Source organism: Neopsephotus bourkii, unplaced genomic scaffold (genome assembly GCF_033783945.1).
Source record: "Neopsephotus bourkii isolate Nb327-2 ecotype Australia unplaced genomic scaffold, CSIRO-AGI_Nbou_v1 NB_1388, whole genome shotgun sequence".
NCBI lineage: Eukaryota > Metazoa > Chordata > Aves > Psittaciformes > Psittacidae > Neopsephotus > Neopsephotus bourkii.
This window is the reverse complement of record NW_026901866.1, coordinates 6,266,595-6,410,773: the sequence shown is the minus strand read 5'-3', so window position 1 is coordinate 6,410,773 and position 144,179 is coordinate 6,266,595. Positions and strand designations below refer to the sequence as shown.

The 144,179-nt window shown below is 38.9% G+C and overlaps 4 protein-coding genes and 1 long non-coding RNA gene across 12 annotated transcripts in view; 2 read left to right on the top strand and 3 right to left on the bottom strand.

Moving 5' to 3' along the window:
• Positions 1 to 1,028, bottom strand: part of SCG5 (secretogranin V) — a 28,076-nt gene extending 27,048 nt beyond the window's left edge. The window contains exons 1-2 of the mRNA XM_061367707.1: positions 944 to 1,028; positions 78 to 310 (exon numbers count right to left, since the gene is read on the bottom strand). Of these exons, the coding sequence (XP_061223691.1) occupies positions 78 to 291 (214 nt within the window). The 5' untranslated portion in view covers positions 292 to 310; positions 944 to 1,028. The remainder of the gene's footprint in view (positions 1 to 77; positions 311 to 943) is intronic.
• Positions 1,029 to 4,344: 3,316 nt separating this feature from the next.
• ARHGAP11A (Rho GTPase activating protein 11A) lies at positions 4,345 to 17,060 on the bottom strand. 4 transcript variants are annotated; one of them, XM_061367702.1, is made up of 12 exons: positions 16,894 to 17,060; positions 14,275 to 14,345; positions 13,829 to 13,925; positions 13,042 to 13,292; positions 12,363 to 12,523; positions 12,111 to 12,257; positions 9,930 to 10,004; positions 9,082 to 9,249; positions 7,718 to 7,853; positions 7,284 to 7,392; positions 6,357 to 6,504; positions 4,345 to 6,024 (listed from the first exon to the last, which is right to left on the bottom strand). In XM_061367702.1, exons 1-12 carry the CDS (start codon positions 17,020 to 17,022, stop codon positions 4,454 to 4,456), a joined length of 3,063 nt encoding a protein of 1,020 aa, XP_061223686.1. In that variant the 5' UTR covers positions 17,023 to 17,060; the 3' UTR covers positions 4,345 to 4,453. The 4 variants fall into 4 exon arrangements, with proteins under 4 accessions (XP_061223686.1, XP_061223688.1, XP_061223689.1 ...); XM_061367704.1 differs by lacking the exon at positions 9,930 to 10,004; XM_061367705.1 differs by lacking the exon at positions 12,111 to 12,257.
• A 785-nt stretch (positions 17,061 to 17,845) lies between these two features.
• LOC133219984 (uncharacterized) lies at positions 17,846 to 29,570 on the top strand. Its single transcript, XR_009727610.1, has 3 exons — positions 17,846 to 17,952; positions 19,541 to 19,718; positions 28,798 to 29,570. It is a non-coding gene; the product is annotated as an uncharacterized LOC133219984 (long non-coding RNA).
• Positions 29,571 to 62,920: 33,350 nt separating this feature from the next.
• RASGRP1 (RAS guanyl releasing protein 1) lies at positions 62,921 to 103,007 on the top strand. Of its 2 annotated transcripts, XM_061367697.1 has the most exons (17): positions 62,921 to 63,409; positions 65,870 to 66,039; positions 80,462 to 80,567; positions 82,725 to 82,787; positions 83,288 to 83,419; positions 84,480 to 84,633; positions 87,910 to 88,083; positions 88,778 to 88,894; positions 90,406 to 90,681; positions 92,138 to 92,218; positions 92,808 to 92,912; positions 93,903 to 94,012; positions 94,658 to 94,802; positions 95,516 to 95,552; positions 96,151 to 96,297; positions 98,054 to 98,427; positions 99,863 to 103,007. In XM_061367697.1, the coding sequence occupies exons 1-17, from the start codon at positions 63,378 to 63,380 to the stop codon at positions 99,995 to 99,997; spliced, it is 2,358 nt and encodes a 785-aa protein (XP_061223681.1). In that variant the 5' UTR covers positions 62,921 to 63,377; the 3' UTR covers positions 99,998 to 103,007. The 2 variants fall into 2 exon arrangements, 1 of the variants encoding a protein (XP_061223681.1); XR_009727609.1 differs by lacking the exons at positions 62,921 to 63,409; positions 65,870 to 66,039; positions 80,462 to 80,567 and adding an exon at positions 98,885 to 99,031 and having other exon boundaries at positions 82,699 to 82,787; positions 99,863 to 100,002.
• Positions 103,008 to 103,016: 9 nt separating this feature from the next.
• FAM98B (family with sequence similarity 98 member B) lies at positions 103,017 to 118,766 on the bottom strand. Of its 4 annotated transcripts, none has more exons than XM_061367700.1 (9): positions 118,558 to 118,763; positions 117,590 to 117,738; positions 116,676 to 116,810; positions 115,801 to 115,979; positions 112,415 to 112,495; positions 111,913 to 112,029; positions 109,405 to 109,572; positions 107,812 to 107,917; positions 103,017 to 103,144 (listed from the first exon to the last, which is right to left on the bottom strand). In XM_061367700.1, exons 1-9 carry the CDS (start codon positions 118,620 to 118,622, stop codon positions 103,116 to 103,118), a joined length of 1,029 nt encoding a protein of 342 aa, XP_061223684.1. In that variant the 5' UTR covers positions 118,623 to 118,763; the 3' UTR covers positions 103,017 to 103,115. The 4 variants fall into 4 exon arrangements, with proteins under 4 accessions (XP_061223684.1, XP_061223685.1, XP_061223682.1 ...); XM_061367701.1 differs by having other exon boundaries at positions 103,025 to 103,144; positions 107,824 to 107,917; XM_061367698.1 differs by lacking the exon at positions 103,017 to 103,144 and having other exon boundaries at positions 107,144 to 107,917; positions 118,558 to 118,766.
• Positions 118,767 to 144,179: the final 25,413 nt, after the last annotated feature.

Sequence of the window (144,179 nt, the reverse complement as noted above, 5' to 3'; positions counted from 1 at the left end):
CATCTATATGCAAAACAGCAATTATTGCTAAAAAAATAGTATTTAATTAGTCATAACTCATAGCAGAAATTAGCTACCTTCAATGCTCTGTGGACCAACCAGATTCATAGCCTGGTGTGCTGGATATTCTACCCGGGGCCTGGCAATGCCCAGCTGCTCCATCACACCATGGAGGAGCCTCTGGATATCTGCTTCAGAAACCCTATCAGGAGTCCTGGGGCTGTGGCTAAAACCTGAAGCCAATCCAAATGCCAGCAGAAATACCATGTTACAAAGTAAGGCAGGTGTCATTCTGGCAGCCACTTTTATCCTGTGAAAAAGAAAGGAATTTGATTACAAATGATAATGGGAAAAAAAATCCAGTACACATGCTGGAAATAACTTCTGCTCTTACTACCATACGCAAATGTATACTACCGCATAGTCTACTACCACAGCTTATGCGGGCAGCTGAAAATTTAGCTAGTGGAAAACTGGAGGAGGAACAGGGCTAGCAGGGGAGGTGGGTTCTTCTCTTCTAAAAAAAAAAAATAATAAAAAAATACAGTAGCAAACCACAGAAACAGATTTTCTGATTTGTGCTTGCCCACAGCATTCATTTACAGTCACAGCAAACAAAATGGGTCCGCTGTTTCATTTAACGGCACATGTCCCCTCCCGTTTATTCCATTTTATAAAGCTCCGGGCTGAAAGCAAAGAACCCTTCATCCTGGAACTGTGCTTTCCAAGCTCTGAAAAATTAATCACTCGAAACTGCTGAACAATCTGGATTATATTTTATTGGTACCTTAAGACAAGGGGCTGTCTGCTTCATATGCATCATCTTCCCCGCCTGCAGCAAATAGCTTTCGTGTTGTTTGTCCTTTCACTAAACGGCTGCACAGTACAGTTTATTTGGGCAAAGAAAAAAACCCCAAACATATACATATCAAGCACCACTTACTGTGCTCTTTGAGAGGCTGAATTTTAACCAGAACGCTTGTTTCCTAAAACTCCGTTTCCCCTCGCATCAGAGAATAATTGAAATGCATCACTTCCAATCTCTTAAATAAACAAAAATCCTTGCGGTCCCCCTTGCTTTCCTTAAAATACACACAGCTGCCCGATATCTGCACGCCATACGTTTAAAGATGCTCCACTGCTCCCGCCACCCCACGTAACGCACCTGAAAACGTCTTTGAGACAAAAATGGCTGAAAGAGTAAAGGCTGGAAATACTCCCAACAAGCCAGAGCGCGGCTCCGCCAGAGCGCGGCTCCACCAGAGCACGGCACACCCCACACGGCCCATCGCGCCCCATCCGCCTGTGCCGCAGAGCGCTGCACGGGAGTCGAGCCACCTCTTTCCTATTTAGATGGGGAAAAGCCTGCTTTCTACAAAACATCCCCCGTTAACACGCATCCGAGCAAGGCTGCCTCTCCGCTGCCCGCACACCCTGCACCTCCGAGCTGCGTGCGTGGTAAGCTGGGCCGTGTATCCTTCCCTTCCCCCAGTACCCGGGGTGGCTTAGCCGCCGCAGGAGCACCCCCGGGCAGTCCCGCTCCGCCCTGGGCCCTGCCGCCCCCGGTGTCTCCGGGAGCGCCGCGCTCACCTCCCGCTCCTGGCGCGATGCTACGTGTGCGGCGACTCCGCAGCCGCGCATCCTCCCTGCGCAGCCGCTGCCCCTCGTCCACCTTCGCCCCGCCGCCAGCCCCTCCCCAGCAGCTGGTCGTTATCTGCCCGGCGGTGTGCTTGCTGCATGGATCTGTCCAGCGAGGAGATGACGCAAAACTCGGTGGGATCTTGGAGATCTCCCCTTTCAGCTAAACACAATAGTCTAAACTGAAGGGTGTTGATGGACTGACGGTTACAGGAACGAGACATTACCCTGTGACTGTTCGTATTCCTGCTGTGATTTCTGTCCCCAGAATAATGTGATCAATGGTCTACTTGGAGAAGATAGCTTTACCTGACCACAGGTATACCAGGTATATACGGCAACCATCGCTAAGCACTTGCAGCAGAGGACTCCAGGTTAAGCACATGTGTGTACACCATCCATAGCAGAGGCTGATAAAAAGGCAACTGTAAAAGGAACTTGCTAAATGGAGTCTGTCGTTTAATAGCACATGGCAAAGCAGTAATTTCTAAAAACTATTTTATGTCACATCTTCATTGCTACTGACATGAATGTGACACATTTTAGGATAACTACACAAACGTTCTGAGTTTTATACCCCATAAACCACATCAAATCCACAAACTACACATTCAAATGTAGATTACTCTCATTTTGCTCTTCCTTAGTACATTATACATGTTTGCAATTTACAGGATTAAGCACTGGGGACCTCCATTGGCCATTTAGAGCTTCTAATCTCCCTCAAAACCAAAATAGACTTTATATAAATGGATGGGTACTTGAACTGTTCTGTAAAAACTAAAATCAGAGCCTCAACTTTGAGAGTCTTTCCTGGTGCTTAAGGGACTTGTTTGTCAGACGCCTACCACAGTCTCCCTTTCTAATGTTCAAGTGCATGGGTTCAAGACCAGCTTTCATTGATAATCAAAAATAGTTTACTGCTTTGTCCATGACAAAGCTGCTAGCATTCAAAATATTTGGTAAATATTGACAGAGAAAAAAATCCCTCAAGGCTTGCTCTTGCAAACACAAATTGATATCACAACTTGCTACTATAGGACTCAGAATTTATTTTCTTCCCTGTGGCATTTCCTTTATCTCTGCCCTATTTCCATCTCTACCTCTTTGTGTCAGCTGTGACAGCTAGCAATTGCTTTGCTGAGCCTTATTTACCTCAGTGATGTAATACAAAATCTGGTGCTCTGGTGCCTACAGCCAATCAAAGGCAGAGGGTAGGAGCATGTTCCTGCCAATGGCAAGAAGCAGCTGCCTCTTTTGATGGTGGTGAACTATTAACATCAGCTCCTTATTTCATTAAACTGGAGCTTCCAATACTTAACCACAACATAAAGCAACCTTGTTAAGACCCTCTCATGACTGCTTCTCTAGTTTTAGATCCTGACAATAATCTAGTAACTAAAGGAGGCAGTTCAACTGGGCTGATGGGGGCAGGAGGTTTCTACCAGATCACTGAGATGAACTGATCTGCCGAGGGAGTTGGTGAGTATGTGGGGAAGGAGGCAGACAATAGAAAGCAAGCAAGCAGAACTATTCCTTTCATTAACATATCACAAGAAGTTTAGAAGCCTGCTCCTGCTAAATTATGCTGTACCATCCTTTTGCTAGTTGTGAGACTTACCAACATGTATCTATTATGAACAAAGAGCCAGAACAGAATCACTTCTGCCCTAAGTATTTTCCGACTTACTCCTTTTTGATGTCCACAGTCCACATATGACAACATAATTTTCTAAGTCATTATAGAAGAACAGGGTCAGAAAACCACCAGACCACCAATGGTTTTATTAAAACCAAAATTATGCAGCGTTTTCAACTCTTACATTCTGCCAATAAGAAATTCGCACATACAGAAAGCTAATGAACGGTTTCAAGTGTTTACTCTTAAATAATTTTACAACCAATGACAATCAAACAGTTCTAATTCCAAAAGATGTAAACATTTGCTTGTGCAAATCAACTTTTAACTCTATGGCTTCTTACATTTGTCTCTTGCAACATTATCAGCATCTAAACCTGCTTCTGCAACATGTACTTAACACTGTTCTACTGCTCTAAAAATAAGTTAAAGCCACTCTGCCCTATTAAGATAAAAACATTTTACTGCTCACAACTGAAAATACTTGGTACCTATTGCAGAACACATTGCTGGATGAAGTTTTAAGACTTGTCACTTCTTGAATGACCTGCACATTTATTTTGCCTGTGTTCCCATAATTCTCCAGTGTGTACATATGTCAAAATACATTCTCCCAATTTACTCCAATAGAAATAAATATACACTGTCTCAAAAGAACTAGACCTGGTATAAGATCCAAAGTGGTGCCACAATACACTTTAAGCAGTAAATAAATTTAACTACCAATACACAAGCATCAAAACATTTTTTTTCTTATGTCTGTTAGCTTTGTTTTAAATGTCAGAAATTTTTCAACTTTGTACTTAGTCTAAATACTGCAAAAACTTCGGGAGATACAGCATGTTTTAAGAAGCTGAGATAATCAAGTATGGGATCTAATACAAACATTTGTAAAACCAGGTTATTTTTGCTTTACATGTCAATTTCAGTTGGGTAGACTGACTAACATTTGGAAAAGTTTCAGTAAATGAAGAAAACATCAACATAAACTGTTATTTGTGCAAGTTTGACTCATACAGTTAAAAAAATTAAAAACAAAAACAAAACAAACAAACAAAAAAAACAACACCAAAAAAACCCCACCAACAAATAGAGCTAAAACATTAATCATACAAATTTAGATTTTCCAGAGGTTAACCAAGTTACAATAAGCCAAATTAACCATCATATTTGATCTCACAAGTCTATAGGTTTTGCAGCTGGTAGCAGTTTCACTTTAGATATCGGATTCTTTGGAGAGCCTCTGTAACAAACTCTTTCTTTTCCTGGAGCACCTCTTGCGATTGTAGATTTTTCTGGAATATTTATATTTGCATTACCTTTTAAACTGGATTTCACTGGTCTCTGATTGGTTAGATCCTCTAGAACAGGCTTTGATGGATGAACAGTCACTTTCTGTTCATGGATTCCAGCAGTTCTGACAGAAACATCAGGATTGTCTGATGGATTTAACAGCCTGCCACATGATTTGGATGTTAAGTCTAGCTGCTTACGCGATACACAAACTTGGTCATATGTACTTTCACTCCTGAGTAGCAAAGCCAAAGAATCTTTTGAGGGCTTTTCTGTGCAGGACAATAGTGCAGAATCATAACTCAAAGACTTAACAAGTGGTGAACCAACCTCACTCGCTTTAAGCAGCTGAGAGCTTACAGATCGTCTGTTAGCCTCCAATAAGGAATTGATTCTTCTTACAGACTGCCTAACAGGAGTACGTTGAAACTTAAGAGGTGGTTTAGTTTTGCTTGCAGAACTCTGATCATTTAATGAAAGCTTGTTGAACCATTGTATGTGGTCAGAAACCTTTCCATGGTCAGAAACAGTTGATGGCTTAGTTAAAGTTTTATCAGAATTTTCAGCTTGCAAGTACTGGTTGCCTACTTCAGTTTGCAATTTACGTAACTCTGAAATAGGAAGCTGTCCAGCCATAGGAAATTTAGCAGTACCTTCTTCCACATTACAGCATTTTAGCATACAGTTTTCAGCTGTTTGTGAGTGCATTAATTCTGTTTCCTCTTTTCTTCCAAAGGAATCTAATTTATTTAAGTCATCTTTTGATGAACTGTTCTGAACAGCCAACTTGTCTTCCCTGGCCGGTACTTGCGGAACAGGAAGTTCTGTTACATTTTTTATAACTGGCTTCAGGACCTGAAGTTCAATCTCAATAGAAGTTGTGAAGCTTCTTTCTCCCAAAAGTTTAATTTCATCTTTTTTTGACTGGTGTTTATCAACAGCATAAGATTGACTAAATTGGTGGGACATCTCTCTGGATTTTGTATTCGCTAGATGTTCAGAAACTTCTTCTGCTAACGATTCTTTCTTTGGACTGATCCCACTGACACACAAGGTTTCCTTTAAAGTTTCATCTGCTGCATCTGAGAAGGAAGACTTTGTATCACCCCTCAAATTGTGAAAATTACTTCCAGATGCAGAGAAAGCTTGCTTTACTTTCAGCAGTGTTTCTGCAGTCAAATTACTTTCCTCTTCACTAAGTTGCAAGCTGTTGTCTTGTTTGCTTGCAGCTGTGAATTTGAATTCATCTGAAATTAATGGTGGCTTTCCAAATACCAAAACGGATTCTGAAGAACTGATTCCCGTTTTAGGGTGTCCTGGCAGAATCTCCTCATTCCTGCTGATCACCTGAGAATCTGCAACAGTAGGACTATTCCACGACATTCGATTAACTACTTTATTGTGACATTTTGGAGTTAGCAAGTTTTCTTCTGACTTGCTCACATTCTTTGAACCTTAAAATAAATATCAGTGTTTAAGAATGCTGTTTCATGACGGTAATGATTATAGGCAAAATTCTTGCTAAAAACCTTAATTATCAAAGCAGCACCGAATTTAAAGATGCTATTGCTCCTTTACGTTCCAGAGTTATGAAAAAAGATTGTAATATTAAGAACTGAAATTACATCTCATCTCACTTAACAAGAGGACTACTAAAATACACTAGAAACACAAGCTTGTCCTAAGCTGATTATTTTTCCTCAAAGGCCACTAACTTTCATTCATAAAGTTACTTTTGCTTTAAAAAAAAGTTTCCCCCACCTAATGCATTCTGTTAGATGCTCACCTTTCTTAGGGAATTTTTCACTGACACATGGGCTGAAGAGTACATCTTTTTTTGCGCATTCAGTTCTGTTTTCCAAACCTTGTTGACTTGCAAGACGCCTTCCAATATTTTCAGATCTATTACCAACTGCACATCCTGATACAATATTCTTGAATGAAAGGCATTAATTACTTTCATATAAACTTGTAATTTGGAATTTCATTTACAGAGGAACCTCCAAGGAAAAAGCTATGTAAATCATCCATAGCAGACTTTTCTTGGCTATACTTCATTTTCCCCTGATTCTCTGTAGACCTAGGTGGGGAGCAACCCACCTGCAGTAAGGTAGGCTTAACCATACTCTGAACATAGTGATTCTGTGCACAGGCTCTGCAATATTTAAATTTCAGAAACTGAGAGCAACTGATCACAAGTGTGGCAGATCAATCCCAGCTAGCAGGTAAGTTCCCAGCCAGCCACTTGCTCATTCCCTCCACTCTCCAGCAGTATGATGGAGAAAAATGGAAAAGCAAAAGGTGCAGGGGAAGCAAAATCACCACTACCTCCGAAAAAGACCCCCACCAGACAAGAAACCCCCACAAACTACCAAACCCACAAGTGACAAAACCAGCCACTCATGACTTGTAGACCAATGCCCAGCAAACCATGAGTAGTGGCTACTTTGCAAAAACTCAACCCATTCCAGTTTTATTGGCAAGCATGATACTATCATCAAATAGTTCCTTGGTCAGTTCGGGTCAGCTATCCGATCTGTCTCCTCCCCTAGCCAAACCCAGAACAAGCTGAGCAGTTAGCACTATGAAACTAAACCTACATCTTCATGTCCTTGATAGCAGGTACTTCCTGCTACTGAAACTACAGTGCCCAAAACTTGGGATTAAAATATGCACAGTAACAAGACAACTAGGTTAGAAGCAGAATACTTACCATTTCTCTGTTGCTTTTTCCCAAACCAAACTTCAAGCGTAACGACCTACGAACCATTTCTTTTCGGCTAATCTTTGGAGAAAAACAACCTGTCTTTCCTGATTCAGCCCTGGGAGGACACAGGGGAAGAAGTGACACTAACTCTTTAGGACAGCAATGAAAACATACTGACACTAATTTATGGCTATTTCCTCTAGTTCTACTTTTTCTATTGCCTTCTTGACAAGCTTTCCTAATAGGCACAAAAGGTTACTATACCAGATCTTTTGCTTAGCTCCATTTTGCCACATTAGAAGACCTGGTGATTTTAAGGTACTATAAAAATTTGGTATGTTCTGAACACCAAACAAGATTGAGATTTTACACATCATTAGTCAAGGGCTCTAGACCTACCTATCCAATTTATCTTTAGTTTGAGAGTTAAGGCAAATTACCTGTATAATTTTTTGCTTGCATGTCTTTTACTTCTTCTGTTCCCTGTACTAGACAATTGATTTTCACCAGCAGTTGAAGGAGACAGTGAGACTTGTGATGACTCAAGACACACACATGGGCTTGCTTCAGAATGAACTATACGAACAAAACCATATTTACATGATTTTAAAATAGTCACTATTTTTGAGATAAAGACTTAAGTTAATACAATAAGGAATAAATTTTTTAAAAGCACAGATTTGTTTGTTTGCTTTGTGGAGTTCTGGCTTGAATTACTTTGACTTCCACTTTTCCTTAATATTACACAAAGCTGTTGCTTGTAGTATCCATAGAAGCAGAAGAATGCAATCTATTGCATGCTACTGATATTACCACCTCAAGTTTCCACACTATCATCAGGTAAGTTCCTCAAACTTAAGAGCTTAGTAAGAAAAACTAAACTAAGCCTTAATGTTATTTGCAGTGTGCTTCTTTTGCATACCTAACCAGAACAGTTAAAGCAACAAAAAATGAAAGAGCTGCTATTCTAGTAAATGTTTTTTTATTAAACAGATGCATTACTTCTATCTTTGGGAAGCATTACTGGTTTAGTTTGCTTATCCATAGAAACAAGAATTTCATGATGAGCATGAAATGGTTTAATAAAGCAAAGCAATTCTCAACTGAGGAAAAAAAGCCCTGATCTTCAGGCAAAACCAAACATAGCCAATCCAGAAACTTCTTTTTACTCTAACTTCAGTTGGCACCACATTAAGGAACCAAACAAAAATAAAACAGGATTTGCAGAATACTTGGAAGCACTCTAGTCGAATGAAGTGGTATTAAAGCATTGTCAAAAGTGTTTGGTTTTTTGTTGTTTGGTTTTTTTTTTTTCCCCTATAGATTAAGGATTTTTTAGGATCTAGAGAAAACAAGAGGTGAAAAACTTTTATAATGGCAACAATTTTTATAATGGCAACAATTACATTTCACTTAGAGCTAAGACCTGCTATTTAAGTATTTAGGAGAGAGAAGTCTACAACTTTCAAAAGGTTGGAAGCATAGGAAGTCTTCATGGATTTGTGTGCTAAGACACAAACACAAATACAACTTAGATGATACAGAGGGACTGAAAAAGGTAAAAACATAACGATGGTAAATTTGAGAGATTAATAGAACAGAAAACAAGAAACAGATTTTGCTTTAGGTCAACCAATGTAACATAACAGCCAGTGATTAACATAAACACAGACTAAGGGAAGTAGCGCAAGGAGCACCGTTAGGTGAAGTTTATCAATGACTGCCTAACAAGAACAGAAGTCAGTATATTTAAAAGCCAGAAACAACCTCTTCAAGCAGCAAGAGAAAACTGAAGACACTGTACCTGATGCTGGTGTCGAGCTGCTGGTGAAAATGCTACTTGGTAACAACTCAAAAGCAAAACTATGCTTTAAAGATCGTCTCTTCTTGCTGGACAAGCCCTGAGGGCAGTCAGATGGAAGTTTACGTTTGGTACTTGGAGTAAGAACCACCGGAGTCACAGATGAAAGGACTGAAATTAAGAAATCCAAATTTGCATAAACAACTTAAAAGGGTGAGAGTTTACAAAAATATAAATAGGTTGTTTTGTTTGTTATTTAACCCTAGTTTTCAAAAAGAGTACTATTGTAAAAGCTCAGCCAAAGTGCATGCATTTTGAAGAGGCAAAGCAATCTGTATAGCTTAGGGGTTGGTTTTATTTTGGTTGTTTTGTTGCAAAGTACAGTACCAGAAAAGAAAACCCAAACCTGCACATTAATAACATAAGGAGGGGGAGGGGGGGAAGGAAATACGTATTAAGAAAAAAAAAAATTGTCATCTTATGTAAGTTTAAGAGCGATTAGAAGTGAAAGAATTTCAGTACTGGCAAATTAATTCCAAAGACGATAAAATGCTGCAGTACTGCACTGAAGCCTTAGCATGCACTAGATGAAAAGCACAAGTTCAGTTCTGTAATCCTAGAACCACACACTCACTGCTGCAGTGATTGTAGCTGCTCCAAAAACTACAGTAAATGCAGTATCCTCAATAAATATGTTTCTATATTGAAAGCTTTAAACTACTTAAAACATAATCACTTATCTTCAACTAAGTTCCAGTTCTTCAGTTAAAAAAGAATAAAATAATAAAATAGTTGACAAATCTGGAAGATACTGCATAGGTTTTATTTAGTACAAATACACCAATACCTACCGCTTCTGTCTTGTTGTGGTGTAGTGGATGGTGTTCTGTTAGATTTAAATTTATTCAATGCACCACTAACAATATCTGAAATGCAAGACACAGCGAGGAATCAAATTTAATTATGAAGTTTGTCTTGCTTTATTTTCAACTCAAGTTTAACTGTATTCTTTCAGAGAAAAAAACAAAATCAGTTTAAATGCTCGTTTTATGTAAACTATAAATCTTCTCACAAAAATATTTCACAGTAGCTGAAAAATTCTATTTTCTGTGAGAAAAAAAAAAAGAAAAAAAAAACATGCACGGATGACAGAAGTTTCTTGTAGAAAATTAAATTCTACTGGTCATTATAAAATTATATGCCTTGCGATTTCTTGTAGGCAAACCTAGCAGGTATCCAGTGACTGCCTCAATTTACTAGACAGCCATCTTGAAGCTGAAAAGCTGTTAGAGCTTTCAAGTTCGGCCCAAACAGAAGTATGAAAGTAACATACAACTTTTCTGTGAACATATTTTTTTGTTTGGGGTGTTATCTTTTTTGAAAGCAAAATTAAACCCAGAAGAGTAGTTTTACTCAGCATTAAGTTTTACATTTACCCCGTTTTTAAAAGTATAAAAATAGAAGCATTTTTATTAAGTTGCTATTGCAACCTGCAGTCCTAGTTCATAGCAAAGTCTAGCAAACTGCAAGCCTGTAGTATTTCTTTTATGGTGTCTAGTAGCTATCACATAGTTTATAAACCTCAGCTATGAGAAAATAAAGTGTAATACTACTATGCTTTACTACATCTGGACAAAGAGTAGAAGCTGTTTACTACCAGAACCTATTCCACAGAATTAACAGATTCTAACTGCTTTTCATCAAAATTTTAACATTCACAAATAGTATCACTTTGCAACTCCAGGATGATGTCCCTTCTTCAGAGTGGAAAAGCAGACAAACACACACAGGAAAAAACAAACAAACAAACAAATAAACAAACAAAAAACCCCCAACCAACCAAAAATCCCCAAAACCACAACTGCACCACACCTTGGCTAAATATATGCAATAATGAAACCTTAAATTCAATTGCTGTCTTGTTTAATATTCCAGGCACATGAGCTGCATATATACTTATATTTTTGTATCAATACATATAAGATCAGTGTTGTAGTGGATTTGAAGTCAAGAATATGTGTTCCATAATATTTCTTAAAAAGAAAATGCAGAACAGAGAACACACCATTTGATTGTCCATATTTGGCAAAACGAAGAAACTACTGAATAGCTAAACTGAAAAAAAAAACAAAAACAAAAAACCCACACCAAAAAAAACCAGATGCCCAAACCAAACGCTTCCATAACAGAGGACACAGTATCAAACAATATCCAGTTGAAAGTTATGCTCCAAAAAACCAAAATAGTTACTTAATTTAAAACACACATTTATATCCTTGCCTTCTCCTGATCTGACTTAAATACCTAAGTTCCCAAGTATAATTTTAAAACTAGCAAGAAACAAACAAACAAAAAAACAACAAAAAAAAACCCCAAACACAACAACCACCTTTACTTTATAGCAGCCCTCCAGTACCTGAAGGAGGGTTATAAGGATGCAGGGGGGGGGAAGGGAACGGATGACACTCCTGCAGTGGTAGGACAAGGTAATGGGCTCAAACTTAAACAAGGGAAGTTTAGATTGGACATATGGAAGATGTTCTTTACTGTGAGGGTGGTTGAGGCACTGAAATGACTTGCACAAAGAAGTGAATGATCCACCTCCGGCAGTATTCAAGGCTGGGCTGGGCAGAGCCTTGGGTGACACGGATTAGTGCGAGGTGTCCCTGCCCATGGCAGAGGGGTTGGAACTAGGTGATCTCAAGGTCCTTTCCAACCCTAACTGTTCTATAATCCTATGATTCTGCACCAGGATCTGGACTCCACAAAAAGGCCAGAATATTAATCTGGTTTCACAAATCTGAACACAAGCAAAATAGCTTCCTTGGCAGACAACAGACACATCAGAATACAAGTGAAGTAAATATACAGTAAATATTATTGAGGTCTTGTACAGATTTTGCAAATCAAACCCAACAAATTTCACAGGCCTCTATTCTGCTTGTGGAAGCAGCATGTGCTTAGAATCAGCAAACCTCAAGTTTCAAAATAATTCGATTTTAGTTGCTAGAACTTTCAGACAACATACCTACCCCCAACACTTTGGTGCCTCCTCTTCTTGCATTCACTAGGAGATTCATTTTCACCATCTTCATGGCCCCACAGTGAGGGAGTAGATCGAAAGGAATCAACACCTAAGACTGCAGGAATCTTTTCCAAGATGAATTCTGGTACTTGCCCTGAATTAGTTGAGAAATATTTTTTTTTTAAAGTTATCTTACAACTTGAAAACTTGTACACAAGTATATGAAACAAGACATTTTGATAAACATTTATCACCTTACCGATTTCCGATGCATGGTCAATAAGTGTTTGCACAACAGCAGCTTGCAAGCGAATTCTTTTTTCTGTACTGGCTGACATCTTTTCATTTTCATTTGAGTGCAAGAGGTTGGGAGCAAAAATCACTGCCAGATTACTGCTATCCATTCTGTTTTCTTTGGATCTTTACCATAAAAATTTGGGGGTTCACACAAATTATCAGGACATAAGCAGTGGAGAGAGAAAACACCAAATAAGACAAATACAGTTTGGGAAAAAAAAAAAAAAAAGAGGACTAATTCACTTGAGCACTTACATACCAAGAATAATGTGTTTGCAGACTTAAGCACCCCAGGCTAAGTAATCACACAGCTATGTTACTGAAATCAAGAGGTTACAGACCCTGGTCAGTCCTGGGGAATACAAGGCACCACTTAGACTACATTAATTTTATCAGTCACTCCTTTTGTTTTCCAAACAAGAACGAGGAATACAGCTATGGAAGAATGGAACAAAGTCTAGTCTCCAGCAAAATACGGTTTCATTAAGGTAACACTTTGGATTTGTGAAAGACCACGACTGAATTCTAGAAAATGACTGCAGATAAACTCATAAACCACTCCGAAAGTTCCAGCAATTGCCTGGAAAGAGAAGTCATTAAAGGAACTGGGAGATCTTTACAAGGACTCTTTTTACACTGACCTTAGGGACACAGTTCTCAGAAAGTTGAAAAAGTATCTCAAAGCTTGGATTGTTCTGTCAGCCATCAAACATGACAGCAACACAGTTGCAGTTTTCTTCTCATTTCCTAGCTGCTGAGCTTTGAACAGGCCTTCCTGCAGGTGAGGTGGAAGGATGGGTTCTGGCAGCTCTCTAAAGAACTGTTTAAGAAGCCCTGCAACATCACATGGCAGTGCAGCTGAGAGGCAGTTTTCACCTTGATCCAGTTTACTCTGAAATTGTTCATAAGAAAGATGAAGTCTTCAGTATGTCATCAAGATTCCTAAGCTCAGGCATTAATCCCCTAGCCCATATCAGAGAAAACAGCCACAACTTGACAATTTTTTTTGGTTTCAGCCTTGCCATATTTTACTTAACTACAGTATCTACAAGGAGACACAGATAATGTTGTCAGACCACATGTGTTAATTTACGTATTTCACACATGCCCATCCTTCTGGGAGAGCACAGCTAAACAAATATCCTTATGGTATCCAGTGTGTGTAACTGCCAACAAGTTTGTTCAATCCCAAGTGTACTCTTGCCTTCTAGAAACTTGAAAAAATTCCCGGAGCAGAGATAGTGGGGGAAGTGAAGTTTGCCAGTTTCTGAACTAGAGCTCTTCTGATTTCTAAAGCAAGTAATATTACCTACTTCCAATATTAAAGTTTGAATATAACTGAAAGGAGCCCAAAAACTAAAACATGCAGATGACCAAGTGAAATGCAGATTTAAGCTTTTTTATAAAAAAAAAGACTTTCAATAATACCTTTAAAGCTTTTAAACGAGCAAGAGATCCAGACTTTCTGAAGAGTCCCTCAGTCTGAATGTGTTCTTCCAAATACTTACAAGAATCAACAAGAAAGCTGAGGAAAAAATAGTAACAAAGTAACATAAGTTCTGACACTCAGAATAAGGTTTATATTTTTCCAGAAAAGCTATTAAATGATAAACAGATAAAACATATATAGCATAGTTTTCCCCCAATGACAAGTAGCATAAAGAAATACAATTGAATGATAGCTGTGGCTCTGAATGATAGCTGTGGCTCTGAATTCCCATCTCACTTCTGCATCCCTTCTCCAACTGAAACTGTTCTTACATCTCCTATAAGCTTTAGCAGGCTTGGGATAAATATGTTCCCTCTTCAGACAAGAGTTCAGTACTATAAGAAAGCAAAGTAAGCCTAAATTTAAATATAAAGTGTTAATTTACCTTGGAATATAACCATATTCTGGCACAAGTGATTGCGGTAATGCATGAAAAGATATTCCAAAGATTTTACCCTAAAACACAAAATTCAATTAATATTTTTCTAAAGTTGATAGGATACCAACTACATACAGTCAGAAAAAGCACATATTCAACAAAGTACAAAGGAAAGGGTAGTTCAGACAAAGAACAGTCCCTCAAGATAAGACAGATAGGAGGCATTGTCAGGAAAAGAACTATCATCTCTAGCTATCTGTGCGTATGCTGTTACAGGTAACACCCTAGATTACAGTGAAAGAATAGAAAGGTTTTCTGCAGTATGTTTTGCGCTTTTTATTTTACAAGGGGACCATTTACAGGTAATGTTGCAGGGATATTAGACTATTCTGGAATCTCACTGTACCTTTTTAAATTGACTAGATCTTATTTTTCTTAAAAATCAATGCAATACACTTGGAATATATTTTTAATTTTAAGTGTTTGGGGTTTTTTTTTCGCCAATCAGCTGATGCACTCAAGATTGCCAATTCAGGGAGGATTAAACTCAACAGAATAATCTAGAAAGCTGTTCTAAACTCTTACATGTAGCATCTGTACTTGAGAAACAGTTATTACTATTGTCTTATAGCTGCACATCAGCTTATCCGTTACATATTAGGAAACAAGCAATTCCTTCAGCATCTACTGATGCTTACTTACAGCATTAAAAAAATAATAAAAAATCCAAGATTCCTGCACAGTTGTTACAGTTATAAAAGCCGACATTTCAATGTTGCAACTTGTACTTTTATTTCTCTGCTCCACCTCTTTCTACTTGTATTTGCTGAAGGAGCAATCCAGCCTCTCCCCAAACAGAAGAGGATTGGGATCATACCCAACTTGTTATCAGATGAATGCAAACTCTCAGTCATTTATACCTGAAATTCAAAGTGCTGACCATGTTGAGACAATAGTTAATCGATAGCTAACCCATTAGGCCACCCCAGGCCTATTTGTCCTACAAAAAACAACTATAACTTGATAAGGGAAAAGAAGCAACATCGCCATTGTATTCCAAGTTGCTACTAAATGTACAAAAAGAGAACTAACTCCAAGATACATAACATTTGGGGTTTGGGTTCCCCCTTTCCCCCCCCCCCTTGTATTTACAAATTATGCAATAGAGAACTGCAAGTGACTTGTAATGCAACATTCAATATTTGTAACTGATACCCTCACTTTACTAGGTTTTGTTTGAAACGTCAGAAGTAACGATTTAAGTGCTTAAAGTTTTCTATTCCTTTACAATAGAAATAGAATGCACCCAGCAAAACAATATACTTTATACCTTTGCCTACCTTGGTCAACTGTTATTTAAACATACGTTTTCTTCTCCATATTTAAGTACCACAGGCAGCTGTATACACACCTTTTATCATCACATATATTTATTATTCACAGCTCTTATTACCTTCCCTTAAAGTGGGAGGGAAAGAGAAGAGCCTAGAACCACATGCTTGATATGGCTTTTACTTTACCTTTGCTCTCTGCATTACTGAACAACTCAAGCATGTTTTTTGCAATTTCCTTGGTTTATATTGACTAAGGGTCACTACAGCATTTTGTAATATCTCAATCTTACAGAAAGCTCATTTGAGAATGCTCAGTTCTGTGCCATATCAGTTGCACAGAGAACTCAGTTAAGACGTGGTAGCATCCATGCTTTAAGTTACAGTCTACCAGAAAATCAGTGTTCTGAAATGGTCTTCAATGCTGTATAAATTGGCATCTGTTATGTTTATTTTTTATTAAGAGCGCTGAGACAGAAAGCACACTTATTCCCTTCAACAAATTCAAAGTACGTATTTAAGGTAACAGGATAGATTTCATTCCTCAGTGCACAGATCTCTGTACCAAAATACATATAGCCATATCTTGTACTGAGAGACCATGAAAACAAAGCTCTTCAAAGCAAAAATCTAAGGAATCAAGTAAAAATAAGAAACATAAAGCTTTTAGAAACAATATATAAGTATTCTGAGAAATAATACAATGACAACGATTTAACTTCCATTGTGACTGACATTAAGCACAGTAAAGAGTAAAAGGCTCTTGTACAGATCAGAGACATGAATGCGTGTTTGAGTGGCTATCAGCTACATCAACACAGAGGAACCATCTCCTTCACCATCCCGTCTACCTCGCAGCGTTCAGGTCCTAAATAAGGGTGCGGGTGGGGAGTGGGGGAAGAAATTTAATACCACTAAATCACTATCTATCTACATCACGACATGTCCACCCTGAGGAACATCTGGAGCATTTGCTTGCTGAGGAAAAAGGGTGAAAACCGACTTCCCCCCTTTCAGGGATTCAGCTGCCCGCCCCCCCACACACCCCGGGAGAGGGCTAACCCCCATCAAGAACAAGCAGGAACAGCGTTAAGGTGACGTCCCCGATGCCAGAATCAATGCCCACCAAGGATGGAAGGCCAGCTCCGAGGCTCATGTTAGCTTTGCTCATATTGCAGCAACCACAGAGCTCACCCTCACCTCGGCGGAAAGCCGGCTACCGACCGCCGCTGCCCGGCCAAATGGTGTCCCCCTTAAGCACTGCAGCGTTACCATCCCCCTCAGCCCCCCTTACCTCCGCAGACGCCGCTCTGGGTTGCACGGCCGCCTCCAGGCAGCTCCCACTCTTCACCTTAATTCCGTAAGAGGCCCGCAGATCCTCCAGCACCGCCAGCCGCACCAGCCTTCGCCTCTGCTCCGCCATCCCAGCACCCACCACCTCCCGGCCCTTTCGCTCCCCAGCCCACCCACCACCTCCCGGCCCTTTCGCTCCCCAGCCCACCCACCACCTCCCGGCCCTTTCGCTCCCCAGCCCCCCCAACCGCCTCTCACACCATACTCAGCACCATCACAATCTCCAAACACCCAACCCAAACACCCTCCACTCCCGCACCACCGGTTACCACTCAAACCCAGCGCCTCCCCCCGCCCTCGCCTCCGATTGGGGGGCTGGCCCATTCGAAATCAGGTCCCCGCAGCCCAACGGCTGGGGCGGGTTGTTTTCTTAGTGCCTGATTCCTGCCCGCCTTCTCACCCTCTCCCAACTACTAAAGCTTTCAGGCGATCGCGTTGGGCACCTAAAGGCTCTCCCTCCAGGCTGCTGGTGCGGGGGCGCTGTGGTGGCAGCGCGGTGTCTCCCGGGAACAGTGGGGGCGGTTGACGGGTGGTGTCCGCGAGCGGCTGAGTGCAGCCGGGAGTTACCGGGTCTCTGGGCTGTGGGGGCTGGGGCAGAACAGGCGCAGCAAGCAGGGGGAGGGCATCTCAAACACTACCTCCGGGTTTCCTTGCGCTCTCCTGCAGCAACTCACAGGGCAGTGTTACCAAGTTTTAGGGTTAGCTTGGTTGTTTACTTGGAAATGTCTGTTTGTTTGTTTGACAGTAAATTTTAACTTAAAATAGTAAACCACTGCAGTTTTGTGAAGAAACTGAATTCTTAAAGGAGGAACGAATATGCAGTGTCAACTTTGATAGTATTGGGATACAAGAAAGATCGTAGATCTTACAACTGCTGTAGACAGTGGTGTTTTTCCTGCGTTAGCTCTGGTCTGTGCAGATACATCAGACATCATTCACCATTTTCAGTGCACAGAGGCACAATTCACAATTTAAGTGGCAGTTAAACCATTAACACCAGGTTCGTTTGCACTTTCTAAATTTGGGGTTGCTTACCTATGCCATACTATGTTCTCATACACCTTTTCCGGGGGGTCATTTGGGGTTTTGTGCTGTGTTACAGGAGCAACTGCGTTTATTTTTACTATTTTTTCTTTTTAAGCTTCTGTTCCAAAGGTAACTTATTTTAATAACAGTGAAATTAACAGAATGCAATCTTTCTGTGTGAAATCAGAAATAAACGCTGTAGCAAAATGCTGTAGAAAGGAAAAGCTTTTGAGCTTTTCCTTTATACATGATCTTTTACAAGTTTTGAAGGGAGTCTAAGAGAAAGAGAATACCACAAAGTTTAAACTCATGGTAACAACCACATTGTGGTGATCTGAAAGCCTATGGACACAAAAGCTAGAGAGTAAACCAAAGGAGAGTAGCTATAGTTTTTCCAGAAGTCATCAAAATAAAAACAGTGGGAAAAAAAAATAAACAGAAAAACAAACAAACCTCTAGAAAGTTGTGTGGAAGAAAGACCTAGCATCAATAATAAGTAGCAAATTAGACACGAATAAGTAAACCCACAGGATTTTGATTAGGAATGTCAAAATCATGCCATTGAGCAAAAGTAATATTCCCCTAAATGCAATTTTAGTCCAGCCTTACTCTAAGTAGTATTATCTGTCCTGGCACTGAAATTGCATGAAAATACAAAATTACCAAACTTAAAATATCACTGATGACTAAAGTAAATGGAATAAAATTAATGGGTATCATATAATAGTTTAAACAATTTCTGTCCAACTTCACTTAGTTTTCTGTAGGAATGATGAATTACACAAGAGGGAGCTGTGATCTGATAAATATACCAAAAATTTCCATGACAAGTATTTTCCATTCAGTATTCACAGAAGAAAAAGCACATGGTGATTGTGATATTTTGTGTTCCCCCCCCCCAAAAAAAAAAAATAAAATGGTGGTGATAATCTTTTTGCAGAAGCATTTAAAACCAAAGTGTTAGCTATTAATTTCGTCCAAAACATTTGTCAAATACTTTCATATCCTTTAGGTAACAACATATTTCTGCTTTATTTAGAGGCAGGGACTGGAGCAGAAAAATAACTTTGCAAATAAGAAGTAGGCTTCTAATTTTGGAATCAGTTTTAGCTTTCCAACTCAAATTACACTTTTCCAAAATTAAATTAAGAAAACCCCCCATAAACAGCTATTTAATGACTCCCCCCCTCACCCCCCACCCCCCCCCAAGAATTGTTTGAGAGTTGACATGTTAAGATTTGACATGTTAAGGTTCTGGCCTTTTAGATAATTCTAATTTTCAGAGGCTATAGATGAAATCCTGCCCTGAATTAAGTAAATGGCCTAACTCTTTTGTCATCACGAGGGCCAGGCTTACACCAGTTTTTGCATTAGCATGTAATACACAAATGTATTTGTACACAAACACTCAGACATTCTTTTACGCTATCCATATATATGTGTACGTTTACATTTTGGGAGAAAAATCCCCACATGAGCACCTGCCTTTAGTCTGGCATTTTGTGAATTTGGAAGCTACTCCAGGAAGGAGAGCTTTAAAAAAGTCCAATGTTTACTAATAGTCGCATTTCAGTAACCAGTCAGAACAGTCAGCTGCCAAACCAACAAAAACTCAGCCAGAGGAAGCAGAAACAAGTTATTCAACAAGCAGAATAACATAATGAAGAATACAGAAAAGAGATCTTACTCTGAAGTACTCTTACTCTACCTGACCAAACTCAGAACTTGGTGGGAAATAGTGTATCTGTCATGGTTTAACCCCAACCAGACAGCTTGTTCACCCACTCCCCTCGCCCTCCCCAGGGGCTGCCCCCCCTTCCCCACTCCCAGAGGGATGGGGAGGAGAATCAGAAAGAATGCAACTCCCATGGGTTGAGATAAGAACAGTTTAATAATTAAGGTATAACACAAATCACTACAGCTACCACCAATAATAGTAATGATAAAGGAAATAACAAGGGAAGAGAATACAATACCCCATCACCAGGTTACTGATAACTTGCCCCCCCAGCCCGACCAAGAACCGACCGATACCTCCTCCAACCCTGCAGACCACCTCCCCTTCAGGGTAACTCTCCCAGTTACCTCCTGGGCATGACGTGCTGTGGTATGGAATACCTCTTTGGTCAGTTTGGGTCAGGTGTCCTGTCTCTGCTTCCTCCCGGCTTCCCTCCTCCCTGGCAGAGCATGCGGCTCACAAAGCCCTTGGCCAAACCAAAACATTATTTTTATCAGCTTTATTCCCATCCCGAAAGTCAAAACACAGCACTGCACCAGCTACCAAGAAAGACAAAAATGACTGCTACTGCTGAACCCAGGACAGTATCCCTCATTCTGTCAGTAAAAGGGCAATCTTTGCTTTACTACTTCAAGCAAACAAGTGGAGGGCAGAAGGATCATAAGGGCAGATTATGAATAAGAAAGATCATGAGGGCGGAAAGCCAGACCAACCCATCCAGGAGAAACTGAAAAGTAGCTGCACAACGGACATTTACATATTGATGTCCTCGGAGTCTGACTACTAGCACAGTTTATTCTGAACACATACTCATTCTTGTGTCTTTCCTGGCTTTCTCTCTTAATGAGGGATTATTTAACTCCCAGTTGCCATCTCTCTGCGCTGTTCAGCCTGTGTTTATGTTAGTTATGTCCCTTTTCCATCTCCCACTCTCTCTGCTGCTTTGTCTTGTCTCCAGTAAATAATTTTGCCCAGGACCAAAAGTGCTGGGGGATCACTGTCATGAAACAGTCTCCCTACTTGCAACCATACAGAATTATATCAGAAGCAAAACAATCTGTATATTCTGAATACTTTCAACATGTAAGGTTAACTTAAGTGTATTTGAAGTTAGAAAATAATGTTAGAAACATGTCTTCCAAACTGGCATTCAACGTGAATTTACTCTGAACCATGGCTTGAAGATTCTGTGGTAATAGTATAATTCTATTTAAGCCATGTTTCATTTGGGTTACAAATTTGGTCTCAACTTACAAGATTTGTTGATTAGGCTGAGAAATTTGAAAAAATGCCTTTTACTACACTAAGGAAAGGGACAGTTTTTTTGAAGTCACATACTGTCTTGGAAAGCTGTGTGTGAAAGTTAAAGAGTGTGTCTGATTCAAAGCAGCTTAGCTATTGATGATACCATACTGGTCAACTCAACTCAGTGTAGACACTTTCTGTTGCGTTTGAAGTTTTTAAGCATTTCAGGCTGAAACTTGGAGTTTATACTTGACACTGTGCATGGCATTTTGCACTTAAAGTATGTTTCATTTTGTCCTTCTTAATTTTTATCCCTAACCCTGAAAGTGTTCAAGGCCAGGCTGGATGGGCCTTTGAGCAACCTGCTCTAGTGGAAGGTGTGGGATTGAAGCTAGCTGATCTGTAAGGTCCCTTCCAACCCAAACCATTCTATGATTTTATGATTTAATAACACTAGTAGGACTGTTCTCTCTTTTCTGGTTTTCTCTCACTTGCAGTTCTTGTGCTTGAACGGTTGAATGGTCCGAAACTGGCAACTTGCCTGTGACAGAGTGATTTAACAACTACATGTGCAATCTTCACCCATGGTTTTCAATTCTGAAGCACAAAATTCTAAATAAAAGGTGTTAAGATATCTCTAACAAGGACAATGTTTTAAGCTGTTCCTCAATGAAAAATGTTATCCAGTAAAACCAAAACATCTATCTGTGTATCAAGCTGCAGGATGTACCTTTAAAATTAACGCAGAGTTGAAAAGCCATCTAACAGGCACAGACTTTTACATCTGCTGCTTAAACCGCAACCGATTTCTTGAGTTAAAATACAGACTGATACGGTTATAACACACTTAGAATTGTTATAGGCTTGTATTTTATTGACATTGTAGACTTTTGGACAGCTTAAGCAACATGTAAGCAAGGCACCCCAACTGACGGTCTCCTCAAAATGGAAATAATAAATGAAGCCTAGTAACATTCACCTGAATAGCTTGCAAATGTTACATTAGAAGTTAAAAGATTGGTTTGCTTCCTACCTTAGTAGTAAAATTAAAAAAGAACAGAGGTACCCAGAAAGAAAATAGTCAAAATGAAAAGGCAGGAGTTGCATTCTCCAGTTTAGATAAGGTTTATTTAACAGAAATGTGAAAGGTAAAAGAGACTAAAGCTAAAACAGAAGTTGACGATGCATATTTCCGTCTTAACATATGTGTATGATAACTGGGAATCCAGGGGAAGAACCCATGTACATGCAAAAAACCCAGGAAAGGTTCTACAGAATTCAAGCTACTGTCCTGGAAAGCATGCTTTTGTTTAAGAATACTAGGGAAAAAAACCCTAAACATTCTAGTAGTTCTATGAAAAGTAGCCTGTAGTAGACAAAAAAAAAAACCAACAGTCACTGCTTTGTTGATCTTTTATTCCCACTCAATTTTCCTAGAGTGCTCCATATCTCAGATAATGTACTCAAAGCAGTCTTTTGATTCTATTCAGCATAGAAATTCTGGTTTTAGGTTTCTGCTTTCAAGATATACAAAGAAAAATCAGCTTGAAATGCAGGCATGATAGATTTATTTTATAACAATTTAAAATAGTTTCTAAGTTTTGCTTTGGATTTGTTGTTGCTGTTGTTGTTTGTTTGTGTTAGGTTTTGGTTTGATTGCATTTTGGTTTGATTTGATTTTGGTTAACTGGGTTTTTCTATGGGGGTAATACCCAGTATTTTTATTTTAGACTTGAAAAAGAGCCTAAAAGCTTATCTGTTTTTTTTCCCCACCTATACCAGTTGGTCTTACAAGAGCAATACCTACAAAGCTGGTCTAAGGATATAGGTAGGGTAATGACAATTACCCTGCCACTAGTGTAGTGAAATGCTTTTGTTCATTTATATCTTGCAGAGATACAAGCTTATTTAGAAACCTGGGTCTTTGCTGCTGCACCTCTTCCTGCATCAGCAAAGGTTGCAGACTTCCCCAGCAAGTTCTCAAGGCATCTATTGCATGTCTGCTTGTTCTCTAAACCCAGGGACAACAGTAGCTCATTCAGTCTTATGCAAGTTCTTCAGGGCAGAGAAAAATGGTAATTACTTCCCTTTCAGAGGAAAAAGGAAAAAAAAAATAAAAAGGAAGAAGGATGCAGTATCATAGATTTAATGCTTCCTTCAGGTTGAAAAAACCCACAGAACAGCCAAACCATAATAGTTTCCTTTAACCAAGCCTGAATCAAGGGTCTATACTGGCACTCCATAGAAAAAAAATAAAATATATATATTTTCTTCTCACCTCTCACCATCCATTTTCTTTTTAAATGCTACTTAATATGAGCTCTGTTTTCAGCACATCCCTTTCATAAACTTCTGAGTAGATAAAGAGAAATTACATTTTTTTTTTTTTTCCCATGAACTGGCTCTCCCTAATATCTTGTGAATCTCAGAACTCTGGGCTAATACTCAGGTAATAAGAATTTTAATTTCCTTTTCATGGATTGTTTCTGGTAGGATAATTTAATGTTGAACTAATAAATAGTTACTTCATTGAAAGGTTGGCAATTTTATATCTAAGGCGAAACCTGTGTTCTTAAAAACTCCATGCCAAAAAATTGGTTTATTTGGGTAACTGATATTTTAGAATACAGTTGTGTGGCACTGACTTGAGCTGTAAGGGAAGCAGATGCTAGGCTCTGTAATGTTATTAATGGAGTTGAGTCACTGAAAAATTTTGTTAGTATTTGCTATGTGGAGAAATTATTTCCCATCCACTCTTGGGAAAGAGTGATAGGATGTATATTTTTATGCTTTTGCATAAGATTTTCAAGTGTCTTTATGTCCGCTATATGAGTACCAAAGTTCAAGAGATGTATCTTCCTAGTTCCCACTCCAGTTGGAAAGATATGGATGCATTGCCTAGTTAGCTTGAAAAATGAGCCAAAGGCAGTATGGTTTTGTAGCTGGTTGCCAGGTATCCACCAAAGACAATCTCTCACTCCCCTCCTAAACTGTACAAGGGAGATAAAATATAACAGAAGGCTCATTAGTTGGGATAAGGGCAGCAAGAACATTCAGCAATTACTATCACAGGCAAGACAGGCAGAACTTGGGAAAATTAATTTATTACCAATCAAATCAGAGTAGGATGATGAGAACTACACCCAAACCTTAAAATACCTTTGCCCACCTCTTCTTTCTTCCCAGGTTTAACTTTACTCCTGAATTCTCTACTTCATGCCCCCCAGTGGCACAGGGGGATGGGTAATAGCAGTTGCAGTCAGTTTATCACACATTGTCTCTGCTGCTCCTTCCTCCTCAGGGGAGGACTCCTCGCACTTTTCCCCAGCTCCAGTTCAGGGTCCTTCCCACGGGAGACAGTTCTCCATTAACTTCTCCAATGTGAGTTCTCCCCATGGGCTGCAGTTCTTCATGAACTGCTCCTGTGTGGGTCCCTTCCATGGGGTGTAGTCCTTCAGGAACAGGCTGCCCCAGTCTGGGTCTCCTGCGGGGTCACAAGTCCTGCAGCAAACCTGCTTCAGTGTGGGCTCCTCTCTCCATGGGGCCACAGGTCCTGCCTTGAGCCTGCTCCAGTGCTGGCTTCCCTTGGGGTCACAGCCTCCTAGGGGCATTCCACCTGCTGTGGCATGGGGTCCTCCATGGGCTGCAGGTGGATATCTGCTCCACCACGGACCTCCGTGAGCTGCAAGGTGCCAGACTGACTCACCATGGTCTGCACTACAGGCTGCAGGGGAATCTATTCCTGTGTCTGGAGCACCTTCTCCTCTCCTCCTGTACTGACCTTAATGTCTGCAGAGCTGTTGCTATCACATATTCTCACTTCTGTCTCTGGCTGTTGTTCCATAGCAGTGTTTTCCCCTTCTTAAGTATGTTGTATAAGTGTCACTGATGGGCTCGGCCTTGGCCAGTGGTGAGTCCATCTTAGAGTTGGCATTGATCCTGTGGGACATGTGGGAAGCTTCTCTCAGCTTCTCAAAGAAACCACCCTGTAGCCCCACCTCCAGCTCCCCAAAACCTTGTCATGCAAACCCAATACCGGGTTCTTCTCTGAAGAGAGATGGTTTTGATCCATCAAAATAATCGTGCTGAGAATGCATTATTGAGACAACTCATTCATTCTGAAGACCTATGTTTCTAAAATTTAAGGGTTAATGACATTTCCTTGGAGGAAATAAAAGCTTTGGACTTGGTATAATTCTGTACATTGAAAGGAAATTATTATTTCTCTTATATTACTTCACAGTTACAGAATACTTGAGATCAGAAGTGTTTCACAAACTATATATATGACTCAGCTCACCTGCTGAAATCCTGAGTCCGTTGAGAGTACAAAGGCATTGACTTGGACAGACCCCAAGGGAAAAGTTAGATGGAACACTAAGCATCATATCTGGTGTCACAGAACTTATCATAAATATTCCAGAAGGACATTAGTTTTTCATTGTTGCCTTAGCAAATTATCACATTCTGAAAGTAATGACTCATAGCAAAAAGCCTTATTTGTTTATTTATGTATTTATGGCCACACATTAATTTTCATAGATTGTCAGAGTTTAAAACCAAAAATGACTCTTAGATTGTCTAGTCTGACCTCTTGTATGTCACAATCAAGCAATTTATGTACTAAGAGTAAAAACTGATACTTAAGACAGTTTTCTAATGGAAGAATGGTGCATGTTTGACCCTCTTGGACACAAAAAAGTGAAAATTGCATTCCTTGGCAAATGCTGTAGCTGGTATGAAATTGTCTAAAAGATGGGTGTAAACCTCTCCTCTAGCTACAGTGATAATAAAGCAAGAATCTGAAACTCCATTTTATAGCCTTCCTAGTCCTACAGAGGCCTATTTTGAGGAAGCCTGTCAGATCGTTACTGAAGGAAGGTTTAGACTGAAGAACTAACTTCTAGATTTTGAAGATGAGGTAAAGAGAAAAAAAAGCCTCTTCTGGCCCATCTTCTGGGCAGGTTCATATTCTAAATGCCTTAAGAATGTAAAAAACAAAGTGCAGAAAGTTTAAATGCTTCTAGCCCTGGGTGAAAACTGACTAGAAGTCAACAGGGAGCTTTAAAGTTGCTATTTTTTCTTTGTGCCTATAGTGGCATCTCAGGTGGAATGCAGCTGACCAAGTCTTACAGGAGACATCCAAGGCTTTGGTCAGATATGACATAGCATGTTTGAAATAGGGGGTGTTCTGAAGTCTTTACAAGTTTAACTCCAGACCCAAATCTTGATGTTTTCTCTCCTGACTTTTGATCTCTCCCTTTCTATTGGTGTGGGAAGGAGAGATGGTAAAGCAAGCTGTGTATGAGAAATTAAAATGAGAACAAAAGCCTGTCCAAATTATGCAACAAGGATCATTATGCTATAAAATTGCTCTTCAAATGTGGCTGTCAGTGAAAGATATTAAGATTTCAACAGTTACTTTCTTGATGAAGACTTAATTTCTGGCATAAAAAGGTTTTTAAGCTTAAAGCTGTGCCTACACAATTAGTGTCCTTTGGTTTTTAGAATGTTTGAAGGGTGCTATGAATGTTATAGAAGTATTTTTCATTACTACAGATCAGTTGTCTGAAATTGCTTTCACAATAGCCTTACAATTTAAACAATTTACAACAAACGTATCACTAGATAGAATGATTAGTAGATCCTTTTGCAATAGAACATATGCAGCTCTAGGAACTCAGTGCAGACTTGAGGGCTGAGCTGATGTATCTTGGCTTAGAGTTAGACTTGGACAAAACCAAGCAGTAGCTAAATTTCATCTGCAAATTCAAAGGAGAACTTTAGTGGAGTACAGCAGAGAACAGAAGCCACAGGCTTCTGTTCTCTTATGGAATGGAGTTTTCCTGTGTACAGTGGGGCATAAGTAAGCCGTTTTAACATATCAACAGTGACTGTGTTCAAAGAAATAAATCGGCAGATAATATTCATGAAGGTGGTGTTTGGCTTCATAGACTGCACAGCAGTGCTCATGTCACTGGAGGGCTCTGCTGTGCATATCTGTAATGAAAGCACACTCTGGCCTAGGAACAACCTGATAGGTGGTTTTAAGAAAACTTATTTTGAAGATCATGCACAGACTTCCCTTCCTCAGTTTTCTCCCTAATCATTCTATACTAATCAGTTACACAGCTGTTTCTTGTGGTGGTGTTATGATACCCCCACTACTTTGGATGGGAAATCTGGCCCCTGTTCCTAACTCTGTCTTTTTTCTGCTGTGTGGTCCTGGGCTCCCCTTAAACCTCTATCTGTAAAAGGCTGTCTACTGAATATTTAAATGACAGTAGATCATTAATTTGTGGGTTTATTTCATATTCCCCCAATTCTTTTTCCATTCTTTTAATATTTGGAGTTGCTTTAATCTGATTTTTTTTCCACAAATTCACTTATTTTACCTCCAGTAGAAAAGATAATTGTACATGAGCCATAATGTTCACTGTTATTTTTTTTTCTTTTTTTCCCTTCCCTTTCTTTTTACACATTTGTATTACAGATGTGCCTGCTAGACATAGCTAGCATTTTAGCCTCCCTATGCTAGATCCTACATAACACCGGCGGGAGGCAGAACCTATTAGGAAAAGCTTGGAATCCAATAAACAAGGCAGAATGTATTATTAGGTAGAAGAGGTACAAACTGATGATACAGCTTGTCTAGAAAATCAGTGGCTAAGCTGACTTCTAAATATAGAATCTAGGTCTTTTAGAAGTGAGTCCCACTAACCACCAACGGACCTATACAACCTCTTTTTTCATAAACCATCCGTAATTCTGACTGGGTAGAAACAGTGGTACTGTGTGACTTAGACATACATTTCTCTTATATGGCCCTGTCCTGTTACCTTTGTAATAAATATAAAGACTTCTAATGGCTATTTAGTCCCACTCATACTGAAAAGCAAATAGGTAAAGGGAGCATACTTTCAAATAAGCTTATGCAAACTGTTCGACCGGTGCACAAAGTGTATTTTCACAACTTGGGACCGGTTAGCAACTATGATGAAGAAAAAAACAAACTGCTCAATTTAAACAATGATGACTTTTAACAGATCACAGTATAATTTTTTATCACCCATTTTCATATCTGAATCGTCTACTGACAAACAGCAAGCCAGACACAAACATTCAGCATTAATGTAGGTGACCGTAGTAAGGTCACATTTATTACTGCTACTTTCATTACAGTTACTTTAACAAATAGCACTGATTTCTCACTGTCGTAAGGGTTATATGTGAGTGTAGTTAGAAAGAGTCTTGTTACCTATAAAGCCATAATCCTGAAACCTCTTACATGTAGAGATACCTTTCTATTGTTTATGGGTGGATCTTAATCCATTTCAGACTCAGCATACTGAGTGCAGAGAATTTCAGCCAGCTTTCTGTGTATGACTAAGGGAACTGGATCTCTGCTCTGTAGGTATGTCTGGTACGACCTTAGGCAACCAAATATCAGGGGACAGAATTTGTCACTTAGGAGGGGCACCACACAACTGTGGCTCTGCAGCTTCCCTCTCTGGTACACATGTATGTGGCATGCCTCTTTGTGGGAGCTTGCAGGCTTTTGAAACTGTCTGCACTATGCAGCTAAGCGCGGTTCAATGGTCAATCTTTTCCTTATTACTTCTCATCATATAATCATTTAGTTTTATTACTTGTTGTATTCTGTATGTTTTAACTGTGTTATCTCATTCCTCATTACCTTAGATAAATGAAAACTGACCGTATTTAATGTTAACATAGTCAGCAACCCTATTAAATACACTTGAATTTTCATGTAGGAAAACTTTATTTTACAGGATCAGAATTACGTCTGCTTATCTATTCTTTTAATTATTTTAGAAGAAAACATAAAAGGAGACTGAAGGAGACTAAATACATAGAGAATCAGAACTTAAGAGAAGAAGAAAAAAGAACAGAAAATTTTCTTGAGACTGGTAACAAAAAAGGCAAATAAGAACCTAATGCTGTATACTTAAATTTCCTCTGTTCTTTGTGATCTCTGGAATTTTGCACGGTTTTTAACATGACATTTCAAAATATCTCTGTTTTCCAAATTGCCATACTGGACTTTTTCCATAGCTTTACTCCACCAGGCAAACTAGTTCTAACCATCTATATGTAGCTATTTTTACATATATGCTATTTATATGTAATTTTAAAATTTATTTTCTTTATAGTTACTTATATTTTCTCCTAAAAATACACATAAGATTAGTGCTTATCTAGGAAATGCAGAAGTTCTTCTGGATTTTTTTGTCTTGTGACTACTGATAAGTTTAGATTCTTACCGCATCTGAAAAAAATTACCTGCCTTCCACTTGAAGGCATTCACACTGGTGTCAAGATGTGTCAAGATCTTTTACTGTGCCACCTCCACTGAAAGGCTGTCAAGGTGAAAACATTACATGTCATCCTAGCTTCCCACGCTACATCCAATTTTAATTTACTCTTAAATTGCCACAATATCTTGTGAGCACTTGCGAGTATTCACAGTGTATCACAAGATATTATAATACACTGTGAATACATTGTATTCTATTAAGTAGAGGTTTATAATCCATGTTTCCTTCAAAATTAAAAAAAAAATTGAGGAGTACAGCAAAATGAAGGAATACTGCACTTTTCAGATTGTGGTATTTGTAACTGTTTTCTGCAGAAAGAAAAAGTGAAAATGAGACTTTAGTAGAAAGAGACTATGAATTGTACATGATCTTGGAGGAAATTTTTCCAGGAATGGAAGATTGGCATCCAGCAGTTCCAGTGTCACAGCTGCAGGACTGCTCTTTCCCTTTTCAGATTAGATGCTCTTCCCTATATCAGTCAGATACTTCTCTAAATAACCTATATAATGCAATCCTCACACAAGCAAAACTTCCTTTGTTCATGTTTTAGAGGAAACAAAATTATTAGCATATTACTGCATAAGCATATTATTTCTTTCATTTGGCTTTGATCTTTCATAAATATTCAAGCTGTCAAGACAACATAAATTAAAAATATTGGAATGTGAAGAAATTCTCATTTTAGTAATTTCTACATCCATTTATTTATAGCTTTATAAGATATATTCTGGTAGCTACAGAGGTGATACTTAACTTTCTCCATTGACTCTAAACAAAGCTATCCATTTAAAAACCTACAAAGATCAGACATTTCCTATGTTGGTGATGTTAGCTGCAGAAAAACCACCACCCCTGAAGCTGATTTCCTGCCTGAGAAACCATAAACTAATTGTAGAACAAAAGGTACGTTTTGAGAGGTCCTCCACTTTCAGCAGTTACTGCGTTAAAACATATCTGATGCAGAGCGACTTGTAAATGTTTTGCATGTTCTGTGAAGATATTCTGGTTGATGTATGCTGTTAATACTGCTGGATGTGATGATATAGCATGAAGTAAAGCAAGCTGCATAGTTTAGTGTCAAAATTTTTAGTTTCAGCTGTTCCAAAGAGCATGTATTTGGGTAAAGAGTAGGCAGCTGCCTTTTTTTTTCAGTCAACTGTCATCTTTACTAAGTCACTTTCCACCTGCTGCTTTTTTGAAATACTAAAATCCTTCCCACTCTCTTCAAATGAGTTACCAAGATTCAGACCTATAGTGCCAGGATAATGTCTATTACATGACTGACAATGAAAAGAACTGTGTGAAGAAAGCAACAGGTAATTTGTGGTACTTAGCAGGATGGTTTTGTGGCTTTTTTTTTTAATTGAAATACATTCACTGACATTTATTATTTATTTATTGTCTGGTGATGATGACTCCTATTTTGCTACTATTTTTTTAAGCCAAATTTTCAGCGTATTTAATGTCCAATTTGAACTACTTTTTCATAATTAAGATTATTACTATTAATGAATGAAAATAGGTTAACACCTTAAAAAACACATTTTCAGAGAACAGCTTCGTTACCTTAGGCATTCAGCTTCTAAAAGTATTTAGGCACACTGTGTTAGTGCTGTTAGGTCTGTGTGATGTAGATGAGGGTTTAATTTCTAAAATATAATAGGATGCCCTTAAACTGAGACCTTCTGACCATCCACATTAATGGTCTCTCAATGTAGTCCCTAAGAATTTTGTTCATACCAGGGCCTGAAGGAAGTCATGTGGCTCTGCCAAACTGCCCCTGTCTCTCCCCGTCTGCGTTTCAAACTTGTCTGCGTGGGAAAGGCTTGAGCATAGGAAGCCAAATAGGAATAACTTCAGAGCTTGCTGGTCCTGGCTGGGACATGACTGCTTCACAGGCAGGGGTTACTTTATCAGCATTACACGACCTGCCAAGGGGCAAGGTACAAAGAGAAGGTGCCCACAGGAAAGGAGAAAAGGGGTTACAGGTGCTGAAAATGATCTCACCAATGGTTAGCACAGCAGAGTGTTACAGACTACAGACCAGTAAGACCCAGGCCCCCAAGTTAAATCTATTTCATAAAGTTGGCTGGAATAGTACTTAATTAAAAGAAGGGCCATAGGATTTTAGGACCTGTTTAAATTTATGCCATTTTGACTGATTATTTCAAAATATCTAGGACCCGATGCATAGCAACAGTCAGCACTAAGGATAACTGGTGGTTTCACTAATGGGTAATGTCAAGTGTAGAGAAAACTGAAATATCCAGAGTGACTGGTACTTCTGAAAGCAAAAACTGAAATATCCAGAATGACTGGTACTTCTGAAAGCAAAGTCCAGATGTAAATTAAAGTTTTAAATGCTCTGACTTCATCCATTTAAGATTTTCAAAACCTGTGGGTGTGGGAATGAAAACACTGCTCATCCATTATTAGTAGCACTCTTTCATTTTTCTGGTTATTGATTGTAAGCCTAATGAACTTGTAAATCAATAGCAACTCCATTAAAATCCTTCTGGCTTTGTAGTGTTCTAAGCGGTCTAAGACAAAACACTGTTTAAAAGTCATTCTTTAAATTTATATAAATATGTATTTTTATACATGCACATACATATATGAGCATTTCAATTTCAGCTAAAGAGAACTCACAAAATCTTGATGAAATAACTGTAGACCTTAATATGATACAACCATGATTTTATAGAAGTTATAACACAACTTTTTATACCTATATAACTTCTGCTATGGAACTGATATGGTTGTTCACATGCATAAACATTAGACACCTGCTATAGCTAAACTCAAATAAATTGGTTTATATTAACCAGGGAGAAGCAGAACTTCAGTATAATCCTTATTGGTCCAGAAAAACAACTCTTAGATGAAGTCCTCTGTCAGGTGAGGTAAAATCTGTGCACTGTACAATAAACAGAAATAAATTCGGATCTTCATTGAGTTCTACTGCAAAAGTTTTCTTATCATGGAGGTTTCATTAGAACAAGTTACTTCCTTTTATACCTTTTGTATAGCAGCTTTCCTTCTAAAAGCTCAAAATACAACACAAATGACACATGCCATTCTTGTGAAAATCCATCTTTCTACAAAAGTAAAGGATGTCAGCAGGACTGGTGTAAAAATTTTGCGGCTTTCTTTGTTTTTTAGACAGATGAAAAAAGCCTAGCTTCCCTTTTTACCCTTCGAATTTTGCTTCCATTGCAATTGTTTGTACTTTGCTGACAGGACAATCCAAAGAGCTCCTAGGATGATGAAAAGAATGCACTGAAAGGGGAGACTACAAGAGTTGGCTTGTGCAAAAAAAAAAGGAATAAATTCAGTTGTCTAGAAAGGCATTAGACATACCCTTCAGAGATAAAGTAATATACTATTTGATTAAGGGTAATGATAGTCAAGACACAAGTAGATATATGCAGTACAAACACATTTATATTTTAAATCTGAAGAAAAATTCCAACCATCAGGAAACTAAGGTTCCCAAATAGCCTTACAATAGGTATGAGGGGGTAAATAATCTCACTGTCTTTATGACGGCACCTTATTACTTTACAAAAGAGATTTCATGGTTGCCTATAATAGGGAACCAGACTGAGTGACTCAGAAAGTAATTTCTAATCCTATGCTTCCAAATTCCACTTCTCTGTTTAGGTGGGGGTAGGGCAGAGAAGGGTTTATGTAGAAAAGTGAATCATTAATGTAATGTAAGATTTTAAAAGGAGAAATAAGGTAATGTGTTTACATTCTCAGACATGTAAACATAAATATGGAAGAGAGCAGTAAAAGAATGTACAAGACCAGGTGCAATTGCAAATAAATACAGTAGAGTAAAAATGATGCAGTGGCTTTTATGATTTTATGCCTGTGAAGTGCACACCTATAGTTTATTGGTCTCACAGAAAGAAATTTTAACACTACTGTCCATTTTATAGTCAGCCACACTGAGTTACTATACAGGTGAGCAGGCTTCCTAAATTATATGTATTACTGGGAAAAGATGCCAATCTTCTGTAAGGAGATTCAGATGACTTAAAATGGGGCAGCAATTTGACTTCTGACACAGATGGTCTGAACAGCCCCATAAAAGTGCTTTCCTTCTGTCATTGGCTGTAAGCACTAATTTATGCTGAACCTACTTAATGTGCGTTTTCAGTAGCATTTCTTGCACAAGTTTACTTGATAGATATTATAAAACACCAAAGAACTGAAAGGAAAACAAATTTCACTCATCATCAGGAATGTCATTCAGATCTATGGCTAGTTGTGTCATCTGACACATGGGTATTGTTTCTCTGTGCAGAAATTCATTTTCCTTCTTTCTTGTTCCGCAGTAGGAAATGAGCGCCTTAGTCCAAAGTTCAGGTCAGAATGGAATTTCCACCCTGCAGCATTTCTCTGAAACCACTCTTGGGTGGTGAATCTCTCCTTCTATGGTGGTAATGGAATCCCCCAGCCAGTCTATACTAATGATTTTAGTTGCCTCCAGAATCGCTTATGACTAAGTGTAAAATCCTCTTATACCTCACTACCTCCTGACCCTGCTGAACCCAAGTCTAACAAGATAACCAAGGCTGTTCTCAAAACTTCTTCACAGTGGAGCTGTTTATACACAAAGGCATGAACACTTCATTAAGAGTTGGCAATAAAGACCATGTGCTCAGGAGCTAAAACTGCTGCAGAAATACATGTATCCAAACTAGATGTGAGTTCTTCCCAGTACTTTTACAGTCTGAGGGCTGGAAGCGCAGAAAATGATAAACTTTTTAAAATGCATATACATATTCTATTACTTCATAATGTTACATATTGCACAATGCCACCCAGTGTTTTCAGACTATAAGTGCCTGCTCTCAGAAATGTGTTCATTTCAGGTCATATCTCAGAAAATTGCAGTATGAGAGTTCTTGTTCTGCAAACTCTTAAACAAGAAAGCTTACCTGTTGTTTGAACTGAAACTTAACCATTCTCTGTCAATACAGTGCAACCCCATTCTAGCCAAGGGATCATTCTGGTGTGGGTATGTCACATGCAAGAGCTTGAGAAGTTTATAAGCATTTGTTCACTCCTCATTCATTGCAGCAAGGATTCTTGAGTTGTTTCTCCAGAGGTTCAGTTTGGGCATTATTGTACTTTCCTAACTCATGTAGCAATACTTGGACTTTTTAGTTAGCTAGGCTAGTAAAGATATCTTTTTCTGGTTTTCTGTTTGTTTGTTTGATTGATTGATTAATTTTCCGTGTAATTTTCCAGAAAGCGTTCCTTAGATGTTTAGGCTATCTTGTTTCATCTATTACTCCACATATGAGAGCACCCTGCAGTGAATAGTGGGCTTGCTGGTTGCCTTGACTGTCTGACAGATGCCTACATCATTGGAAATGCTCTACAAATCCTTTATATGGCATGTTCTTAAGTGCTGCAAAACTGCACATACACTTCCTGAGAAAAACCCATAGGACTGGATGTAGCTGCACATTATCTGTCTGTATATTTCAGCAGAGAATCTAAGAATGTCTGTGGAGGTTTCCTGCACAAATCTTCACTTCCAAACCTGGAGTTAAGGAAGACAACCTCAGCACATTTTCCCCATTTCTCTTCAGTATTATCTCACAAAATGGGCACCAGAATCACCTTAAGGATACCACATTATTGTGTGACAGAACATGCATGGATATGCTGCAGAACAAGTCCTCACGAAAGAAGCACATACATATGTTAGATCCTAGCAAGGTCTTCATGCTTTTTTATGTAACACATATTGAGGTGGGTAATACAGGCTTTGACAACAAACACTGTAGCTGTTTTTGTTTTAAACAAAAAGGCTAAAACCAGTTATTTCACATATCCAGAATTAGCCAAGTTCTGAATATATATATTAGCGTGAGATATATTGCTCTAAGTATTATAAACTTAGCATAAGCCAGTATAACCAGAAATTTATCTTGAAATATAAATGAAAATTGTCATGCTTCAAACAGGTGGTTTGCCAGAGAAACCTGTTTTCAGAATTAAAAGAACCAAAACCAAAACAAAACAAATCCAGAAAAAAAACAAAAAAGCACCAAGTCTTTCTGGCTCCTGGGTGCCATTGAACTCATTCTTAACTGCTAACCTTTTGATCTTGTGAACACTGATATTGATATACCTTTCTCTCTGATTCCTAGCCTTTTCTACCAAGTCAAACAGGATTTTGCCAGTTTTGCTCAGTGACATGGCCAAAGCTGTTGTGGCTTCTGGTTCCCATATTACTAGTTCAACTTTATTTCTTGCTTCTTTATCAAGGTAAAGATGAGATGAAGACACGATCTTCCAAAAGGACATGATATTCACTCAGTCCAATGACTTGGATGAGTCTTGCGAAGACCAATGCAATCTTGCACCTCACTAGTCACATGTCAACCTGGACCAAAACTGTGAAAATTTTGAAGAAAAGAATGAGATTCTTCTCTTTGTACAGGCCAACCACTGTGCAAAATGTCAATTCGAATCCATCCAAAGAGGTGTATATGCTTTGCAGTATAACATGCATCCAAATTACTATTGTAAATAACGTTTCTCTCAGTGAAATGAGTTGTTGGTTCTTTGGCAAATACACTGATCAGCCTTAAAACAGTGATTCAAAGCAAAAAACAGATCTGAGAAAAATAAATTTTGAATGTTGTGTTGTTTTCAAAACATAGTTGCATTTAATGGCTGAATATTATACTTCTCTATATAGCAACGCGGAATCATTTTGCTGCATACTACTGTCTCCTTTTTAAAAACTCTTTCTTTAATGACTTTTGCTGCTTCCTTCCAGAACTTTTTGTTCTTTTCTTCTTTCCATTTTAGTTCCAACACATACTCAGCCTGTAAAGGGAACTTCTATTTAAGATCTCTTCATCTCAGCCTAGGGATATATATTCTTCTTTGGGTCAATGCTGAGTGACATAGCTTCTTCTTTAATCAACCATTACAAAGCTCAAAACCACTTCTGTTAACATCTGAAACTTTATATACTTATCTATAGCAATTTCTGAAAATTGCTTCTTTCAAATCATTACTCCTTTGTGCTGTTGCTGAAAGGCATACTGTGGAAAATATCTCTTGAATATACTATTAAATATTGAATGCAAGGCAACTTAGGCTCTCACTAAAAGGGCTTTTTTTTCCTGTGACAAATATATACATTACATTTTTCTTGTGAGGATGAAAGTAGCTGAAATAGGAGGATGTATCATCTAGTCTGTTCTTGTCTTAGTTTTTGAGATCCTGCAGGAAAACAATATTCAGGCCTGTGCATTAACTTATGCACAGGCCTGAAATACAAGAGATGTACTTAATTGGTATGGTGTCCACCTAAGAGCAAGGTAGAGGTCCACATCCCTACTCTTTCATCTGAATGTTTGTGCACACAACACTGTGGAAATCAGAATACAGATGATTACTCCAGACAACAGGCAAGAGCTAAGGCTGATTTTGTGATTGAATTTTTAAATTGTGCTATGATTCTGTGATTCTGTAATCAGTGAATCATGGAAATTACGAGGAACAGGATTGTTTGGGCATAGAGTCAGGGTAAGAAGGCTGTAGTTTCCCATTAAGCACACATGGCATACCACCTCAGCAGAAAGACCATGTAGTTCCTTTCTGAGGCTCCCATTTATTCTTTAAAGTGTATCACAGTATCACAGTATCACAGTAGGTTAGAGATTGGAAGGGACCTCAAAAGATCATCTAGTCCAATCCCCCTGCCGGAGCAGGAACACCTAGATAAGGTTACACAGGAACGTGTCCAGGCGGGTTTTGAATGTCTCCAAAGAAGGAGATTCCACAACCTCCCTGGGCAGCCTGTTCCAGTGTTCCGTCACCCTCACTGAGAAGAAGTTTCTTCTCAGGTTTAAGTGGAACCTCTTGTGCTCCAATTTGTACCCATTACCCCTTGTCCTTTCATTGTTTGCCACTGAGAAGAGCCTGGCTCCATCCTCGTGACACTCCCCCTTTATATATTTATATACACTAATAAGGTCACCCCTCAATCTCCTCTTCTCCAAACTATAGAGACCCAGCTCCCTCAGTCTTTCCTCATAAGGGAGATGCTCCACTCCCTTAATCATCTTAGTTGCCCTGCGCTGGACTCTCTCCAGCAGGTCCCTGTCCTTTTTAAACTGAGGGGCCCAGAACTGGACACAATATTCCAGATGAGGTCTCACCAGGGCAGAGTAGAGGGGAAGGAGGACCTCTCTCGACCTACTAACCACCCCCCTTCTAATACAACCCAGGATGCCATTGGCCTTCTTGGCCACAAGGGCACAGTGTCGGCTCATGGTCACCCTGTCGTCCACCAGGACCCCCAGGTCCCTCTCCCCTACACTGCTCTCTAACAGGTCGTTCCCCAGCCTATACTGGAACCTGGGGTTGTTCCTGCCCAGATGCAGGACTCTACACTTTCCCTTGTTATATTTCATCAAGTTATTCCCCGCCCAGCTCTCCAGCCTGTCCAGGTCCCTCTGGATGGCAGCACAGCCTTCTGGCGTGTCGGCCACCCCTCCCAGCTTAGTGTCATCAGCAAACTTGCTGATAGTACACTCAATTCCCTCATCTAAATCGTTGATGAATATATTAAATAATACTGGTCCCAGTACCGACCCTTGAGGCACTCCACTAGATACAGGCCTCCAACTAGACTCCGCCCCATAGACTACAACTCTCTGGCTTCTCTCCTTCAGCCAGTTCACAGTCCACCTCACTACCCGATCATCCAGACCACACTTCCTCAATTTAGCCGCAAGGATGCTGTGGGAGACCGTGTCAAACGCTTTGCTGAAGTCGAGGTAGACCACATCCACCGCTCTACCATCATCCATCCACCGTGTTATTTCCTCATAAAAGGCTACAAGATTGGTCAAGCACGACTTCCCCTTGGTGAAGCCATGTTGACTGCCCCTCATAACCCTCTTATCCTTGATATGCCTTAAGATGGCACCAAGGATAAGGTGTTCCATCACTTTCCCAGGAATGGAGGTGAGGCTAACCGGTCTATAGTTACCCGGGTCCTCCTTCTTGCCCTTTTTGAAGACAGGAGTGACATTTGCTTTCCTCCAGTCCTCAGGCACCTCTCCCGTTTCCCAAGACTTGGTAAAGATGATGGAGAGCGGTCTAGCAATGACCTCAGCCAGTTCCCTCAGCACCCGCGGGTGCATCCCATCTGGACCCATGGATTTATGGATATCCAGATTGCTCAACTGGTCTTTAACCCATTCCTCATCGACTAAGGCAGACCGCTCCGTTGACCTATCTTCATCCGGGGTCTCAGCGGTACAGGGCTCTTCAGGACTGCCTCCAGCAGAGTAGACAGAGACAAAGAAGTCATTCAGTAACTCTGCCATCTCTGTATCTTCTGTCACCAGGGCACCCGTCCCGTTCATCAGCGGGCCTACATTGCCTCTGGTGTTAGTTTTACCTGCCATGTATTTGAAAAAGCTCTTTCTGCTGTCCTTGACCCCTCTCGCCAGCTTTAATTCCAAGGAGGCCTTAGCCATCCTAGCAGCTTTCCTACATCCTCTAGCAGCAGCCTTATATTCTTCCCAAGTGGCCAGCCCTTCTTTCCATGACCTGTAAACTCTCCTCTTCCACTTGAGCATACCGAGCAATTCCCTATTTAGCCACGCAGGTCTCCTGACCCTCTTCCTCGACTTCCTACGTGTCGGGATGCTCCGATCTTGAGCTCGGAAAAAGCAGTCCTTGAACGTCAACCAACTATCTTGGGCCCCTTTCCCTTCAAGCAGCCTAGCCCACTGGATTTCCCCTAGCAATCGCTTGAAGAGGCCAAAGTTTGCCCTGCTAAAGTCCAGGGTTGCGATTCTACTTGCTATTCTACTGACCCTACCACACAAGATCCTGAATTCTACCATCTCGTGGTCGCTGCAACCAAGGCAGCCCTCAACCTTCACTCCTTCAACCAGACCCTCCTTGTTAGTGAGGATGAGATCCAGCAGCGCACCTCTCCTGGTTGGCTCATCCACCATTTGCATGAGGAAGTTATCATCCATACACTGGAGGAACCTCCTGGACTGCGGCTGGGTTGCCGAGTAGTCCTTCCAGCAAACATCAGGGAAGTTAAAATCCCCCACGACGACCACGGCCTGTGACTGTGAGGCCGCTGTCAGCTGCCTGTAGAAGGCCTCGTCAACTTCCTCACCCTGATCCGGTGGCCTGTAACAGACCCCCACAACAGTATCGCCCCTGCCAGCCTGCCCCTTAATTCTCACCCACAGACTCTCGACTCGCTCATCATCTGTCCCCGGACAGAACTCAATGCATTGTAGCTGCTCTCGCACATAAAGAGCAACCCCACCACCCCGCCTGGCTGGCCTGTCTTTCCTGAAAAGGACATAGCCCTCCATGACTATATTCCAGTCATGTGAGCTGTCCCACCACGTCTCTGTAATTGCCACCAGATCATAATCTCCCGACTTAACACAGGTTTCCAGCTCCTCCTGCTTATTTCCCATGCTGCGCGCATTGGCGTACAGACATTTCAGGGAGCGAGCCGAGCACACCGATTTCACCCTAGGATTACAGGAGGCCTCCCAGTCTTCATCAATTCCGGAGCGCTGTCCCACTGAGGCAAGCCGAGCTACAACCCCATCCCCCTTCAAATCTAGTTTAAAGCTCTCCAAATGAGCCCCGCTAATTCGTGCCCCAGCATCCTTTTACCTCTGTGCGATAAACCTTTCCCACATGCCAATGTCCAGGCCGGTGCCCTATAAAACCAGCCGTTATCAAAGAATCCAAAGCCCTGCCTGGAGCACCAGCCTCGAAGCCAATCGTTTATGGACTGCATTTTCCCATTCAGTCCCACATCATCAACAGAAGATGGAAGGAGCGAAGAGAAGATCACCTGAGCCCCAGAGTCTTTCACCATCCGCCCCAAGGCCCTGTAGTCTTTCTTCATCTCCCTCAGAGTGCGGGAAGCAACTTCCCCTTCACCCGTCTGGAAGACCAGCAGCGGGTAGTAGTCTGTCGGGCGCACCAGGTTGGGGAGCACCCTGGTGATATCCCTGATCCGGGCTCCAGGCAGACTACACACTTCCCTATGATGAGGGTCAACTCTGCATATCGGGCCCTCTGTTCCTTTCAGAATGGAATCACCCACTACAATGACCCTTCTTTCTTTCTTACCAGAGGCAGTCTTGAGGTGCGAAGTCGACTGCTTTTTCCTATGTGGCCTTGTAGGCGGGCCTTGCACCACATCCTCACCTACTTCTCCTTCCAGATCCAGGGCCTCAAACCTATTACAGAGGGACACCTGGGGAAGCGGGGCAGGAAGGGAGGAGGGCTGCCCACGACGCCGAACCGGAACTCGCTTCCAACCCTCCTCATCTTTTTGGTCCCCTACCTCCGGGCGACAGCTACATGACAGGGGCTGTCTCAGGCCATCCCCCTCTGTCTGAGAGGGCATAATTTATTTGTTTATATAACAAGGGACACGTTTGTGACTTCTTAAAAGACAGGAAATAAATTACTACTCTGAGAGAACAGGGGGAACATGGAAAAGAAAGAAGAGAAGCAGAACCAAAGCAGTATTTCTAATGGGATAAATTTTGCATTAGGTGAACCAATGCCTTGGAACTTTTTCAATGAGAAATGCAGTTTTGTCTTCTCTGCTGAGTGATGCACACAGCACTGAACTTTACTCCCCTCTCTCCTCCAACTAACTTGTTCAATGAGTTAAATATAATTCTCAATTGTAAAATTTCTTTTAAAAATATCTAGTCTAGATTTCAATAAACATCTGAAAGAAAACACTTTTCAAATGCACCTTTGCAACCTGCAGCACCTTACAGTGTGAGAAAAGTTCTGGTCTGACTGTTCAGGGATTCTGACTAAATAGAAACTACTTGAACATGACTGGGAAAGAAAGTTAAAGAAGAAACTGGTATCTGGTGATGCTCTCTTTTTTTGTCAGATTTTACAAAATCGCTACCTGACAGGCACAAAGGTTTCCCAGAAGAGCACTTTAAGGACACCTGTCATATCAGAGTTTTGAGAAGCGCTTTTACAGGCTGTGTCAAAATCAAAGCAGAGCATGTAGGGACAGAGTAAGACCACAGCTTAAAACCAAAATACCCCCCCCCCCTTAATTTTTTTTTCTTGAGCAGAGCAGTAAGTGCAATACTAATGGGGTTAGCATTTTGTATTGTTACAAGGCTTACCTACTGTTTCGTGTCTCTAACTAGCAAACTGTAACTATCTGGGCTGGAATTCTTCATGTCAGTGTTTGCCACTAGCGGGGTGTATTTGTAAATTTCAACTACCACAATGCAACATCTATGAGAGTAAAATGAAGAGAAAATACATTGTATTGTCTGTTAAATTACATTATAGACTTCAGTAGGCCAAGATTAAATAATAGGATCAACCTACGCACAATACAAGTGCATATAATCAATCTTTTAATGCTGTATTAAATTCACCAAGATGATGGTGTTGATTTGCCTGCCCTGATTAAAACTTGTTTTAGCTGATACTTTTAAAATTACTACAGCAACTTTTACCAAGCAGCAATTCACAATTGAACTCTTTCATCTCCCCAGGCAATGGTCACACTTCTAGTGCCCAATAAAGGCATACCTAGAAGTCATTGTTCTATGATATCACGGCTTGAGGAGCTATTCAGTCTGATTGTTCCTGGACTCACGTGATAGTGCATGTCCCCCTTCTAGGTTAAGACAGAGCAACAGTTTTGTGAGTCATTCTGTGAACTAGAGGACATGACTGATTTATCTTAGAAAGAAAGATGTATGCACAGATAAGACAGGTGAGTTAGCCAGCTCAGTTCACAACACAGTCCCACAGTCAGCTGTACATGTACGAGGCAGGGGACACAAACCGGAATTCATAGGAGTAATGAATGTCCAGGCATGGGAAAGACAACAATGCCTGAGACTGTCTTTACCAATGAAGCCCTGTATAGTGGAATTAGAGCTCGGGGGGCTATCCTCTAGGCCAAAACTCAGAAGGATAACAGTGTCTGGTAGAACAGCTGAGAAATGGTACTACTTCAACCACGTTGTCTAATTAAGTCCTTTGCATAAACTGTGTATCAACACCATTTCATTTTCAACCCTTAAGAGTCACCTTGAGATAAAACATTGCTTGGATAACTATATCTACTTCTTAGACACAAATCAAGTGAAAAGAAACATAGTCTTTTAGCCATCTTAAAGCTAGTGTTATATAATATAATGGAGGATTTTGTATTAAAATGCCTCTTCCATACAGTTTCTCAATCTAAGTATCACTCAAGATACAGGAAATAAGAAAGGGCACCTGTGGTCTGGCTTGCAGCAGAGATGAGTTTCCTCAGCAGAAGTTAGTGATAAGTATGATTTGAATATAAATTTCTAAATACTTGGAAAATCAGATTATAGATAGCTTAGTTGATACACCCAACATTATTTGATTTAACTGTTTGGGGTTTACTCTCAGTACCTTGGTATTTCATACAGACAATATAAAACAGTTTTTCTTTCAATCTACTGAATTGAATCAGGTAAAAACAACAGAAATTGTAAAATTGAACCTAATTTTTCTGATTATAATAAACTGCAAATAATTCATCTAGTAGTATACTGCAAAAACCAGCAAACTGTTCAAAGGACCATACAACTACCAGACCTAAATTATGCTATGGGTCACTAAATTTAATTTCCTGCAGTTGTGGCCAACCACATAATCTAACAATTTTCCTAAATGTCCCAAACTGCTTGCCCATAATAGAAGCCATAACTCAGCCAACTCTGGATTTTACAGACCATTCTGCCAGAAACTTCTAATGCTGAATCTGAATTTATTCATGGGAAGTTTCTATCTGTTCCTGTGCTGTTTTCCCTCAGAATGAAATTTCATATATTCAGCTAAATGAATAAAGATTTTATGATACCTTGCAATATATCAGAGAAATGGAGTACCTGCTTCCATAACATTTATTTCATTCTGAATTCATCTTCCTTGAGCTTGCATGACAAGAACTACTGTATATGAGATGATAGCTCCTGCACTTCAAATAACACAACTGCTTTCCAATGCTACTGTAACCGATGTCATATAGTACACTTGCATCTTCCACAGCCATATCATACCAGTGACTCATAAATCATTCTCTGATAGACCACTCACTATAGTTGTCCCCAGCACAGCTGTTTCCTGTCAGTGAGCTCACAAATTAACAGAAATTCTCAGTATTACTCTTGAAGAGTACTTCTGCCTCATACTATTAAATTTCATCCCTTGCATATTATTCCAGTCCTTACAGTCACCCACGTCTTCCTGGGTATTGCAGCCTTCTATCGATAGATGTATTTTTGTTATTGGCAAACTCAATCATCAAACTTGTATCTCCATCCTAAGCTTATTAATGAAATTATCAAACTGTTTAATGACTGACCCTTGAAGAGCTCCAGTAATCAGACTCTCATAACAGCGCTTTCCCTTTCAATGCCACTTGTTATTTTTCTTCCTTGCAATACAGTGCTTTCAACAGTTAGGGAGCATTGATTATGATGTGCACAGAATGCACAGTCATTAGGCAGGAGCCCTGCAGAGATAATAGGTTCTTACTTAGGTAAAGACGGTCTAATGATGAATGTTTACCTACCAATTAATGTAAAGATTTCTATAAATCTATGGTTTTTTTAGTAATAAAAAAATGCATTTTTCTACATTTGCAAACACTAGTTGAATCTGATGCATAATGCTAAGAGGTATGGAGCATTAAACTATGGGGTTTTGCTATCATTAAAACAAGACTTTTCATTTCATAAATGAGAAAATATTTTTGATGTTTCATTTTGAAAAATTCTGCTTTTTTGACATTACTGATCTAAATTTAAAAAAAATTGAAAACCCCAAATGTTCTGTGGAAAAAAATGAATAAAATTCTTAATGACTCACAAGGAAGGTTTGGGGTTTTTTTTTTTTGTTTGTTTGTTTGTTTTTGTTTGGTTGTTTTTTTGTTTGGTTGTGGGTTATTTTGGGGGGAATCCAAACTAAGAAAAACATATTTTGAGTAAAAAAAAAAAAACAAAAACCAAAACAAGTCTTTTGGATTGTCATAAAATGAAGGCAATTTCTGATTGTTTTGATTTTGCAACAGAACAAAACCAGCAAAAATGATTTAAGCTACCTCTTGTTTTATAAGCAGCATAAATTCTAGTGTCCTCATATGCTGACCCCATCATTTTGCCGGTTTAGTGTTCTTCAGGACACAATTTAAAATTAAATAGCAGGTGGCAGAGACAGCTTTGATCTTAAAGCTCAGATAGTGTCACACTACCCACGAGAAATTCTGGAGAAGGTTGGGCTTCCTGCAGGGACAAACACAGTGCCATGCATATAAACAAGCCTGTAGTTCTAAGATGAAGACATAAAAGTGTGTATCAAAAGCCACCTGCACATTTGAGGTAATGTTTTTGTACTAGTTCTCAGAAAAAGCTAGGAGAAGCTTGAAACTAAGATAAAAACCTATTACAGGCAAACAACCATGTGGGCCAGAAGGGAAAAATATTAGCCAAGGAAAGTCACCCAGGAAAGTATTGTGTCACATGCATATAGCAGAAATTAAGAGTTCTTTACTGAAATGGAAAAAAATAAATTGTCATACCTATCAGTTAGGGATGGTTTACAATGCAACTCAATATTTATTCGAAGGCACAAAATGTCATGCTGCTTTGCCTAATTAACTACTGGCAGAAATTTATCAAATAAACCCCCCTACAGATTTGTTCATTACGTATTTTTAAAAATCACTTCCTAACAGATATTTTATGTCAGAGTGATCACATGTACCCTAGCAACCAGGATGTTATTGAAATTCTACATACAAGTGCATGAGTCATTTTAAGAGATGTAGTAAGCCTAATAATGAATGTTTAATGAATGGTAGAATTGGTGAGCTACAAGGTAGATTTTATAAACATAAAAAGCTTGGTAAATTCATATTTTTCCCAAATGTGCTGATAAGAAAGGATAAATAACTCTGCTTTTTTTTCGTTTTCCAAAGCAATGTTAAGCAATATTTTCTATGTTGTCATTCCCCTTATTTATCATCTAAAACTTTTTACACAGCAACTTCACTTATCTCAATTGTAAGGATTTGTTATAAAAACATGTATTGCTCTTACCCTGCCCAAATCTGAAAGAGCCTTCTCTACTCCATGTATGGGTACAAATGTCATATATCTGTGTTACAGAAAGCATCCATGTAGTATATTTTACATGTCTTTCCTGATGCTTCAGCTCTGATCTTTGATATATGGTGGCCTTACACAGGTTTGTAAAAAAGCGTAATGTAGTTATTGCAAACAATTTGCACAATGTGCTGCTTCAAAGATCACCAGAAGACATCTGAAAAAAAAAAGAAAAAAGAAAAAAGTGGAAACATAATTAAGTCCCAAAGTAAAATTTCTTTCCACCTAAGGGTCTCAATAGGTCCTGTTTCATGACAATACTGTTGCGTTTATTACAACATTGAACACCAACTACTTGCAGCCTACAACTAAGCAGCTTAAGCACAAAATAGCCAACAACTAAGCAGCCTAAGTACAAAATAGCCTACAACAAAGTCTACAGCCACACATGATGGAAATGTGTTCTTAAGTAGAAAGTAAAAATGTACTTTTTTTAAAGTCTTGCCTGAAGTACTCAATGTATTATACAATAGCAAGGTTCGAGGTTGAAAGAGCAGTGAGGCATTCTAAAATGTCAGTTCTCACATTCCTAGCACAGACAACATATTTGCTTGTCCTTACTATTCTAACCTGTATTCACTAGGCTAACTGTACACATTAGCTACTGTGTTTCATGCTAATTTGCATAATGCATAAGTTAATGCAACCTTATTTTTGTTTTCTTTAGTACTCAGTCATTAACAGATGCTGTGTATACTAGTTGTACCTTGCTAAACCTTCTTTTCTTAATATTTCGTTTATGAATCAGGAACAAATTCTAATTAGTTACCAGTCAGGTAGGAAAACTACTCTGAAGTTCCTGAACATTGGACATGCCTAGAATAGTGCATGAAAGAGAAACAGGCCTTTGTAAACACACTATACAGAAGAGGGAGACCTAAAAGTAATTGGAGGAGGGAGGTGGCTTTGTCAATATAAAATGTGCTACTGGTTTAACTTAAACTGAGAATGATGGACATCTAATCCAAACTAAAATAAGTTTCACTGACTGTTCCTCATAACTGGCACAGGCTTTGTGGGGTCACTGTTCTAACAGTCCAAAGCACAGCACACATTTTCCATGCAAAAATGAAACAACAGTTATGGTTAAGACAAGGATGTCTTTTTAAAAAAGTTCACAACCTTTATTTATAGACACTGAACTTGAGGCACAAATTCATTACTTCAGCCTCTGCTGAAAGAAAAGCAGGGGTAAAGAGCATCTCAGAGAAGTATTGTGAATGAAAACCTGCCACTTTTTATGATGTAACTGAATCTATGGTGTGTGTGCTTACTATCTTATTGTAGAACCCATCCCTTGGTCTGTTTACAGTAAGATACTGAGCAAGCCAGGATTTTATAGCTCTTTTGAGCTCTCTGAAAAAAAACTACTACAGTTATCAGCACTTGCACCACGAGCAACATCAAAACTAAACAGAATTTCTCAATGTAGTTTTCATTCTCAATTTAGAAAATGGAGAAATAGTAAGAAAGACGGTATTAACTTTTGGGATGCTTGCATTTTCTAAATAACCAACGAAGTGAGTGCTTAAGAGAAGACTCCTTAAAAAGAGTGCTTAAGAATATGAGAAATTAGTAATTCATATTTTTTTCCCACTTCTAAATGATCCAGAAAAAGATTTACCACTTAAAACTGCCCATAGAGTCAATAAATCCCCTCTGATCTGCAGGAACATTTAAAAAAGTTATCTCTGAATAGCTCTATTTTCTGGTCTATTGGTGAATTAAGTCCTCATATGTTGTTTCTGTTCTGATTAATTATACAACAGGCAACCACTGGAATACTGCACTATGTATTGATTTTTAGAGTCTTTCAGGGGCTTCAGCATGCTAAACACTGTAAAGACAAGTGCTTGCCCCTGCCTGACTGAACTGTGTCTAAACAGTCAAAAGGGGAAATGGGAGATGAGAATTTGACCAAAATTACAGAACTGACTAATAACAAATAAAGGAACCAAGATTTCCTGCATTTAAGCCTGATAAGCAGTGGATTAGGCTGCTTTTTACCTGCAGAATTTACAGAGGAAACTAACTACTCAATTTTTTCATTTTCAAAAATGTGGATAGCACATTGGATTGGGAGACACCTTTTTGAATGCTCTGTTTTGCCTCTTGTTTTCACTCTGCTTTCCCAAGGAAATGAAACTTGAGCAATCACGGTGGGTGTGTATGGGTGTATGCATGTGTTCAAGTAGTAACTTTTGAACCTGTTGGCAGACTAGCAAAATTGGACAGAAAGTATTGGTCTCAAAAATAATGTGATTCAAAGGTACTGGTCTGGTACTGTAATGTAATACAGATGTTGTGAAGTCAGGAGGACAGCTGTAGATGGCAGACTGTAGCCTGAGAGAAAGAAAATTCACATGACAGAAATCATGCTACTTTAGTTTTGATGTTAACAGAGCTACTCTTCAGTTAGATTTTAGAGTTTTCCTCTATATTAAGAAATTTATTAATATAAATCCTACAAAATGGAATGTCATGAAGGTAATGAAACATTAGGAACTGGAGACTAAAAGAAAGAAAGCCTAAGTATTGTTCATAATAAACCAGTGAACTAGAGTAACTGCCCATGCCTGGATGGCATGTGGAGCTCTCCTTTCAGCCTGTGAGCATCCTGTCTCCATGGACAGCCACAAGACCATTCAGTTTTCCTCTGTACTTCAGAGGGCAAAACTGGTAGTAGCAGGAAGTCCCACTGCTGTATTTAAAGGAAGACGGAGGAAACAGATATGAAAACTGAGGTGAAGCTATGTTCATAATTGAGACTATTTATGGTAGTGACCTCAAATGGTGTAATTAGGCAAGGTCTACTGAAAAATATCAGTGTAGACGAGTCCTCATTGAGGCTCAGGGAAAACAATGAATCAACTTCTAACATTGGAATATGCAGTTTGAGCATGTGTCTCATGTCATAACTTATTTGCTCCTTTACAAGCACCGCTCTTCCTCTTACCTGGTGAGATACCTTGCCAACAGCATGTGAATGAAGCTGGTGACAGGGTACCTATGTTTCATTTGAGTACTGTTGAGCAGGTCAGAAATTCTATTTCCCTTTTTGAAACAAGGGTTCCAGTATAATTCATTTTTCCACCATCACTAATGTGAGCACCTTTCAACCAAACCAAAGCACACAAGCTCCATTGTGTCACACACACTCAGCATAGGCATAAAACAGAAGGAGAGAACCTGAAACTCTAAGACCTTTTTATGTGGAATGGGCTAGTGAATGTTTTTATTCTGGTTGCTATAGCAACAAATACAGCTGATTGTGCAATCACTGCAATTACATGTCTAAAGAGGGTGCAGCTTTCGAACAGTAGCAATACAACTGCAATGTGAGAAAGTGATGCAATCAAGGAAAGATGGAAGCAGAAGTCCACAGCATGCATTATGACGTATTTATGATGAAATATGTGAGAGAGGAAGGCTGGCTCTTGGTTAAGATGTTAGCATTTTTTACATTTAAATTCAGTATTTTGCTCTTCGACAGCTTTCTTTTGTGACCTTGAACATGTCGTGCCATTCAGATCCAGTGAAACATGGTACTGACTAACAGTTCTGTGCAATAACAAGCCATTTTGAATGCTTGGCTTTGGAGCAGAATCTGGAAACTTAAATTACTTATTGACAACAGGATGTATTCTGAGCTGAGAGCAGCTTAACATAGTTAATAATTCCTTCTGAGAGATATCTTAAATCATCGGAGGTGCATAAGTGGTGTTTGCTGAATGGAGGCACTTCTTTTACTTGAGGTTCTGGAGTCTCTCCACAAGATTGCCTTCAAAGGGCAAAGAAGTCAACACTCTTTTTTTGTAATGTATATAAATGCAATGGCTCAGATGATAGGAGCCCCCATAGAGAGGCTCTTATTCACAGAGAGTGCTCTAGTACTCATTATATAAAACATTTGGGTTCAGTTCTTTCCACTGTCTGTGGAAAATCCAGCCTTGCCTCCCCCATATCAGTGGAAAAATGTCTTAAATGCCAGACTGAGGATATCTAAAAGGGAAGAGTGCTCTCACTCTCTCCTATTCAATAATTAAAGAGCCTGGTGTTTTCAGGGAATGCACACAACACTAACAAAGCCAACTACTAGAACACTTTCTTGGGAAGGGGAAAAATTAGGTTCCATTTCTGTTATATTTAATATTAAGTAGTCCTTGGATCAAGCTGTTCCAGCAGCATAGTCAGAGGAGCAAGCAGCCTATGGATTTTGATTGCTGGGGGCTTACTAGCCTTTCCAGAAACAGAGCTTTAGATGCCACCAGACTGAGGAAACATCAATGTCAGAGTATTAAGAATTTTACCTTGGATCTGAAGAATCTGGAATACAAAATACTCTATGGACTGAGATGTCAATCTTGCTGAACAGTCGTCCATCAGTAAAATGACAATGTTGGTAGTTCCCTACATGCCTCAGGTTCTGTGTGATTAACTAAATTAAAATCGTGACAAAATTACCACCATATGGCCATGGAAGATAAAAATACAACTGACAAAGATTTAACAAAGTTAAAAAGCTTCAATGATCCTCCAAAGTATCAAAAAGATTAAAAGAATTAAGCCTGCAAAAGGCATAGTATTTAATCAGTCAAAAGATAGCACAAGGACTTTGACTGTGGGAAATTTTTGTTGGTTTTTTTTTAAATATATTTCATAAATTAGTTGCAGAGAACTTTGAATAACTGTCTTCCTAAATAATTTGCTTTGTGAGAGCCAGAGACAGATAAAATACTAAGATATAAAAAGTGAAAAAGAGATATTTGCACAACAGACAAAATTAAATACAAAAAACCCCCAAAACCCACAACCAAAAAAAAAAGAAACAAACCCAAACAACAACAGCAAAAAACAAAACAAACAAACAAAACCACCCAAACTAACCCAAACAAAAAAAGCTCTGGTCTCCACATAAATGGCAGAAAATGAAACAGCAAGGCACATGATTGAGATAAGCCTGTTAAATAGCTGAGATGGTCTCCTGAATTTCCTTTTATTGCTGATGTTTCCAAAACCACCAGGATTAGAGTTCAAGGAACACAAGAATGAGGTAAATGATGAAAGTACTGTTGAAGGATATAAGCAGTGCTTGAATAGGTGGCCACATACTAACTTGACCTGTATATACGTAAATACAGGCAATTAAAATAAACACATGAAAACAAAAGGAAAAAAAATATGAAATAACTCTTTCAGTCCTGTGTGATATACCTAAGTATGTTATGCAATCTACACAGCTCCAAGTGAACAGCTATGGAAGCATAAATTAAGTCAAACATTAAAATTGTATATGTTTCTGTTAAGCATCATCACCACAACTATTAGCATAGAATAGTCTCAGAAATTTGTATGAAAATCAAATGGTCTAGCACATCTACACACCTGCCCAACTTCTAATGGTGATGAACAATGTAAAGTCAGCACTGTATGTGGATGCTTCCCACTGGTGGGTCAAACTGAACCCTCAGTAACTAGAACATGCTGGTTACACAAATGGTGCATAAATACACTGGCTGCCAGAGAAACCATAAAAGCTATGTAAAAGCTAGGTAAGAGGTATAAGGTTCTGAGTCTTAACCAGCAATTACTTCTACAGGGTGCTACTATCTGTTTTTTGTCACATATTCTCAAAGAATCTGAGAGATCTACAGACCTGTTTTATTTAGGAATTTGAACTGGTTTTTTTCATTGTCACAACCACAGGCGGACAAAAGCAATTAAACAGCCTTCCTGTCAGAATACAAATGGTTTGCACCTTGTAAAATAGTGACTTGAATATTGGAAGAATTTCACATGTCCATTTAAGGACAACTGTCCTTAGAATCATAGAATGGTTAGGGATAGAAAGGACCTTAAAGATCATTTAGTTCCATCACCCCTGCCAAGTTGCTCAAGGCCCTGTCCAACCTGGCCTTGAACACTCCCAGGGATTAGACATTCACAGCTTCCTTGGGCAACCTGTTCCAGCACCTCACCACTCTCCCAATAAAGAACTTCTTCCTTATATCTCACCTGACCTTCCCCTATTTAAGTTTGAACCCATTACCACTTGTCCTATCGCTATAGACCCTGATGAAGAGTCCCTCTCTGGCATCCTTGTATGGCCTCTTCAGATACTGGAAGGTCCTTCTTTATTGTCATTTCTCTCTCCTATGGAAACACGCATTAAACTTTTTCGTCCACATTCTTAAATAATATTCTGTGACTGATGCTGAAAATAATAGTGTTTGGCACAATCTTAAAACAATGGAAGTCAACCGTCATTAAGAATACTAGTTGAATTGCCCTAACTCATTAGTCACACAAAATAAATTGTTTTCTTCCTCTTCCTCTTTCTTTTCTGCACTTTTAAAGATAGATACCATTAAGTTTAAAATGAAACTTTGAAATGTGCTTGTATTTGACAAAGGAATATCACATAATTTTTTTTCTGTAGCCTGTGAGTCATCCTGAACAAACATTAACAGCCCTTCCTTTCAAATTCCAAAGTGATGAAATAGGACAGGTAGATAAGAGAGAAAACACACCCAAACAACCACTTTTCAGACAGAAATAGAATCTCAAGCTTTCACTACTGTGTTATTTTCAGGTTGTCATAAGACTTCACTTTTCATATTTATATCACTAGATTTTAGAAGCTTTCAAAAGTTTTAAAGAAAGGTACTGCTGTTTTTTTACAGATGATCAAAGGGGCAAAATAAAAAGCTGCAAACTAATGATTTTGGAAAAAAACCCCAACCAAACCTTCTGGGGTTTTTTTGTGGGTATTTGATTGGTTTGGTTTTATTTATTGGTTGGTTTGGGGTGGGTTGTTTTTTCATTTTGTTTGTTTGTTTTTGTTTTATTTTTAAAAAAGGTTATAAAAAAGTGTTGTGGTTTAAACCCAGCCAGACAGCTCATTCACTCCCCCTCCCCCCTTTTTCCTCCCTCTTTTTCCTTCCCCCCCCCCCCTTCTCGCTCCCGGAGGGATGGGGAGGAGAATCAGAAGAATGCAACTCCCACTGGTTGAGGTAAGAACAGTCCAGCAACCAATGTACAACACAAATCACCACTGCTACCACCAACGACAACAATGATAAGAGAAAATAACAAGGGAAGAGAATACAATACCTCCCGCTGAAAAACGAGTCCGACCCAGAAGACCCCGTGTCCTTCTGGGTAACTCCCAGTTACCTCCTGGGCATGACGTGCTGTGGTATGGAATACCTCTTTGGACAGCTTGGGTCAGGTGTCCTGTCTCTGCTTCCTCCCGGCTTCCCCTCTTCCCTGGCAGAGCATGAGACTCACAAAGTCTTTGGTCAGGGTAAACATTACTCAGCAACAACTAAAAACATCGGTGTTACCAGCACTGTTCTCAGGCTGAAAGTCAAAACACAACGCTGCACCAGCTACCAAGGAGAAAAACTGACTGCTACTGCATGGGCAAAGGAAAAGATCTCAGGAGTTCAAGAAAACTTGGATCATTTTAGGTCTAAGTAATTGTCATTTCCGTATATTCATTTTACATCTAGCCATAGTGGACCATAAACAAGGGTGGTCCATCATCTCCCTGCTCTCTTAAAACTTTATTTATTGCATTCATCTGCCCAAACCTGTTGCTAACACCGTTTATTGCAAAGTGTCTATTAAATCCAGTAAACTGAAGAAAAGGTTTTACATTCCCTTCATGTAAGTAGAACTCTGATGGTATCAATGTAGGAGTATTACATATTCTGTAACAAGTCTGAGCACAGTTTTTCTGGTATTTTGGTCACCCACTTCTTCAAGGTATTTTCTCCGTTCACTCTTATTAACTGTAAGAACTACAGATTAGCCAGTGCATTGACTTACCCTGATGATATTCTTAGCAACAATATAGAAATTCAACAAAGTAATTGTTATGTCTAACAATTTTTGTAAACAGCTTTAAAAAAAAAAAAAAACACCTTTTTTTTTTTGTTCTGACTAGCTTCAAATGTCATATGAAATATCAGTTCTGTTCAACCAAAAAGGCATCAAATAAATTCTTCAGTCAACCACCCTTCTTCTGCAATACTTGTGAAGCAAATAACCCCCAGGTCAAGCCATAAGTATACAAACCAACTGAATGAGACACATGAGAGACAAATGGAGTGAGTTCTAGAAAGATTAATCTTTCCCTTTATGCATACATATGGCTGATAAACTTATAATTTTCAGCCCATAACTAAGACTTTTTTTTTTCCTTTTAAAGAATGGTCAATTTACTGTTAATTCTTGTATAACTAACAACAGAAGACAGAAAGCCCTTGGCAGCCACTGCTATTATCTGCAGTCACACTGCTCTTGTTTCAGTCCTGCTATGTTTCCTTCTGATCCCCCAAGCAACAGGGGCTCTGGTGAGTTGCTGGAATGGGTTTGAGGGAAGATGCTCTTGGGCCCCTCTCCTCTCACTTCCTCTCTTCTCCAGATGACTCACATACTGAGCAGAGAAACAGAGCCAAACCTGGTGAGATGGGAAAACAGTGTTTCCCTTAAAGCAATGCAAAAGGAAAGAGAGTCCCTCAGCAGAGGAGGAGTGTAAGCTCTGTCTAGGTGTCATATCATGTCCACTTACATTCTCAGCACTCAGTCCATTGTTCAGTTCAGATCAGCACAACCTTGCACTTTGGTGTGAAATCCCCTTGGAAAATATTCCTGCCCTGTAAATAAGATCAGAAACGGCAGAGAAACACCACTTCCTACACACCCACATCCTGTGAAACCCCTGTTACTCCTCATTCTTCCTCACCTTGACTGTTACTCCTGCTTCTTCATACAATCCTTACCACTGATGTTGTCACTGAAAATATCAAAGGCAAAATCATTAATACTAGCCTTGAACACTGCAGCAGCAAAATTAAACTTTGCCCACTCACTTTGGAAATTTTGAAGCAGCTCTGTCAGAAACAAACCATGTGGAAATCATGTCTACATTTTTTCCAGCTTGAAGGAGTACTGTAATATTAGCTGCTATTTGCTAAACAGAAAAGTCTGAAGTAAATATTACATTAAACAACCCTCACACACACTTCCGTGATCCAAGCTTTCATCCAGTGATACTTTCAATAGGACTGTTCCATCCACAACAATTTATCTCTGAAACCACTTGTAAAAGGTTAAAACTATACACTAAATGTATTTCTAGTGCAGGGTGTCTTGCCTCTTGCAGCTGACCAAGAGTTATCCTGTAAAGGAAGTAGCTAATCACTGCCTCCTTGGAAAATGTTTACAAAGGGACATTTGGGATGATGTTATCTACATCCTGTTTAAGTAGCTGTTTTATTCTTTTAAATCAGATGTTGAACCTAAAAGAAGTGTTCTTAGTAGTATTGTTATGCTTTTCCTTTGTGTATCTTGACTCTCACTGTTTTCTGGACAGTAGTTATTTCAAGGGTAACAGCTGATTTTAACATTATATATATCCATACTTTATATGCATGCATTTTAAGAAAGAAGATGTTGCAGTATGGCTGAGGTTTGGGTGAAGTGGGAGGAGGAAGGGGATTAATTTTTGTGCAATTCTTATCAAAATCAATTGGTAAATTGCATGCAGAAATAAGCATCCTGATGACCTGAATCAAAACTGATCAAGTATGTTAATTCTGAAAGACCATAAAGGAAATGAAACTATTTTGCTTTCTTTTGGACTACTTAAGGGAAATAGAAGTTACAGTAAATAAAAGCTTTTATCTTTCCCTGACAACAGAATTAAATGTGATTTTGGTTTTAGTGATAAAGAACACAGATTTTAGTTAGCAATATCATTACCTTTCATGGCATGTTGCAGTATCATAATAGACCTGCTGTGAGCTACTTCTGAAACAGCTGGATATTAATGCAAAGTAAGCAGATAATCCTTGAAGGTGGACAATCAGTGCTTACTGTATTTCAACATTCTCCTAAACAGAAAAACACTGAACTGATGGACAGGGGTACAGCAGTTGATATCATCTACCTGGACTTGTGCAAAGTGTTTGACACTGTCCCACATGACATCCTCATCTCTAAATTGGAGACACATCAATTTGATGAATGGACCACACGGTGGATAAAGAACTGGCTGGAGGGCCGCACACAAAGAGTTGTGGTCAATGGCTCAATGTCCAGCTGGAGACCAGTAGTGAGTGGTGTCCTTCAGAGATCAGTGTTGGGACCAGTCTTGTTCAACATCTTTGTTGCTGACAGGGACAGTGGGATTGAGTGCACCCTCAGCAAGTTTGCCGATGACACCAAGCTGTGTGCTTTGGTTGATACACTGGAGGGAAGGAATGCCATCCAGAGGGACCTTGACACGCTTGTGAGGTGGGCTGATGCCAACCTTATGAAGTTTAACCATGACAAGTGCAAGGTCCTACACCTGGGTCGGAACAATCCGAGGCACAGCTACAGGTTGGGCAGAGAAGAGATTCAGAGCAGCCCTGCGGAGAAGGACTTGGGGGTGTTGGCTGAGAAACTTAACATGAGCCAGCAGTGTGTGCTCACAGCCCAGAAAGCCAACTGTATCCTGGGCTGCATCAAAAGGAGCATGACCAGCAGGTTGAAGGAGGTGATCCTGCCCCTTTACTCTACTGTTGTGTGACCTCACTTGGAGTATTGTGTGCAGTTCTGGTGTCCTCAACATAAAAAGGATCTGGATCTGTTGGAACAAGTCCAGAGGAGGGCCACAAGGATGATCAGGGGACTGGAGCACCTCCCATATGAAGACAGGCTGAGAAAGTTGGGGCTGTTCAGCCTGGAGAAGAGAAGGCTGCGTGGAGACCTCATAGCAGCCTTCCAGTATCTGAAGGGGGCCTATAGGGATGCGGGGGAGGGACTCTTCATTAGGGACTGTAGTGGGTAACGGGTTAGGGACAAGGGGTAACATGTTAAAGGTTAAACAGGGGAAGTTTAGATTGTATATAAGGAAGAAGTTCTTTACTGTAAGGGTGGTGAGGCACTGGAATGGGTTGTCCAGGGAAGTTGTGAATGCTCCATCCCTGACAGTGTTCAAGGCCAGGCTGGAGAGAGCCTTGGGTGACATGGTTTAGTGTGAGGTGTCCCTCCCTGCCCATGGCAGGGGGGCTGGAACTGGATGATCTTACAGTCCTTTCCAACCCTAACTATTCTATGATTCTATGATGTGGGGCTTCACTGGGACTGGACGTACTGCTCTCACTGTGGTGTGTTGGGCAGTCCTGTGCTCTCTGTTCATTGTTTCTTCTTCCCATCTTGTACTGAAAGACAGGATAAAATGAAAGAGGAGAGACTGAGATGAGCTCTTAGGCAGAAGCTCTTCCCTGTGAGGGTGCTAAGGTGCTGGCACAGGGTGCCCAGCGAAGCTGTGGCTGCCACATCCCTGGCAGTGTTCCAAGGCCAGGCTGGATGGGGCTTGGAGCAACCTGGTCTAGTGTGAGGTGTCCCTGCCTGTGGCAGGGGGGTTGGAACTAGCTGATCTTAAGGTCCTTTCCAACCCAAACTATTCTATAATTCTATGATTCTATAAATCCTTTAATCAATGGAAAGGCTGAGGACTGAGCCTCAAAGCCATACAAACCAAAACGTGCTTCTAATCAGAAGAGTGCCACTAGCTAATAACATTTTCTGTTGTACCAGGCTTGATGTTTCTATATATACATACATAAGGTATATGTTCACTGTTTTTCTTACTGGAACAATTCATTTTAGTCCACTGTTATCTAAAGTCTTTCAGATTAAAAACAACCAAAATAATTATCTAACAAACTCTTTCAGTTGCACATAGCTAACAGTGCAGGACTGTTGCCAGTCTGCAGCTTGTAAATTATCTGAACAAACAATTAATGACAAATTTAGGTATAGCTCTTAAAGTAAATGTTAGACTCTCTGGTGGCTTTCAAGTCCTTTAGGGAGCCCAGGGCGAAAATAGCAGAAGAAATTTAGTTATTAAAAATTAAAAAATACCTAAATTGTCCTGGACTGACTCACTTCTTTTGTAAGATTTGTCTGAAAAGAAGAAAGAGGGAAGAGGAATTTGGCCATTTTGGGGGGATTCGTCTCTGCTCAGAATCCCAGTCAGGGTACTGATGGAACTCAGGTACTGATGCACTGTATTCACTACCTGATGTATATATCCATCTATCAGAGTCAAATTTCCTGGACTGAATGCAAAACCTCTAATTTGTGTTGCAAAATCCTGCACTCATGTATACACAACTGGAATACACAAGCACTTTCACAAGCATAAATACAATTATTTTCAGAGTATTACTAAGCAACTGGATAAATTCTCACCAGCACAGCTGTAAGTCAAGAAAAGATTTTACAGAATGTCTTTGTGAAATACACTGAGATCGTTTTTCCCATTTAAAATGTGGGAGCAGAGGCACAAGGGAAAGGCCACAGAAGGTGTGGTACTTGAAATAAGACAATAATGACCTGTCCAAAAATCTAATTAGCACTACTTAGTAATTTGCATGATCAAAGTACATGTTTTTATTTAATTTTCAGTAGTGAATGCTCAGATTTGTGCAGTTCCTGCAGGTAAAAGAATGCCCATTCAGCATCAAAAACCTGAGGAACAGTCAACAGATATGCAGAAAGATCTTTTCAGCATCATTACTTGACAGGCAAAGGACTCTAGAAGAGCCCACAGAAGTTGCACAAGCAGTTTTCAATTATCTCAGCCATCAGACCACAATTGTACCTCTACACTCTTCTTTCCCTATGGACTACAAGCCATCTACCTTCTGTAACCAAAGCAGTTTAAAATGACAGCTCCCATCAGTATGCCTCCTTATTTGCCCCTGCTACATACCATACTATGATCCGAATTGAAGCAGAGTTGCTATGAAAACGTTGCATCTTGTTTTAAAGTTAAAGGCAATATTGACATCCATACACACAATGAAACAGGAATCTTGTCATTGTGGAGCAGACAATTGTTCAAGGGACTTCTCCATGATAACACTGTCATAACTTCAACAGCTTAAAGACAGAGTCAGTACAAAGATCTATAGGTAGAGACAATGCCTTTTAGTAGACCAACTAGTACAATACAGGAAGAAGTATACAAATTTTCAGATGTTGCTATTTTTAAAGTTTAGTAAAGCTTCCAACATAATTTTCTACAATATTCATGCATTCAATTTGGGACATTGAGGTATGGATAGGTGAACAATTAGATACTCATCTAGTAAAAAGCTGTTTGAATGGTTAGGCTCAGAGGGAATGGGTTGTACTCTAACTAGAAGTTGGCAGTAAGTAGCACAGGGTCTATCCTGGTACCTGCCCACCTTACCACCACTTTTAAAACTCCCACCTCTAAGGGAGATGATGCAGTACACTCTCTTCAAGTTTGCAGGTAGCATCAAATTGAAATGAGAATTCAGCACACTTTAGAGCAGAGCTGCCATTCAGAGATCTAGATAGGATGGAGGAACAGACTGATGGGAACTTCTGTGAAATTCAGCAAAGCCAAATGCATAGTCCTGCACCTGGGAAGGAAGAGACCCTTGCAAGAATGTAGGCTGGGGACTGACTGGCTGCAGAGCAGCACTGTTGGGAAAAAGGTGGAGGTCTTGCCAGGCAGCAAGCAACACGAGCCACCAGTGTGCCCTGACAACAGAGAAAGCCAACAGCACCCTGCGCTTTATTCACAGACACAGAGTCAGCAGATCAAGAGAACTGATTACACCACCTCAGCACTCCAGACTGAGTCTAGTTCTGGGCTCCGCAGTACAAGAACACTGACAAATTCCCCAGAGGGCAACTGAGATTGGAGGCTGGAGCAGTTGCCCTGTGAGGAGATGCTGAGGGAAGTGGACCTTTTCAGCCTGGAAGAAGATGGCCTTGGGGGGATGTAATAGCAGACTGGCTGTACTTCTGAGAAGCTTATTGAAAAGGAGACAGGTTCTTCACAGCAGTGTGTAGCAGGAGTATGAGAGACAACAAATAAACTAAAATGAGAGAAGATATTGATCAGATATAAGGATTTTTTTTTATTTTTTTTTTTGGCATAAGAGCAGTCAAACATTACAACAGATTGATAGAGAAGCTGTGCAGTCTTCAGACTTGGGAGGCTTTCAATATCCAACTGGATAGGGCCCTGAGAAACTAGGTCTGGTCCCACAGCTGGCTGTCCTTTGAGCAGGAGGCTGGACCTGAGGTCCCTTCCAAATTCAGTCATTTTCTGATTCTGTCTATTCTCTCCAGAAACCTCCTTCAGGACTACTCAAAACCTTGCCTTTTGCTGTGCCAGCTGGTCTGATAAAAGGTACTGCCTTTAACTACAGACTATGTCTTGCCTATAATTTCCAAGACTGAAAACCATAAATGTTCCATCAAGCAGCAGCATGTAACACACCTACATAGATCACTGCTAGGACTGGACTCATTCAATCCATGCCACAAACCTTTTGAACTGACAAAAATGACTCACAAGTAGCTGTAAGGATCAGCCTGAGTGTTCACTGAGAGTGATATAAAAACCTAAGAAATGTTCTGTCAGAATCCAGAACGAGTGAGACCTGGGTACTGCACGCTCTCCTTGAGGTTCTGACAAATTTCGTAAGATTTTCCTTTTCTTCGCTCATAACTTCTAGTCTTGTCTCTTTTCCACCTTGTTCAGCAAAGGGCTAACTAGTGCACATTAATAGGTTTAACAGAAGCAGCCTTTAGAGAAGAAATGACAGTATAGAGGTAGATTGGATAGGTAGGTCTGTTAGTAGCACAGCTAATAACTTTTGTTAGATGTCTTGCATATAAAGCATACAAACCTACAGCCCTTAAATGTACGGAGGCACTGGCTACTGGGAGCTATCAATTTCTTGTTCTATTGCAGAAAAGCTGGAATCTCAGAGGCACCTTACTGACAACCCAATCACAACTCAAATGAAAGCAGTTTTTTCATGTGCAATTGCTAGCAGGCCCTCACTGATGACTTGGTAAACCCAAAAATTCTGATTACTACCTAGTTTGCATAACGTATGTTGACTTTTCAGACAGTGACCCTTCATAGCTTTCCATTTGCTGTCCTTCCCTCCAGTTATGTTAACAGGCTTTCCCCCTTTTCTGGAATTGCTTCCTAAACTAGATTGCTCATCTTGCCTTCCTAGTGTTGCCTACTGACACCAGCATCTAGCAGATGGTCTATCAGTACCAAGGAACCTTCTCATACATGATCCCACAAGTACAGCGATAGCTTTAGAAATCAGGCTGTGATCTTACAATGATCTATGTAGAACAGACCTAAGCGAAAGCTATTGGGAAAATGTGTGTTATTGCTCTCTTGCCATTGCTTGGTTATGGCAGTGGTTGAGCTTAATAGGAGTGCATGGAGAAATGAATTAATAATAGATGTTGTATGGCAGAATGTGTATCATTTTTAGTTGGGTTGGGGTTTTTGTCTTGATTAATTTTTGTGTGCAGCTCACTGTGTGGTTGTACAAGCTCCACTACTTGGACCATTGTAAAGAACAGGAATATGGACCCACGAAAGATGGCAAATTAAATGAGCTTAAAGCAGATAGGAAAGCACAGCTTAAGAAAATTATTTTCACTCTGCTTCAAGGCCAAGCTAGGTCTGTGGACTTGCACTAACTTAGAGGGAGAAAGGCGTATCTTGAAGTAAACAGAACTTCAAAGATCAGCTTGCACGGAGGCAGAAAGTTGGTTCCAATGGTAAAATCCAATTTGTAAGTTACTATTGTTGCAAGATGTTCCAGGAATCTGAGCATAACAGTATAAAACCAGTGGCTGGTCATGTTCACTTGGGACTAATATGACACATTCTCCATCCTAGCCATCATCATGTTGCAACTCTCCTAGCATGGCTCCTTTGGATCGTAAGTTATATTTTAAAGCAATCATCCACTGATTGAAGCACTGAGAACAGAATAAATATCTTGCCTTTCCACAGAGCAAATCTCTGATCCTGTGAGGACACAAACCAGGCATAAATCTACTTTATAGTAGAAATCCACTTCATCTGAAGAACACTATATTGAAGGATCAGTACGTCAGATTGTTGTGTGGGCATGTAAGTTACAACTGGAATTTTGCATGAGATTGTGTACTGTAAGATTTACTTATGGATTTTCTTCTCACCACAAAGGTATTGTGTGTATTTTTTCTGTCAAACCTCTGTTTATTTGTGTGTGTATGCACACACATGAACTGCTGAAGGAAAATGCATTGAAGAAAAAGCAAAGATAGTTGGGATGCACTCTCTGAAGTATAATTCAGCCAGGAAATTGACTTACCAACATAATTGCTACAGATAATATCACAGACCACATGACCTGTGGTCTTGGGATATATATGAATGTATTTGTGTTTGTTAAACCACAGCGACCTTCAAGCTCTGTTTTAGGAATGAGCTGAAAACTCACTCAGAAGAATGTCACCTACTGAATCACTGATACAATTCCAGAAGTATGTGGGGTTTTTCCTTTTACCTGTAGGTTTTCAGCAAAGCAAAAGTCAGGTTCACACAACTCCTGCTGTGATAATGGCTGTTACCACTCCCTCTGAGAAAATGCCAGTGAGCTGTGTCCTTTGCAAAACTGATCATTTTGGAGACCTAGAGAAATGTGCCCTTACTGTTGGCAGGAAATTATTCTGAATACCTGAACCTTACCAGTTAGTCTTAAAACTGAAGAAACAGCTTATGAAAACTGTCTGGATCTCAGTGTGAGGCCCAGTGGCATTCTGATGACTGAGTAATTTTTAAGAACATGAACAGAGCTCTCAAGCTGTTGACAATGAAGCAGCTGGAGGGCTCTGGGATCCAGTACTTTTGTAGCGCTCCATGGAGTGTATTTCTCAACAGAAAATCATTTGGTCAAAACATAAGTTGCAGGATACAGGGCAAGTTTTCCCCTTCAGATTTTTTTGTATGGTTATTTCTCTTCAGAAGTAAATGAGTTGTCAGTGTTGAGTTGGAAGAGCTTTCAGGAACTCGTAGCAAAAGGACCATGAAAATTAGTGGGTCCCCATTCCTTGCTGTGCGGTTATACTGGAGGGACTGTGTAAGGTGCCAAATAATCAGTCTTTAAAATCGTAATTGTCAGTGTGGGTGTATCACCTCTCTGCGCAGACACTGAGCATACCATGGGGCGGGGGCGCCGCGGGCTCCTGCCGACGCAGGGCTCAGTGACCCGGGCACCTTTCCGTCGGCCCGGCCGCTCGCCAGACTCCGTCGCGCACCATCCCGGGGCTGTCCTCCGAGGGCTCCGGGGCTGCCTACCGCCTTCCGTCCGGTTCTCCCCCGCGGCAGATGTCGGCCGGGCCCTGGCAAACACCCCACCCCTCCGCTGACGACCCAGCCGATCACTCCACCCGCAGCCACGTAACTCCGGTGCTGTCAGAGGCTGGGGTTTGGTTGGGGATTATCCACCCCCCCCCCCCCTTCCCCCGCTGTCCTCGGTCCCCGTGAGCCCCGGTAGCCGCGGGGGAGCGCCGTGAGGAGTGGGCTCTCCCTGCCCGCCCTGGCCCTGCACTGACCAGCTCCGCCAAAGTTGTGCTGTGGAAAAAGTTGCGGCGGTTTTAGAGCCGGATGGTGTGAGCCGGAGAGCGTGTTTCGGTACCCGGTAAATCCGGTGGCTTCAGAGAAGAGCAGCCCAGTAGCTCCGTACTTCCTTCTGCCGATAAGATCTTCGTCTGCGCTTGTCACGGGTGGCGGTGCCGCCGTCGCTGCCCCACTTGAATTGCTTTCAGGCTCCTCCCGAGGCGAGACGGGGAGCGGGAGAGTGGCGAGGCTGGAGGAGGCGATGCGCGGGGCCGCTCCGCTCCCCCCGGCCTCCCCCGCCCCGCACAGCCCCGCTCCCTGCGCTGCGGGCAGACCCTACCGGGCGGCGGAACTGCGGCTGGCACCGGCATGGGAACTTTAAGGAAAAGGAGAGAAACCCAGTGAGTTGCGCTTTAATTCTCCCGGTTCCGTCTCCCGCTATCCCGGGACGGTGCCCCGCCGTGGGGCAGGCTGCGGTCCGGCTGCAGGTCTGGGGGGTCACACGCCGCTGTACCTGAGAGCGTGAGAAGCCCGCCCGGCGCGGTGGGGACGGGCACGGTGCGTTGGTACTGTGCTGCCCAGCGGAGGCTTCCGGGGGGCGGTAGTCCGAGCGGCTGGAGCTCCGTGGGCGCCGGGTGGGAAAGAGGAGGGAAAGAAGCACGGGAGAGGGTGTGTGAGGAGAAGACGTTGTTTTACCCTTTTGAGTACGGGTGTGAGCAGGGCAGGTCGGTCAGCCCGGGCTGGGAAAAACCTAACCTTACCGTCCCGGCGAGACGGCTGGGCGGGAGGGGCGGCGCGGCCTTCACCCGGGCTCTGGTTACCTGTGGCACCGCCGGCGGGGCGCGAAGCGAGGGGCTGGGGCGCAAGGCTCCTGCCCACCCTCCTAGCCGGGGGAAAGCCACCTTCGCCGGTGCCACTTCTGGCGCTGGTGATCATTTGTTTGTGGTTTCTTCCCACCGCCAAATAGGGTGCAGTGGAAATGCAGGGTGCTCATGTCGTGTGTCCTCCCCGCCCCCCGCACAGCTTTCATCTATTTTTTATGTCAAGCAGCTGAGGCAAGTGGATCCATTCTAATGAATGACGCGTTAGTCCCAGAGGTGTCACCGGCTCAGTTTTGTTTGTCCAGTGCTGCCAAGTTGTCTACAGTGTTATTGCAAACTTTTTTTGGGGTGTGGACGCTTTAGTTTTTTCTATGCTCGGTTGCCAAGACCTAAAAATAACTTGTTCTGTAACTCCTACTTCATTACTGCTGCATTGCTAAGATCCTATGCCCTGTGTTCAAGAGGCACTGGAATAAAGCTAAGAGAGGGGTTTCAGCTTGTAAAAAGAAAGCTCTGAAAGCTGAACAGGCCCTTGCACTTTTCAGATGAGAACAGGAAGTCAGATCACAAAGCTAAGAGGGAAATTTAGAGAAAGGGGGAAGGGAAGAGAACATTCTTTGCATAGGCACTGTTAGCTTAACTACGGAGGAGCTGCATGAGGAGCTGCATGATGGTCGCTACTTATGCAGGATCTGGCCTGCATTTTCCTGACTTTTTTAACTACGGAGGCCTGGGGTCAGTGTTGCGTTGAGAGTAACATCACATGTAGCTTCATGGCATTCTCAGCATTCAAATGAGGCAGAAAAAGGCTTGACTGGGGAGAGGTAAGGTCCAGTCGGTCTTCGTAAGGTGTGCGTATTTCCAACTTCATCCAGGAGTGCCTGTAGGGGAATGTTCGTGTCTTTTCCTTCCTTTTCTGTATGTGATACACACACTGGATAAATTTCTCTGCCTTTTTTCCCCCCAGGACTGTTTATTAATGAAGTCTAGTATATTCAAAGAAAATTTGTATGAAAGCTGAAGGTAGCATCTTAAAGATGTGGGAGTCACTTGCTTAGGAAGACTGTGGAGTGTAAATTATCCCTGAAATAAACCCAAGTTTTACTGAAACACCAGTGGCTGTTGCCCTTTTGTGAACTATATGGTTACATTCTCAAGTCAAATTTTGAGGTGGTTCCTGTTCTTTGCAGGCAAAAATATTTCAGCACTTTTCATTGATATAAAAATGTATCTCTTTATACTATTTCATGCAGAATTATTAACTTGTATGCAGACAATGAACAGCCTTTACTTCTATCTGTAAACATACACATTCTTGAAGTCTAAGATTTTATATGATCAAAATACAAGCCTAAAACTAGATATGGGGTTTATTTTGGTCTCTTTTATCTTTATTATTAAAGACATTAATCGTGCATGCAATTTTAAAACAACTTAGTAAGAAATAATAGTATAGAACAGATGCAAATTAATACACTTTATTTTATTTGTTTTGGTTTTAATTGTTTAATTTTACTCCACTGTAAAGTTGCACTGATATTTTGTTTACCTAATAGTGGTTTTCCAAATGAAATGAATAAAGCTAGTCTGGCATTTTCCAGTGTGTGTATTTTTTGATTATAGTTATATTTTTTCCACCTTTGCTTTACACCAATGTAATGAGTAGTGTAGGCACACAAGTGTGTGGTAGTAGATTACTGCATAACAATATTCCTGTTACACAGTTTGAGGGTGTTTTATGCTTATGCTGTAATGTAAACATAAGTCCCCAACAAAGAACCAGTACTTCTGAAAATCTTGACAGATTATTCAAGGAGCTCTATAACTGTGTACTCTACAATCCATATTTAGAAGGGGGAGAGGGGGAAGTCACTTATTGAGCAGTCTCTTTGGTGTGCGTATTAAGTGGGAGGGTTAGGTCTTTCAGCACCCTAGCTACAGCGGAATAATAGTCCTTTAAATCTCTCCTCCTTTCCCATGCAGTGTAAAATTTACCACTGCATCTTCTCCTATTTACTTCACCATTGTGCTTTCTTTTAGGCAACCTGCCCAAGCATGCAGCACAGCCCCTGAATCAGCATTTGAGCTGAAGCAGATTGATCATTGTCCCAGCATCTCACATCTTACCCAGATCACAATGGTGCCGTTGGGGCATTTAGCCAAAGGGGCCACTTTGGAAGATCTTCTTGAAATCTGCATTCAGTCTTTTGGTGAGTGGCTGGACAATTTTAGAGTTTTGTTAATTTGTTACCATTCTGGCTACATTTAGGTCACTTAATAGTGAATTACATTGATTTATTAGTGGAGTAGAAAGGCATAACTGAGAACTTGCTATGCTGTAGGTGACCACATTCTTATCGGTTTGTGAATCTGTTCATGTATATGTATGTGTGTACTATGTGCTAAGAGATTAGAGAGATTAGTGTGACTACTGCTTTTCCTTGAGAGAATATGACAAACGCCAGTCATCTATACTTCTGTGTGTGTTTTTTTGTTGTTCCTTCAAGTACCAATTTGGTAAACTTTAGCAAGTAATTATTGTATTCGCATATTGCAGTAATATTCTCAAAATGTTTGCAAACAGCGTGTTTATATAAAACATCTTGAAATTAGCAGGGCTATTTTTAAACTAGATGAATGAAATAGCATTGGATTGCTTCTTGCATTATCTGTATGTATTTGAATTTGCTTCTCTACAGAACAGAAAGAATACAAACAAAAATCACAATTGTATACCTTTTTTTAATCTCTCAGTTACCCATCTGTCCTTTTACAATAAGAACTTTAATATATGAACAAGCATGACTATTCCCTGAGTCGTACATCCCTAGTTTCTTTTTCCAACTTTTTAACTGGAATAATTTGCTTGTAAGTAGTTCTTCTGTTTGTTAATTGCTGTCTTTCAGCCCTGTAAGCTATTCCCAAACCATATGTGACAAAGTCCTAGCTGCAGAGTAGTCTTTAGAAAATAAATGTACTTGAAAACCCACTAGGCTCTAAAATAATTAATCTATAGGTAAATAGTAACATATAGTGGTGATCTATTGATAAAGCACATAAATACTGTGTAAACATGTAAACAATGACTAATGTTTCACATTAATTGGAAATTTTTATGCTTTTTTTTTTGAAACCAGCATGTGCAGAGAAATGCATGGCTGAGAAAAGCTGATGAAAAAAGTAATTGTCAGTAACATTTTGCTTCTTTTTAGCTCTTTTCTCCTCCATTTAATTATTGTAAAGAACATACTCACTGAACTCTATAAGCCCCAGTTCCTAAACAAATGTTGATTAAGTTTTGGTTCACTGGGAGTCAGATAAGACATCTAAAGACTGTGTAAGACCTTCATACATTTTTAGTATTGTGATTCCTTGACCAAAATTATGTGTCCACATTTTTATGAAAAAAGGTATGATAAATATGATATAAAAATCTAGTAAAATTATTATGGTGGTTGATTTCAAGTACTGTGGGTGAAACGCTGAATAGGAGATTTTTGTTGGCTTAATTATGTTAATACTTTTTTAATACTTTTTTAATACTCTTTGTATAACATCATACACATGCTTCTGTGTTCTCATATTCCTGGGCATCCTTATGTTATAAGGAATAAGGTGACAAAAGAAAGCAAACGTACCTGTCTAGTTCAGCTATATATGCATGTGAATCTTTCTAAAGGGTTTCTTACCTCAGTTATGTAAGTCCACTAAATAGGGTTTTCTTGAACCTTGACAAGTGGTACATAGGTCTAGCAAAGTGAATTGTAATGCATCTGCAAACATAATCTTAAACTCACTGTTGATTATTAGGATTATGGTGTGTGGTGCAGAAGTTTAGATTTGGGCAATTCATAGTAGTGTCTGTACATCTTTTCTGACATAATGCGTGTTTCTAAGCCAAATTGGAATTTCCCAGTAGAATGTTTAAATAAATAGTAAAATACAACTGTTGCAACTATATATAACCTACATAACAAAGTTCTTTAAAGCAGGTTCTTGTAGCTACCAATAAAACCTCTGTGCAAAGTTCGTTCATATTGTTGTGCTAATAAAGGAACAGATGGAAAAAACTTTAATCTGGGATTCTGAGGAAGGGTGGAGGTAGGGAGAGAAATGATGGGAAAACCCCATAGTTGCTGAATGATTAGTAGTAAACTGATTGAACAAGTTTCTTTCCATGCATGGTACTAATGTAAAGCTGTTGCTGTGTAATAATAGTTCTGTTCAGACTGAGGTTATATCTTCAGTCTCGCATTCAGTCTCACATATGCTGACCTATAATATTTTGGATATTATTTTAGAAATTAGTTATTGTGATCTGAGCAAGCTTTATTTCAATATTAAAAATACAGAAACCCCTGAGACATGAGCACATATTTCTTTTATATGTTTTAAGTTTACTTTCTGGAAAGAGCCCTTGATTCATTTGCTGTCTAGGGTTAAGGAGAGCAAAATGCAGTAGGTAGAGAGGATGCATTGCATTTCAGAATGTACACTGCATAATGTTAAGAGCATAATGCACTTGCTAATAGTATGTGTACAATTACACAAACAATTCCTATACTAAGAATGCAGCTGAAATTATGCTTGTGGATTCAGTTACACAAGTTTGGGAAAATCATATAATGTGTAAGAAAGGCTGCTGTCGACAATGGTGTGCATAGGAAGTGAGCAGCTTTTTGCCATATTTGCAGAGAGTATGAGAAGTTCTGATCAAGAAAGTATTAAGAATTAATACAAGCTATGAAGAACATGAGTATAAGTTATTTCATAGAATCATAGAATAGTTAGGGTTGGAAAGTTCCAACCCCCCTGCCCTGGGGAGGGTCACCTCACACTAAACCATGCCACCCAAGGCTTTGTTCAGCCTGGCTTTGAACACTGCCAGTGTTCCTACAGTTATCCTACAGTAAGGATAAGAGGAAGAAATGAGAAGGCTAAGCTTTTCCACAGTCTTGTAAATGGATTCCAGGATGTTTTGTAGAAAGACAATTTTTGTCCAGACAGCCAAATTAATCCAAAACCTATGCAAAGGAGGCAAGAAGCAAAGATTGGGTCTTACTGATATTGTCCGTGGGTCCACAAGAGTGCTGGGTAGGTGATGATGTTAGAACGTGGACAGTATAGAGTGAGTGATTTATTTATCTATTAATTAATTAATTAATTAATTAGTTTATTTTAGAAAAGACCAGATCCTTTTTCAATTTCATTAACTTAATCATCTAAACATGTACTTGGGGATGAGTGTGTGCTCTTTCACTCACAAATTTGGTCTTCTTTAGCTTGAGCTGAGGAATGATAGGCATGTGCTTTAGAGACAGTGAGGGTCATATGAGATACTGTTAAGTCATGTAGATGATCACTACATCTGAGAGATCAGCATTACATCAGTGTTTCAGTAGCATGATGAGAAGGAGGTGCTGAAAGCAGAGGTTTCTTCAAATTCCATGAAAGTTTGCATCTGGATAAAATCATAGAATGGTTTTGGTTGGAAAGGACCTTGAGATCATCTAGTCCCAACTTCTCTGCCATGGGCAGGGAAACCTCACGCTAGACCATGTTGCCCAATTCTCAGTCTTCATAGAAGAGGTGGTCTAGCCCTCTGATTATCATTGTGGCCATCCTTTGGCCTCACTCCAGCAGTCACTTCTTGTGTTGATTTTCTCTTAGGTGCTAGCTGCCTAAAACTGTACAATCATAGTTAACAGTTAATCATAGTTAACATTTTGTAGAATAAAAATTAATTACATTAGCAGAGCTGTCTAGTTATGTGAACAGATAATATTTCTATAGCTAACTCTTCTATCAATGCCATGCAAAATATATTGAGTCTTAGGAATTCTTTGTGAGCCAAGAAAGTATTACATCCATTTTACAAACAATGAAGCAGGCAAGTTAGAGTTCTCTCATTAAGAGAACTATAGCCATTTTTTCCTCTAAACTACAGGAATTTTGAAAATTGTATCCATTTCCCCCCTTTCAGTTATCTAGAAAAACATACTGTACTCTTAAGGTAAATAAATTTTTCAGTCTGGCTAAAACATACAATAACTACTAAAACAATCACAGTTCAAGTATCGAGTTTATCTGTGTCCTTTTACCCAATTTACTATATGCCAGATTCTAACATAGAATTCTGACTCAAAAGCAGTTACATCTTTCAAGGCCTATGCACATCCACAGAAGGCAAATTTGGTCGTTTACTTCTTTCTGGTAGGTTTGCCTGAACAGTCATTTGTTTTTCTCTCATGCTCCACAAACTTGCAGGGTTCCACCCCTCAGCCCTGAAGCCTAGGCTGAGTGTTGAAGTCTCCAGTCGCAGTTAAAGTTAGTTAAACTTTAGTTTAAGTACGTAGTTAAAGTTTGTTCATGGTATTGTTCTGTATTAAAATGTTGATCATTGTGTGTTAAGTCATCTGGGTGCGATTTGGTCAAATACAGTGCAGAAACTGCGTTATTGCTTGGCAACAGAAAGTATGTTAATAATCAATGACATTGTGGGAACAGAAGAGTCATTACTGCTTTGGAGAATTCATGACATTGTGGGAACAGAAGAGTAGTTACTGCTCTAGAGAATTCTAAGTACTGTTTAGCTACCTAATAAAGTTAATTGTGATTGTACAAAAACGAAAATAGATTTCTGTTTTAACCCAATGTCTGTGGAAAAAACTTTCCCAAAGAAACTTTACATATCTTTACATATAATTTTAAAGTTCTATTTAGCTAATTTGACTTCAGTCTTTTCAATAGTTCTTGACATTGGAAAATTATAAGTAATTAAAAAAAATGAAGAAAGCTTAGACTTCTTGCTTTATAAAACAGTTTCCATTTTACTTGCATTTACCACAAGGATATGACAGAAAATTCTACCTTCATACCTCTACGTATGACTTCAGCAAAACAACACACATTTTATTTACCAATGCAAAAAAGCTTAGGTAGCAATAGAAAATAATTAATTTTCCATTCATGTATGATTTTAAGTCTTTCTTCACCTCAATCTTTGTATGAAGTTGAAGCAAGAAATAAGTCACTTGTCCTTTAAGCTTCCCCAGGCATTTTACTTTCTGTGTTAACTGTTTTCATTGTGTGTGCTTTAGTGTGAATTCTTTCAGTGCTTTGCTGTGTGTTGCGAAGTGTAAAGACATATATTTGCATTGTTTTCTTAAAAGTCTGAAGAAGGGGTTTCCTTAGACTGTTACATAGTTCCCTGTATCTTTATGTTATGCAGGACAGGCTGGAGATTAAAAGCTAAGGTAGCTTTCTAAACATGATACCACCTTTTTCCCCCTATTTCTGAGATAAGAAGGTACAAGAGCAAAATTGGCAAAAGGCAAAGATAAGAGAATACCTGTTGGGAGCTGTTAAGATTGTATTGGAGATGACTTCAGGAATCTCCAAACACGCAATTTTAAGACTCAAATGTATATAGAAGTCATGTTAAAAATTCAGTGCCTTGTGCCACCTCTATTGTGATGAAAAATCATTAAGAGAGAATATGGGTTTTCTGAGATGTGGAACTCCTTTGGCAGAGAACAGCAGTGTGAGATGTCAAGAGCTTCTTTTCTTTTTTAACCTTCACATTTTTTTGGAAAAAGATTCACCTTCAAAATATTCACTTTGGGTGTGGTTGAGATTGTCTTCCCCTCTTGTTCAGGAGAACCATTATGTTTGATGTTGATCTCCACTATGAAGTGTTTTAAAAAAGTATTAAAAAAAAAAAGTGCTTGTTTAGGTTGAATAACATAGAAAATAATCAGATACCTTTATTAGTAATATTAAGGAATGACTTGCAACAGTACTTGGGAGGCATAAGATTCTGCTCTGCAGTAGGCCAGCTGGTCCAATGGGGCCAATAAAGCTTACACTTGAACACGTGGGATTGTTTCTCTGATAAATATTTGGCATATTGCAGCTGGCTTAAATCAGCAATTGGGAAGCTTCTGTATGTAGGTATTTGACAGTGCTACCTGCTGATTAGGTATGTTTTAATTTTGGCATGAAGCTGTGGGGTTTTCCTGAAACTTTGGTTCTTTTGGTCCATGGTGAACAAGAGGTGTTTTCGTCTAAGAATGAACTGTTGTGATTTAACTTCGGTCATCAGCCAAGCACCACACAGATGCTCACTTACCCCCCCCCCACCTCAGTGAGAAGAGGGAGAGAACTGAAGGGTAAAACCGAGAAAACTTGTGGGTTGAGTTAAAGACAGTTTACTAAGTTAAAGGAGAAAAAAACAAACAAACAACAACAAAAAACCCAACAAAAATAAACCCAAACCAAACAACCAAAACCCAAGCAAAACCAAGAAAAACGTGATGTATAAAACCGTAATTGCTCATCACCAGCCCACTGATGCTCGGCCAGTTCCCAAGCAACAGCAGCCCTGGCAAACTTCCACTCACTTTTTATTGCTGAGCATGACATGATATGATACGGAGTATCCCTTTGATCAGTTGGGATCCGCTGTCCTGGCTGTGTCCCCTCCCAGCTTCTTGCCCACCTTCAGCCTACTTGCTGGTGAAGCAGTGTGGGAAGGCACGCACCAACTCCTGTGTTAGAAGCTAGTTTTCCAGAGAGTCTGTAAGCACTAATTCCAGAAATATACCTAGAAGTCAGAGGAAAGACTAGGAAGCTTAGGTATGTAAGGGACGGAAGCCTGAAACAGTAGGTCAGAAATATTAGAGCAGGAGTCATATTGGAGTATTCATCAATAATGAAAATTAAGGCCAGGAACTGGGATCTAAGTCATCTTCAACACCAGCATTTCTGAGAGGAAAGCAGCTTGGTGTCTGCCAGTTGTTACAGTTTCAACGTTCCAATAGGTCTGACTTCCTGCTTCCTTGGATCTTTTGACTGGCTGCCCCAAGATCAATCATGCAGTTAGAAGCTTATTATAAAACACTGCAGTTGTGGGATGACTAAGTGCTAAACATGCAGCTGGGTTCAGTGGTCAGTTGTGATAGCAGCCTTGGAAGTTTCTGATTCTGCTCTGGGAGTCTTCTTTGTCTTGTCCATCAATACTTAAGCCAGCACAGCTGTGTTGCCAGGCCTTACACTTGAATTATTCAAGAGTTGCCTGCAGCTCAAAAGCTGCACATGGCTTCAGTATCATGATTTAAAGCATTGTAAAAGTCTTAAACTCCCAAATTATGTTTTGTAGGCTTTGGAGAAAAAGACTATTTGATTAAAAAGTTCTCATCTAAATTTGCTAAAATCAACATTTTAAACATGCTGTAGAACAATGTATAGGGGGGGTGTGTGTGGTAACTTTTTATCTTGTTCTATGTACTTGATCTGAATTTCCAAGGCTAATGGAGTGCTTTCCACCCACATTTAATCTGGTTTCTCTTGAAGTACATTTTAATTTCTGAAAATCATCCCATCTCCTCTTGACAAGAGCTTTTATCTTCTTGTTTTCATTTTAAAGAATTACCCACCCAGAGCTCTTTCTGCAAGATGTAGTTTTCCAAAAAGCTGTTTCTGAGAGAGGGTAATGGCTTTTTCCCTTGAGGTTTTTCTCCCCTAATGTTCCCTACCCTCATACTGAGCAGTCTTATTATCCTTTTAGATGCATATTAGACTCGCTTGTGAGTCTTGGATATGTATTTGCATTGTTAATGAATATTTGGAGGAGCAGTAGTGGATTCTTCTGTCCCTGTCCCTCCTTTCTGCAGGAAATTTGAAGGGGGAAGTAAACTTGGAGAAGCCTCCAGTTTAAAGGGTTTCTTCTAACATCTGTGTTTACTTGGCTTATTTAGCATTCTGTGGGTTCAGGGATTGATCACAAGGTAGTATAATTCTCTGGAATATACTGATTTGTTCTCATTTTAACTTTGGAATTTCCACTCCTAAGACCAAATACTTATGTAAATAAATTTATGTATGACTCGCTTAATAGTTGCTAGCACATATGGACAGTAAGACTATTTATTTATTAAAAAAGAAGAAAAAAAAAAGCTTTAGCACAATTCCCTGAATATTTTTGTGCTTTCTACAAAACATTACAGCTTTCTTGTTGTGTGAGGGGGGAAAACCACCATCCTGCATAGAATTAAATGTAAGCTGGAGAGCTCAAGGTTCCACCTGCTTTCTGCTGCAGCAGAAATTAAAACAATCATTCGTTTACCTAATTAGTGCCTCATCTTTGTAAGGACATTGTAATTAAGTTATGTTATTTCTGAAAGATGTTAAGGTCTGAAAATAATTATTTAAAATAAAGAAAAATTCACTAAGGATATGCACAAAGATCTTCATTTGGGGTAATCAGTTGTAAAAATGGTGTAGTAAAGTCTTTGTTATACAACATTTCTGCAGAAAAGTATCTCAATGTGAAGATGAATTTTAAAACTGAAGATGGTTTAATAATAGCGTGCCATTGCAGAAGCCCTAAGGTAAGTGCATGCATAGATGAATGCGTATGCCTAATTTTTTTTTATATTTATACATTATATATGTGCACTTACATACATAAAAATGTACATGTAGATAAAGGCATTATGTACAGGATATTAAAAATAATATTCTAACTCTGATGCTAAGACCTCCTCTGGACTACAGTATTAAGGTGTGATTCATAAAGGTGCAAACTGCAAAGGGTTCAGAAAAGGACATCAAAGTTGACCAGAGATCTAGAAAACCCGGCTTCTGAGGAAAATAGATTTTGTGTTTCCTAGCTTAGAAAAGAGACAAGGGGAGCAATCCTTACATAGAGAAAATATATTGATAAGAGAAAAAATGTTTTTCCTCTCTGCTGGGAGCCAGGCATAATGGGCTTAAGCTGTCCAAGTTGCCTGAGGTCTTTGATTAGATCATAAAGAGAACTCTTTAATGATGGAGATGCTCAAGTGCTGGAATAAATCAACTACAGAGGTTATGAAATCCTTGTCACTGTAGAACTTCAACAACAAATTAAACTATTTCTGAAGCATACTGGCTTTGAGATTCTGCATTGGAGCAGGGGAATGAGTACATTAGCTCCTTAGCCCTTATTTCTGTCATCAACTGAGTTTTTAGGTGTCCTTAAAATATAAAGGCTATTTCCAGCCTGAGAAATAAACACCCTTGTTTAAGTTGAATCTATTAGTTCACCCTTAGTGATGGTGTTGTAACTGATGAGCAGGATGGTGGTTTCTCATTAATCTGAGTCTGACCAAATGTGATCAATTTAATGAAGAGAGTTAAATGACTACCTCCGTTACAGAGTATCAAACTCCAAGTAGCAATAATAAGCCTGATGTAAGACTATTATGTGTTTCACAAGTTTTAAGCTGAAGGGGAACAGTGTGTTTCCTGTTTGTGAAGAGAAGTTCCAGAAAGTGTTCATGAAATACTCATGAAATATTTCATTCAATTTTCTTTGGTTCTAGCCATTCCAAGGTTTTCTCATAGTACTGCACCTCACGTGAGAGGCAGAGACATTGACTTAACGGCTGTTTCAGTTCAGTCATATTTCATACATGTCCATGTATTCCATCAAGGTCTTTGAGACCTTAAGGTCATCAGTTGCCCCAGTTTTCAAATCACGTTGCTTTAATAATCTTTGCAGAAATTTGTAATACCATGCCCACACCATCTTCTTTAATCCACCACAAAAAAAAAAAACGAAACCAAACAACAAACAAAAATAATACACCACTTTGCAGAAATCTTAAAGAAATCTATGTAACACTAGAGTGTAGCAGTGTATCAACCCACGACTTTCAGCTTTGCATTTAACAAGATGTCCTTGTTTTGGCTGGGATAGAGTTAATAACACACCAATGTTTTACTTGTTGCTAAGCAGTATTTGACCTAAGTCATGGACTTTTCACTTTTTAGTTTTATTTATTTCTTTTAGTTATCTCTGGTTTCATTACTACTATTCTTAGTAGTATCTGTATTTATAAATTTATTTAGTAGTAGTAGTATTCAGCCTGAAGAAAAGACTTTGGGGACACTTTATAGCAGCCTTCCGGTACCTGAAAGGGGTCTGCAAGAATGCTGGAGAAGGGCTTTTTAAAAGGTCATGGAGTGACAAGGGGGAATGGCTTTAATTTGAAAGAGGGCAGATTTAGATTAGGTATGAGGAGGAAATTCCTTACTGTGAGGGTGGTGAGGCACTGGAACAGGCTTCTTCGAGCAACCTGGTCTAGTGTGTCCCTGCCCATGGCAGGGGATTGGAACTAGATGATCTCTAAGGTCCCTTCTAACCAAAGTCATTATTATTATATGGTAGGATTCTATTGTAATTTATTATTAAACTATTATTATCTCAACCTACATGCTTTATCTTTTTTTCCAATTCTCCCTGTTGCACTGAGGGGGTCAGGGAATGAGCAAGTGGCTGCATGGTACTTAGCTGACAGCTGGGGTTAAACTACGACACAAGACCTCCTGGCAAGTGCTTGATGCTTTCTTGCATTGTATAGTTTTTGATGCTACTTTTTGATAACCACTGAAAGACAGGGGAGTTTAGAAGTTATTCATGTTCTTGGTAGCTTAGTCACAGATCACGTGATGTCAGTGCTCTGTGATTCACTTCTGATTCATTTCAAATGGTACACTAGGTGATAAAGTTGGAACCTGCTTATGAAATAAAGGCCTCTTAGACCTAAAAAAGCTAGCTTTATTGCAGAATTCAGTTCAGTTAAGACATCCTTGGCAATCTTCCTGTTGTCTTAGATTGCACTCATGAGTGGGAAGGTCTCAGCACAATTATCTTCTCTATCAAACATACTCTTTAAGAATATTTACCATAGGCTTGGTGGCCATCAGCACTTGGTGAAAAGCAGACAGTATGTTCTTAAAGCCTGGCTTGTTGGCTTTTGAGTAGTTTGATTCTTTCAAGTATTCGCTAGATACAAGTGATATGTCAGTTTATTTCTAAATCACAGATAACAGGGAGACGCCAATTGGATCATGCAATAGATTGGCCAGTGGGCCTAGATTAGGATATTCTCACTCTTGTGTGTACTGAGTCTCACATGCAATGGAAGTTTTGTAACTGTAGCTTTTAGTGTCTTTGAGTTACTAACATAGATAATAAAATATTTAGCCCTAAATGTTTTTATGTTTTCACTCCTTTAGTTAAATACTGGAAAAGTATGTTCAACTCCTGTTGCCTTGTTTGTTTTAGAGAATATTTATTAAACCAACTTAGTACAATAATGGCATTTACATGAGGAAAAGCATGTAACCAGTGGGTTGTTTGTGTTTTGCTGCAGTAAAACAAAGCTCAGGATTATACAGTATTTTGTAGTTTTCTTTAAGATAAATTGACTGAAACACACCCTTTCCACTTTGTTTAGTATTCACTTAGTGGTTTTTGCTCAGCAGGGTGTGTGGTTAGAAACAGGTATACAAACGGAAGCAAAATTGAGTCTCAAAGGTTTAAAACAAACTGCTGGAGGTTCAAGAGAGTCTGTAAAGGCATTCAGAAACACTCTTGCAACAGTCAGGAAAGCCCTCTTGTTTGCTTCACTATTTGCAGAGAAGCAGTTTAACATCACTTTTGTTACTTCCTTGTGCACAGCTGTTTAGAAGGTTGGCTTTCTGAGAAGAAGAGACCTAGTAGTCAGAGATGTGAAAGATCCAATGACAGTTCAGAAACTGAAACTGAGCTGGAGTCTGTTCTTGACTTTTACCAGCTTAACTCCATGATTTGTTTTTAATTATGACTTTTTGAAATATAAATAGAAGAGGAATCAGACTCAATATTTTCCTCTTTAGTAGCATTTGCTGTATCATGGTGCATGCACTTGAAAAGTGCTTCCTTTTAAAGCCGGGCAGGAAGATGACATTAAATATTTGATATGCCATGTGTTTGTAAAATTATGTGCTGCTACAGTTCCATTAAGGTTTGCTGCTCAGTGCTGAACTGTACTGGGAACTTTAAGATTTTTTTTTCTGTGGAGTGTTTTAATTTGTTTTTAAACCGTCAGTAATACAGTGTTTTTCTTTGTGGAGATGAGCCTTTTAGTTTGGTGAGAGAATGGATAACACAATACTTAGTACTGCTTTAGTGTGTGCAAAATAATTGCATGTCATCGTAATACAGTGTATCTGTTGTGAGATAATTAGGTCTCAATGTTATGAAGCATAAATGCACTTTTATTATGCAAGAAAAGACCATAAATGTGTTGACCTAATCACTAAGAGTAGGCAGAACATACTGTTTTTCTCGGCATCATGGTAAAATGGAAAAGTGACCTTCGAGGGGGCAGAAATTCAATCTGGAGCTTTGTTCTAAGTGGTACCTATGTTATGTAATGGCAGAGGATTTTGAAATACACACAGAAGAAAAACTGCTAGGAGAGTGAATTATTTGCTGTCTTTGTCAGCTGGAGATGATCTATATTGAGCACTTCTGAAAAGTTGGTGATTTAATTACAGCTGTATATACTTAATAGTATGTGTGCACATAACCATTTGGCTTCCAAGTTAAGCATATATGGAACTGCTTTTCTGATTAAACAAGAGTTGTTGGACGGAGGTTCTGGCAGAACACCAGGTTTTGTAAAATGGATGCAAACTGATGGAGGCCTCTGTGTGCAAGGCCTAAAATAATTTTACTCTTCCTGAAGACACAGGAAGAGTACAAAATGCCAAATACTGAGTAAGCATGAGGATGTGAAACAGGGAATGCATAGACTTTGGTTCGTGCTATAAAACAGAGAACTTGTGGTATAAGTTAAGAGGCTTTATTTAAGTGTAATTAAGTGTAACTACAGAAGGTAGATTTAGAAATGGTCTCTCGTGTTCAGTGTTGAGGATCACCTGGAGCATAAAGTTCTCATTCTGAGCTTGATAGTGCTGAGTTGGGTGCTTCGTGGTCACAGAGGCTCTGCCAGAATTTGCTAATCAGGATTTTTCCATTTGTCTTGCATGAGAGGCTGGCTGTAGTAAGATGTTTCAAGACAGTTTATTGTGCTGAGTGTCCTCCAAACTGACTAGGATTTTTGCTAGAGGAATGAAGTTACCCATACCAACTTTGTTCTCTGCTTTCAGGGCTTCACAGTTAGATAAACAGCAACTTGTAAACTATAGATGTAGGCCATTCTAAGCCATCTTCCTACTAAACTACATCTCCTCTGCATAAAATAGAGTCAGCCTGTCTGCCATCTTAAATTAAAATTTGATGGAAAGAGACGTATCTCAAAGAATCGCATGAGTAGGAGAGACACATCCAGATTGGTGCCCACATTGGTGTAGAAGCAGTTGTGTGAGCCCAGCAGTGGTCTGATTTGATTTGCTCTCTGGCAGTCAGCCTGTTTTCAACCACAGCATGTATTGCTTTAAGCATGAGTGAGGAGTTACGGCAGTGTTGTGGGGAAGAGAAGGAAAAAATCTTTCAGGGGAGCATATTATGATAATAGGACTATTTGTGGTGAAGAATAGTGGAGACAGGTCTAGAGGAAATCAGGCTTTATTAGTTCTATGAAAGATCCAGTGTATTGTTCAAAAAGAAAGACCTGGGCTCTGGGGTCCTCTCTTCACATTTGGAGCCTTCCTATAGAAGGGCATAGGAAACTCTTGCTTAATGACTAACATGGATTATCTTGTTTTGCAAGTGGGCTAAGTTTAATGTTCTTTTTGATGTTGTGCAATTTAAAAATCTTTACCCCCCCCCATGTTAAATGCCATTTCATATGATGCAAATCCGCTATTTCACCTTCCTCTTCCGTTTTACATTATTGTGCATTGCGTCTGCATATTGTTCATGTTAATGTTGGTTTAAGTGATAATTATATTTATCCTCACAGAGGACAGCGTATTTAAAATAGTTTAAAATGGCAAATCTTCTTTTGGATTTGCAAGGGTGTCTAATTCCAATTCACGCCACTTTGGTTCTCTTATGATGGGTGTAGAAAAACATCTGTTAATATTTACAAATACTTTCACTACTGTGTTACAGAAATTTAAACTTTTAAACATTCTGCTACATTTGCTGTCCTTGATCTTTTCTGAATATGGAAAAAAAGACCACAAGACCTTTAAGATACATCTCATCTAAAAGCCTTCTTCAAGTGACATCCTTATAACACATAATTTGAGGAAACGTGTTAGAATATTTAGATCCATTACAGGGAGCATCAATAGGTTAACCTGTGGGCTTCTGCATACATTGTTCCATGTGTTCTACGAAACCTGTGCATGTACTTCAGGGTTACGTATGTCAGCTATACAAACAGCCTTACAAACACTTAAGAATATGGCCATTCTTTTTGATAAGTTCAGTTGTGCCACTGACTGAGTAGTATGGATAGGTAACTGAATTCTTTTGCTCTGCAATTCATTAATTTGTTTCAGAGGTTATACTCATCTGCCTAAAGCTAAGCATTTAAGTGCATTGCTGGCCTGGGATCATTAAAAATAGCTATCTGGATATTTTGAGTGCTTTTGACACCTGCTTTTTTGCTTGCCTTATTTTTATTTATTTGTTTATTTATTTAAATTTGGTAAGGGTCTTCCAAATCGTGGTATGTAGCACTCATCAGAAAAATGATGCACTTCCTAAGTTAGTAGGTTACTGCTATTTTTTGAAACAGCGTAGGTGAACAGGCCTGGTGAGAATTAGTGTTCTGAAAAAGCCTCTTTTACTGAGTTATACCAAGGTTTCAATATGAATACTCCTTTTTTTTTTTTTTTTTTCAGATTTAGAAGGAAATGCGTATCAAAACAACCAGCTGCTAAAGATAATTCTGGCTATGCATCAGTTTATCATCTCCTCTGCAGACATGCTCCAGAAACTAATTGATCTATATCCTTTTTAGTATTCACCTGCTGTTAAGGTAATATTAGATAACTTGACAATTTTGAAATCGGCAAGTAGAGGATATTTAATATTTGGGTGTATTACTGTTCCATTATTTAAACAATATACTCGTTTTTCGCAGGATTTGGTTGTGTTTTTTGGTTTGTTTAGGGTTGGGGTTTGGTTGTTTGGGTTTTTTGGGGGGATTAGTTTATCAACCACAGAACAAAAGATGAAAATCCATTTCAGATTTTAAGTAGGATAAATCACCCTCCACTGGCCTTTGACGTAATATCTAGCAGGTGTAAGATTAATGTAGGCACCTCAGTTAAGTCCTGTGAACCTGGGCCTAAGTTTCAGATCTCTTTCTCTCTCTTTCTGTCCTCTATATAAGTGGAAGAACAAGGAACAAAAGGTCAGTTCTTGAAAATATTCTAATTGTATCATCTGGAAATGAAAATTTTCAACAAATATTATTTCTTACTCACACTATCACTACTTGCACTGGAATAAATAATAAGCTTTTCCCTCCTATTTCTCCCATTTTGAGATAACTGCCTGGAGTCATAAAAAGTGTGTTTCTGGCTCATTGCATTTTTCACAACAAAGCTACTAGATCATATTGGCAATACTAGCCTTAAAAAAATATATATATAATTGTGGCATATATTGCTTGACTTTTCAGCTTTAAAGAATGTTTAACACCTAGTTAGATAGGTGATTAGGTACAGGAAGCAGACCTGACAAGCTAAGAATTTCCAGCCAATTTTGATACAATTTAATTTAGATAATTCTTTCTTTCCCCAAACTCTGTATCTTACTGGCTTTTAAAAGCAGCATCATTTACCACCAAGCTTTACTATAGTGCTGGGTTCTGACGATCCTGCTGCTTCTCTAACCGAGTGATAGATCAAGTATGCTAAGCTCCAACTGTGCTGTAGTGTGCCTTTAATTTATGCTCATATGGTCTTTGAAAATGGAGGAAAGTAATTGCTTGTATGTTTCTGAGAAGTGATGTTTTCTACAGTCAGAAGTGATTCAGACTTTTATTAGACTTGTAATTTTGCAAGCTTATTTTTTGACTCTGTCTATAGACATTGTAGACTCCCTGTAAAGACATTGAAAGGTAAAAACAGTTTTGAATGGATCAGATAGCCTGGGCTCTTGTATTTTGGAAAACCTCGCAGATGTCCCAGTTTCGCTGTTTTCGATCCCCTGAATTATGTGACTGATTTTTAGATGGTTATTGGTGATTTGTGAACCATCTAAATTCAGACATTCAGTTCAGGGCCCTTCAAAATACTTGGGAACTTATTCAGACATCATTGGTTCTACAGTCAGCCTAATTTAAGTATTTAACATGCGTGCTTACATTGTGGGTGGTATGTCCCCTCAGTTTTGGTGGGTTTAGGCTTCCATTAATTTCAGTCAGATTGTGGTAGGATTCACAAGGTATTTTCATGAAGTTGTATGTGTTAGTTCTGAAAATACGTATGTAATCTACAGCAGAAGAAGCAAGATATGCATAATCCATTTTTCAAATGGAATTTCCATGTCTTCAAAGGACATTGGCTACAATATCAAAATGTGTTTTACAGAGTTAATAGACTGAAAATATTTCCAGTTATCACAATTAGTCAAATAAAAACTGTTGTGTAGTTAGAAAGGTGAGATTTGCACAGAGAGGCATTTCACATTTTTCTGTACCATTGTGTACAGCTGGTTGTGTTTAAAAGAAAATAGCATCTTTTTTTTGAAAATCTTTAGTGAATTGTATTTGACTGAAAAGGCTTTCTTCATAGAAGCAGGAATTGATGAATTTAGTATTGTTTCAGATTCTAGTGAGATGTGCAAATGCATGAGTTTTATTAGAAATTGTGAAGCATGTTGCAGAGAAAAAAACATGTAGAAAGCAGAGTCGTTTCACTAAACACTACTCGGTACTTGGGCACCTACATCAGTATTACTCACAGTAGTCATATGTACAATAAACTTTTGCTAACATTCCTGCAATATACTTTGTATACACTTGTGTAAAACCCTAAACTGCTATTATTTGTCATCAGTAGAATGATTCCTATTGCTTACAGGTATGGAAGTATCAAGCATGTTACATTTCATATCATATGTGAATGGATGTGGTTTTCCTTAATGGTTTTCTACCTATCTTAATGCTTTGGAAAGTAAATCTTCCATGCTGTGTGTAAAGATATGCTATTTTGTGAGGTAAGAATGTTCTTGCTTGATAAGTAATAGTCTGGAGCTATCCATGTGCCATACATAAGAATGCTTTTGCATATGTTAAGCTGATATTAAAAGGACAAACATACTGCTTTAGCTTTTCAAGGTTCACTTTAGTTGTTTTACACCAAAAGACCCAACCAGCTTTGTGCACATCCATTGAAGCTGGTTCATGAACTGCTGGGTCACAGTTTTTAACTGGGTCTGTATCTTAACCGTCAGTGAAAACTGACAGTGCTAGCATTGGTAGTATTGTGTCTAATATTATTGTATAGGCCTGTTAAAAAATTAAGTGGGATATTGCAGCTATTGTATTCTATTCAGTAGGTAATTCTATTGTATTCAGCAAACTATTGTATTCAGTAGGTAGTTCTCCTTAGAACTTCCACTCAGTCACTTGAAATGATTCTGGATCACTTTGCAGCCTTACTGATGTTAGGGTAAAACCTTTATTTTTGTGTTTCTGTATTTTCAATGTGCAATAGGTATTGGATTACAGAATTCTGGGTTATGTTCAAAATGGATTCTAAACTATCCACAACTATGGAGGAATTTCAAGAACTGGTTAAAGCTAATGGTGAGGAGTTACACTGTCGTCTAATTGACACAACTCAAATGTGAGTGCTGAAAACAGACTTTTGCTACGAATTTCCTGTATTCAAATATAATGTCTCTTCAGTATGGCAGCATAATTGTCCTACAGTGGGTTAAATTTATAAGTCATGTATTACCTATCCTCAGAAGAGTTTATACTTCATTATAGATGTTATATATATATTACATAGAGAAACCGAATATATTTCAAGAATGGCTTAGGTTGAATTTAACTGCACTGTAGACTTTGTGCTGATTCTCTATGCTAGATAAATTTTACTCTATCCAGGGAACCTAGAAAATTTGTGGAGGCCTAATGACTTCAAAGGATCACTCGAAGTCAATGAGAGAGGAGAATATATTTTGATTGGTTAAAACAGATGAGGTTTAAAAAGTGTGTTTATATTTTTAATAACAAAGGTAAGTGAAAAGATGTCATTTATTACATTGTAAAACTCTTGACTCTGTGTGATTTTAGTTAGAAGATTACTTGTCCTGTCAAGAAAAAATCCTATAGCTATACATCATATAATTCTTTCTTGGGAAGAGAACCTTCCCTGTTATCAAGGAGACTAAGATAGCTCTGTGGAACGCTGTAACAGTGTCAATTTGTACTTTCCCAAAAGCAGAGCAGAATTTGGCATACATTTTATATCTGGTTACGAAAGAGGTTTTTTACTTTTTCAAATTCAATTGAATTTCATTACTCTATGGGTGAATAGTGTAGGGCGAGAGTTCATACTCAGAGGCTCATCAAGGAAACCTGTAAGAATTATTAAATGAAGGAGCACTGTATCCGTTCCCTGAAGACAAAGTTATGGTTAGCAGTTCTGGAAGTGCAATATATAATCTCGTGCTGTTTAGTAATAATAGTTGTACTTACTTGCTACATCAGTATAATAAAGACTAACAGTATTTTGTCATACAATCTCAATCGTATAAGAGGACCTAGCTGTTTAGAAATTCAAATAACTCACTTTTTATTGAGTAAGGATTGAAAACAGTGATATTTTTGTATTAGGGAGAGACAAAAATTTTGCTCTTCAGACTACTAACTCAGGGTAATTCTGTTTTGTCTAAAAGAAATTCTAGGGATTGGTCTAGGAAGCTGACACAGCGTGTAAAGACCAACACCAGTAAGAAACGTAAAGTCTCACTTCTTTTTGATCACCTTGAGCCAGAGGAGCTATCAGACCACCTTACCTATCTTGAGTTTAAGTCTTTCAGAAGAATATCAGTAAGTGATTTTTATTTTTTAAATTTCTTTATTTATGTACTTACTTATTTTAAAGAAAGATATGAAGAGCACAGAAAACATGGGAGAGGGGTAGTACAAGATTAACCCTGCAGTGCAAGCTGTTGGACGAGCTGAGTCTGTGTCCAGACTCTTCTTGTTTGACTAGTGTTGAAGGTGGCCAGCGGCACTTATTCTGAGTACATACCCTTTTGCTGCAGTCATTTGAGAGAGAGAGAGAGAGTGAATCTTTTAAGCAACTGTGGAACAGGGTTGGGGCAAGGTCAGTTGGAAGGAAGAGAAGTAAACCATTTGATCTTCTTCCAAATTATCTTTCTGTTAGAGCAAGTGGTGTATGGCACAGGAACAAGCAGCCTCCTTTGACTCAAGTCAGTAACCAGGCTGAGATGGGATGAAGGAAACTTGGAATATTCTCCTAGAATGCTAACCTCCTGTGGCTGTAGGAAACAGTGCAGGATTCTTTTGCAGTGACTAATGGACTGTCTGTACAGAAGCCCACTGGACTCTGCTTGCCATTTTGTATTGTGCATAACAAAATAAAGACTAGGGATGAGGAAACAATTGAGAAAATGCCATTTTTTAATGTAAGGGAGGGTTAAAATATTTTATTATACAAGCTTTCGAGTACACAAATGATTTTTAAGGATTTATGTTTTCCTTTTGTAAGGATTTATGTTTTCTTTCATTTGCTTTGTTTTTTCAGCTATGTTGGCAGCATATAAGATGCTAAATTCCCCATGCACCCTGGCTTGCACCCTTGTATGCTACAGCATTACTTCTATTCAAACCTGATACAGTTCACAGATGGAAAAGAAAAGTGAACATTAGAGACCAAATTCTAAGGTGGTTTCAAAGTCAGTGTGATGACAACAAAGAAAGCAAAGTGGGATTTTTTTAGGGTTTTTTGTTTGGTTTTGTTATTTAGTGGTTTGGGTTGGTTTGAGTTTGGTTTTTTTCTTTCTTTTTTTGAAGCACAGTTTGAAGTCTCACCAGGAGAGGGGCTCTCAACAGATTGTGGAAAATTTCACTGTTGTGTGTGTTTTGTTTTTTTTTTCAGCTGACAGTACTTGACTCTTCATGTTTTGTTAAATTCAAAAAGACATAGAAGCAAAGTCATGCACAGATTGCTGCCTGTAGGCAGTAATAATATGCAAAGCTTATATAACTCTGAGCATTTTCAAGCCCTGTGCAGACAAAAAGTAATTAATGATTAATGAGCATAACAAGTATGATTGTAGTCAGAGTGTCAGATGTGTCATGGAGTTCCAACAGTTACATACTTGTCCACATTTCATGTGCTGGGTCCTGCATATGTTTTAGTATAAATTGAGTTACCAAGACCTCAGATCGGAAAATAAGGTGTAATTAATAAATAGCTGTATAGATTAACTCTTTGCAGAATATGTTTATGGTATGCTAAGCCACAGAATCCTTTTGTTATTCCAACATGGCAGCATATCCTGGGGGACAGGCTGCAAATGATTTGCATGTTATCAGTCACAGGAATAACTATTCATTGGTTCAGTCATTTGAAAGTCAGGAAGAAATACTTGATCCCCTGAACATACATAGCACAGCAAAATCTTCCAGACACCTTATATCTTGCAGCAAAGAAAAATGCAGGGAGTGGTGTTCACAGAGCAAAAATGGCAGGTATGCTGGTGTTTGGAAAGCATTTTAACTTACAGTTACAAAATACAGGGAGGCTACACTCATTTGTAAGAATCTGGATTCTGTTTTCTTGTTGAGACTCGTAAGTTAGTCATTGCAATACCAGACTCCTGAATTATTGAAGTACATGGACTTCTTTACCTATCTGCCATTAACCATCTTGTTAAAGCTGACCTCATTAATAATTTTTACACCAAAATTATTTCAAAACTTTAAGTAGGAAACTAGATATAAATTTGTTCAGCATTAAAAAAAAATTCTTTTCTGAAGGTGAGAGCTGCTGGGAACAAAATATAAACTAATCAAACTGCTTCATAATTGTACTGTAACTGCTATGAAGTCTGTAATTATGTAGTCAGATAATGAAAAATTATCTCTCTGGATAAAGTAGTTGCTTAAATTCCAAGATCCAGCCAAATCTGGCTGGGGTTCAAAATTCAAACAGTAATTTTAAGTAAGTACTATGTAATCTCAGAGACAGCTCTACTTTTTACTGTTACTTATTATTAATCTAATAAGAGGACAAATCCAGAGATGTCTGCTGTCATATCTTCTTTTTAAAATGCTAATAGTTCTTATTAAATGTATGGAAAAATTGGAAAATGGAGAGAAAGTGAGAGAGGGAGAGAAAAAAAGAAATAGCAGCCCGAAAATTTATGACCTTTTCTTAAGGATCAATGCCATTCAGCATACTCCTATGGCTTTAAGAAAGCAATATGTCTCTATTACAGCTATGAATTTTTGGTAAAATATTAATATTCGTGATCATAATAAAGAATGGATATATAAACCCTATGTCGCATTTTCTGACGATTCACATTCTTGTGTATTCTTGTTATTGGATAAATCAAGAGAATGGGTAAGCATTGCATCAATAAAATCAAATGATTATTTCTTTTTTACTTTACTGGTAAGAATGGCTTAAAAAAATCTATTTGGTACATACAGGTGTCTACAGAACAATTTTATAACATTTTGGTTAAATAAGAGAATCTCACAAGCTGCATTAAAAATATTAACAAATCTGTAGCCCTCATTCTTAATGGTCTTGTGTAAGTTTTATATTAATGTCACTGAACTTGCTTTTTTGTATTAGTATAGCTTAATTCAGAACTGTGACCTACATACATAAACTGAACACTTAATTTCCTTAAACTATCACTGAGTTACTAAATTACACTTTAAATTCAGTTGAACCTTCCCTGTTGAAGCCTAGATCCAGTGAATCTAAGGAGCCACTGAGCTGGGAGGATATCCATCATCCTAAATTTTATGAGAGCTGAGGCTCCTGAGATATATATGATGTAAATGGTGTGATACAAATTATGGCAAAAAGATGCTTTCAGCTAATTCAATTAGTTAAAGCCTTCTGCTTTGAACTGAACAAATCTTTGACCAAGGAGAAATTTCAGTCTTATGGATATTTAAGGTGTAAAATGTGTCTTGCACATTTCATTTAAAAAGCGGGCTTTTATCTGCACACAGATCATGAGGTATGTGAGTTTTCATTTACGCTCTTTTTTTGTTTGTTGTTTTTTGTTTTGTTTTGGGGTTTTTTATTTGTTTGGTTGTTTGGTTTTTTTTAAGTTCTCAGATTATCAGAATTACATTGTGAATAGTTGTGTGAAGGAGAATCCAACAATGGAAAGATCAATTGCTCTTTGCAATGGTATCTCTCAGTGGGTGCAGCTAATGGTTCTCAGCAGACCAACACCACAGCTTCGGGCTGAAGTGTTCATCAAGTTCATTCATGTTGCACAGGTCAGTTAAATTTTGACATGTGTAGTGTTTATTTTGTCTTTCTCTGATACAGTACTTTAGGTGTTCTTCCCATGCTGCTACTGTAGGGTCGGCTGGGAGTGTTGGTACTGGTCTCCTGGTTCATACATACAGCATGTATATTTATGTATGCTGTGGTTTCATATCAGCTATTCAGATATTATGGCACCATTACTTTCTCATATTCATTCTAAAAAAAAACCTGGTTTCACTGAAAAACTAGTCTTACTTTTGAATCACCTGGTGAGATTCCAAGCTGTGACTGTCCCTATCCAAAGCATGAACCGCTATTATGCCTTTGGCCATAATTAGAAGCATTTCTACTAGATGTGCCTTACTGGATAGAAGAGATATGGTCCTCTTGGTAATCTTTGCATACTAATTCAACTGCAATCATAATCACGATAATAGGAGCATTTCCTAGTTGTGGTAGGCTGTGGGAAGAGGGAGAAGTACTGAGGAAGTACTTTTAAGATTTAGTGTATCTTCAGAATTAATATCTAATAACAGTAGAATAAGTATGTTGCACCCAGTAAAATCAGGTCTCATTATCAAAATGGATACTGCACAAAACTTGTAAGACTTTAGATGAAGACGGTAGAGGAAATGTAGAATTTGGATCTGTGTGGTGAACAACTTGAACTTTAAAAAATAATATTTTGGTATGTCAACACAGAAGCTCCACCAGCTGCAGAACTTCAATACCTTAATGGCAGTGATAGGAGGTCTCTGTCACAGCTCAATTTCCAGACTCAAGGAAACAAGCTCATGTGTTCCTCATGATGTAATTAAGGTTGGTATCACTCCTCTAAGTTTTACAAAGATGGCCTTTAACTTTTTTTGTTGCTGCACACACACAAAAAACAATCTTATTTCATTGAACAAGATGGAGAGAAAAAAAAAAAAAGAATTCCTTTCGGTTTGGAGGGGTTTTCTTTGTTATTTCATCTCTCCGGTACCAGTTACTCCTACAATTCCAACCCCACTTTTCTTCAAGATTTCTATAGCTTCTCTAAGGTTTCTCTTTGAATACTCAGATGCAACAAGCTGCATTTTCATTTATTTGCAGTTGTACAGAATAGCATTCAAACACAAAAGCAGAGAATTGGATGCTAGAACATTTGAGGAAAAAAACTATTGTCACTGATTGCAACATTGACCATCTCGAGTCTATGAATGCTAGCACAGAGCTCTACACTTTGAGTTTAAAACTGAAAGAACTGGTTTTGTTTATCTGATTTCACTGGGACAGATTTTTTCTAGTTCAGACGTGAACAAACTTAGTCCTAGTATGCACACATTACAATACAGTGAAATGTTAGGAATCAGTTGTAATTTCCATTTGAATTCTTGTGGAATACAGATACATTTTTATTTTTTTTTTAGATTCTTCCTACTAAAACTTACAAATTTTGTCATTACAAGAAGTGGACTACCTATGTGTCCATCATTTGAATAACTTCTTTATGGCAAGATATTGTATACAAGCCCTAACAGAAAGCAAGTAAATAAAGGCTCTTAATTAGTGTCTTGAGAACACATTTTAAAGTCTAACAATAACAAATAGTTTGCAAAGGTTAAAAATCAAGGTGTTAGATGGAACTTCCACAAGAAGACATCAGTCCATTGATTTTATAAGGTTAAGAATCAGTACCTGTATGGTTTTACACAAGGGAAATATTTATACTGCTGGACTTAAGATTCATGTGGTCTTTACAACAAGTCAAATATACTGTTTTTTCTTCATTTCCATGGGAAAAAAAACTTTTCTTAAAAGCACAAATGTGCCACCTTGAACTGTAGTAGGAGTTCTGGTCATGCTGTGATGGGACCATGTCACGATGTAGGGTTTCTCTGCCAAGACTTTCCAATTCCAGCAATTCCAGCTGTTGACCTGGAAGCTGAAGAAGTGCATTCCACATTTTAAGATGAAGATGATGGCTTTTATGGAGGTCAGAGAGCTTGTGCTATGCATTATCTACATATACATCCCCTTGATCTGAGAGGAACCTATTTCTTTTACCAGCATTAATGTTGGTCTTCCTACATTATAAACTATAATATTATCGATTATTATAACTACAATATTGTTATATTATTATATAATATTATCTATTATATATTCTAGATAGTTAAATTAGGTGAGGTAAATACCTAGATTTCATTTGAAACCTAAAGCTTTAAAAAAGCGTTTCAAGAGTCATTGGAAGTAAACCCAATAATAATAGCATGGGAAATTTTTGTCCTGTATGAGCAGAATAAAACCAATAACCAATTTTGATTTCTTTTTTGTTTTATTTTTAGGTATTTAATGAAATGACGGAACTGCTTTCATCATACAGAAATTATGATAGTTACCGACGTGCGTATAATGAGTGCAGTAACTTTAAGATCCCAATACTTGGGGTCCACCTGAAAGACTTGATATCACTTTATGAGGGCATGCCAGACTACTTAGAGGACAAAAAAATTAACATATACAAACTATACTCTCTGTATAACCACATAAATGAGCTGATACAACTTCAGGAAATGCCACTTCCCCTGGAGGCTAATATGGACCTTGTTCATTTACTTACAGTAAGTCTGTTAGATGAGATAAATACCTCAATTTAAAAAATAATTTCATATACCTCTCAAGCAACTAAGTAGAGAATTCTAGTAATTATAAATACATAATACTGTAAGATTTTTCTTTCCTTAATGGAATGTAAATAATAGAAGGGGAAAAATTAGTGATACTGATTTATCTGGCAGCAATGGTAGAAGTGCCAGTTCAGCAGTATGCTTACAATTCTTTCTATAAGCCAAGGAAATGTTTATTATATATGCTATATGTGACAGGACATAAATTAAGAGACATACTTCATTTCAGAGCAGGATCTTCTAATCTCCTAATATTTCAGGGCACATAACTTTCCCGTTTGTTCCTGGATTTTTGCAACAGTCTTTCTCCTTGTTTCCTTTAGTCATCTGCTTTCCCATTAGCAGGCAAATCAGTTTGAAGAGGTATTAATAATTCCATACATAAGTCAAAAATTCATAGAAGTAACATTTGAACTTTTGGTTTTGAGTGTCAGAAACTCCTTTTATTTCCCTAAGAATCTAAAATTTTATACATTATTATGACTACAACAGTAATGTTTGCAGTTGTTCACAGAAAGCTGTTGCATGTGTGCAATTTGAATACGGTTATTGATTGGTTAAAATAGCATATTTTGATTTCATGTTTATATACCTATGACTACAGTAGTGTTGACTCTCTTAACAAGTTTATACTTTCTTTGGGCTTGCCATAGATTGAGGCTTGTAACATGTTTATGTGTGGGTTTTCTATTCAATCGTGTCTAGTGTATTTTCATGCAAACAGTTAAAAATGTTACCAGTCTTTAATCTCAGCTTGGAATTTGTATCTGCTATACTATTTTCCAGGACATATGCAAAAGCAAAAGTATAAATTTGAAGATTTTTTAATATTTCCTTTATATATACCCAGCTGTAATATTTCTCGCTGTATGTAATTGCCATTGAGAGCTAAAGGTTCTCACTAAATATATTCAAGCCCATCTTTTATCTTCATCATGTACTTCTTAGTTCAATACAGTCAACCACAGCTGGTTTGGATAAATATGACAAGTTTAAACAAGAGTTTTCTAAGAATTTGGCTTGGTGGACAGTTTCATTGGAATGGTGCTTTTGTGCTTAGCTGCACAACAGACCACTTGAATATTATGGGAGTAATGGGTTTTTTTCAGGTTACTTATTAACTGACTGCTAATTATGCCTACAGTCACTTCCTGTGCTGATGACTGTGGCGGTGTAATGATACAGATTTCCAGATAATGGCAATAACAGTCTGGAATTTAGAAATGTACCCATTTCAAATCACGGTGAACACCTGTGCAGCTCACATGCATTTTTTCTAGGTGCTACCAAAATTAAAAAACCTCAGAAAAGTACTCATGCACACCAGGAACAGGTTTATCAAGGGGTAGTGACTGGTTTGGAGTTAAACTGATTTTGTGTTTGATTGCAGCTGTCCCTTGATCTTTACTACACAGAAGATGAAATTTATGAGCTTTCATATGCACGAGAGCCACGAAGTCACCGAGCTGCTGTAAGGGCTTTTACAGAGTCTTAGTGAAAAAGACCATAAATTTAATGATTAACATAACTTATCCCTTGCATTAATTTTATTTTATTTTATGCTAAATTGAAAACATTTCACCTTTATAGACTGAGCAAAATCTGTTAAAGAATAAATTGTTTAGTTGATGAAACCTAAGCTAGAATACATGAGAGAGTTGACACCATATCAGGTTTTATAATATGAACACAAACACAAATGAAGTTACTTGTGCAGAGGCATGACATCAAGCTCAATCTGGGCAATTGATACCGATTCTTTTAAATGAAGAATTCTTATGTGATTTAAGTGATGAACCCCATGAGTGTTATATTGTAATTTTGTTCCTGTTTTATAAATATGGAAAAAATTGTGAATTTACAGGGCTGTTGGTGAGCTCTAATAATTGAAGGAACAGCCACTGTTTTGGACAGTTCAGGGAAGAACTTACTCTGACATACCATGTAATTATCAAAAGTATAATGTTGGGTCCAAGAGGCCATTTATCACAAATGACAGAAGTGTAATCCAGAAAATCTTTCCATGTGGTACTAATGAAGTTCCATTCAATTTATTCTAGCCTTTGACACCTTCCAGACCACCAGTAGTTGCAGACTGGGCCTCAGGAGTAGCCCCAAAGCCTGATCCAAAAACCATCAGCAAACATGTTCAGAGGATGGTAGATGTAAGTATGGTTGGCCCATTTACCTTACATTTCACTCATTGCCTTAATCTCTAGGTATGAGGAGGTAGAAAGAACAGAAAAAATACTGGACTCATTCAAAGCTGTTTGTAAGCACACTTCTCCTCATAAACAGATATTTCTGCATAGGTGTAAATAGCAGCAGTGGCTGATGAAGCATGTAAGAAAATTCCTTAAATGGCTAAGGAACCAGCAGGGAGTGTGAATGCCAGTGACATTCTTCCAAGGAGTCAGGAAGTCCATTTCTACCAGGGATTACACCATCATGTTATTTGGTCTGAAAGTGGGCCTCTCAGTGGCTTTAACCACTAGCAGCCATTGCTTCTTCTCTCTTATGGGTCACCTGCTTTTCTGGAAACCATTCAGTAAGCTCAGGTGATTGATTCTGAAAATGACAGAGAGGGGTAAAGAGTTTGTCTTTGCATCCTTGCTCCATCTCTTCTTCTAGACACTTCTAATTTTTCTAGGTATCCTTTGATACATGCTGGTTTGGAATACTTTTCTAAATTTGGCCTAGGGGTGCACCTTGCCTTAGGGCAAGAGACAAGCATGAACATGGAAATAGGTGTCTACATGACAGTTCTGTCATATAACTACTTTTCACATAACATTCACTTGATGAAATAAACTAGACAGCTACACTGGTTTAGCCACAGAGATCACCACTGAGAAGGCTAATTGAGAGGATTTAGTACAAGTTGTATATGTAGACATGGACATAATGATCTTAAAGCAAAACTGAAAAAGCAATGTGATTGTGTAGTAAAGCATTTAGTTCAACCTATGTTGACTTATCTACATTTTACTACAAATCAAGGTATCTTAATGCTTCTTTAATCTCAGTCAAAAAAGGCAGTTAGACTGTTGGCACTGTTTAATAGATACTGGGAGAAAGTGGAAGAGGAAATCCATAAATATTGTGGTAATTCAGTCCATTCTCCTTAAAAACCGTTCTAATATTACCTTGCACAGTCTGTCTTCAAAAATTATGACCATGATCAGGATGGATACATTTCCCAGGAAGAATTTGAGAAGATAGCTGCCAGTTTTCCTTTCTCATTTTGTGTCATGGCTAAGGACTGGTGAGTACCTAGTCCTGCTTATTGACTTTGTAGCATGTTTTTGGAGGGCTTTTGGGGGTTTTGTGTTTAGGTTTTATTTCTGTCATTACAGTGGTAAAATCATCCTCTTGACCCACAAATAGAAGTGAAAATATGACAAAAACATTTTCTAAATGTGTTGTGAATGGCATCTGTATGTGCTTAGGGAAGTTGTAACCAGGCAGATGTAGGAGGAAGAACTGATAATAGAAAAAATGTATATTTTTTTTTAAATTATATTCAGTATATACTACTAAGGAACTTTCCTAAAATGAACGTGTTCCTCAAAAATAGAAAATTGGCAAATGTATACTTTGGTCAAATTAAGAACATTTTTTCTTAACATGTTGAAGAATACAATAGTGATTATTCAGAGATTTTCTATGAAGTAGTTTTGAGGTTGCATCGCATATGCAGATATTTCATTTATCCTTACAGGCTGCATTTTAAATGTGTAGATAAGTTTCTGTAGACTTTGGGAGCAGTCAACAAGATTACCAAGATCACTACAGGTTTTGGCCCATGAAACTATTTCCATTTTAAATTGTGAAGAAAGATACGTTTAATTCTCCTTATGCTGTTAAGAAAATGTGTGTCTCACAAACAGCTACTTTTGTTTATTTTCAGGGAAGGTCTGATTAGCAGGGATGAAATAACAGCTTACTTTATGAGGGCTAGCTCAATCTATTCCAAATTAGGACTTGGCTTTGCTCACAACTTCCAAGAGACCACTTACTTGAGACCTACTTTCTGCGACAACTGTGCTGGATTTGTAAGCTTACCTTTTAGTAAATTATGTTAACAGTGCTTGGAATAATGCCTTTTTAAAAATCTCATAATCAGTGTGTGTCATATACAGAAATGGATCTATATAAAACACCAGTGAAGCTATATGGAACACCAGGCTTCCGCCTGGTGTAGCTATTTAAGGTACCCTTTACATTCCTCTTGCAGTACTATTACCTATTTAAACATGTCTCCCACCTTGTGGTGTTTGGTTGTGTCAGCAAACAGTCTCAGACAAGACTTCCAAATCCAGACCCTTCCACTCCTTGGGGCTGTTAGAACTCATGTCCTCGTACAGACATGACAATGCCCCCTGCCTGTGGCAAAGAGAGATTTAGTTAAACTGACTATCCTACCAATCCCCAGTTTAGCTGGGATCAAACAAGGGTGCTCAGATAGAATTTTCCATCCAGCTCCACAACTTCTCTGGAGGCTGTCAGGTCTGTTGATGTATTCATTACAGACTAGCTCAAGGTATTTGGTTTGTGATCGATGAACACATAAAATATTCTTAAATATCTTATGCTAAAGAGGTAAATAGTTCATATTTTGACCTTAACATTAAAATGATAGAAAACCAAGATGTTCTGCAGGTGCTCAGATCTTAGAAATTAGTGGAGCTTTTAGTGGATTTTTATCCATTATCAATGTGCAGACAGATATATTAATTCTAAGTCTTTCTGTTTGTTTGAATGTCAGCTATGGGGAGTCATTAAACAAGGATACAGATGCAAAGGTAAGGTACTTTATACTTTGTTAATTTTAATCTATAATTGATGATAATAATCTGATAATCCTGAGATCCGTTGCTATGTCTATGGACCTATTTAATCTGATCTCTCAGAGAGGAGAAGACTAATTCAAGAATAGTATGCCAGACATATGGTCCAGAAGAAATGCAAAGATGAAAGAGCTCATAACTGATAGCTTTAACCCTTTGCAAAACATCACTGAATTCAGATTTGGGACCAGACCCTTCTATTCCAATGGGCTCAAACACCAACACTGTGAAGACTGTGCAGCACATACACGATATGTATTTTGCAGAGTTTTCTTCCTCATATAGGTATCTGCTTTCTCTGCAAATCCTATAGTCAGAATGCTGTTGTGACTGAATGTCACTGTTTTGTATTTTTACAATGAAAAGGAGTTTTCTATGTATATAGTAAAGAGATGTCATTGGTCTGTTTACAAGATGTATGCTGTTACAGGTTACACATGTATAGAACACCAAAGAAGCTTTCTTGCTTCTTCGGGAGGCAATACAGTGTAAGAACTGATCTTAGATGCTACAACAGAGCCACTGAATCATGTAAACTGTGTTTTATTTATAGACTGTGGAATGAACTGTCACAAGCAATGCAAAGACCTGGTTGTAATAGAGTGCAAGAGAAGACCCAAAACAACAGTTCCAGACAGCAGCCCAACATCTGCTCTTGCTTCAAGCCTCTGCCCAGTAGGAGTCAAAGAGCAATTCCATGGTGAGAAAAGATCACATTAAAAAGATCAAAAGATCTAGATAGTCTTTCCTTTGCTCCTTTTCCTTTTAAAACTGAGTTGTACAGCATCAGCTTAGGCTTTGTTAGTTAACTGCAGTGTTTAATCAACATATAAACTACAACCAGGTGTGAGCCTGTACCAAGTAACACCATTCCAGTTCTTGTCTGAGTAATGAAAGGCTCCCTTTCTGGGAGATCTCTTGTCACATGACATAATGTGTGGTGCACAAATGCCACAAAAACTGGTTGAATCTTCTGTCAGAGTCTCATGAGAACTAGATGTGACGAACTGAACAGCTGACAGGTTCCCTTAATTCTCTCATCTTGTGACTAGCTGGTCTTAGCACGCTCAGCAGTTTTTACCACTGTTGTCCCATTAACCGACCGCTGCACTGTTACAATTCTGACTTGGATTTTAATGTGGAGTTTATAAAGTCAGTTTACTTACATATCTGCGTACTAGGAAGATCCAGGAGGTAATTGTATTTAATTTTTCCACTTCAGCAGCTGAATCAACTACTCCTCTTCATCTGTCCGTCTTTCATTCAATCAGAAATCTACTCTCTGCTCTTTTCTTCTACATCTGTATGAAGTTTGCATGAAAGGTGTATAAACTTTTCATACTGTGTATTACCATGTAGACTTCCAAAGGAGAAAACATTGTCCTTGATTAAGATGTCAGGCTACTTTTGTTTTGAATTTTGATGTTCCAAATCTCTCAATACTCTCTTTGGATTTCCCTCCTGCCTTTATCTAATGTTCTTCAAATCTACTTCTTGTCACTTTGATATCCATCTTTTGTGTTGTATTTAAGATTCATAGTTCTGGGTTCCATCTTAGGCTTTCTATTAGCACAATGCAGCCAGTTTATCTCGATAACTGATCACATGCATATCTAAGATGGCACCTGCCATGGCTGCAGCACTGCGTAGTAACCACCTCATGGGATGTCATGCTTAGAGAGAGGTTGAGCTGCAGTGTGTTGCCCCATATCACCCAGTGTGCCAGAATGTTGTACCTCTCAAGGCTATATCATGTCGAAGAATGAGAATTCAGGTCTTGGTTGAAGGTGTAAGCCTCATCTGTTCATCCATATCCTCATGTAATTCCCCAGAGCCTGCAGCAGCTACTGGACTGACATTTTTCTTTCCCCTCATGTGTGTGAATATGCAGTCTTATTTTGTTTTCTTCCCAGTGACAGAAGTTACTTATCTAAATCAGATCTTTTAAAAATCCTTTAAATATATATTTTTCCCACTGCTTCTAACATTGTGGGTTCTTCCCCCCTCCCCTTTTAAATGCACAAGTATTTTAGGATTACTTATACAAAAGCAGTGTAAAATTAAAAATTTCTTTATTTTACCTTTATGAAGAGGGTAAGTTTTGTCTTTCAGCTTCAAGTTATGGTAACACTGAACTAACATCCAGGCTTAATTTTGCAGCGCAATCACTAAGACTGATGGTCTATATAAAACCCCGTAGCCATCTAGAAGTTTTCCTCTAGCTAATCTTGATGGCACACTTGGTTTTCCTCTTGCTGATCCATATTTATGTTACTGAGACATGCAAAGAGTTTTGAGAGACACAATGGTGAGAAACTTCCAGTGATACCTGTTTTGGAGAGCAATTAATGTAAGAAGAATATGTTTATTTATTAAAACCATGTTTAATTACTTTGAGACTGTTTCTCCTTTCCTGGGATAAGATCTTGACTCAATTTATCATATATATCCTACAGGACAAGAAGAAGGACTGTTTACATTTCCTAATGGAGAAGTAGTGGAACACAGTGAAGACAGCAAGGACCGAACCATTATGCTCATGGGTTCCTCAGCTCAGAAAATTTCAGTGAGACTGAAACCATCTGTGGTTCATGAGGGCACACAGACTGATCCTGTACTGCTGGCTGGTGATGTATCTCATAGGCAGATTGAGAAGAAAGAACATAAGATGCCAGAAAATCCTTATCTCCAGCTAGCTCCACCATCCCCATTTCCAAGCCCAATTCTAGGCCGCAAAAAAGCATATGTGAAATGGGAAAACAAGGACTCCAGCCAGAAAAAGAAGGAGGAGCATTACAGCTGTAAACCCTCATACCAGGAACTTGAGCAGGTACATAACATGATGAAACAAATTCTGGTTGGAGGGGGGGGGTGGGTTGGCTGGGTGGGAAGCTGTCACCTTACTCCAGTGTAATTAATTTCTGGAACAATCCATGAATAGTATCATAAATTCTTAGACACTTTAACTCCAGTAATGCTTCATTTCAAGCATACATTTTAGCACTAGTGTAGGGCTTAGGGAATAAATTTTGAAGCCCTTATTATGATTACACTGATCCCTGCCAGTCTTAAAAGTTATAAGCAAGAACATGATCACAATCCAATTGCTTAGGACAGCATGTTATTCTGTAAAGTAAGTAACAGAGTCCTAAATTTCTTCCTGCTTTTGGTAGCCTCTGTTCCCCAGAGTGACAGAATATTTAAAGCCAGGGGTGGTGGGGAGGGGAGGGAGGCTCTGCTTTTGTTCAACTGACAGTGAATCCTTTCTTTTTTTTGATAACTTTAAGTCACCAAGAAATTTTCCTGTGAACAGACATGATGCCTCTTGCTAGATTTCACCTGCATCAGCCCAGTTGTGGCTCACCTTACTCTACAAGTGTTCTGACAAAGTAGCTATTCATAAGGCTGTCACCTCAGATTTGGCCCAAATTCAGGTTTGTAGAAAAAAACACCTTTCCAGACAGATTAAAGAGACTATCACAGTATCAACAATGCAGTGAGAATGATCCAGATATGACTATGAAGGACAAAGGTGGATTTATTTTCACACTTCAATCATTGCTGTCTTTATTCTGAGATGGACGAACATGAAAACAGTCCAGAAACAGGACTGCACCCTGATCTTTGTATGCTCAGTATAACTTTCAAAGTATCCTTTGCTATTGATAATATGAGCTTATCTTTTACAAAAGATGATTGGTTTATTAAAACAGAGATTAAGACAATTAGAAAGAATTTTCCAGTACAGACTATTTCTCTTTCAGTCAACAGTCCATTCAATATAGACAAGGATGTGAAGTGTGGATGCACTTGTAAGCACTGGTTCTTTAAAATGTCCCATTCATGTCAGTCCCACAATTTACACTTGTCCTTGCTCCCTCAGCAGATCCCGACCTCAATTACTGAAGAGCATCTGATGTTACAAATTAATGTCTTACTGTACATCAATTTCTGCATTAGTAGAGCAGAAAAGTGTGAGCTGTGTTCTGGTTTCTCCTAGATTACCGCTGTTATGAGAGCAGCAGAGGGTGGATAAATGCAGCTTGTGGACATAACTGTCAGATACCAGCTGCTGGAAAGTTCTAAAAGTATACACAAAGGATAGGCCAGTGACTATGAAAACATTCAAATAAGTTACTGGTTCCATTCCACTGATAAGAGCTACACCAACTTATGTTTATGCCAGTCAACCTAAACATAAAACCAGACAGTCCTGAGACAAATTCAAAATACAATACCATTCTTTATGGGTTTTTTTTGTTTAGGAAAGAAATATTTTGAAGGCACACAATGAAGGCTTAAAGATCCAGCTGGAACAGGCACATAGAACAATTGAATCTCTCACAATCCACAGAAGAAACCATGTAGTGGACAACCTACAACACAGAGACTGCTCCTAGCCGACAAAAGAGGAAATCTTCTATGGAAGAATGTAAGGAAGACTAAAGGAGAGGTTGTGATAAAGCTGCTCTACCAGGTGAACTGGAGAGTCTGAAGGATGTTAAACAGAGATAGTCTCTTTATTCAATACATTTGAATATTAATCACACACTCCCAAATGTATAAATCCACTTCTTTCTTTGACTGTTTAAGGTAATTTAGCATTATCTGTTCCATGAAAATAGTTTCTTCTGGGTTTGTTTTTAAGAGGAGTGACATTGTTGCTGAAGCTTCTGTTCATGATGAAGACAATGTGGATTGCCCAGTGACTTGGCTGTCAGCAGCACATCTTACTCTACAAGTGTTCGGACAAAGTAGATAGATATTCAGGAGACTGTGTCTCCTCAGATTTGGCCCAAATTTAGGTTTGTAGAAACAAACTTTCAATAAAGCTGAGTATATAAGTAAAACTGTAGAAATATTCCATTAAGAGAAACAGTTATCATTTTGGCTGAAACCAATTAAATCATGATATGAACTGTCATCTTTATTTCCAAAGTTTAACAGTAGTAAAAGAAGTAGTTAAGCGAATGATATCTGATTCTTAGACTTTAAGATAGACTGACAAGTTTCTTAAACCTCTTTCAGAGCTTTAGAAGTCCTGCTATTTTCAGTAGCTTACCTTTGTTAAGGTAAAATAGATGAGGCAACAGTGAGTTTATACTGAATATTGTTTCCATTTTTATGTTCCATGCCATGGCTTGGAACACAGCCCTACTTATCTGGCTTAAGGGTAACTTGTTGTCTGGTTGTTTTTCTCTCATGTCAAAGTGGACGCTGTTGTTGAGTATAAGCTCAAGGGTCATATTAAGAGGGAAACTGTACAGTAATCCTAGGGCAACAGTTACTGTATTCCAGATGTCTTATGGTTCTAGCAAAGGCTTCTCCATTTTCACTCACCTAGATTTCATATGCACTTTAGGTAAAGAGTCAAGATGAGTGTGCTCTTCTGTGTGTAAATTTTGTATAGTAAAAGGTGCTAGGGAGGTAACTTAGTTTTCTTAAAGCTACAAAGTGTACATATTGTTAAGAGACAACAAAATGGTCTTTCAAGTCACTGATAAATCTACTTTGTCAGAATAACCAATTTTAAATTGCATTTGTGTTTCAAGAGGTTCTGTATACTTTACAGTTGTATAAAACTTGTGTTATCAAACAGGGATTTGTCATCACACATTTAAACATCAGAAACTTAGGACTTCAATACATTTATCTAGTCCACTTAATGCTCCTCAAAACTTGTAAGTTACAAGTCCATTATAGATTGAAATTTAGTCAACTTATTACAATAGCATGTGTGCTTTGTGTTCAAAGTGGTATAAATGTACGTTCCATCCACAATTTATAGTCCTTATCAAGTATATGAATGCTTTATTTATTAAGAAAAAAGTCCATTTGAAACTACTTGCCAGTTTAGTGAGTCTAAATTCTTGTTTTGAACTTGTTTTGTGCTTGCATCTTTGTGTATTAGTAAAAACAAAGGGAGGGAACTAGTAGTAGTGGATTTTCTGTTACTTTACTGTAAATAATGGACATGTGTAAGACAAAAACCAGCAGCTGTGAATACTGTGCAGCTTTTTTCTTCATACACTAAACCTGAATTATTAACAATTAATATGGAATTGCACTTTGATCAATGAAGCAATCAGAATGGCTTAAAGGTCTCCAAACTTGCTTTGTCCATTTTCTATAAGCTTCTTGATTTTGTTCTCTATTCAGGGAAACTACAGTAAGGCATATTTCAATAGGCATTCAGCAAGTACAAGTTTGTTTCTGCAACAAATAAAATAAACAAGATAAGATAGAAGTTGAATGTATTTTCATGTATTTTGAAAATATTCAGAAGGACGGCCAAGACTCATAAATCTTGTGCAGCTGAGAGCTTGTAGTCTAACCTCTGGATTGTAATAGCATTTGTGTGTATTTGTATATACGTTGTCTGTTGCTGAGGGTGGAAATCATGAACAAAATCTCTTATTTAAAAATACATTTCCCGAACATCAGCTGCTGGCCCAAAGGCCACTGTGTTAATACAGAAAATCAAGTTATGACCATAGATTTGTACAGTCTTAAATGCTAACTTAATGTTTTGCTGTGCTGTCATCTTGTTCCTACAACCTGAACAACTTAAAAGGAATCTGTCTGCAGAAGTGTCCTACAGAACACATACGTGGTGCTTCATGTATGCTGAAGACTTCCTGCTTCAAAGAGGTCAGCCGATACCTGAAGAACATCAGAGCTCTCAAAGATCCTTCAGGTTCCCTGTTTGCCCAAAGCCACTTGTTATAGTTTTCTTCCTCTTTTTTTTTTTTTTAACTTCTTTTCTTAGTGGTAGTCCCTTCTTTCTTTTGGGACTTTCTGCTGCATGAAAGAGTAATAGCAGAAACTGAATGCACGGATACTGCTAAAACTGACAAAGCTACTGAACAAAACTCACATCTGTATTAATTTTCAAGCTGCTTTATGCCAGGGAAAAAGATAAAGTACTAAGTGCTGTTTAAAAGTCATGTTAGCAAACACTGGTATTGACATTTATCTTGTCATGGCTAATTTAAATGAGAAGCACTCACCTTTATTCCTCCAGGCTCACCTCTGTTTCATGTACATACAGGAAGAAAGGAAATGCAAATGCCCTCCCCTCCAACTACTGTTTGTTTTTAAATAAAGTGTGAATTCTGATGGTTTGAAGTTTAATAGAGTAACATCACAATTAAAAAAAACAGAGCTACTGTTCATATTCAGATTAAACACAGCTGCCTTTAAAGTAGCTTACATAACTTTTTTTGAAATATGTTTTTGTTACAGTAGCAATCTGTTATTTTGATGTAACTGATCTCTGTGGCAACTTGAAAACATACTGGTTTAATGTTGAGAAGATTGAAAAAGTGTACAGATTGTAAAGATTTTATATAAATTGTTAAGATTTCAGTTTAATATTTATAATAGAAAAAATACTAAGACTGCACTTCATGCCTCTGAGTTTGTATCTCAAAGAAATCTGAACCACCTATCTTCCTTGACCCTGTCATCTGAGATACTTCTGCAGGATTAACCTAGTGCCAGAGTCCCAGCACAGTTTCACCTTCTGTGAGCCCTGGTAATGCTGCCTGAGAGAACAGTGAGGAAGCTCATTATTTGTTTGCAGATTAGTCTTTCCTTAATTTAGCACTTGACACAGTACAGGCACTTTTGTCACTCACATTTCCAAGTATTACAAAGCACATTTCTTCATTAGTATAATCCCTCACGTTTGTTAAGGTACGAGTTCTTGAGAGATTTCACAATGTGGAGCCAAGTTTAAACAAGGCTTCTTGTAGCATCTGCTAACACTGGCTATTACACATGCAGAACTGTAGCACTGTAGTGGTTTAACCCCAGCCAGGCAGCTTTTTCACTCACTCCCCACCCTTCTTGCCCTCCCCCTACTCCTGGAGGGACAGAGAGGAGAATCAGAAAGAATGCAACTCCCATGGGTTAAGATAAGAACAGTTTAGTAACTAAGGTATAACACAAATCACTACTGCTACCACCAATAATAGTAATGATAAAGGAAATAACAAGGGAAAAGAATACAACACCTCATCACCAGCCGACCGATAACTTGCCCCTCCAGCCCAACCAAGCACGGACCAATACTTCCTCCAACCCTGCAGTCCACTCTGCCCTTCCAGGTAACTCTCCCAGTTACCTCCCGTGCATGACGTGCTGTGGTACGGAATACCTCTTTGGTCAGTTTGGGTCAGGTGTCCTGTCTCTGCTTCCTCCTGGCTTCCCCTCCTCCCTGGCAGAGCATGAGGCTCACAAAGCCCTTGGCCAAACCAAAACATCATTTTCAGCTCTGTTCCCAGCCCGAAAGTCAAAACACAGCCCTGCACCAGCTACCAAGGAGAAAAATGACTGCTACTGCTTTTCACTTTCTGACAGTTTATTATATGGCGGGCCTCTTCAGCACGCATCACCTCCTCCTCTGGCGATGTTGCTATTCTCTACATTGTAGTAACCTTCAAAATACCTTATCATCTCAAAATATATTTTTACATAGGGAGATGAACATTCAGTTATCTTCAATCATCAGAGGGAGATGAGGGAAGAAGATATGGAGTGCAGAGTAACTACTGAAAACACAGTTTCTGCTTATATGGGCAAATCTGCTCTAGTCTTGCCCATGCAAACCAAGTTGTGTTTTACTTCACAAGTATAGAAATTCAGAGAAGAAAACTTCAGAAGTAATTTGAGATATTTCCTTAGTTTATGTAAAGACAACAGTAACTATCATACAAACTTATGGTTTGTTTGGGGTTTTTTTAACTAAGGCAAAATTTAAGCGAGACCCCTTAGTAATCCCAGCCAGTATAACAGCGATGTATCTGTGACATGTCCTGTCAGCTGGAATTCTTCTATATTGTTATTTACAGCCTTCTGCATTTTGATCAAAATATATCTGTAATTTTTCAATCTCGTAAAAAATATGTTCCATCACCATTGTAAATCACCAGCAAGATTTCTTCCTTACAAACACAAAAGGAACAGATGATAGCGGACCCAAATAACACTACACAAGGGATGCAAGTAACTTCAAATACAGTACTTTATTCCTCAGTGTTTACAGCTGCTAACAAAAGTGTCTCAAATCCTGAAAAATTTCCCAGCCCATTTTTCAATTCTTGAGCAAACAAAACAATACTCAGGTAGACATTCACTATGCGTGAAAAAACACAAAAATGCTCACAAACATACATATGAAAATCTTTTGCTTACAACAGAATTTTTGAAAATACTTTGTTTTCAAGAAAACATACAAAATTTGAGAAGAGGTTTAAATCAATTATTTTCATGGTATTATTGCATTTTTTTGATAAATTAAAAGCATACATTCTGACACCAGAGGACAGAAAAGGATACCTCGATGAAATGTGGTGGTGCTTACCTTAGTTTTCAACTACTGGCTTCACATTTTGGAATTGCTCAAAGAGAGACTGAAATGGCCAGATTAAAAAAAACAAAAAAACAAAACAAAACAAAATCTCCAACATATTCAAATTTCCATGTTCTACATAAAGAAAACTGAAATATGGTATTAAAATAATTTAACTGTTAGAATTACACGTAGGCATATAGCTGCTTCACTTCATTCAGAACCACCCTGCCCTTGACAAACAGGATAAACCAATGAGTGTAAAGGCACCAAGACACATCCACATACAATTACACCTGTTGAACTAAAACCAGCCCATCTCCACATCTTGACGAAATCTTTAGGTGTCGATAAGCCACTTGATTTCCCTAGCATGCTTCCTTGGTGAAGCTAAATGCTTCACTGCTGTTCAGAAATTACTTGTAGCATAAACAGTAAACTGGGATGAACAAATAGAATTTTATATTAAGGCTTCAGTTGTTAAAAACTCCTCCCTCCACTCCTCTGCTGACCAACACTTCACCTCCATGGCCAGCAGTCTCACTTGGTGTGTCACCAATCTGTGAACTATTGCAGAGCATTCATCAAAAACCAGCCGCAAGAGCACAAACCCCAGTAGTATGCTCCAGCACAACCTCTGGGGTGTCTCCATAATGACTGCAGAGGCTGACAGTGGTGTAGGCCAGAAAGGGGTGTAGAAGAAAACTGACAAAGGAACTGTATTGCTAGCAATTGGCTGAAGTTAAGTCATTATTTTAAGAGTTCACATCCAAGCTAATATGTTAAAGCAAGGAAGACTCCTGCTCTTTGTTAGGCACCTCTCTGGACCCTAAAATATGGGTAAATAAGTCCTTATCTATCCTTTCACAAGCAGCATTCTCAGGCAGACTATGACCAAAGAGGAAATAATGGAGAGAAACTTTTGCCGTTTACCTAGATTAAAACTCTAAATGAAAAGGTTGGTGATGGCTTATTAACAAAACCTGACACAGACTTTTTAAAGAGATAATAATTTGAACAGAGCTTCAAATTCACGCACAAAGCTGCCAATGAAACAGGACATGCTGCATGTGTTCCTGAAGGTAAAATAACATCTGTCACGCAAACCAGATATGGACAGCAATAGGAAATTTGGGCAGAAATAACTTGCAACTGTGGAACATAACAGCAGAATGAAATCCTAAAGTTCAACCTGCAGAGAAGCCATACTCAAAGTGCCTCAAGGTTTCTGTGCTATGAAATCAACAGACATCCCCAAGTTTACCAGATGCCTTCCTGAATATCTCCATAATAACACGCCCTTGAATACTGTCACGAGTGTATACTTGGGCATCATCTCCCTGTTACACTCTGTACTCAGGAGTGGCCTCACAGTAGAGGAGGAGATCTAAAAGATGCTGGACAACAGAAGCTGTCCTTCTCTTTAACTGACAGCTCTAAATTTAATTCTTGCCTACATGTATTTACAGCCATAACTGCAAGGAAGTTTACTCCTTATTCTAGAGTAACACTGTCTGTGAGGGAGAAGGCACCCATACGATATCAAGACAAAGTTTCTTTCAGGTTATCAGGCTAATTGGTTGGCAGAGTAAGAGAGTCACTGAGGAAGGGCAACTGCTGTATGTCTTACTAGCTGTACAACTGGTGTTTCCCAAACACAGAGCAAGTGGGGAAGGAAAAAACAAAAAAACCCCAAACAAAACCAAAGAGAGGGGAAAAAAACCCCAAACCAGAACGAAAAGCCTTCTCAAGAAGCTCGGTTTATACAACCTCTATGTCTCAAGGCTAATTCAGAAGGAATATATAAATGAGCTCTTACCAGATATGATGCCTGCATAAGTTTCCTGCCCAACCTGACCTTAAAATATTCTTATGAAACACCAATAAAATGAAAAACGGGTAAAATGAAAACAGACAATATCAAAACTCACCATGTTTCTTAAGTTTACTGTACACGCTCTGACCTACACCTCTCTCATGTAGCTATTAACACACTAAACAACCCGATTTTATTTGTTTCTGCAGAGTATTAATTCAGAATGTTCTTTTATGTGAATTCTGGAAGAATAAGAAACCCAACAGAATAATTTTGACCAAAGCCTTAAGGATTTCACCATCTGACATGAAAATTCATTTACACGTCCCATATGAAAAGTAGATGAAGACAAAAAGCCTGAAAGCAGCATTCTAGTTTTTCAAGTGTTTCCATCAGGTTCTTAGGCCTATTTGGATATTTCTACACAGAATTTTGGATCAGGGAAGTGGACATGTGACATGCAATAATATGAGAAGCTTGAACATTAAATAACACTTGTTTGTTTAGAAAGAGTTTTATTCAGTTTTCTGAGGCTTATTTTAAATAAAATTACATCAAAAACACCATATGAACAGTACGAAAAAAAATGACTTTAGTCATCACAGTTTAGTATAAAAGTTCTGTTCAGCTAACTAAAAGAATTCAATGACAACATCAGTTGGTGTAATGTTAATACTTAATTCTAACCTAAACCCAAGTTAACATATCTAAATTCCTGACACCAGTAAACACCACCACTATATTTTGCCAGTTACTGTTAATATTTACACTATTTCAGTATCTTCGGTATCCTCCCCCTCCTCTGCTGCCATAAGGATCACCATAGCCTCCCCTGCCACCATAACCTCCCCTGCCACTCTGGAAGCCACCTCCACCTCTTCCACCACCCCTGAAACCCCCACCTCCAAACCCTCCTCCACCTCCAAACCCTCCCCCACCTCCAAACCCCCCCCCACCTCCAAACCCCCCCCCACCTCCTCCTCCCCTACCCCCTCCGCCCCCCCAGTTGCCCCTTCCACCCCCCCCTCCACCTCCCCAGGCACCTCTTCCACCACCTTCTTGTCTCTTTTGCCAAGGAGGCATTTCAGGAGGAGGTGGTTCAATCTCTGTTGGTCTGCCTCCACGGTCAGGTACTCTCCCCATCAGAACCTATAGGGAAAAACAGGTCATTTTTAGTTTTAAAAACCAGTAATAATTTGAAGGGGCACAGGATACTTCTCTCTGCACAAAGACATGCTGCCTGCTCTTTACAGGGAATATGGTCCCCTTGGTGTGGAACTTTACAGCAGAATCCCTATTTCCTGTCCTTGTAACTTACCCTAACACAACAGAACACTGAAAGTGATCCAGTTTTGCACCTGTAAAATTGCAGTAACTGCAGCTGGCTAGCTCATATTACTTTCGGGAAATATTTATGAAGTAAATACATGCATGTGAAGTATTAGTATTACAATAAACAATATACATAATTCATGTAATGCATATGAATATGTAATACATGTAATTCATGCAATATATATTAATATAGAAAATACACCTTGTGATGCAGCTCTTCTACTTAAATTTCAAAGCTCAAGCTCAAACCTAATCAGCTAGCAAAAACCATGAACTGGCAAATTGATAGGCCATTCTGAAAGGAGCACCAGTTTGCCTCAGGTTAGAAACAACTCACTAGGGGCTGGAACAGAGTATGTAACATGCTGAAGTACTACTTCCAAGAAAATTAAAACAAAAGGGATCTTGACTTTGGTGGATATTATCCAGTGTACAAAAAGGGAGACTGGACGAAATTAAACAAAACATTAAGTTAAAGATCAAAAAGGTATCCACGTAGGTCTTTTTGTTGTTTCCGTATTTCCTAAACCTTCTTTTTAATGAATGTTTCCATATGCTGGTCAGTCCCACGAACTTCCATTAAAGTCCTCTCAAAAAAACTCCAAAACTTTCTCTGAGATCCTACAATAATTAAGAAATTTCAGTATTTCTGGGATCAAAGCATATTAAAAGGTATCTAAATGAGGCACAAAACTTTGGAAAAATTTGTAAGTAAAGGATTAATAAAAACAGGCTTAGTCACAATTTGAAACTAATGCCATTACTCACAAGCTTCAGCTTTTATCATACACAAGAAAGCAGTACAGTGTTATTACTGTAGCTAAACCAAATAACTTTGCTTTGCAGCAAAATGACACTTCCACAGAAACTTCTATCATTCATAATATACTGATAAACTAAAGCTGCTGGTTTATGAACTGAATGACATAATCCTGGCAACGGTAGCCCAGGAGCTGATACCAGAAAGACTGACACATATCCTTAACATGAGCCATGCAGTTCCACTGAACTCAAAGAGGTCATTTACACAAACACACATGCACACACATAAACCTCCCCATACTGCTCCTGCTCATCTAGACTAGTGTTTCACCCTGTGGCGTGACTGAATGTGTAATAACGTAAGAAAAGATGTTGCCGCAATGGTTAGTGGAATGCTGCAAACCTTCCTTTCTTAAAGCACCAGATATCTTACAGAAAGAAATGAAAATATTAAGCGAAGAGTGTAATTCCAGAATGATTATTGACAGGTCTGTAAACTCCCATGTCCTTTTATCACATCCCAGAAAGAAAAAGCATACCTTGTTGATCGCACAGACTGTATTTTCTCGTGTTGATCCACTACTTGTTCTTATGATCTTTGACAAATCTTCTCGAGCAGCAAGAAGGTGAGCTAATGTAATAGTTGACTTTGGAGATAATGCATAGCGCTTGGGCTGATAGATTCGTGCTATATCATCTGTTTTTACCTAAATGATAAAAATCAAACACAACTTATTTGCTAAGCATAAAACATGCAAACACGTGTACCATAAACCATGAACTGGTCTCAGTTTCAATTTGAACACAGGGTGGAATGCCTGAAAATCTAGGTTATCTTACAAAATATACTGCCAGCTGTTACCAATTCCCTTCATACTCAGGAAACTATTGTACAAAAAAATGCTGATGTTTAGTTGATGCTGAAATTAACACCATTACAAAGGAAACTCTCCTATCCACTGTCATCAGTTTCTTTAATGTTTTCCAACACATCTAAAGTCTATAATATAAGAGTCCAAACTGCCCTCTTAAGAGCTTTACATAGCCATATTTAACAGATCACTTCTAAATGTGGTGAGAACAGAGCAGCTTCAAAGTAAGATCAACTTGTGGAAAAAACAATGAATTGTATCCATGCAGCAGAACACTCATGCAAACCATGAAAAAGTGAAGACCGAGAAGGGGAAAAAGCAAGACTTTTTCCAAACATACCTTGATATTTCATTTGTTTAACAAAAAAGAAAAATAAATACACTTTCTGGGGACATCTAGAGTGATCTTGAGAGTAAAACTGGATCTTGGAGGACCAGACAACAGGTGCAGTTCCTTTACTTGACTGTTTTGCCAGGCAATTACTACACCATTTATGGATCCATTTCAGTCTGCAAACTTACCTCTCTTAGGGACTGAACAAATTAAAAAAAAAATCCAAACTATAGCACACACAAAAGAATGCCATAGCATCAAAAGCAGATAAAGGTATCAATACCTATTTAATGGTGGGAAAAAAGGCAAGCTAACAAATAAATTAAAAAAGCAGAACAATTTGCCTCTTGGCTTAAAGAAATAAATAAATCTGAACTGCATCAATGCCAAAATATTTTCAATCCCAAAACCTTCTTGGAGAAGTTATAATAAAATATTTTGACAATAAGGAAAAAAGATTAAAAATCATATGTAATTTTGGATTAATATTTCACCTGGTTATTTCTGTAGCTGCATACTATTTCACATCAACAGTCAAGATAGGAAAATGAATCATCTTATTACTCCATCATCATTAAAAATTTAAACTGTTGTTCTATTACAAAAGTGTATTCATTGTTTTTCACGTTGTTTGAATGGAGTAAGATCAAATGACTTAAAATTTTCACCTAAGTTAGTCATGAGTTAACATCAACTACCTTTCAGAAATACACTTTAAATTTTAAAATATATAGTTGCATGAGTACAGCTATAAGGAAGTTACACACATGGGAACCTGTCCTGGAGCTAAATGTCCTCCTTTTCCTTTCCTGCAGCATAAAAGCATTCACAATGCCTGCAGAAAATAGTGAGCCATTTCAAAGTAGCACAGCAGCATCCAGACTCCTGTCTTCTAGCGATACTGAGTGAGCTTCATGTAAACAATTCTGTCTGCAAGTGTCAACAACAAATTGTGACCCAGAAAAACTAGTAACAATCCATACTTTCAGTAAGCTTTTGAAGTTTTAAGACATCCATCTTAAGCTTTCTACACCAACCTTTTGAAGGAAAGTTGATCTTGCAGCTCATGAGTGAAAACATCGGCCTTCAGCTTTCACATGTATATTCATCAAATTACAAACCTTTTGTATCCTATCTCCCCCCTCTCTTGAATAGAAGCAATATATATTTATAGCTCAAAATGATCAAACTGGTTAAATCATGACCGTTTTTTAATATACAGAGTGCTACAAACAAATGAAATGATCACAATAAAAATTATATCAACAGAGAAAATTCAGAGTAGTTCAGAATTTTTAGCCATCTGAAGGATTACAATTGCGTGCTTTTCGCATGAGCTGCTATTTAAATAACCTCTTCAACTGACCAGCTGTAGTACGTAGTAGTCATATGACCATCCAGTAGATCTGTATCAAACACGGGTAGCAATAACTGTAATCTCACTGACTTTATGGGCAGTGACTCTTTGCACCCAGTTTATGATAAGGCCCAGTGTTTATATTTCTACTGCATTCAGCATCAGAAATGCTGAAGATCCTTCTCAATTCACCTGATTGGAGAGGGGTGTATATAGGAAATGAAAAGGGGAGAAGTGAGAAGTCCCAACAGAGTATGCTAAAATTTGTAATTGTGAAGCTATAAACAGACACAAGGATGGACTGTGCCATCTAGTCAAATCCTTCCCCTTCCAGGACTTGGATGTTATAACCATTGATGAGAAACCGGTTGGAAAGAAAACAGTAATGGAAGTGTATTTACATAGCATGTACCATTCAGTAGGAAGATCTGGGGAACTGCAGCAGACTCCTACGTACACGAAGCAAACAATTCATCAAGCTTACCTTTGCTCTATCAGACCAGCCAAAAGACTGCACTGTCACATCCAGCCTCTTCATTAACATGCGTCGGCGACATTCGTACTCACTCCGAAGAGCATCATTGATTTTCTCCAATCTTTCCTGAAGTGTTATAATAAAAATTCAAACATTCAAATCTATAAAATTATAGAAGTCAATTTAAAGGTAACTCCACTCAGCAACTGAGATGTCAATCCCCAGATGATCACTATGAATTACATAAAATTCAAGATGCATTTGTGTAGTGCTAAAGTAGTATGCGTATACAAAATGTTTTGAAAGAGGATGAAACCACAAAAAGTATGCCTTATAAACATTAATTCTGGAAGTATCTGATTAGCATCATCAGTATTTAGCAACTGAATTTTAGTATTAATACTTAGCAATAGACCACTGACTATAAAATGGACAAAGTTAGATGAGGCCATAAGCATTAATTTTGACATCCCATTAAATACAGAAAAGAAATTGAGAGACTTCTACTTACCACCTGTTCAGAATTCAGAGGTTTTGTTAGTAGTGACTTCCCCACATGGTTATTTTGAACTTTTGAGAGAATGTCCTTTATCTGAAACGAAACACATACTTCTTCTCAGAACACAAATTATACTTCTGTTTATTCCAGCACAACTTGCAGTAATGACAATTTGCTACTCGTAAGATCAAACATAGAACATTTTTTTTAAGCAGACTCATAAAACCAGATATGCTTCTTCTGGCTTACCCATGATAAAAAGATTTCCAGAATACTTTTACTGCATGACTAACCTCCATACAAAAATATTTTATGGCACATCACTTTTCCCGTTTATAATAGAAAAATGTGTACATGGCAAATGTTTCAAGTGTATACAGGCAGAAGGGCTACCAAAATTAATCATTTTACTTTTTATTAGGTGTTGTATCTACAACTAAGAAAATGTAACAACTGGAAGCTAAGAGTTCTGCTGCCAAATGCTAGACTTGGCTAAAAGTTCTGGTGATGGGATGCTAATAAGAAAGGCAGGAGATATGACAGGTATACAGTCATTCTCTCTCTTCCTTCTCCTAATCCTGTGATTGCTTCCATTTAACATTATGTTTAAGACCTTTGCATTCACCCCAAATCAGCATTGCTTATATTTCTTAAATTAGTTTTTGCCCTCAGAAGTTAGGGATGAGGTGTGCTCTCTCTTTCTGCCTTCCAAACTCCACTGCATTCTCCTCTCCCATTACAAGAAACCTCTACATCCTTTTCTTGAAGGAACTTCCTTTGCACAGCTCTTCTCCAAGTTGTCTGACTTGTTTGTCTTCTAAATGCAGCCAACTTGTTCTGCTTTTAGTGAAGCATGTAAACGATGCCTCTCATAATTTACTTCAAAATTTCAGTGCATCCAAGAACATAACATACTTGAATTTAGATAAGTGTCTGAAGAATCAAAACCTGGAGCAATACAGTTAGATCAGCATGACAGCAAGAGATGAAGAAATAAGTAATTACTAGAGAAAGCATAAACAGCAGATGAATTAAAAATCCTATTAGGCAAGAGGTGTCTATCCATACACCATTAAGGTCAAAAATATAAACTCAAAGGTTCTAATGAGTCTAAGAGAAGAGTCTATCAAAATGAGATTGGCTTCTGGAACAAAACAACCCAGCAAAGCCAAAACAAATCCTCTATATAATGTATAGCTATTGAGTGAGAGAAAATTTGGAAACCAGTGATGCTGAATACTGTATAGAGATTAGAATTATTGCAAGTTTAACTGCAAGGGCAGCTAAGAGGTAAATACAACAATAGGCTCCACTACAAAAAGCCACACCTTCTGCCATCTGCCATCACAAGATGATCACAGTTAAAAGACCTAACTCAGCACTGCATACTCCTGAATGCCACAAACTGAAAAATGAAAGTAAGTTTAGAGAAAGTAATTACGGAAGAGAATCAGTGAAAATCTGACCGAAAAGAAACAAGATGGCTAAATGAAACAATCCTTTATTGACTGGGAAACTGCCCCCAGACTTCTCCAACCTTTCTCTCCAAATTAAAGATGATACCTATGCAATTTTACCCAGTCACAGGTTTATTAATAAGGTAATATTTAAGGAGGAATCTTTTCACTGATGAACTGGTCTACGTTCATGTTTGTGACACACTGTAAAGTCATACCCAGATTACTGAATCTCCACCTCACTCCCCTGCTCCCATCAGCAGAAATCTGAGGACATATCCTACAACTATAATGATGAAACAAGACTGAGCTGCCTTACAGCTGCAGAATACATTGTCCAGCCTTGACTGATGACAGGGCTATGAATACAAGAGCTCTGACATACCCCTGTCTGCCAGAGGACAAGAATACAGCTGATATGAGAATCTATGCTATAACCTACATTCCTGAACACAACAGTTGTCCTAGATTAAGAAGGATAAGCAGGAGTTTAAAGAAAGACACCATCGCAACAAAGAAGCCTGCATTTGTAGTGGGAACTATACAAAAGGATTCTCCAGGTAAGAGAGCAGTGAAAACCTACTCAGAAAAATGCAAAACAAATGTAACAGCATTTGTAACAGCAAAGTCATCTTAAGGTTCTCACACACTCAGCTGTAAAAAACAAACTAATTAAAAGCTAGATGGAGACAAATATCCTTGAGTATTTGACCTTCTATATAATCCATGACCTTGGTAACATAAAATATTTACAGGATTATTTTGGAAGTTCACACACTCTCTAAAAATAGTTAAAAAAAAAAAGTTACTGGATTTGTTTGATACAAAAATACTTATTTCAAAATCTGCTGTATAAAAATATAGTAATTCTTGCTGTGCTGACATTTTAATCCACAGAAAACAGTACTAGAATTGTTTCCTCATCCTTTAAAAAAAATGTAATGGATATAAAGATTAGAACTAAATAGAACAAGCACAGTCAATAGTGCAGGAACAGACATCTTCACCATCACCTGGATGCTGCTTTTCATAAATGAATCTATTAAAGGTACAGTCTTGTCACCCTGAAGTCCTACAGTGTAAGAAAACCAGGCAAGTAACAGGCCCTCTCCCCCAAACCTCTAAATATTCAACTGCCCCTGGCTGAGGAGGAAGAAGAAAAAAGCAGCATAATCATGCAAAATTTTTACTCAGCAGCACAGAGAGATTCAATCCATGTATCTCCCATAATTCTTAAAGGGGATCGGTCACCCACCCTCTCCACAAATACTAGGGAGAAATAAACAGCAAAACTTTTAGCTGCCTGACAGAGAACATAAATTCCACCCCAAGAGCCTGTTTACATTCTGCAATGAGGAAGTCAGATTAAGGACTGCATCTGTGAAATTAATTAGAAACTGGTGGGACCTGAAAAAACTGAAAAAGCTATCCTGTTGAATAAAGCTTAAATTGACTTATTCTCTGGCTGCCAGTAAGTCAAGTATTTTCATCCTCTTCTGCAACTAAGGAAATGGCACTGTCAAGTCAATGCCTCACAAGTAAGCTGCTCATATGCTAAAGAGCAAAAATTTAAGCTCTGGACATTAAATACATCCCAGAAACAACTAAAGGCATATAAATGCACAATCAGTTATTGCCCAAAGTCTTCAGCTTTGCAGCACATTTCAATGGGTAACGTGAAAACTATGTTACTTCAACTCATGCCTTAAATTTGCATGGCAAAGTATGCCTCACCAGGTACATCACACACTCAGGGAAATGCTGAAATACTTCACCTCAAAAACAAACCAGTCAAACACTAAGCCAGCTTTCAGAATAAAAGTTCCTTTACACTTGTCAGATAGGGCTTTTGTGGATTAGACTGTTGGACCCTTAAAGAAGAATGCTTTCAGAGATAATGCTTACAATTTAACAATTGACAGAACACATAAAAGCCCTTACCTTTTGTTCCACATTGGTTAACAAGGGAGGAATTTCAGAAGATGAGGAGCTTGGCAGGCCCAGTGCATCACAAATAGCTTGCACTTCCTGGTAAATTTCATTGTGTTTTTCCAAATGAGAGCCTTTCATCTTCTTGCTGTGCAGTATCTTTAAAGACTGAAGTTCTGTACTTAGAAATACTAGAGAGAAAACCATCATAATGGCAGATTTAGAGACACATGAATATTTCTGCATCCACATTCTCATACACAAATACAACTATACATTTATAAGACAACCCTGATAAAAAGGAGACTCTCAGTTCTCCCATGGACAGGTCAGTATCAGTTTCCCATTGCTTACTTGAACTAACTCTCATCTGACTTCCTATCTTCAGTCTACACATCATATTTTACTGCTTAACCCACTTCTGCCACCGGATCCCTAGTTCCTTGGCTGGTTTTGTATTATCGCACTGGTTCCTGCTGCTACTCCTTTGTCCAAGTCCATCTTACACCTAAACTTTACTTCTCTCAATCATGCACTTTCAAATCGGGTAGTGTTTCCTTTTAAGATGTCCAGGAACTTTACAGAAACACAGGAAGCAAGGTCTCAGTTTCAGCAGAGCTGGAACTGGATCAGGAGAGGGATGAGGCCTCAGTAGACTGAACCCTACTTCACAAATAAAGTTTAATTTCTACTAAAATAGTTTTCTAATAGTTTTCTATTTTCCATTTCTGCACAAGTGAGCTGATGCATGCTCAGGTAGGTTGCATAACTGTACACATATACTTAAATACACAGAAAGAACTATTTAATGTAATTGCAGAATAACAACAGAGCATGCACATACAATACTGTATTCTAAGTGGGAATAAAAAATGCTTATAACTTACAGAGGAGTTTAAGACAATCTTCTTTTTCTCTTAATCTGTCCTTGATGTCTCCAGATATAAGTGATGAATAAGGACAAGCCATTTCTCTCAGAAAGCCACTAACCTCAAGCTGGAAGCTCTCGATATCTTTATCACCTATGGGAATAAACAAGTGCAAAGCTTTGAACAAAGTGGTGATGCCACAGCATCTTTGAAGACTTTGATGCAACTGAACATCACTATGAAGTGAACAGCTCACGTCACAAAGCAGCATACCAATGTAATTAATTTTCTGATGAACAAATTTTAGGAGTCATGAACCCGTTATTACCAGTGACTGTTTTTAGTTTTACTACTTTTTTTGTGAAAACACAATCACTACCAAATCTTATCCGAGTTCTAGTACTCAAAAAAATCAGGCAGCAGTAACATGCAACTTGAGTATCCACACACACTGCTGAAAGGAACACTGCACTGGAACAAGTAGCTGATAATATTAGGCAGCGGAATTTAAGCCATCAAAATCCCTGGAAGTCTCAAGGCCAGACTGGATGAGACTTTGAGCAAGCTGGCCTAGTGGAAGGTGTCCCTGCCCGTGGCAAGGGGGTTAGAACTAGATGATAAGATCTCTTCCAACAATGATTCCATTAAAATATGATTACATAAAACAACTACTCAAGGATGCATGAATGTACTTTTCCTATTTACAAAGATCTAAAAAAAACCCCAAACCACAAGCACCTTTTTTTTCTGAAAGAAGCTTCACCAGACATGACTTAATCTATGAGCCACATCCATGCAAATATAAGCCTGTTTGACTACCCTTTCTCTATCTGCTAAACTTCAACACTGTAAATTCACCATCAGCTGAACAATATGGGCCTAAACCCACTGAGCAAATACTAAACTGCTTTAATAAATTAAAATGCACACACCATCTGCTGCAGTGATGCTTTCTTCCATATTACAAAGTGACTTTATTTGGGAACCTAACCAAACACAAAGCTCAAAAAACTCTGGTGAAGACAATCCATTTTCTGCTGCTTTGTTCAGGGCTCCCTCCTCCAACAGAGGACCAGTGTACCTGCAGACAGAGAAACATTACTGACATGAAATCAGTTTACCATAAAATATATATGTTTTTAAACCATTCTACCACAAGCTGGTTAGTAACTATACTGAAAGTAATTACTCTTTTAAAGTTATTTTTATCAAGGAGTAACTGAGACTTTTTTTTTTTAAACAGACCAATAAATGAGTGGTGAAAAAAATGGTGTCAGAAAACAGGAGGCAAACATCCGCACGTATCATGCGTACATGAAAACTGTTTCATGTCTGAGTACATGCTGAACAGACAAGAATGCGAGTGTTTAGTCAAATTTTCCTACAACATTATCTTGGTGATGTACTTTTGCGCCAACACTGGCAATACGATAACAGAAAACTGAACTCAATTTTACACTCTTTTCTGCTCTGTTCTACCCGGAGCAGCACTTCAAGGCGGGCTGAAGCCGGGCGGATAGTGGGAGGCCCGGGCGCCCCACCGTGAGTAGACACGACCGCTTTCAAAGCCCTCCCGCACCCCAGCAAACATCCGTCCAGACGCGCTGCCTTCTCCTAACCCCCATTATAACCAGGGTAAGCCCAACGCAGATGCTGGGATCCTGATCGCGGGCGAGGCTAAAGGCCCAGACACGACCGCCACCGGGCCTCCCCGGCACCCGCCGAAACGGGAATCCCGTTCCTCTGCTGCACTCCGCATCCCTCCGCCCCCCGATTCGGGCCCGGCCTCCTCCCCGATGCGATGGGTCCCCGCTCTGTGCCCGGCAGAGCAGCGAGGCGGCGAGGCCCCCTCGGCCTCCCTCCCAGCAAAAAGGGGGGGCCGCTGCTCCCCCCCGATTACCCCAGGGCTTCCAGCGCGTCCAAAATGTCGCATTCCATCTTCACGGCAGGCGCCAGCTCCTTCATGCCGGCACCGCGACTCGGGCTCACGGCCGCCCTCCGCGCGGCGCTGTGCCCGGCTCAAACCGGCCCTCCGCAAACCGGAGCCCGCCGTTACGTTCCGCTGCCGCCGTGGGCCCCAGGCCCGGCAGGAGGCCCCGGGCTGTCCCCGCCCCTTCTCCCGGCGGCTGTCCCTGCTCCGGGGGGCTGCAGGGACGTCCTGTGCCCGCGAGTTGCACGCAGTTGGAGAAGACTTGCCAGGCCCCCCCAGACAGGCCGGGCCTTGCGTTCTTGCATCAGTGCGGAGCGCCCAAGCTCCCTCACCGTTCCCTGGCAGGGTTGATCTGGCCCCGCGGCTGCCCCTGTTGCCCTGCTGCGGCTTGGGCCCCAAGCTCACTCGACACCTACCCCCTACCGCCAGGGGTTTTGTGTGGATAAAACAAGCAGGTTTTCAGGCCTCGACCGGTCCAGTGTTTTCTGGTCTCTCTCTGAATTTCGAACTGTGAAACTGCCCGAGGTGGTGCAAGCCACGACTGTGAGGCCCCAGTAGCCCCGATTTTGAACTCTGGGGACCAGGCTCCCGGAACCTTGTTGAGGTTAAAATCCAGATTGTTTATGATATTTTTGGTAAATTACGGAGGGAAGCTGGGGTAGGGGGGTTGTGTTGTACAAACACAGGCGGCAGTACAGCTATGAACATGACCAGCAGCTCCTGTCTGAGGAACACAGCATTTCCAGCCAGATGGGGCTGTTGTGATGAAGACATTGGAACCAGCGCACAGCCTTGCTGCCCGTGTGTGACTGCATGGTGCACCTAGTAGAGTGGGATGGCCCACTGTGTCTCTCTGAGCACATCACTTTCCAGTCCTTTGGCCTGCAGGGATTTCCAGTTTCAGTACTGTTAGGCCTATTAATTGGAAAACTGGAAGGAAGGTTTCCCAAAACACATTGTCTTTGCCTGAGCGTTTTCTTTTGTCTTCTATTTTGAGATGTCTGGCTTGTCATTTCCAAGCTTTTCTTAGGGACAGCAGTGTTAAGAGAGAGACATAAACTAGTGCCAGCTTTTCTTTGTCTGGTTCCAGACTATCTCTTTATTATCCCTTACTCCCAGCCACTTCTGGTGAAGCATGCCCAAAATTCCTTTTAAAACCATACTGTAGCATTAGTTTCTCAGAGTTTCTTATTTCATGTAGTTCATCCGTAGGCTCCTATCTGTCCTATTAAGTAGAAGGAAAATTCAACTTTTTAATTTTATTTTTTTTCAGTCTTTCCTTATCCAGACCTTCAGAAAACCCAGCATCTGAATCTGTGATGAAGTGCTGTAAAGGTGTGCAATCAGATGGAAGTAATTACAACATAGATATTCATAACAAGCAAAATATCCACCATTTTTGAAGCAGCTATTTTGAATTATTTCCATTTAGCAGAAGGTGTGACTTTATTGAGTACTAAGCTTTAAAAAAATTGGGAATGAGGACAGCCATGACATCCTCCCACACACAGAGACAGAAATCTAGGAATTAAAAACATTATTTACAGCAGTTGGTGCAAAGAAGAGCATCTTTAAGTCTGATAGGGTTATGTTGACCATATGATGTACATCAGTGCCAGCAACTCGGTGGTCTCTTTCACAACTCTTAATTATGTCTTTTTCCATATGACTGAGCTTCAAAAGGATTTTTGCTTCAAATAAGTTAACATAATTTTTCTAAATGAAGGAACATGTATATGAGAGCGAAGATTCCAAAAATAAGAACTGTTACTCCTGTTTAAGCAACATGGTTGTCCTATTATTAAAGAAAACAAGATATGCAGAAATAGAAATAGCCACTTTTCTTTCCCTCTCTTTTCTGAAGTTGCATCTTTATGCTAACTGCAGTGAATCATCACTGCACAGTTGTCTGAGAAACCGAGTAGTTTTCATGTCACCCAACAGTGCATGCTAAGAAAAAGAACTAAGAACAACTAGAATTGAAACTAGCATAACATAATTATCAAACCTGAAAAGTAATTTGTAATTTAAGAGGTACTGTGTGGTACAAGTAGGTGGCAGCATTATTCCCTGGGTCTCTCTTAGTAGATTTTTCTACATGCCATAAATGTATTTTGCTAATTTGTACCACAGGACAATACATAAACTGTTGGTTTCTCCTACTGTCTTTTGATAATGTTGCATATATATATAATAGCCAAGCATATGCATCAATCGCTCTTTTAATTCCACAATATTATTTTAAATCCGAACTTTTCTGTATAATAGAGGTATTATATATATGAGGAAATAGAAGTTTGAATTTCACAAATTGTGTCTTGAGAACCACAGGTAAAAGGCATTTTTTGTTGTGATCATGCACTTAGGTTGCCTAACACCTTCTCACTAATCCGCTGTTCATTCAGTCCACAGCTTTCTCCTTGCCCATTCCTGAGTTTCCCATCCACAGGGGAGGAAAAAAATTGTGATAAAGATGGCTAAAAAGTATTTTGTAGCAGCCCAATCCCACAGGAGTAGACTTTGCATTTCCCCTTTGTAATAGACAAGAATGCCAAAGGAAGAGGTCTTGGCACACAGCTGTTACTTTCACAAGAGAGGCATATGTGGCTTCAACAAGGTCATCAGTGCCCTCGCACTTTTCAGGTTTTGTCAGGATTTCTTTTTCCCTAATCTGCCAGTTAGCCATTTCCCTCAGCAGTCACGGAGCTGGCATGAGGAAGGAGTAGAAATGAACAGCCAAGGTTAGAAAATGAATATAGCACTGGATTAGTAGTTACTTGAATCAACTCAAACTGATACAAAATGGCATCTTAATTCAGCATGCAGCTGCGGCTGTTTACACCTCTTAAATATATTGGAGAGTACCCTGAGTTGAAAGCAAGGTGAAGATAGGAATTTGCAGGGTACATCTTCTGCCAATTCATATTAAATCTCTACAATTTCAAGTTGTCTGTAATCTTATGAAAACCCAAACTACATAACTCCATTTCCTATTGACGTTAAGCCAAGGTAAATGTCAGCCACTTACGAAACTACTTGTATGAATATGACAAGTCATATGTTGTTATGCTATTCAAAACTGTGGGAGAGGTGTTCCTATTGCCAGGCTTGCAAATGGGCACCAGGCATTCTCATACTGCCTAACAGCATGGGTGGGGTGGAAGGGTGGAAGGACTGCTTCCTTCTGCAGCAGAGCAGTCACCTCCTGGTATGCGTTGCCAACAGAGCAGGCTTTTGCTGGTGTGTGGTATATGCAACTTGTCTGCTCCTAGTAAGGATAGTAAAACTACCCACAGATATACTAGCTGCACATCTTGAAAGATTCAGTTGCTTTGTCCTTCTCCTATGCAGCACGGGAATAAAAAAAGGGATCTCTTGAATTCAAAAGAGTGCAGAAGAGGTACAATCTGTAGTACCAAGAAACGTTTAGCAGACAATTATTGACCACTAGAGGGAATCATAGGAGTCGGAAGAGTTGTGTATACTACGTAATGAAGGCTTTTCTCTAACACAAGCTTGCCTGCGTGCAATGCTGTATTTTATGTGCACAGTTTAAAAATGATTGAGAAAAGACAGCACTTCATGCATGCTCAAGTCGATATAAGAAGCTTATATTAATTGACTTTAAAACAGATCAGTAACAGGTTTAATTGTTATAATGAAATCATTTGTTTACACAGATATTTGTTTGTCAGTTTAAACTAATGTAGTAACCCTGTAAACCTTTTCAACTTCCATCTGTAAAAAAAAAATACTAGCCATTCTTTCAACCTATTAAAAACACAGGGACTGTTCTTCAGACTTGCGGACATTCAAACAACTGTAGCTTGTGTAAAAGCTAATGTTAAAATGATTTTAATCCTTCTATAAAATCCTTCTTATATTTGCAGATTATTTGGGACTACCCACCCCAGGCAGTATCAACTTAATTGCATCATTGTGGAACCAGGCTGCAAGTTAAAATTGATCTATATATAAATTACATCACTGTTGCAAACAGAGTAGATGTGAATGATGAGTATACTAACATCACTGAACCTGAGTGGATTTATGCTAACTACAGGAATCCTGCCCATTAGTTTAACGGCTACCCTCCTGAAATTGAAGCTGACCTCCGATCATAAACATTTGATTTAGAAATCACCCTTATAACATCTCACAGACCAAACCAAGCCACCTCAAATTGTGATGTCAAGGCTTTCAATCCAAAATGAATTATTTCAAGATATTATACACAGTGATAAATTCTGCAGAATGAAAATTGCAATTTCTTGCAAGTGGACTGCTCTCAGACTGCTTTTTCAGGGGACATATCTCTGCACCAGCAGTGGGGGAGAGGTCAGAACTGGGCAATCACCAACACCTTGCACAATGACTGTAGTATACTGACTAGCCCTCCTTTTCCAGTACTTGTCTAAGGAGACACTGGCTTTTCATTGTCCTTGAATTGGAATAAGATGAATAAGGCAAACTAAATATATTAATACACAACAACATAGCCAGAAAGGTGTTGACTGTAAGCAGCTTTACAAAAGGAAAGCTGAGCGACTCATGGTATTACCAGCACCTTTCACTTCTGTAAGGGACTCAACTTGTCTTCTCACTACCAAAATAGTCATTACACCATGAGGTCTATTTACTTCTGAAGTTTCTCATGGATTTTTTAAAGAGAAAGTGAGAAGATAATCTCTGTAGGTGCCCTGTGAACATTTGTTTGCAGAAGAGGTTTTGGAATACTGGTCATAGTTTTGTGGACATTATTCCATTATGAATGAGACTGAAACCTCATACTAGTGCAACATATTAAGTGAGCAAAAAAAGACAGACCTGCAGTAAGTCTTGCCACTGCTACAGCAAATGTTCAGCCTGGCAGGACAAAGCAATGAATATTCCAAGTTCATATTTCTCATTCTTTTAAAAATAAACTGTGCCCGTTTTGCTCTTCAGACCATATGGCATGAATCATTCCAGTGAAGCATTCATCACATCATGATTTACACTGACATTATTTCTTAGAAGTTAAGTGGTGGGGCTTCACTGTTAGGAGCTTCATGTATTACAACTGTTCTCTGTTCTTTTTCACTTGTTTCACTGAAAGGTGACTTTATTAATCTCATCTCGAAATTAGAGTTACAGGAATGAAAAACCAAGCACAAAGTTTTCCCGCTCTTAGGCTTTCTGTCTGAAAACTGATCTCCTAATAAATGTACATAAATTTTTATTTTAATCTTTTGTACTCACGTATGATGTAGCCATAGGTGCTCCTTTGATCTTGATTCTGCCTTTTTTTTTTTCATTTTAAGAAAGTACAACAGAGAAAAGTCTTATGCTAGTTCTTACACAAACACCAAATTAATTAAAGTATGTTGAATATTTAAACGGTGAAGAAGGTATGTGACCACGTGTGTGAGTTGCCTGAGAGGGACTCTCTGAGGTCAGAAACCTGCTACTGAGTCCCCACAACCTATGTCAATAAAACACTGGAAGGCTGCAGAGTTCTCCAGGAAAGCGTGTGTTCAAGGGCACCACAGGCACTGTGCTGCCTCCCAGGGAAGCCAGGTATATAGACTTGCAAAAGCTCCCGTCAGTTCACAACTCTTTTTTTTTTTTTTTGTTTTTAATCACTATTTGTTTCTATATTCCATGGGTTTGCCACAATTTAGTGAATTTTCTGTGTTTTGGGGTTTGGTTTGGTTTGGTTTTTCACTATTAGCTTCTTTTTGATGAGGAGAACCGAAATCAGAGAAAACTCCCAGAGCTCTTGGATAACATGACTGAAAGAATCTCAAGAGGAGAGAGGCAACAGAAGGCTGTGAGAGGGTGGGAGAAAGGACATTTAAGGGGCGTCTGTGTGTGTATATATATATATATATATATTTGTGATATTTTTATATTTTAGTATTAAAGTTTAAAGCAAAGCATCAATAAAGTTGAATGCTTGTTATCCAGAGTAAAGCATTCAAAAAGTCATTAAAGAAAAATCATAATGGGAGAGGTGATTAAGGAAAAAAAGAAAAGATTAAAAAAAAATTACTAAATAGTAGTAGCTAGAAAGATACACTGGCTAGAAAGGTTGAGTGTGGCTGCTTCATTCCCACACCTCTCAAGTCCTGAGTGTGAGTAGTATCCAAAATACGAAGTGGTGAGGATTTGGATGCCCACCTCCAACCCATAATATTAGGGGATTTTTACAAGACAACATAAGAAAAAGAATTGTCCACTCTGCTGTCTCATCTCTCTCTTCTCTGTTTCTACCTCTAAGCTCACCAATTTCTCATGCATGCTTTCCTGGGGGTTTTGATCCAGAAATTTTCTCCTATCCATCTCAATCCTGTCCTTGCCCCAGTTCCGCTCATGAATTTCAAGATACTGCAAAGCATGGAAAGTGCTAAAGGTTCAGCAAAATAGTTGCTTAAATAATCTAATCTATGTGAAGCAGCTGAGCTGACAGTGCTGAAGTAATAAAAAATTGAGCAAATTAAAGGAGCATGAAGCATTTGAGCCCAAATGACTGAAGTCTGACAACATTAGAAGCAATTAAAAAATGTATGATGTGGCCTTTAATGCATACAGTCTTCCTCTCATGGAAAAGTTAATACAAACATATGTACATCCACATATACATACATATATATACGTATATATAAAAGAAGATCACTAACTTGTATTTGTGGCTGGGGGTAGGTTTGGGTTCTTAGGCTCACTCTTTCAAGTGATTCACCTATGTAGTGCTAGTAAGTTCTTAACTTAATTCTACTGGATTCTCCTAGAAAAATAAAGCAGGTATTTTTAAAAAGCTTATTTTGCTCTGTTTTGAACTGTAGACCTTTTTCTTTCTTTCTTTTTTTTTTTAATAGTAACTCAGCCTTTTGGGTTTTCTTTCACCCCTTTCACCCCCTCTGTTGCTATTTCTTGAGAACTGTGGGTGGCTGATGAAGCAGTGAACATCACATGATGTCACTTAGCAACCTGATGTTCATAAATAGCAACAATCATTTTTCTAATGGCTATTTTTTCCCATCAGGAAAAATGCATAGACCCAGTCCATTCTGACAGTGCCAAATTCTTCCTTGACCTTCTAGCATATTTATTGCTTATTCTCTCCTTTTGGGGATCCGATTTCAAATGTTAACATCATGGTTGATGCTCTGAGAAGGCTTCTAATATATTTCTGAGCTTACTGGTAATGTATAATGGCAATAATTGTTAGCACCCTTGGAGCTCTTTAATAATAGTCTCCTCTTCCTTTCCCCAAATGTCTGCATTGCATGAATCTCAGATGACTTCAACATACTGTTTCTGAGATGAAATCAGAAAGGTCATCCACAAATTACTGTTTTTTTAAGTGCCTTTGGGGAGTACTTAGGAAGCTCAGAGATTTTTCAATTCTTTCAGAAATAATCTGGCAGGATTTTTGTGCTTCCTCTTAATATTAAATATTAAAATACTTGCTATGTTGTAAAAGACTACCTTTCCTCAATTATGGGGTTTTGCCAATAGCATACCTTCACATAAGCTATTAAGACAGAAACCAAAAGATAACGTTATAAGCTAAGAAAAGTAAAATTGTGCAAGCCTTTGAAAAAGATCTTGTAAAAAATTGCTTAGGAAATATGGCAAAATTAGGCAACCACCTCAGCCCAGTGCAGCATGTCCCCAAGGAGATCTCTGTCTGAGAGCATAGAAAAAAACCCAAAATCCTGTCTGTACAGCATCAGTTCCCCTCTCCCTAACCATATGGCTGCTCCTCAAAGACTTGGTGGCTCTGTAACTGAGAAGAGGGAGTAATGTGGGTGAAACCAAGACACTGTCATCACATGTGTGTGACCGCTCTTCCTTCTCACTACTTGCATTGCTAGCTGGTACACCAAGGAACTAGTGGCTAAACTACACAGACAGGGAGAAGTATCTGGATTTCTTGCTTCCTTTGGGTTTTATTTATTTTATTTTTTTTAGTTAACATACTACATAGCACAGAATAAAAGACTCAGCTACATTTTCATATCCAAGACTTTTGTCACCTGTACCTTCCTTCTGTGGAGCTGCATTTCATTCTGCAAAACTGGAGGGGAAAACACGACTTCAGAAACATTTATCCCACAAAGCTTTATATATTTCCTCACATAGTTGTACTATCTTGTGTCAGCAAACTGTTGTTATCTGAGCCACTTCAGGGACATAGGGTCCTATCTGGAGGGTGACAGCAATAAAAGCACTATGACATTTCAACTTTGGTGTGTCTGGTGGAAGCCAGAAGAATAGGAACTGTGAAATGCACCACTTCCTCTTGTTTGGGGGAAGTAAGGACAGCAACGGTACTTAATCAGCAGCTCTCAAAAAGACTAAAACCTTTAAAGTGAGCTTAACAGGAGAGGCAGATACAGTGATCCCTGTTACGTATTACCTTCTGTTTCTTCCCACAAGCAAGCAAAGTTAAGGCAAATGGCCTGAAAGAGGAATCATCCAGGGTGGGATTTGGATGAAAATTATGCAGATTGAGAAAATAATAGAATCATAGAATAGTTAGGGTTGGAAAGGACTGTAAGATCATCAAGTTCCAACCCCCCTGCCATGGGCAGGGACACCTCGCACTAAACCATATCACCCAAGGCCTCGTCCAACCTGGCCTTGAACACTGCCACGGATAGAGCATTCACAACCTCCCTGGGCAACCTATTCCAGTGCCTCACCAGCCTAACAGGAAAGAATTTCCTCCTTATATCCAATCTAAACTTCCCCTGTTTAAGTTTTAACCCATTACCCCTTGTCCTATCACTACAATCCCTAATGAAGAGTCCCTCCCCAGCATCCCTATAGGCCCCCTTCAGATACTGGAAGGCTGCTAGGAGGTCTGCATGCAGCCTTCTCTTCTCCAGGCTGAACAGCCCCAACTTTCTCAGCCTATCTTCATACAGGGGATGCTCCAGTCCTCTGATCATCCTCATAGCCCTCCTCTGGACTTGTTCCAACAGTTCCGTGTCCTTTTTATGTTGAGGACACCAGAACTGCACACAATACTCCAAGTGAGGTCTCATGAGGGCCTCTGCAAATGCGTGCCTTACTCTTGGCCAATGCAAGAAGGTTTATTTGTGTGTGTATGTGCGGGGTGTATGTATGTGTTTGTTGGGGTTTTTCTTTAATTTTTATTACTGTGTACATCATGTGATTACTTCCCAACATATTTTTATTTGCCATATAGTCCTTTTACACATTATAATGTGAATTCGAATTGGGAGACAGCTAAATGAAGGACAAATTGTGGGGTGTAACAAAACTAAAATCACAAACAGTTATGAGCTGCAATAAAGATGAGTTAGGAAGAATATTTCATGCTCTTTGTATGTCAGTAGGTGGTGCTCTGTGTACTAGCTACATATACAGTGTATGTGCATAAAATGGTTTTATAGACAGTGATTAATAGTAACCTTCCCTTAGTGTAATGGAAAGGAATTCTGGGGGGAAACAGTATATTAAATTAAATTATAAATATTTTAATTAAATTTTAAATATATTAAATTTTAATTATATATTAAAATTATACCTTTATGTAATTTGAATTATATTAACTTAAAAACATACTTTTTGCCCCTTTTTTCAAACTTTTTTTTTTGTTTTCTGTTCAGGTTTGTTCTTGGAGGGTTTCTGCATCAGAGTATAAGATAGTAAATAAAAACTAACTATTAAATAAGTTTGCTTCACAAATTAACTGATTTTCATTGTAATCTCCATACACACTTTCCAGGTCAGTCTTCTTGCAGACAAGTTAATGGGGGTGCTTAAATCTTAAGTAGGTTTTGTGTGCTACGCTGTAACATGCAATACGTCCTGTTCGAAGTGCCCAGCCTATACTCCATAAAGCATGAAAACACTTAGATGGTGAAGGTGAAGTTCATAAGACTGAATGACCTGAGCAGGAGATAGCTTGGTTATCCAGTGGGAGACATCGAGGGGTGGGCAGGGATCTAAGTGTCACTGTTTTTCTTCTAAGGAAGAGTCAAATTGTTTGTTTGGTTTTTGTAATACTTAAGAGGGATGGAGGGTAGCACCTGGTGGGTAGAGGAATCCCCTAGAAGCAATCGCACCTGTGCTGATGGGGACCAAGCCTGGTACCCAAAGCCTAAGGGGTTACTCAGACAGTATGACAGTATGAACTGTTGGGATCACCTCATATGCCCGTCTCACTGACGAATTTCTACTCCAAGTTTAGATAGTAAATCAAGGATCATGGATAAAAAAAGATGAGGAACCTCTGTTTTGTGAATCTTGGCAGAGCTCTGCCCAGCAGCTAGCTGTTTGGTATGGTTGCAGCATGATCCACCTATATGTCTGTGCAACAGATAACATAACTTCACAAATTATGTATTAAGTACTGAGTGACTTTAGGGGCCTTTCAATGTTAAGCGGGTAAGACAACTGAATGTGTCTCTACAGAGACACTTGAGGGAAAATTCTTGCTCTGAATTTAGCCCACAATGCCTATGAGACTCACTTGGCTGTCCATGAAATGGGAATACTATCACATCCTTTCTTCCTGGAAGTATTGTGAAGGAAACAGCTTGGTAGGACTGAGAATACAGAGACAGTACAGCTGTATTTGACAGAATAAGGCACTTACTTGAGATACATATTTCAGGAGAAGAACATACATTTTCAGCTGAAAATACTAAATAAGTTTCTTCCTAGGTACTACAACTGTAGTAAGCATTCATAATGAAATTACCAACTCTAGAATCAAAAGGAAGATTAACGCTTTAATTTTATATGCCAGCAGCCAAATTCTTCTCTCACTTTGTGGAATTCATCCAGGCTTCTACTTTCTAAATTTAGCGAGTTACTCCAGATTTAAACCAGTGTAAGCAAGGGCAAATTAGAAATACTTGTGCCACGGTTGGCATTGGGAAACACATTTCTCCATGATAGACATTAAAGTGACTGCTGAGGCAGACAGCATGTCTTGCCCATAATCATTTTGTATTTGCTTCTTTTCCTCAGTCCTTAAAATGAGTTCATGACTTCATGACTCTATGACTAAACACATTATATAATGAATACACTTTTTATTCAATATTTGTAGGAAATTAAAGAAAATGTTATATGTGATAATACTGCATGGAAAAAGCAATGATAATTATCTGATGAGATAATTAATATGAAGGGCATTCATTTAATCCTGTGGTCTGAGGTAAATGGCAGACAATCAAGTAAACCTAATTAACATCATAAAATAAATACAAACAGCATTAGCCCACCAGCTCTTGGCTAATCAATTATTTTCTTCAGAATACCATTGTATGAAAAGGTTAGGGTGTATATACTCAAACCACATTCCATAAATGAATTGTCACATTGTACTGCTGAAAAAATACCAGTAAATACCTTCTGTTCCATTTATAGTACATTGCTTGTAAGGATATACTTTTCATTTGGAATAAGAAAGGTTTTTGTTTGGTTGGTTTGGTTTTAAAGGAAGCTATCATGCTGTAGCCAAGTTTGACTCAGACTTCCAATCTGCACCCTTGCAAACAAGTCCTTACTCTTGCAGATAGACCTTAGGAAATTAGTTTTGCCTAATGGGTAGATGGGCATTGCACAGAGAGAGGGGGATAGTGAGAAAAGGAGAAACTACACAACCATTGCAATAACAGTGGTAACATATTTCAGTGCAGACAGTTGAATGGTAGTAACTTTGCTGCTTTAGGTGCACTTCACTGTTGCACTGGTCATCACTGAAGGTGAAGCATCAGCACCTGGGAAAAGCTCCTGAAAACAAGTATCTTTTCTGTGTATTGTATTTTTAGTTGGGGGAAAGGTTTTATAACATTTTCTTTGGGGTTTTATACAGCAAATATACATAATGTATCATTAAATTTGATTTCTGGTCATCGTGTTGGCTCCTTGCTGTTCATTAAAACCTGGAGGACTCCATCACTTGAGATAGTCTTTCCATGAATATACTACTGTGGATAAACAGTATGAGATGTATTTTGAATGTGACAAGGATAATGTCTTTGCAGGTTTATACATAGATCCTTGGACAGAATATCAGAGGATGGACAATACAAAACCTTTTTAAAACTGCCTTTTTTCCCAAGTTTGCATAGAATTGAGTTAATATGACTCAGAGGGTTTTTGAAAAGTGAGTATTTCTTTTCTTCTAGACGAGCCATCTGAGGTGAACAGTTTCATCTCTCAGATGAGGGGGGTTACCAGACAAAAATATGTACCAGTATGATGAGCTAGCATGTTTTTCCTAGGGAAAAGAGTGCAACAGTGTTTTAATTTTTTTGTGTCCATACAGAACCTACATGCTGCTTAAAAATAAGCAAGTCATTTAATTCTTTATGTAAATTATTAAAGGGTGAAAGGAGTAAAACAGGGTCCTAGCCCTGAATCCTTGTTCCTCAGTCCTGACCTGGCCAGGGAATGTCAGAAGGGATTTTGCAATATATATTAGGAGTGATAATTAGGAGTGACTGGGAAGGCACATAGAGTAGCAACTGTCCATCAGCTGGAAATCTCTGGCATGTTGTTCTGTAAACATGTTCACTTTGACCTGGGCTTCTTCATCTATGAAAGGAAGAGAAGAGGGGGATAAAAGAAAACTGGGATCAAGAAAAGTTTTTCTACTTTAAACTCAGGATTTTGCAAAATACTGGGTGCTTTGACCATGACTTATGAAATTCAGTGAACATTAGCTATAAACTTCCAAATGTTAGGGTTGTTTGTTTTTTTCATAGGTGTGACTATGATGGACTTTTATTAACTGTTCTATGCATTTTGTCTTGTAATACTTTGTTAACTGTATTGCCCTTTTGCTGTTAATCCTTCATGTGGGTTTTTTTTTTCCTCACGTGGCTTTTGTTTTTTCCCTTCTAATGACAAAGCATTGTTTAGTTAGATTTATCCAAAACTTACCCAACTGTTTATCTTTACTGGGACCTAATAGAGAACTTCTATGAACTCACTATTAAAAAATAAAGCAAGTTAAGAGAGATACGTGCACGTAGTAAAGAGGTGGCATGGAATGACAGGAAAAGGGCAGAAGCTTTAAATTAAGAAAGGAAAATGATGTAATAATGATTAAACCACAAAACAGAACTCCACCACAGTGCAATGAAAATAAGGTAATAAAAAGGAGTACTGAACTAACTCATGAGACATGTTATTACAGTGAACATTATGCTAGCACTGTTTATTTTGCTTAGCATTATGGCCACCTTCAAGGTTGCTATGACAAATGTGTGTGAGCATTTAATGGAAAGTGAAGGGTGTTTTTTTTTTAGCTGAGAAGGCATCTGCCAGCTCTCTGCCTACTCAATTTCCTAAATTACGTGCCATATAAATTTAACTTTATTGGCACTAGACAAATGTTAATGTTAACCACTTATGGGTTAAAGCAATTTTGGAAATATTCAGTGTGTTTCTCTGTTGACATTCCTCAACCCATACATTGAAATCCATGCAGTTTTGCTTAAGAAAAGTATTCACTCAAAATGTATAGTGCAGTAACACCACCTAAATAAGAAGTTCTATTAGCTAAAGGGCTGACCCAAAGATAAAATGAATATACACAGCTTCTACTGGATTTAAGAGAAATTCAAGCTGTTTTCATAACTGACTTTTTTTCATGGCACTGAAAGAGTCTTATTCATGTGTGACTAAGTGACACTAAAATTTATGCAAGCTTCTTACAGCAGAGGGAGTAAAGGAGGAAAAGCCCAACAGTTTCTCCATGCAACTTACAAAAACATTGTCAATGTGGTTTATTCACTGAGCAATGACAAACTTAAGAGGCCCATTACCAGCTGGAATGGATGTACTGGACTAAACAAAGAGGGAAAGTGGAACTGGGACAACCACAGCCTGAGAGCGAGTTAAAAATAGAGCACAACAAGGCCATTGGAATACAGCACACAGGAGAGTCACACATTGACAGTGCTGCTTGCCAGGTTGTTGTGTAGTGATTCAAGTTTTGAAGATTAAAGTAAGCATTTGGGAGGTTTGGCGGCATAGGAAGCATGTGGGGAGCCCCCACCTGGCCTAGCAGGGTATGTAGGGGGAGTGGTAGGAGTCTGGATTAGCCTTGCAGTACCTGAAGGTGTGCCAGTACTGCTTAGTAATGCACTTAACGAAAACACTAAATGGCAGCTGGGGTCACAATGGAAGTTCTGAGGCAGAAAGAAAAGCTGGTGTAAAAACAGAATGAGAGATCAGGGATCCCATCTAATCAGACCTCATCATTTCAAAAGGAAGGATCAATTTACTCTGCTGGGAACACAAGCTGAATGTACACTGCCCTCTAACCTGGTAACTGCAGAATTTTGGGACATTATTGTTGGAAACATAGCTATATGCATTCTCTTTTCTGAAACATTGTTTAGGAGATGCCTTTTTTTTTGGCAAGCTTTTTCTCTTTGCTCCTAGAGGATGGTTGGTAGAAAACTCTGTCATGGTCTGTACATCTTAGCACAAGATTGTAATTTTATTGTTGGGGTGCCTGATGCAATGTAACACTGTCACTACTAGACTAACAAAAAACATCTCTGGAGGCTTCAGTTCACACCTCAGGAACCTGTAAGACTACAAATAGTATTGACCATGTTCTTGTCTGATGTTTGTTGTCAAAGATTCAAAGCTCATAACAGATATCCTAAAGAGCAGGCCATGACCCTGACAAAAGAACTCTAAGGACTCTATAAGCAGCATGCATATAGAGGAGACACATCTACAAACATTCTCAAAGTTGATTTCTTTCTAATGCTACAGGTGGTAAACAGCATAAGAGCCTAACCAAGTCCATTTGCTGCTCAAGTAACACTGTATGTAAGCAGCTGAGTAAGAAAAAAACCCCCAAACCAAACCAACAAAAAACAAAAACCCACCAAAATACCCAACCCAACAACCAAAACCAAACCAAACCCACAAACAAATCCCACCAAAAAAATCACGTTTCTGGGATGTACTTGGTGATCAGAGAGGTGTTGCCAACGTAAATCCCATCTCAGCTTTCTCATTCTAGTCCATTAATGGCTTGAAAAACTGGAAGCAACCTTATACAATTGGTGTTTAGCACCAGCCATCGATAACTCCTCGTATTTCACCTGAAGAATATTGTCAATCAGCCATTTTAAGACATCATCTACAGTGTTATCTATCTGACTGATAAACTGCTGCTTGCTCACTGATATATTTCCAGGCCAGAAAAGTCTTCAGCAAGCTTTAATTTTTGGAAGAAACCAAGACTGTGCACATAGCAATAACTTGCATTCACCACATTGTGTATAAACCCAGTTAACATTTTAAGCAATTTTACATCCTTGATGCTTAATATCTATGACAACCATAAGTTGCTATATTCCAACATATAATTCACTTGGAGGATACTATAAAAAACCCCAACATTTGGGAAGAATCTTTGCTTTAGTTCTGATTTGACATCACAAATCACTGTCAACTGTCATCTAACAGTCAGTATCATAAGCAGAGAAGGTATTGTGATGATACATGATGACATGGCAGGCTTTTGAATACTTCTGCATTCTAGCTACATCCACTGACACCAAGAAGCACCTGTTGATACCTACCTCCTCTTGACTAGCTTTCTCCACTTTTGTAACACATCAAGAAAAGAGTGAACTGGCAACCTTTCATGATCCTCTTTCAGTTCTTGCCGTATATGTGTCCTTGACAAGCTACTTACTGTCTAGAAAAGGAAGCAAAGAACTCACTGAAAAATCACATTAGCATGTTATTACCAGCCATGTTTCAGAAGTTGTTTGAAGTCTGGTGACTATCCAAACATGTAAGCAGCCGGTGGGGTTACTGCAAGTAGATCTGATCTTCCAAGTCAGAGGGGTAGTTAAGCCCTAACTACACCACGTAAAATGGACCAAAAAAACATTGCAAAAACACGGGCTGCAGCTGAGGAGGTGCCACCTGACCATCCATGTAAATATGCAAACCGAAATTCCCCTTGGGGTGCGTCACAGATGTCGAAGTTCCACCAAGTCCTGGCAGCGTATTCACCAAATGCTCTGACAGCCAAGGCTTTCATCTCAAGTGATGTTGTGACAGTATGTCAGTCGCTCTGTTTTTGCAGACATGAATCACTCCTGATGTCAACCTTTCCTAAATGACCTTTGCAACACATGGGAGCAGTTTCATTTAATGTTCTTACATCCAGTTACCACACACAGAGTTTTGAACCGGGCATGCTTAAAGATCTTTTCTACAATATAATCATTGATTACACAAAGTGAGATCTTTCACACAAGCAAACTTTCCAGAAGGCACATAATCCCAGAAGAGGTCCACACACGTAGCAGGATCTAGGTTCACCATTTACTAATCTGTATCGCTTTGGGATCTTGCAAAGGACAGTTCTTTAACCAACAGCCCCGTAAGGAAGCCTACATTTGTTAAAGGTTCATTTCTGGATAAATGATGTTAATAGAAACCGTCCCTGATTTAGTACATGCTACTCGTGAATTGAAGAACAAGCCCATATGGTGTTCTGTCTAGGTCTACAACAAGCCTCTACTGTGTTATGTAAAGGTTGCCTGCTCCATGAAGGGGAAGGCTTTTGCACTGTCCTCTGAAGATTAAAAGTAGATTTTCATGTACAGGTGCTTAGGAAGAGAGTGAAAAAATACACATCAAGGGATCAGGGACTTGAAAAGCCAATTAGAAATACTTGGTCTGGACAAAGAACATTGTAAAGGTTGGTTTAGAAGATCTGAAACTACTCTTAACTCTAGGTTTTTAAATTCTTCTAAATAATAGTAACTTTCCTAACATAATGCTACAATACAAATCTGCTGCAATTCTCACCATACTTTTTCCTCTAAATGTAAATGTATATGTTCAAGGATTGAAAGGTAGAAACAGAGTAGCTGAAGAGAGAATGGAGATAAGCGCTGTGGCAAAGGAGTTTCAATAGATACATATGGGCCACAAGTTCAGGGTGTGAAGTGAGAGCAAGTCCTACAGCTCCAGTGGCTAACAGGCCTGAGGCCTCTGTGACCATTCCTCCTGCCCAAAGGTATATTAATGCGAGACTGGGGAGCAGTCGCATGGAAAAGTACAACCACTCCCACCTTCCCTCAGCTTCTTGCCCATCTTCCTGGAAGGGCTGCTTTACAGGGTTTTTTGTTGCTCGTGGGGCAAAACCCTTCTACTTTACTTACACTAATGTAAGGCCTCAAGGCAATGTTTACCAAGAAATGAGATCTGCATTTAATCAATGTAGGAAAACAACACTGTGTTCTCAGCCCTGCTGCCCCCCTCATGAATGCTTGTGTCAGTTCAGAAATATCAGGCTGACAGAGAGGAAGGCAAAGAGGTGACAGGTCTAAAGAGAAGAGAGCTTTCAGCACTTACGCATTTTTTTGAAAGACTGGTAGATCAGTGGATAGAAAAGGTACGGAGAGCATGAAGTCATCAAGCATAGTGCAGGAAGGACTTGAGTCATGATCAGCATGTTACTGAGTAAGCTGATGAGCCAATTCCTGCTTCAGAACTGGCTGGAGGTGAGCTAGCAGGCATCCATAGGCACGGAGGTACTTGACAAGCAAACAGTGCAGTTCAGGTAATTTTGAATTTTCTAGAAACACACAAATGCCGAGGTTTTAGAATATTTCATTATCCTGAACTTTGTAAGAGAGAAACAGAAGTGTGAACTGGCAAGTACATAGTTAAAATCTATTCTGATTTTACCCACTTGAGACAAGACTCTGTCTAAAACCAGGAGAGATGTTTGTTTGTAGTAACATTGCTTTGATTTTTTAGGAGAGGCATGAAGGGGAATGACTCAATCTTCTCAACTCCCCACCCATCCTTTGGCTCTGGAGACTGGGCACAGTATAAATTTTGTAGTAGGTACAGGGTTCCAGAGCCACAGCCATTGCTAGCTGCTAACTCTGGATGTGGCTGTCCTAACCCTGCAGTCCCACCCTGATGCTGATGCTTCAGTCTGACCGTGTGTGTGTGCCTTCAAAGTATGCTCTGCCCAGGCATTTTTGCCTGGCTTCACTCAGGAAGCTTGCCTCAGATTCCAGCCAGGTTTCAGAGATGCTTTTAAACTAGACTGGTAATCTGGAAAAGGTTTGGAGGGCCCAGTTTATTGACTTTATTTTTTTTACTAAACTGTCTTAGTTAGCAACTCTGGGAAAACATTTTCTGTGCCAAAGAGCATGTGAAGCAGCTGTTCAGTCCTTATGCAAACACCTGTGCATATTTTTAAGCTTACTAACAGCTGGGATAACTTTCCCCCTCACCTCATACTATGCTAATACCTATTGCTTACATTGAAGCCTTTGTTCATGAGATATATTCATATTTTAATAATTCTGTCAGTGAAAAATACTGAGGTATAATGATGACATGACTACAGTGACAGTCCTTCTGTGGCAGTTGTAATAACCAAGCATTAATGGTAGGATTTGCCTCTGAATTGGAGAGCAGATTTAGCAGGTACAAAATCACGTGCATCACTTCTCTGAGGCTGCTCTCTTGCTTCTCTAAAATATTGATCTTCTTGATTAAAAAAAAGTTACAGAATTGCTGATGCTGTGACTTCCGCAGATTGCCTTGTCCAGCCCTACCTACTCAAAGCAGGGCCAGTTTGAGCATGTTACACAGGGACGTGCATGAGTTCCAAACGCTTCCAAGGATGGAGACCTGTCCGCCTCTCTGGGTAACCAGCTGCAAATGCACTAAAGCCTTCTGGATACTCCTTCACAACCATGACTTTAGAAATACAGGTTTACTTTACTAACATAGCTAACGCTGAGATGTCTATGCAAGTCTGCCACAAGCTAAAATTCTTTAAAATTCTGAAGAATACCACTGCCACTTTGGAACAGTATTAATTGAAATGTCTGGAGAGCAGTCAACCTCTAATATCAATCATTAGGTGTTCATCTGTACGAATCCCAGACAAGCACTATGTACAAGGTGAAATGTTGGTGGATTTCAGAGACAGTGACTATTATGTTAGAGCCAGGACCCGAACTATAACAGACTTCATGTATTTATTAAGGTACACAATCAGGCTCAAAAGCCCTGAGGGAGTTTGAAATCTCTTGTGAATACTGTATCAACTTGTTGGCTCATCTTGAAGAAGTTAATTCTGTGAACAGGGCCCAGGCAATGCTCCTCTTCCTCTGCTCTTCCCTCTCCATTCCTGTTATTCTACACACACAAAATTTAACCTCTGTCCCACACTGTACCTTTTCATCTCAAGGATCACTATTCCCACATTTCATGCCTCCACCTGCTTCCAGGCTTCTAAGAACTTACTGGGGACCACCAAGCCTAAGGAAAAAGAAACGTTCATTTCCTCACCCAAGTAGCCCTGAAAGGAAAAAAAACTCTCTCCTTCATAAGCAGTGTTTTTAACACAGAGCTGTAATGTCATGGAAAACAAGAGTGGATCCTGCACAGCTGGTGACTCAACAGCATTTCTAGCACTGCTGAAGGCCAACAGTGACAACTCTTCCAAACTAATTTGTTCCACCATGTTGGTTTCAACAGTTCCAACAACTGTTGAAACTATTTAACTGTATTACTGATGTGATTGCTAGGGAAAGAGCAAACCAAGAGTTGTTTGGAGCTGCAGGGTTTGGTGTTTCCCCCAGTCCCTTGGAAAGAGTTGCCCTATAATGTACTAGGGAGTTCATCCCAGTACCGATCTTACAGACAGGTGTATGCAAAGAGGCAAGAGACAGAGGAAACAAGGTAAAACCATCTCATACTCAGAAACCGATTATTTGGGTTGGTCAGCCTGTGGCTGGATGCCCGCATAACAGAAAATGTCTCAGCATTACCATATTCACGAGGGATACAATGTTGCACCCTCTTTCAGCCCTTGCAATACAACTTTTAAATACTACTTATAATGTAATGCATAATTAATTCTACATTTATAACATGTATTCAGCAACTATAATCATCAAATACACAGCCTGTAAAAAATCTATATACGGGCAGAGAAAGCTCAAGATGATACATAAATGAAGAAGGAAGGAGTTATAGAAAAACAGAGGAAAAATCAAGTCACTGTAACGCTTCCTTCATCTAAAGCAACACAGAAAAGCACCTAAGCACAGTAACAGGTAGGAAGGGACAGTCACCTCTGGCAAAGGGATGGTGACAGCTGCTGACAGCACTGATGTATTTTATTTCAGAAATAATGAAAATAGTCTCATAGCCTTAATCTGAAAGAACGAGTTCACCGAACTACTTGTGGTTTACATGGGATACAAAATGGCAAGTTACCTCCACTGGGGAGGAGGTCTTTAATACACATAAATAGATTCGTTTTCTACAAATGTAGTAGTGGAGGGAGAGAGCTCATACAGAAAGGGTCTGGCAGGTTGCAGTACTGGAGTAAGGAAGATAAGCCCATAATTCAAAGCTAGTTTTGCATGCAACAGGAAGTTTAATCATCTTAACAGGCTTACAATTATAGAATTGACTGAAAAAACAGACGTGATTGAACAATACTGGATCTATGTTTAAAAGGACAATTCTTTCTCTTTCAAATTATTTATTCTTCATCCCACTAAGTATGGTTCTATCATCCAAACCCCCCTAGTAGTCTCTCCCCTGTTAGCAAGTTCATTAACATCTGCACCTTGTACATGGTGAAATTGGAACTATCTTATTGCAAGGTTGCTCATCATCATGGAAAGCGGCTACATCTGTCCTAAAAAAGTTTCAGTTTTCAGACAGGAGATCATAGTGCAATGGCTTGCATTTAGTATATATTTCATTATCTACCATCTAGGCCTGGGAAGGAAAAAGAGCTTTCCTGGTCATGTTTTTTGTTTCATTTCCACCTAGCTCCCACCAAACACTGAGCTTTCTGGGCAGCTTATCATAACCTGATACATCTTGGGCTTAACCATATCCTGAGTTGCATCAAAAGGAGCGTGACCAGCAGGTCGAAGGAGGTGATCCTGCCTCTCTACTCTGCTCTCTGAGACCCCACTTGGAGTATTGTGTGCAGTTCTGGTGTCCTCAACAAAAAAAGGACATGGAACTGTTGGAACAAGTCCAGAGAAGGGCCACGAGGATGGTCGGGGACCTGGAGCACCTCCCCTATGAAGATAGGCTGAGAAAGTTGGGGCTGTTCAGCCTGGAGAAGGCTGTGTGGAGATCTCCTAGCAGCCTTCCAGTTCTGAAGGGGTTCTATAGGGATGCTGGGGAGAGACTCTTCATTAGGGACTGTAGTGATAGGACAAGGGGTAATGGGTTAAAACCTAAATAGGTGAGATTTAGATTGGATATAAGGAGGAAGTTCTTTACTGTGAGGGTAATGAGGCTCTGGAACGGGCTGCCCAAAGAAGTGGTAAATGCCCCATCCCTGAGTGTTCAAGGCCAGGTTGGACAGGGCTTGAACCTGGTCTAGTGGAAGGTGTCCCTGCCCATGGCAGGGGGGTTGGAACTAGGTGATCTTAAGGTCTTTTCCAACCCTAACTATTCTATGATTCTATACATTACTCAAAATCAGAAATTGCAAGAGTTTTTTGTTGATCGTTTAAAAAAAAAAATCAACAAATCAAGCAGTAACTGCCAAACATGAAATAACTGTTCCTGGTGTTGAGATGTGTCTGGAGTCTGACAAATCGCCACTTAGCTGAGGCCGAGAGGTTTACTCTGTCAGTGAAAGTCATCTTCTCAAATATTGCCAATTGTCTGAATTCAGGGCATAGATATCTAGAGCTAGAAGCTTCTTGAAGAACTGACTTGTCTCTTTTGTTTCTAGGTAAAACCAAATACTTCACACCATCCTCAATATGCAGTACTCCAAACAGAACTTAGTCAAGATCCCATTGTGTGTGCATGCACACACTCACCAACTTCAAGGTCTGAAACATGGGATTACTTTTTATTCTCATCCAGTTACATGTGATGTCTGTTTCCAAGCTATTAAATTACATTACCAGTGTTTGCCAGCGATGGAAGTGATGATACAACCCTACAGAGAAGAGTCTTTCCATTCTAAAACAGGAGTGCACAGTGATCCATGATAGTAAGCCAACAGGTTAAAAAAAACAGCAATACAAAATACTGAGTATTAATTGCTATATTGCAGGGACTACTTGGGATATTTTTATGAAACCTCTTTAGAAACTGGCCACCAAGTCCGTGGTCCACAGACTATAATCTGTGAATTAACTTCAGTTTTGGGTTTAGTTTATAAGCCTCAACAATTGAGTTTGACTTGTCAAAACAAAAAAAAAAAAAAAAATCCCCAAACCAACAACAAAAAAAAAAGCCCCTCTTATGTATCCTTTTCTTTTTTTTTTCTTGTTCAAAACCAGAAGATTTTGCACTATCCATGACATTAAGGTAGATCTGTCCCAGATCTAACAGTAGATTTTTAATTTTTATGAAACCATGTTCAATGCAGTCACATTCTCGCATATGGTCTTCACATAGTGCTATAATATTCTTTGTTAACCTCTCACTTTGTTAGTCAATCCCTTTGCCCGTTTCCTTTCTCTGGTAGAGTTGCATTTTCAAATCATCAGTTAAAAGCTCAAGTATCAACAGTTAATAGTCCATGTAATGATTACACCCAGCAATAATAGAATTCTTCAAGTTAGAAATGGATCAGATGAACAGCAAGAATTACTTCATCGGTTGTAACCAGTAAGAAGACATCTGTGAAAGCTAGAATCAAATACAATTGAATTTAGAATAATCCATCCTAGGCCTTGACCACTGAGCTTTCAAATTACAGCCTCACAGAGTTCCAAGTGTTCATTTTTCCTCATGGACTGTTTAGTTTCCCTTCCTTTTCTGGTATATATCTTATTCTTTCATTTGCTCAAAGCTTAGAATTATATTCACAGATAAACATTTTTGCAGGGGAGTGGAGTGGGAACTCAAATATGATTTATATGAAGGAATCTTGACCTCCACAGCACAATGTCAAGGACAAATACTGCTTTAAATACAAGGTAAACTGGTAATGGGCACATTTTTATTTAAAATATTATAGCAACTCTTAAAAAAGGTTATGATGAAAGATGCTGGAGCCTGAGGTTAATACAATGTTTGTTTGACCAGTCTTAAAATCATAAAATGATTTAACATTTTGCTTAACCTGAAAGCAGAATACTATGGCAAAATGATTACCTGTATTTACATCTTTTTGTTTTGCTCTTAAGCTGCAAAATTTAACTTCATACACACTGTTCTGAGTAATCCCAACACAAAATTGAAAAACATGTCAGTTGTTTCATTTCAAGATAGTTTTAATCAGGTTATTACAGGAAAAAACATATAACAATTTTCATGGTGTTATCTGCTATGTCAACTTACAAGGTATGATGTAACAAACCAGTTACAAACATAAAGGCATATTTACATTATACACTCAAAGTAACAAGCTATATTCATAAAGGAAACACCTATGGGATGAGTTAACTAAATTATACATCATTTAGTAGAAAGAAATAGCAGTTGAGATTTAATGGAAACAATATACACATGAGGCACTTTGAGGTCATTAGGGTGGAAAGCAAATGGCACCAAGCAAAATAAGGACAACTATGTACAGCTATACTGCAGCTTCTTCTTCACCAAATGCTTTTGGTTTCGTTAATGAACCACAACTTTTGCAATTAAGAGAGAGAAGCTTTCAGGGAAAAAAAAACAAACCCAAACCTAAACCACCCCCCAAACCTCTCCTTGCGTTTACTGGTGCACTAAAGGAAATAAAAATTTCATCCACGCAGCTACTGGACTAACAGTACCATAAAGCATCATTTTAAAGTTGTTTTGTTACCAGCCACCACCCTTGATCTTCATTCAATTAATATAAATGTGAAAAATTTAAAAATCTAATTTAAACCTGTGCATTTTTTACAGGGAACTTCAGCATTATCTTCCAGGTACATATAAACAAGTCATTCTGCAGATAACACATCTGAAACGGGAATGTTGTATTCCAACATGCATAATTAAGACATTCTTCAAAGAACTGTTGTTTCTCTAGAGGAAACTGAAACAGTTAAGCCTGTGTGGAACATCCTTTACATAAGCTATGGAAATGAGTTTTGTGCCATCACTTGCTGCTGTTTACTAAAGCGTTACCACAGTAATTGTAGATTATGATCACAATATTGCTGTAATCTTACCCACAGCTGTAGGTATGCCCTTTCCAACTACTGAATAACATGTGCAGGCACAGAGACCAACCTGTGTGTGCTCAAAACTTCATTCATACCACAAACCAAAGGGCGAGATTCCCTCTGCATGAACATCAAACGCCATCACTTTGCTGTGGGAAAGAATTAGGAGGGGAAATACTAAAATAAAAAATAATCTCTTATGAACCCAGTGACAGAATCAAATGAATTTAATTTCATTCCATATTTTTATGCTCTTGTGTAATAGGCAGTCATAACTATTTTAAATCTAACAAAGCATATGGTTAAAGTATTTTTACTTTCAATCAATATTAATAATGAAACTTAAGAAGCATAATGAGATAAAGAATAAGAGTCCAAATTACTGTTTTATAAATTCATAACTCAAGCTTTACATATTTTCGTAGCTTAAGTAGTGCACCAACAGCCAGTTAAATCATGATGTAGTCAAGTACTGGGCCTGAATGCAGCTGAAGTATTTTTCCCCCAGTAGATGGTGCAGGAGTGCTGCTGGCATTTAATTTCTTTCCCCGCTTTCAACAGGAAATACTCAATTTTCAGGGTAACCAAGGCTTTCAACACACCAGGGACTTAATATTCAATGAGTGTTTCCCAAGGCTCGGGTCTCAATTCCAAGCAGCACAAAGCTCTCCTACTACATGCCTAACAAACTACAGTTCTGACCTTAAGGTTAACGGGAGGAGCAAGGACTGGGGAAGAAATTTCTCTTCCCAAATGCTCAAGTACTACAGAAGAGACAGAACAAATGTTACATGCTATCCAAAACAAAAGATGCACAGATACAACATCCAGTTCTGGAATGGGTTTGTGTACTCATCTCCTAACTGAAATGGGGCAAGATCCCTAATACCAAAAGAAAAGGTATGCGTGCATCATACAAACCCAGCCCTTACATAGTAAGCATGTATCTTTTTTTTTGTAGCTCTTGTAGTTGCTCTCAAACTGGGCTTACAGGCTGACACTTCCAGCACACAAGAAAAAGTGAACACGTCAAGTTTAGTAACCATTACCCTTTTTAGATGGATCAAATCTTCAAAGAGGAAAGCAAAAGATGAAATCATTTTAGCAGCAATGTGATTAAATGCAAGGTGAAAATATTAATGCACATATTCAATAAAAATATTAAAGCATATATGTTTCATATAAAATACAGTACAGGACCAGGAGTTTCACTATGTTGTCTAGTGCTCAGAGGAAACTGTTAAACTCATTTCTTTCTTGAAGTATATATACAACAGGATTCTATAGCATTTTCCTATACAGCCAGCAAGTTCTTTTCTTAGGTCATTCATATGTTTCTTCACCTTGAATTAGGAACCTAGAATGTACAAATAGTAAATTCCTCTCATTCACTAGAAAAACACCACTTTTTATCAAATTTCTTTTAAAAGTTAACAGTCTATTCTA

Excerpts from the sequence above, each read along its gene's own strand:
- ARHGAP11A (XM_061367702.1), bottom strand. The coding sequence starts at position 17,022 with ATGGCGGAGCAGAGGCGAAGGCTGGTGCGGCTGGCGGTGCTGGAGGAT. Across the intron at positions 7,854-9,081 it reads CAGCTCGACACCAGCATCAG|TTCATTCTGAAGCAAGCCCA; the intron begins GTACAGTGTCTT and ends TTGTTCGTATAG. Across the intron at positions 7,393-7,717 it reads GCAAGCAAAAAATTATACAG|GGCTGAATCAGGAAAGACAG; the intron begins GTAATTTGCCTT and ends GTGTCCTCCCAG.
- RASGRP1 (XM_061367697.1), top strand. The coding sequence starts at position 63,378 with ATGGGAACTTTAAGGAAAAGGAGAGAAACCCA. Across the intron at positions 88,895-90,405 it reads TTCCTCATGATGTAATTAAG|GTATTTAATGAAATGACGGA; the intron begins GTTGGTATCACT and ends TTTTATTTTTAG. Across the intron at positions 94,803-95,515 it reads GCGACAACTGTGCTGGATTT|CTATGGGGAGTCATTAAACA; the intron begins GTAAGCTTACCT and ends TTTGAATGTCAG.
- FAM98B (XM_061367698.1), bottom strand. The coding sequence starts at position 118,622 with ATGAAGGAGCTGGCGCCTGCCGTGAAGATGGAATGCGACATTTTGGAC. Across the intron at positions 115,980-116,675 it reads AGATTGTCTTAAACTCCTCT|TATTTCTAAGTACAGAACTT; the intron begins GTAAGTTATAAG and ends TTTTCTCTCTAG. Across the intron at positions 107,918-109,404 it reads CAGTCTGTGCGATCAACAAG|GTTCTGATGGGGAGAGTACC; the intron begins GTATGCTTTTTC and ends TTTTCCCTATAG.